The 144,179-nt window shown below is 41.2% G+C and overlaps 4 protein-coding genes and 1 pseudogene across 4 annotated transcripts; 2 read left to right on the top strand and 3 right to left on the bottom strand.

Annotated features, from left to right (window-relative positions):
- Positions 1-13,406: 13,406 nt before the first annotated feature.
- On the top strand, positions 13,407-32,538 carry TNMD (tenomodulin). The gene is made up of 7 exons (XM_016195748.2): positions 13,407-13,533; positions 13,698-13,829; positions 25,022-25,162; positions 25,377-25,478; positions 28,839-28,992; positions 30,375-30,541; positions 30,860-32,538. Exons 1-7 carry the CDS (start codon positions 13,486-13,488, stop codon positions 31,067-31,069), a joined length of 954 nt encoding a protein of 317 aa, XP_016051234.1. The 5' UTR covers positions 13,407-13,485; the 3' UTR covers positions 31,070-32,538.
- A 25,927-nt stretch (positions 32,539-58,465) lies between these two features.
- Positions 58,466-65,936, bottom strand: TSPAN6 (tetraspanin 6). The gene is made up of 8 exons (XM_016195691.2): positions 65,829-65,936; positions 64,718-64,906; positions 64,361-64,435; positions 63,393-63,491; positions 62,788-62,922; positions 62,375-62,458; positions 60,385-60,489; positions 58,466-59,611 (listed from the first exon to the last, which is right to left on the bottom strand). Exons 1-7 carry the CDS (start codon positions 65,913-65,915, stop codon positions 60,421-60,423), a joined length of 738 nt encoding a protein of 245 aa, XP_016051177.1. The 5' UTR covers positions 65,916-65,936; the 3' UTR covers positions 58,466-59,611; positions 60,385-60,420.
- A 10,060-nt stretch (positions 65,937-75,996) lies between these two features.
- On the top strand, positions 75,997-97,294 carry SRPX2 (sushi repeat containing protein X-linked 2). Its single transcript, XM_016195749.2, has 10 exons — positions 75,997-76,197; positions 80,576-80,656; positions 88,675-88,866; positions 90,932-91,108; positions 91,410-91,536; positions 91,672-91,793; positions 93,097-93,276; positions 93,624-93,757; positions 95,905-96,026; positions 97,114-97,294. The coding sequence occupies exons 1-10, from the start codon at positions 76,116-76,118 to the stop codon at positions 97,292-97,294; spliced, it is 1,398 nt and encodes a 465-aa protein (XP_016051235.2). The 5' UTR covers positions 75,997-76,115.
- Positions 97,295-107,982: 10,688 nt separating this feature from the next.
- On the bottom strand, positions 107,983-143,682 carry SYTL4 (synaptotagmin like 4). The gene is made up of 16 exons (XM_016195692.2): positions 143,381-143,682; positions 142,913-143,128; positions 142,667-142,776; positions 142,340-142,442; positions 134,773-134,868; positions 134,248-134,323; positions 127,764-127,854; positions 127,545-127,648; positions 126,846-126,944; positions 125,525-125,703; positions 125,133-125,235; positions 117,089-117,250; positions 113,141-113,249; positions 111,231-111,330; positions 110,264-110,472; positions 107,983-108,116 (listed from the first exon to the last, which is right to left on the bottom strand). The coding sequence occupies exons 1-16, from the start codon at positions 143,488-143,490 to the stop codon at positions 107,983-107,985; spliced, it is 2,001 nt and encodes a 666-aa protein (XP_016051178.2). The 5' UTR covers positions 143,491-143,682.
- Positions 119,707-120,565, bottom strand: LOC107524000 (heterogeneous nuclear ribonucleoprotein A1 pseudogene; annotated as a pseudogene).
- Positions 143,683-144,179: the final 497 nt, after the last annotated feature.

The raw sequence follows: 144,179 nt of genomic DNA, 5'->3' as shown, positions 1-144,179 counted from the left end.
ATGCTCAAAGTCACTAATCATCAGAGAGATGCAAATTAAAACAACAATAAGGTACCACCTCACACCTGCCAGAATGGCTACCATCAATTAATCAACAAAAAACAAGTGCTGGCAAGGATGTGGAGAAAAAGGAACTGCAGAACACTGCTGGTAGGAATGCCTACTGATACAACCACTATGGAAAATAGTGTGGAGCTTCTTCAAAAAATTAAATTTGGAACTGTCATTTGACCTAGTGATCCCACTTCTAGGAATATATCCTAAGAATCCTGAAACACCAATCAGAAAGAATATATGCACCCCTATGTTCATAGCAGTGAAATTTACAATAGTTACGATCTGGAAACAGCCCAAGTGCCCCTCAGTAGATGAGTGGATAAAAAATCGGTGGTATATTTACACCATGGAATACTACGCAGCTGTAAAAAGAAGGATCCCTTACCCTTTGGCACAGTATGGAGAGACCTGAAGAGTATTATGCTAAGTGAAGTTAAGTCAGTCAGAGAAAGACAAATATCACATGATCTCACTTAAATGTGGAATCTAATGAACAAAATAAACTGATGAACAAAATCGTTCCAGAGACATTAAAGAATGCAACAGATTAATGTATTTCAGAGGGAAGGAGGGAGTGCATGGGAAGAGATTAACCAAAGAATTTATATGCTATATGCATAACCCATGGCCAGACAATAGTGCAGAGAAAGCCTGGGGATGGAGCAGGAGTGGGGGGGACAGGGTCAATGGGGGGAAAAAGGGACATCTATAATACTTTCAACGATAAAGACAAATTTAAAGTTTCAAAAAATAAAATGTAAGTAGGATAATAAAAACAACAACACTCCAAATACCTGTTCTAGTGGAAGTTCTGTATCTTTACATATCGAAGGCATCCTTATTTTGCATAACCAAAATGTACAGGTTATTTTATAGTGTTGATTACTATTCACACACTAGGCTGAATGTGTGCCTTGAAATATTTGTTGGAGATGGAAATAGTTGGGTTCTCTGTGTTTTTTGGTGGTTTCCTAGTTTTCTTTATTCACATAAAAATTCAAGCAAGAGCCCAAAAGTAATTTTTCAGGCTAGTATTTCCAGGCACATGAATTTTATATGCCAGTCAGATTTATTGTAATAGGAATAGAATGAATTAAGTCAGCTGCTTCTAGATGATGTTTGTGATTGATTTTCCAGAGCACCTTGGAGACTGCCCGTTTATCTCTTACTGTTCTCAATAAAAAAAATAAATAAAAAAATTAAAAAGCTCTTTGGCCAGGCACATACTATTTTCCACCTATCCTCCTTGGCACCTACCAGTGCACAACACCACATGTTCTTTTCACCCAAATTGCTTGATTTTACCACGTCTCCCTGAGGTTATTTTTTTTCTTCTTCTCTACAGTTGTTCTTTTGTCAAGTTCTCTTTGAATGATTTCTTTTGTTTCCTGTCTCTCTCTTTCATGCTCACTTTCTAATGACTCTTTTGGTAATATCCAAAAGGCTTATTTAGGAAAAAAAAAAAAAAAAAAAGATCAGAAGAAAGAAAAACACCTTCCCTTACTCCTGATTTTCCCCCATTTTAAACTATGATATTCTTATTCATCTTGGAGATTTTTTTTTCAAAAGTGAATATTAATCAAGTCACAGTATGAGGCAGTGAGGAGTCCAGTCACCTTTCTATAACTCAATTTTATCCCTTGTAAAAGTGAGTCATTAAGTAGCCCAGAGCTAATACCCCTTGAATATAAATAACTTCTTTTTTCTTAAACCATTGCTTTCTCATTGGTCTTTGCCTAAGCACTCTGAGTAGAGTCCTCCCTGTAGAATAAAGAAACTGAGGGACAGAGGCTCATCATGATTCGATGAGGGACACATGGCTGGTCTGTGGCATTCAGAAATAGCCTGGTAAACCCAGTACACCAGACAGTCTTCCCACTCAATTGTAAATCATTTAAATTCAGATTTAAGTATAATACCTTCCCTTGGTCTCATTGCCACAGCAGTCATTTTATTGTTTCTGGCACAGAAGGAGGAAAAAATGAAAAGTAATATAGTGGTTTAAAGTTAAATCTCTTTAACAGACTAAGCTTAAAAAGAAGCTCACTATTTTCCTTCAGTTCTTCCTTTTGCACCCCAGACTTGCTCCTACTTGAAGAACATATGAAAAATTATTAGTTTGTTGTCTCTGGAGATAACTGTCCCTGTTATAGTGGACAGAGCCCTGCAAAAGGAATCAAGAGTCCCAGAGGCTGGCTCTAGCTAGGTCACTGACTAGCTGTGTTACTTTGGATAAGTTGTTTCATGACTCTCACCTTCAGTTTTCCTATCTGTAAAAATAAGGGTTGGAGCAGAAAATCTCCAAGGTCATTTTAGTCCCAACTTTTCTTGATGTTATGATCAATAAAAGAAAACAAACTCTGTGAATGAGCACATGACATAAATAGGTAAGTAAAAAGAGAAACAACTGGTTGGCCAAGATAGAAGAGTGTATACAAAGAAAAATTTAAAAAGGTATGAAGCTAAAACGTATGAGATGCAGTTAGCAACCTAGGAATGGATTTAGATATTGTTTAATATAGGTCAGTCATTTTACAAAGAACCTGAAGACTTGAATTAGACGGTCAATTCCCACCTCTAAGCAGTTCTTTTTATGTAAGTTGATGTGGTTACTGATCAAAGGAGATATAGAATGGGCTAAAAGCAAGGAGTCTTAACCTTAAGGGATGAAAAATATAGAAAGATGGAATATGACCAATGAAAGACCTTAGCATCATTCAGTAACCTACAGAAGATAGGCACCATTGTTTCAGCCAAACACTGATGACATCATTGGTAACATAAGAGAATGTTTGACACTTAGCACATATTCTATGCATGTGTGTAGCCGTGTACACAAAGATAGCCAAATAAACTCACGTTGCTATAATCAATATCTCGTTTGGGTAGGTCCGTTCTCTGTTACACTAGAGTAAATGAGTCAGCTTAACTAATTATTAGTGACTCTTTCAGGACCAAGCTTCTCAAGTTTAGGTATGCAGTTATCTGAGGGAAGTTGTTAAAATGCAGATCCCAGAGTGCCACTTCTAAGACTGTGATTCAGTAGGTCTGTAATTACACCCACCAATCTGTATTTTTGAAAAAGTATTACTGGTGATTCTAATGCAAGTCAAAGCATCCTTTGAGAAATTCTAGGGCATAGAGAAGAGATCAAACCTCTTTTACCTGGAATCTGCTCATATATGGCCCTTTAGAACAGTTTTTCAAGCAAAGGGTTCCCTACAGTGAGTTTTCTACCACATCAAAAAGGCATAAGCAATACACAGAGAAAATTCAGGTATAATCCAAATCCAAAGATAGTATTTACTGCCCTAGCCCATTTGAGCGTTGGCCTGTGGACTGAAGGGTCCCGGGTTCGATTCTAGCCAAGGGCACGTACCTCGATTGCAAACTCGATCCCTGGCCCTGGTCAAGAAGTGTGTGGGAGGCAACCAATCGATGTGTCTCTCCCTCATCGATGTTTCTCTCTCTCTTCTTTCCACTCTCACTGAAAAGCAATGGAAAAAATATCCTCAGGTGAGGATTTAATAAATAAATAAAACAGAGTATTTACTGACTGAAATAAATATAGGCTGCTTATTATTCCCTTTATTTTTAGCATCCTCACCATCAACTGTACTGATTTTGTTTCTTGAGCATTTTAACATGCTCTGATCTCAGATGTTATTTATTATAACATCTCAGATGTTATTTTACTAAACTTTTCAGAAGCATTTGAAACATTTCATATCTCCCAAACTAATGACCACTTCCAGTTTTTTGAAATTTTCTTCCCTTGACTTCCATGACACCATGCTCTCATGATTTAACTCTTAATTTTCTGGCAGTGACTTCTCAGTTTCCTTTCTGACCCCTTCTTCCTATCCCCATTCTTTATGGGATATTAATCACTATCCCAGGCCCTCTTCTCATTCTGAGCACTTCTTTTGGGCAAGGTCACCTTTTCAAGAGGCTTCAATTAACATCTCTATGTTAACATCTACTAAATCTTAGTCTCCGGACCAGATTTCTCTCCTGACCTGAATTGCCAATCATCTACTTGACTTCTCCACTTGCATGGCGTCCAACCACCTCTAACTCAGCAAGTCCAAAACTAAATTTGTAAACCCAATAGATCTACTGGAGGATATAGCCAGGAAAATTAGGCAAAGAAAAAAATTAAAAGGAATCAGGATTGGAAAAGAATGGAAACATGCAACAGACTGACTAATCTCAGAGGGAAGGAGGTGAGAGCGATTAACCAAAGAACTGATATGCATATATGCATAACCCATGGACACAGACAATAGTGTGAGGAAGGCCTGGGGAGGAAGAAGGGGACATCAGTAATACTTTCAACAATAAAAATAAATTTTTAAAGAAACTATATTTGCAGGTGACATAATCCTATAGTGGAAAAACTTAAAGAATTCGTTAAAAAATTATTGGAGCTAATTAACAAGATCCGCAAAGGTTCAGGATACAAGATCAATGTACAAAAACTTCTCTGGTAGGGTAGCTCTATTGATTAGAGCATCATTCCGATATGCCAAAGTTGTGGGTTCAATCCCTGATAGGGGCACACACAAGAATCGACCAATGAATGCATAAATAAGTGGAAAAACAAATTGATGTTTCTCTCTCTCTCCCTACCTCTCTCTCTAAAATCAATAAATAAGGATAAATCTGTGACCCTACCTCTAGTCTTACTCAACTTCCTCCAATGCAAACTAGGTAGCCAGAGTTCTCTTTCTAAAAGATAAATCTGAGCTATAGGTCATGAACACATTTTATGCAGGCTGAAAACACCCTTCACAAATGCTCATTCTCCATTTTCAGCCTTGCTTCTGCCTGTTTCTTCCAAAGCATGCCACACTCCAGCCATATTGACCTCTTACTACCCCCAAGAAGACAAGCTCTTTCCCTAACCTAATGCTACTGACAGTACCATCTGTGGAGTCATCAGACCTGGGTGTGAGTCCTAGTTCCTCCAAGAAGTAACTCAAGTTATGAGACCTTGGGCAAGTCACATAACCTTTCTGAGAGACTGAGATTCCTCATGAACAAAATGAAGACAATGATATAGACCCTATAGGACTCAATTAGCTAACATGCAGTGGCTGGCACCCAGTAGGCACTTAACAAAAATTAATTCCATTCTCTCTCAGTATATCTCTTTGTCTTGACATTCTTCCTTCATCCCAAGTCCCTTTCCCACCTACAAACTCTTACTGAACTTTCATAACTTATATCACTGAAATGTCAGTTCTTCTAAGAATCCTTCCCTGGAGTCTTCTGGCAAAAAGAAGTCCCTCTCTCCTCTGGGTTTCAGTAACCCCATGCACACTCTTTTCACATTGCCTTAGTGTTGTCCATGCATGAGTTTCTCTTCCCTGCCAGCCTTGTATTTGGATACCCGTGATCCTAACACTGTGCCAGGCACAAACAAAGCCTTTAATAATGTTTGGTGAATAAAAGATCATCAATAATAAAATCAATAAATACAAAAATGTAAAAACCACTTGTATTTCTATCTACTAGCGATGAATGATCTAAAAATGAAATTAAGTAAACAATTTCATTTGCAATAGCATCAAAAAGAATAAAATCTCAGGAATAAATTTAACCAAAGAAATGTAAGATTTTACATTGGAAACTAGAAAACGTAATTGAAAGATGTTAAAGAAGACCTAAATAAATAAAAGACATCATGGCATATTTATGAATTGAAAGAGTTAATGTTAAGAAGGCAATACTCCTGATACAGATCTACAAATTCAAAAAAAATCCCCATCAGAGTTCCAACTTCCTCTGTAGCAGATATTTAAAGGCTGATACTAAAATTTATATGGAAATGCAAGGGACCCATAACAGCCAAAATAATCTTGAAAAAACAAGAACAAAGTTGGAGGACTCACACTTTCTGATTTTAAAAAATTACTACAAAGCTACAGTAATCAAAACAATGTGATACTGGCCTGAAGGATAGGCATATTGACGAATGGAATAAAATTGAGGGTTCAGAAATAAACCCCAAACCCTTATGGTCAATTGACTTTTGACAAGGGTCCCAAGTCCATTCAATGATAAAGGACAGTCTTTTAACAAATGGTGCTGTGAAAACCAGGTATCTACATGCAAAAGGATGAATTTGAATCCCTATTTCACATCATATACAAAACTAACTCAAAACAGATCAAAGGCCTAAATGTAATAGCTAAAACTATAAAACTTTTAGAAAAAAACATAGGGATAACTTCTCATGGCTTTGGCTTTGGCAATTGAATTGTAGATAGGACACCAAAAGCATAAGGAATAAAAAAATATAAAAGTTGGAATTCATCAAAATTAAAATTTTTGTGAATCAGCAGATATTATCAATAAACAATAAGGCTACACATAGAATGGAAAAAAATATTTGTGAATCATATGCTTAACAAAGGATTTGTATCCAGAATATATACAAAAAATACTTAAAACTCATTAATAAAAAGACAGATAACTTAATAGTGGGTAGAGGATTCAAATAGAGATTGAAAAGGATATACAAATGCTTACTAAGCACATGAAAATGCTCAACATTGATAGTGATTAGGGAAATGCAAATCAAAACCACAATGAAATACCACTTCACACTTACTAGGATAGCTGTTATAAAAAAAACAACCACCAAAACCCACAATTCTTGGCAAGGATGTGGAGAAATCAGAACCCTCATACATTGCTGGTGAGAACACAAATGGTGCAGCCACTGTGGAAAACAGTTTGGTGGTTCCTCAAAAAGTTAAACATAGAGATACCAAATGACCCAGAAATTCCACTCCCAGGTTTATACCCAGGGGAATTTTAAAACATGTGCTCACACACAAAAAATTGTACATGAACATTCATAGCAACATTATTCATAATAACCAAAAAGTGAAAACAAACCAAATGTCCATCTACTGATAAATGATAAACAAGATGTAGTATGTTCGTGCACTAGAATAGTTAGGCAATAAAGAAGAATGAAATGCATATACGTGCTGTACAGGTGAAACTTAAAAACATTATGCTAAATGAAAGAAGTCAAACATAAAATGTCCCTTAACATATAACCCTATTTATATAAAACATCCAGAATAGGCAAATCCATAGAGACCAAAAGTAGATTAGTGGTTGTCAGGGGTAGGGAGAAGGGAGAAGTGGGAAGTGATTGGTGATGGATACAGGGTGTCTTTTGGGGGAGATAAAGATGCTCTGGAGTTAGTGATGATTGGTATACAACTCTTGAATATACTAAAACCATTGAATTATACTATTTTAAATGGTGTATTTTTATGGTATTCGAATTATATCTCAATAAAAAGATCAAATTAAAATAATAGAATTGGGCAAGGGGTATTAACAAGCAATTTGTAGAAGACATACTAACAGGACTACAGTTAAAACGAGATGTAATTTTTTCCACCTAAATTTAATGACTGCCATCCTTATAAAGAGAGGGACATTTGGAGATACACAAATCCGCACAGAGGGAAGAAGCCATGTGAAGACAGAGGCAGAGATTGCAATGGTGCAGCTACAAGCCAAGGAATGCCAAGGATTGCCCAGAGTCACAAGAAGTTAGGAAAAGGCAAAGAAGATCTGTGGGAGAATAAAATTCTTTTGTTTTAAGGCACCAAGTTTGTCATTATGGCAGCCCTGGGAAACGAATACACCTCACTAAGAATCTATCATACAGAAATGCTTACAGAAGTGAGCAAAAGTATTTATAATGTACCAGTGGGCTTATTGCAGCATTCTTTATAATATCAAAAAAACTAGAGGTAACCTAAATTCATCAATAGGTAACCAGTTTAATAAATTATAGTACATTCTACTGTATATAGCTATGTAAATGTTACTTAGCTATAAATAAGGAGCTCTTGTATTGACAGGAAGAATGTGTGTGATATATTTCTAAGTGGCAAGATCAAGCACCAGACAATCGTATGAATATTTTGTAAGATCATATATTTTTAAAAATATTAATACTATATACGTGTATATACGAGTGTGTATTTTCACTTGAATAGTAAAGAATATGAAATAATAGTCACAAAACTGTTAATAGTGGTTAATACTGAGAACTTGTAAAGGTGAGGAAAAACTTTTATTTTCTTACTTCGTACTCTTGATGGATTATTTGCCAGTGAGGATATACTTCTTTTGTGATGGAAAAAGATCTAAACACACCTTCCACACGAAAATTCTTTCAGTCACTCGAACATCCTATTCTCTTTCACATTTTCAAGCTTTTGTCCATGATTTTCCTCTGCCTGGAACATCGTCTCTGCCAACACCGTCACCTGACCATTCATCTTACAAGTCTGGACTCCATCGCTTTCCCCCAGAAGCCCGCCCTGAGCCCCCTTCCCCTGCCTCTAACCTGGCAAAGCTGGGTTCGGTGCCCCCCTCGGTGTTCCTCAGCACCCTGTACTGCTCGCAGACAGCACTTACCACACACTGGGCTGTGACCCTTGGCTTCATGTCTCTCCCACTACACTGTTTTACGTACTACAGCAGTTCCATTCTATATTCAATATTTCTTGCAATTATTAATTGATCTATGGGCAAAACATAATGGAAAAGTCGGTTCCTTTTATTCCAAAGAAAACAGAGAAAAATATGGAAGTATTAAAGGATGGAGCAAAAGAAAGATAACTCAGAAATATTTTTCTTTAATCCAGATGAAGAGCTAGGTGAAGAAGCAGAAGGGGAAACAAACAAACAAAACAACAAAGCAGCCTAAGAGGGAAAAAAAATCTGAGTAACTTGATTTGTCATAATTTAATTTCTCCCATGCAATCAGTATTCCATCTACAACGGACTACTCAGTACTCCCACTCCCTAAACACATACTTAAACATCTATACGACTTTGCTCATTTTATTCTTGCAGCCAAGAATGCTCTTCCACATTTCCCCCATCCAAATCCTATTTTTCACAGCCTTTCAACCTTGCGGAAGCTTTGACGGAGTTCACCACTGCCTTCTTTGACAAACACACTCTTCTCTTGGCTTTTGTGACACCTCAGTGTTTTCTTCCCATTTTCCTGGCCATTACATTTCAATCTTATTTGCCAGTTCCTCCTCCCCATCATCTAACTTTTAATGCTGGAATTTCAACAAAGAAATGTGGCCAACCAAAGGATGAAAGGAGAAGCCATGGTTAAAGGACCAGTGTAACCCACGATGACAAAAGACCATGGAGTAATATTGACAAACTCCTAAGGGAATCAAAGTGTGACCCAAGAATTTTATAGTTTACATTTGGCCCTTCAACAGACAGATATTCTCCAGCATGCAAAAGTGCAAGAAATGGAACACTTATAAGTGCCTCATTTAAAAAAACAAACTAGTAGATGATAAAATCTAGACAACCAAGAGATATAGAAAAATAAAAAACTCAGGAATAAAGAAGGAAGCCAGTGAGGATATACTTTTGTAGTGGAAGAAAATTTTGATAAAAGGACTAGAGGTTAATCATTGAATTCATTTAAGCACCAAACCAAGACCAAACAACTTAGAGAATTCTATTTGGGAGATAAAATGTTAATGTTATAAAATATGAGAATGTAAAAATAACAATATAGGTAACAAAAATCAGGAGACGGAAGAGGTGTGAGGGGGCTCATTTTCTCATATCTATAATAATAGTTTACTATATACCAAGCACTGTATCAAGTATTTTGTATGTATTAATTTTTTTATTCCTCACAGCAACCCAATGAAGTAGGCATTTTGTAATCCTCATTCTAGAAATGAGAAAACTGAAGCACATAGAGATAAAATAATTTACCCACCTTATAGCTAGTAAGTGGCAGAACTGATATGAATCCAAGCAGACTATCTCTAGGACCCATGCTCTTAACTAACTACTCAGGGAATCAGGCAACGCTATCAAAATTTGAAACAGAGAGATAAAAATATAATGCCTACAATCTATTTTACAAATCTTTTATCTTTAAAACAGACTTTCAGGGACTACATCTTTTGAGGCGTAAGAAACATTTATCTGAAGTTTATCAATTACTTTTATTTTTTACTTTTATTTTTTTAATCCTCACCAGAGGATATTTTTTCCATTGCTTTTCAGAGAAAGTAGAAGGGAGAGAAAGACAGAAAAAGAGAGAGAGGGAGAAGAGAAACATTGATGTGAGAGAGACACATATATCTATTTGTTGCCTCCGGCAAGCACCCCAACCAGGGCCAGGGATTGAACTTGCAACCAAGGTACATGCCCTTGGCCAGAATCGAACCAAGGACCCTTCATTCCACAGGCCGACACTCTAACCATTGAGCAAACCAGCTAGAGCTGAAGTTTATCAATTTCTTTACTTTCACTTTGATTTTTCTTTGGTTTAATTCAAGCATTTAAAGAATTTTATACTTTTTAAAGTAGCATAAATATCATTGCTATTAAAATTTTTCTATCTATCCATTTACTAGTCCTATATAATATAAAAGATGTCCAGAATAGTTTATCAGTCTTAGCAGGTAATGTTTATGAAGGGTTTACTCTGCCAGGTAGGTAGCAGAGTAAGCACTTCAAATGGATTATCCCATTAAGTTATCACAACAGTCTTATGAAGAAGTACTAGTTTTATCCTTCTTTACTCAGATAGGAAACTGAGGCACAATAATGGTTATTCTTGGTCCTTGCAGATTAAGTATAAGGGAAGCACTGGGGACACGGTGTGAGTAACATTGCTGAGGAGGAACACATCTAACATAGTAAATATAGGTTTTTCCATGAGACTGCTCTCCTAACTTTCCTTTTTTTTTTTTTTAAAGTTTGGCCAAAGAATTGTACAACAAATAGAACCATAACTTATAGCTCATAATTTTCATAATCAATGTCCTACATGATCATGTCCGCAACAATTAGAAATTTATTTTCCTTCAAGACGTTAGGATGTGGTTGAAGTCACATGTATATCTTCCACAGCTCTGCCCAGCTGTGAGCCCCAGTGGGCTCCATCTCTATGGAAGAAATTGTCCAAAAGCAAGGCTGGGGAGATAGGCAGGGTCCAGACCATGAAGTAGCTATAATGTTACCTTATGTAGCTTTGATTTTTATAGACAACGAATAGACACCAAAAAAATTTAAACAAGGGAGAGATTATACTTAGATTTGAGTCTTAGTAGGATCACCTTGAAGTCAACGGATCAAAGGCAAAGAGATCCGTGAGGTTTCTATTACAATAGTAAAAATAACTATGCGAACCTCAACTAAGGCAGCGGCAACTAAGGGTGGAGAGAATAGGATTGGTGCGATAATTCAGAGGCAAAATTGACTGGAGTTTATAATTGATTAGGCATGGGAGTGAGAAAGAGGAAGAAGAAATCAAGAATCATTTGGAAGTTTCTAATCTAGAGACTAATCATTGTGTCATTTAGTGAGAGAAGGAAAAGAGAAGGAAGAGTATGTTTGGAAAGGGAGATAACTAATTCAGTTTGGTATTTGAGTGATGCCTGTGGGCTCCCTCAGTGGAGATTTTCAGCAGGTTAGATGAACACATGGGTCTGGAGCAGTAAGAGAGCAGCCTGGATCAGAGATATGGACTTGAGACTTGTCATAGAAGATGTCAACATAAACTAAGGTTTTAGTAGTCAACATAGAGAAGGAAGAATGACTGAAAACTAAGAATTTCAAATCAATAAGACTTGGTGACACACTGGCCAGTGTGGGTCATTTGGTTGAGTGTAGTGCCCTGCACTGAAGGGTTGCCAGTTCGATTCTGGTCAGAGCACATACCCAGGTTGTGGGTTCAATCTCTGGTCGGGGTGCGTACAGGAGACAACTGATAGATGTTTCTCACATCAATATTTCTCTCTTCCTCTCCCTCTCCCTTCCTCTTTCTCTAAAGAAAATCAATAGAAACATAGATTTAAAAAAAGACTTGGTGACTTATTGGAAAAAGGGAATGTGGAAAAGAAAGTGAAATCTAGGACAAACCTCAGGTTTCTGGTTTTGGAGCCTGGGTGGGTTATGATTCCACTGTTATAGGCTGAATTGTGCCGCCCTCCCCCCCCAAAAAAAAAAAATTTCATGTTAAAGCCCTAGTACACATTATCTCAGACTGTGTTTGGAGATAGGGCCTTTAAAGAGGTCATTAAGGAAAAATAAGGTCCTATGGATGGACCCTAATCCAATATGACTGGTGTTTTTGTAAGAAGAAGAATTAAGACATAGACATGAATAGAGGGAGAATGCCGTGTGAAAATGAAAAAGGACATCTACAAGGCAAAGTGGGAGATCTCAGAAGAAACCAACTCTGCTGACACATTGATCTTGGACTTCTAGCCTCCAAAGCTGTGAGAATATAACTTTCTGTTGTTTAAGCCACCTAGTCTGTGGGACTTCGTTACGGAAGCCCTAGTAAACTAATATAGCCACCAACCAAGGTTAGGAATATAGGAAAGAAAATAGAGTGGGAAAAGGGGGTATTAAAAAAAGAAGAGTTTGGGGTGGAACAGGTCATTGGGGAGAAAAAGGGACATCTGTAATATTTTAAACAAAAATAAAATTTAAAAAAGAAAAAAGAAGAGTTTGATGCAGGACATGTTGCATTTGAGATTTCTGAGGCACATCCAGGTAGATATATTCAAATGGTTTTGAAATTCAAGAGGTAGAATAAATTTGTAAATCATTGATACATAAGTTATATTTTAAACTATAGAAGTGAATAAGATCACCTAAGAAGTATGTATAGAGTGTGAAGGTCATCAAGGATAGACCATAAGAAATAGCAACATTAAAGAACAGATTAAGGAAGAGAACTGAGAAAAAGAAAGTAATCTGAGAGATTGGATAAAGAGATAAAGAAAACTTATATTTAACCTTTTTAATACTGTTTTTAATTATAATTAGGTGAGTACATATTGATCTCAGTCCTCAAAGAACTTTAACATAGTGGAAGAGGCAATACTTACTCATTTCTGACTCTGCAGTGTCAAGCACAGTGCCTGACATTTGATATCCCTGCAATAAATATTTGTTAAATCAAATGGAATTGAAATCAGGACTTCATTCCTCTTCTTTTTTGTTTGCTTATTTCTGGAGTTTGCAGTATGTATTGCCACTGATATTTTAAGTTCATAATGAAAAATCATTTCAATGTGTCCTAGGCTTGGTCCCCTTCCAAACCAACCCCCAGGACAATAGTTTTCATTATAACCTTCTGTCTTTGCCATTCTGGATTGAATTCTGTGCACAGAAGTTATATACATATATGGGTATATCTATGTAACAAATCGCAGCACAGGATCCCCCTGGGCTCCCTCAGGCTCTGGTATGACATATTTGAGCCATATAAATTCAGCTTCTCCTCTGGCATCTGTTAGCCGACGCACTTGCAACTCCACCTCAGCAGTGGTCTCAGTTCTCTCAAAGCCGGGAAAGAGTGCTGTGTGCTGAGAGACCATGGCCAAGAATCCTCCAGAGAACTGTGAGGACTGTCACATTCTAAATGTAAGTTGATTCATATTTTTCCCTTTTGAGCAGAAATATGGCTGCACAGACTTATCGTATTGCAATGTGAACATTAGAAAGTGAAATCAAAGGTGGATTTGAATTATGGCTTGCTATTTTAAGGATTATTGTGTATTGTTTTATTTTCTCTGTTCTTTGCTTAGGCAGAAGCTTTTAAATCCAAGAAGATATGTAAATCACTTAAGATTTGTGGATTGGTGTTTGGTATCCTGGCCTTAACTCTAATTGTTTTGTTTTGGGGGGGCAAGCACTTCTGGCCAGAGACACCCAAAAAAGTAAGTAAATGCACATTATGGTCCAATGCTTCTGTTTCGAATTTGATTGAATTTAATTAGTGATTGACATGTATATTAGTCTGAAAATGAAAGTCATTAAGTCCCTTTTGTGTTTATTTTCTGGTGGTATGAAAAACTGAATCAAGATTTTGCTCTTCTTTATTTGCCTAATTATTTTGGTAAAGGAAAATGTGCTTTTTGTATTTCGGTTAGTAATGATAGGCTGTAGAATTAGCCATTCTTTTGTACTGCTTGGCTTTAAGGAGTTAAGAGCCTTCCTAGAAGCAAAATTTTTACTGTAAGAAAAAAATATTTTCCATCTTTCTTTCAATTATCTGGGCAGAAACTGATGGAAAAGTAATTATACTACCACATAAGAAGAAACCACCAGAAATGGCAGCAAAGGATTTTCAGGGATTATGTTTCTGACTTAATGCATCTGCTGTGAGGACAGGCAGCAAACTCCTTTTCAGAAGGAGCGATTTTCATACCTGAGTTCACATTTATTTATGACCTAAAAAATAAATACAACTAGAGCTTTTCATCTCCTCACCAGCCACAGTTGTCACAGTCCCACTGAGATAGTAATGCTACAAGGTAGAAACAAGTGACACCAAGTCATAAATCACAGGTATTTCAGATAGCTTCTGATATTAGGGCCATTTGGTGAAGCTTGGCTGGCCATCGTAGTTGGTATTAGTGTGCCTTAGTGTTATTGTTACTCCCGGGCTCACAAGCAATGGGCAAGTCTAGGTGTTACTTAAAATCAAAGTCTCTTCATGCCAACAATTTTCACTTGAAAGAAAATTAATAAATGTCCAAGCTACAAGGTGTCAAGATGGTTTTCTGGCTTTGCCACATTTTTATTTCTGCATGTGGGTTGCTGTTGTTATTAATTTGTTGTCATGAAATGCTCATTTCTATTAGACAACAGATGTAAGGAGGGAAAAGCACAAGTGCAGGAGGGAAGATCAGAGACAAGAAGAAAATGGGTTGGCATGGCCCATTAGGAGCCAAAGGAGCGATGGGAGCAGAGAGAAAAGAATATGGATTGACTCAGAGGGAAAGTCAGTGGGGAAGAAAATAGAAAATCAACTGGACAAGTGTCCAAAAGAAAACAGAGAAGTAAGGCAAAGCCACCTTGGGTTCTTCACCTCTGCTGCCATACCCACTTTCGTTTAGTCCCAGAAGCTACCTTATTTTAAGTAGGAGGGAGAACGAAGAGCAAAATAGTCTACTTTGCCTTTTTCTTTCTACTTTGTTCCAGAAAGGATTTCAGGAATCACCCAACGCTTATAGTTAGCTCTTTCTAGATAGGCAGGTAGGTAGGTAGGTAGATAGATGATATAGATAGATGATAGATAGATAAATAGATAGATGATAGATGGTAGATAGATGATAGATTAGATATAGATAGATTAGATAGATGATAGATGATAGATAGATAGATAGATGATAGATGATAGATAGATAGATAGATAGATAGATAGATAGATAGATAGATAGATAGATAGATAGATAGATAGATGATAGATAGATATAGATAGATAGATGATAGATGATAGATAGATAGATAGATAGATAGATAGATAGATAGATAGATAGATGATAGATAGATAGATGATAGATAGATAGATGATAGATAGATAGATAGATAGATAGATAGATAGATAGATAGATAGATAGATAGATGATGATAGATAGATAGATAGATAGATAGATAGATAGATAGATAGATAGATGACAGATAGATAGATAGATAGATGATGATAGATAGATAGATAGATAGATAGATAGATAGATGATAGATAGATAGATAGATAGATGATAGATAGATAGAGATAGATGATAGATAGATAGATAGATAGATGATAGATAGATAGATAGATAGATAGATAGATAGATAGATAGATGATAGATGGATAGATAGATAGATAGATGATAGATAGATAGATAGAGATGATAGATAGATAGATAGATAGATAGATAGATAGATAGATAGATAGATGATAGATGGATAGATAGATAGATAGATGATAGATAGATAGAGATGATAGATAGATGATAGATAGATAGATAGATAGATAGATAGATAGATAGATGATAGATGATAGATAGATAGATAGATAGATAGATAGATAGATAGATAGATGATAGATAGATAGATAGATGATAGATAGATAGATGATAGATGATAGATAGATAGATAGATAGATAGATAGATAGATAGATAGATAGATGATAGATAGATGATAGATAGATAGATAGATGATAGATAGATGATAGATGATAGATATAGATAGATAGATGATAGATAGATAGATGATAGATAGATAGATAGATGATAGATAGATAGATAGATAGATAGATAGATAGATAGATAGATAGATAGATAGATAGATAGATAGATGATAGATAGACGATAGATAGATGATAGATAGGTAGATGATAGATAGATGATAGATAGATAGATAGATAGATAGATAGATAGATAGATAGATAGATGATAGATAGATGATAGATAGATGATATAGATAGATGATAGATAGATGATAGATGATATAGATAGATGATAGATAGATGATAGATGAGAGATAGATAGATAGATAGATAGATAGATAGATAGATAGATAGATGATAGATAGATAGATAGATAGATAGATAGATAGATAGATAGATTAGATAGATAGATAGATAGATGATAGATAGATAGATAGATAGATAGATAGATAGATAGATAGATAGATAGATAGATAGATAGATAGATAGATAGATAGATGATAGATAGATAGAGATAGATGATAGATAGATAGATAGATAGATAGATAGATAGATAGATAGATAGATGATAGATAGATAGATAGATAGATAGATAGATAGATAGATAGATAGATAGATAGATAGATAGATGATGGATAGATAGATAGATAGATGATAGATAGATAGATAGAGATGATAGATAGATAGATAGATAGATAGATAGATAGATAGATAGATAGATAGATGATAGATGGATAGATAGATAGATAGATGATAGATAGATAGAGATGATAGATAGATAGATAGATAGATAGATAGATAGATAGATAGATGATGATAGATGATAGATAGATAGATAGATAGATAGATAGATAGATAGATAGATGATAGATAGATAGATGATAGATAGATAGATAGATAGATAGATAGATAGATAGATAGATGATAGATAGATGATAGATAGATAGATAGATGATAGATAGATGATAGATGATAGATATAGATAGATAGATGATAGATAGATAGATGATAGATAGATAGATAGATAGATAGATAGATAGATAGATAGATAGATAGATAGATGATAGATAGACGATAGATAGATGATAGATAGGTAGATGATAGATAGATAGATAGATGATAGATAGATAGATAGATAGATAGATAGATAGATAGATAGATGATAGATAGATGATAGATAGATGATATAGATAGATGATAGATAGATGATAGATGATATAGATAGATGATAGATAGATGATAGATGAGAGATAGATAGATAGATAGATAGATGATAGATAGATAGATAGATAGATAGATAGATAGATAGATAGATAGATAGATAGATAGATTAGATAGATAGATAGATAGATAGATAGATAGATAGATAGATAGATAGATGATAGATGATGATAGATGATAGATGATAGATAGATAGATAGATAGATAGATAGATAGATAGATAGATATAGATAAAGATAATGACTGCTCCCTGCTTCTGAACTACTTACTGTTCACTTGTCTTTCTAGAAAAGTCAACCATATTCAGGCTAGCAAGATGGGCAAAGCAATAGAGATCAGGAAGGAAATAGCAACTGAACAAGAGCGCCAAAATGCATTCCAATCTAATTCTGCTACCACTTAGCTAATTCACAAGGTGCTATGCTGTCCCACGATTGAATCTCAGGTCCTCCTGACAATCACAGATGAGTTAGAGGAAAATAAATACTTCTGCTCTCCATGTCCCTATGTACTTAACTGAGTATGCTAGATAGCTAGCCCTTTCACCACCCATACATGCCTACCTAAATATGGGCCAGATGGCCTTTCTTGTGTTATTGTAGCTGTTGGTACTGACTATGCTATTCTGAGTTTCCATGTTTTTCTAAACTTACAACGCTATTTGCCTCAGTGCAACTATAAATGACCAGGTGGGGACCTTGCTTTTATCTTGCAAGGTGCCAAACTCACTAACTGCTCATGGCCCCCTCTGCTTCTGTATTATACTATCTTTCCTTCTCACTCCAGTTCTTTTTTTCTTTTTTTTTCTTTTTTGTGGATTATAAGAACCAATCCTGTGATTTCTCAAACCAAAAATAAAACCTAATCAGTGCATACACAGAAATGGTGGGGCATGCTATAGAATGAAGTTTATCAAGAATCAAATCTCTCGTGAAGTAATCCATCTTGGGACGTAATTTTCAACAAAGAGATTCTCAGAAATGAACAAAGTTATTATTATGTAATCTTATAAGAGACAATAGAGCCCAAGCTGGTTTGGCTCAGTGGTTAGAGTGTCGGCCCGAAGACTGAAGGGTCCGGGGTTCGATTCTGGCTAAGGGAACATGCCTTGGTTGCAGGCTTGATCTCCTTCCCATTCGGAGTGCGGGAGGCAACCAACTGATGTGTCTCTCTCACACCGATGTTTTTCTCTCTCCCTCTCTCTCTTTCTTTCTCTCTCTCTCCCTTCTACTCTCTCTGAAAAGCAATGGCAAAAATATCCTCTAGTGAGGATTAAAAAAAAATTTTTTTAAAGACACTAGGTGTCTCCTGGGTCTATTCACTTTGAACAAAGATTGTTTGTTCTCCATCCCAATGGGGAGCTCTCATTTATTGCATTTAATATTTAAGTCCTGGACTTCACTACAAGATCAGGCTGGATCCATTGTAACATAAGGAACCAGCTGGAGCTGTAAATGGTTCTCTCAGTCTACAACTCTCCAATTCCCAGACAAAGAGCCCACGAGGCCATCTATGATCTAATATATATGGTCTAATCATTGGCTAATACTGCCAATAAGCCTGCCTCAAAGCTGACTTATGAATCCTAGGAAGAGTAGAACAGTCAGATGTGTCTTGGTAAAAAGATTTGCAGAGGAAAAGGATCCAGGCATTTTGCACAAATTAAAGAGTCCTCCCCCCGCTTCGGAGCATGACCTAGCAGGAAACAGCAGTTAGCAGATTAAAACCCAGGCTTGTCTGGACTTTCCTTTACAAGTCTGTGGGACCTGTGAGGACTCTGGGGCCCATGGTGGAGGGACCTATTGATGCTGTTGTGCTTATGGATGGCAGTGACTTACTTGCCATCCTGGGACTTTCTCCAAACTCTTAGCATTTGCTCCTTTAACCCCCACCACTCTCTTTTTTTTTGTTTTTCAACATCTGTTTGTAAATAGTGTTTATTCAATATTCCACATCTGGTGCATACATTTCTGTGCCAGTAAGTCCTCCCCCTCTTTCCGTTATGTCCCACCTTGGTGTGTACAAAAGATCCAAAATTCTTGATCCCAAATGGGAACTAAACCATACTTGACTCCCTCCCTCTCCTTACAGACCTCAGGCATGAGCACATGTGCATGTGTGTGTGCATGTGTGCATGCATGCACAGCACACACACATGCATGCCGAAGAGAGGAAGGAATAAAAATAAAGTGAAACAAAGAGGAATAAGTCTGGGTGTGTTGTTGAGCTCCCCTATAGGCTAACAGGCCCCCTAAACCACAACCACATACAAGAGCCACTTGGGCTGAATGAAAGCCAATCCATCGACCTCTTGTTTTCAGCTTTCTTAACCAAGCAAGGGGATCTGTTCAGTCTCAGAGATTCTGAGAGAGCATTACATTGAGGCTTCACTTCCAGGCAGTGACTGTGCAGGGACTTTGAAGCACACATTCTTGCTTAAAGCTCCCCATATTGCACATTTAACTTGAAACAACCAGGAGCCAACTCACCAGTTAATTACCCCAACATGGAGAAAACAAGTCGGAAAAATCCAGCCCTTAAACTGAAAGTTTTCAGACGTAGCACAGATCTTGTAGCCTATTCCCTCCAATGCTTTGTAGAATGAGGCAGAAGAATAATAAATTAAATTAATTTAAAGCTGTTCTTCCTGCCATATCTAGGAACTTTTGGTGACTTTAGGGCTGTTTGGAAACCATAAATTCTAAGGCCCACATAATCATCAAAAAATTCCCTGAGATCTCCCCTCAAATCTACATACTACCAGCATGAGATGAGAAGTGATAGGGATAGGTGAGCATCCTTCTGCCATCCCCACCACCTCAACTACAGACAACCATTAAAACAGTCTCACTCAGGATTTCAAGCCCAATATCATTCTAGGCTGAAAATCATTTGCTCAGAAAAAGTACCTTCTGGCTAAGTCTGGGTCTGACTTTCTTGTGACTATCTAATGCTAGCATTGGCCAGAGACCAACTTTCTTCATTCCTCTTTGAGACACACAGGAGATACAACTTTCCTCCCCAAGTTCCCTGGGCTTTCCTACAAAGCAGTTTGGTGGGTGACATGTGGGTCTGGAGAAGCATTCAAACCCTCAAGGAAAAAGTTGGAGTTGTAGCTTGAATAGCTTTAACAGGGTGACTGAGCTTCACCAGACAGTGCCATATCTGCATTTTGAAAAAGAAGACTTCTCTTCATTTTATTTTCCTCCTAAACCATTGTGGGAGACAGCCCACTTTTGAATAGAAACTCTCACCGGGCCAGCTCTTGCTCTAGGCTACTCAGGGTCACTCTGATTCTGTAGATCAGGACTCTGGCTACTGTGGGCACATTCTCATTCAGTCTCTTCATTTTCCTAAGGCAGCATTTGCTAAGAAACTTACATGGCATCAACAAGGTAAACCTGGGTCTTCAAAGGGACCTGTTTTTAGTGGCTGAGAGTGGAATTGGACTGTAAGGGGACAGCAACCCAAGTGATCAAGAGGTAGTGGCAATCCACTGGTCTACCTGACAGGTATCAGCCCAAATATGAGCAGAATTGATTTTGTCAGCTATTCAACATTGTATCTGGCAAGGGGTGGGGGATAAAGATGAGAACGGAGCCTCCAGAGACATTTGATGACTCGCCCAAAGTCACACAGCCTGTAAATGGCAGAGTTGAGGCTAGAACTAGAATCTGGTCTGAGGATTCTTTCCACTGTTTTTCAGCTGCATTTAAGAATAATGGATAGGTGGGGGAGGGAATGAGTAGAGGAAAACTTCCCAGCCAGCTTGAGTCTGTAGATGAAAGAAATGGTATTTTTCTTGTTGAAAAAGAGGAATGTCTGTGCTGCTTATGCCAATTTTTTTCAGGGCTGAGAACTGGTGATTGAAGATGCAGAAGTCCAACTTTGCATAAGAAACAATCTGTCTGCTCTGTGTTGGTAAAGAAATACCCAGAGGCCCTTTAATTCCCACAGGTTAGGTTGGTAATAATATGGTACAATGCATTCCCTTCCCTTCCTTCGAGCTTAATACCTGCTAGCCAGCTATTCTGAGCATGTATTTCACCTTTGGAGAGTGTACCTCATAAACAGACAGTAAAGGATGAAGGTGGAGAGAAGAGCAGCTAGATTAATCACAGGCTTCAAAAAACAAACCTAAGCCAAATGCCCTCAAATCCCTTTCAGGGCAGGCTAAACCTACTTGCCCCCCAAACAGATCCATCACACCGAGGTCTGAGGCAGCTTTACTCTTTATAAAAAAGCTTTCTTTTCTGATCTCAGAGATTGTCACAAATTGAGGCAAGAAAACAGGGCAAACTGTGAAAGGGGGATGTTAGGGCTCATTTGCTGCCTGAGTAGAGGATTTAATTGGACCGAGGAAAGAATTCCTGGGCAGGGAAGAGAAATGAGTTTATATTCTCTTCATGTTTTGTCAGTGTGGTCTTCTTACATCTCTCACTGCCTGGGCTTCACCATGTACGTATCTCATTTCACTTCTGAGTCATATTTCACTCCATTGGCTTCCTGGTTCCACTCCACTGTGCTGGTCCTTACGGTTAAAACCAACCTTATGTGTGGGTGGGGTAAGAACCCTATCGAGTGGTGTTGGAAATATGCCTTTGCCTCCCCAAATATCTCCTGTTGCTGGTGCCATTGTACTTAAAATACATTAGTAATTCATTCCTTTGAGTTTTAAGTATTGCACTCAATTATTTTAACAGATAAATACCCAGCTAACATCTTAGTGTGAAATCATTTATAAGATTGATTTTTTTTCTTTGACATAAGGTACCTGAAGCACCAGGAGATCCCTAGATGTCTAGACAGGGGTTAGAAGGAAATTGGAAGAGGGGAAAGGACTAGGAGGGTACAAAATGAACAGGATATAACAAGAACAGAAAAGGGAAGCTAGAAACACCTTCTTAGATTAAACTTCCCAGTCTGTCATCATACTCTGTCCTTCCTGGAACAAAGCTGAGTTGGGGGCACTCTGAGGCGAGCTACTGGGAGCCCACTCACACCTCTCCCAGGCCAGCCATCCTGTCTCTGTTTTAGCTTGTGCCTGGAGAAGACAAAACCATTTATTCCTCCATCTCCAGAAAGACCCTCAGCCCCTGAGCCAGTGAGCTTAGTAGAGAGAAAATTACTTCTGAGGCCAAAGGCATGAGCTCAGTCTTCATATGGGCCAGTGGAGCTTGCATAGCCATTATCCGGTCAATGTGCTCCGCAGGGACCCGGGCGAGACAGTATGTCTGGATTTGCTCTAACTCATCCCCAAACAGTCCAAAATGAGACACCGGCATCATCTTCCTAGACAAAAGATAGTCTGTTCCAAAAGGACACCTTTGATAGTAGAATTCCATCTGGGTGAATATATAGCTCCCCACCCCACCCAGGATTCACGCATAAATGAAGTCATTCTGCTCCCACTCTATTTAACAACCTACCATTGCTAACACAAAAGCCAACAAGTTGGTTAAGGAATACAATCAAAATAGACCCCCCCCCTCCTCCTCCACCAAAAACAAAACAAAACAAAACTCTGAAGGAATGTTAAAAATAATTAAGATCTGCTGAGCTTGGCAGTTTCCAATAGTTTTCATCTAGCAAGGTGTCCAAGTGAAGTGCATTGCCAACAATGCAGGAAAACTCATTCCACAAAAGTACACTGAAATTCTAAATGTCACCAGTATGGTTCCATAGTCTTCTACAAGTGATTGAAAATACAGCCTGTATTTTCTCTTTTGCCCAGGTAGGCAGCCTTCCAACATCCCCTAGTCTCTAACCTCATTTTTCCATGCAATAATCCATCAGTGCTGCTACTGATGAAACAAACACCCTACCCCGCCCCCAATGACTAGTGGTGTCGACATTTGTCTCAACAATGGATAGTATTTCTAAAGAAATTCTCTCCTGTTGGGAAATCTGACAAGACTGGAACTGAAGTAGATGCCTCTCTCCTCTTCTTAGGTCAGGCCAACTGAGAGCTCAATTTGTTGCCATAGGTAGAAATTTCTCAAGCTGGCTGCAGAGCTGGAACTAAGGACATATTTATAACTAGAAGCAAATAACAAGCCTAAAGGAATTTGCTACCTGTCACAAACCAGGCCAGACTTCCTGAGTTAACTCTGCAGTTGCTGGAAGGTTCTAAATACTGCTTACATTCCCTTTTAAAATACAGGCTCTTAAAATACCTTACCAATGCTCAAAATCTCTCTTTAAGAAGATGAGAAATGGCCATTGGTGGGGAAAACTTATTCAACAAATACTTAAGTGCTGGCCATGTCCAAGGCACTGTAGGGTTACCAAGAGGTAAAGGACATTGTCTCTTGTTCTCCTATTCAGCAACTACACAGACATGTCACGCTTGAAGTAACATCGTTTCTACAAACTCTTCCAACTTGTTTCTCTTCTTGAGTTAGGGAAAATTTGACCAGGTTAAACTAACATGTCACAGACACCGGCAGACTTTAAAAAACAACATAAACCAGTGCAAGCTGTAAATAGCTGCCAATGGGAATCATATCATTAGAAAGCAACATTTGCTCTTAGATGATTTCCCTTTTCAAGCTTTTAGTTTACAAAAAAAAAAAAAATGTTTGTAAGGAAAAATGAGCATAAAGAAACTTGATAGCTGAAGGCCTCCTAACAACAGGGATAAGATAGACTTCCATATGGCACCATCAGGTCTGGCCTGGTTTGTGACAGGGAGCAAATTCCTTTAGGCTTGTAATTTGCATTTGGCTATAAAAATGTCCTCAGTTATAAGTGATGGGCTTGCTCCTAAACTGGGACACTCTGTAGGACTGGTCCTCTTGGTCCTTAGAAAGAGAATTGCCTCTTTTAGAGGCCAGGAGAGAGTCCAGGGTTTTATTTCAACCACTCAAGAATGACCTGATAAGCAACCTTTCCATGGCATTCTTCTTGGGAGACTCCATATTACTTAGTGCAAGGCACTTGACACAGTTGTTGGATTCTATATGTAGGAGAATCTGGAGACCTTGAAACCAACTAAATCATGTCTGGCAAAGAGAATTCAGGACTAAACTGAGGGGGTGGGGAGTGCTGGTTAACCTATAAAAGATAAGGTTAAAGGAAGGGAATACATGTTTCCTGGAGTTTAAAGGGCAAAAGAAAGCAATTCAGACCAGGGTAAGATTATTACCTAAAATTGGCCAAGGAGAATGGTTTTCAGATTCTAAAAAGACTGTGGAATCAACGTTAAAGCCCTGGAGAGATACAGAGATAAAGAACAATACCTAAAAATTCTAAATGTGTTCAAATTTTGTCTCAGCCCTAATAAATTTCATGGGGAGGGAGGAGTGACCACTAAGCACTTAGAAAGGCAGGTATGAGTAGCAGTTTAAAGGAACGCCACAGGTTTTAGGTGATCCCTCTGCTCAACACAAATACTTTATAGGCTAATTTGCAAAATATCATTTGCTGTTTGTTGGAATTCATAATAATTAGTTCAGCAACTTGGCTTGAATACAAAATATTGGCTCCAAAGTGATCCCCAAATCAGCCCCAGTGCCAGAAAGCACCTCACTTTAATCTTGAGTCTCAGAAAATTCCCAGTGGCAACTGCTGAGACGGCACTTCACTACAAAGACTCTGGAAAGAAAAGGCACCCCAGAGGTTGCCCAATTAAAGTGTCATATGAAGGAACACACTGAGTATCTTAGAGCTTGTTTTCTCTGTTCTTCCAGACATATGACATGGAGCACACTTTCTACAGCAATGGAGAGAAGAAGAAGATTTACATGGAAATTGATCCTGTAACCAGAACTGAAATATTCAGAAGTGGAAATGGCACTGATGAAACATTGGAAGTACATGACTTTAAAAATGTAAGTTGGATATTTTCCCCCAAAGGCTTCCCACTTAAAATATTAGAATCTAGTTGAGTTTAAAATAGCCTGTAGCCTTCATTTAAATTATAAGACAAAGCTTTCCCTTGGAATTCAAATTTTGCCAGCCTAGGGCCCTGACAGACAATGGAACTCATTAATTGTGGCTATTTCAGGAGGTGTTGTGTTTTGTTTTGTTTCTTCTGTTTTATAGGGATACACTGGCATCTACTTTGTAGGTCTTCAAAAATGCTTCATCAAAACTCAGATCAAAGTGATTCCTGAATTTTCTGAACCAGAGGAGGAAATAGATGAGGTATGTAAGAATAATAGTGGCAGAAAAAGTCATCATTTATTGGGTGCTAACTATGTGCCAGTCATTGTACTAAATGCTTTGCTCTTATTTGATTCTCACTTGGACCCTATAAATAGGTACTATTATTATCCCCATTTTCAGTTGAAGAAACTGGGACTCAGAATCGAAAAGTGGCTTGCCCAAGGTCACACAGATAGTGAGGAGCACATTGGGATCTTGAACTCATGACTTTCAAAAAAATAAATCCGTGCTTTTAGGTCCAACACTGTACTTTTAAACCTGTGTAGCCATTAAAATTATGTACCTTTGCTCCCAAACCAAAGATTTCTAGTAAAAGCGGTGAGCAGTAGCACAAAATCAATCCTGCCTAAGATAAAGTCCTAGAAAGAAAAGTTCCAAGGCCACTGGGGTTCCTTGCCACTTCTGTCACACTATAACATTCACCTGTTTTAAAGATTTCAGTTCATTCAGCATACCCTTTTATGCTGGGCTGCTAATGGAATAATCCACATTTAATTTCACTGAGAAAGGCAAAAGCAAAGAAGGTGAAAACTACAGTGTAATGCAATTTCTCTGAAAGCACACTGCTAGGCCAGGTTACTGGTGCAATTATTGAATGGCCCCTGAAAGCCTAGTGGGAGATGAAAGATTATTGCCTAAAATATAGACATCTAATAAAGCCCCTGAGGCTCTTAATTTTTTTTCTCACATTCTGTCTGTAATTACACAATGTTGCTATCAGTGGAGGAAGAAAGGAAACATTAGCTAAGGCTATATTGTGACAGCATATCCCCACTGTAGCCAGGAAGAAACAAATGTTTGTTTGGTTTATTTAGGATTTTTTTAGAGTTTAACTAGTAAATCTAGTGAAATTATGCCAGTGACATGGTGTCCTCTCTATACTGTAAATACCTTTTTCTCCCGTTATTTTTTACTTTTCTCCTACCCACTCTCTCCATCTTAATTCTCATCTACCCATTTATCTTTTCCTTTTCTTACTTTTTTGGGGGGCGAGGTGGGGTGGGAGCACTTTTTCCTTTCCCTTATCCAAGTCTCAGAGCTGTCATTGGTTCCCATGCACATGCTACTGGCCTCTTCATGGCCAGAAAAGTTACAGACACTTGGTACTGGAATTTCTAAGAAAAATAAGATTTCCTAAGGTCCATGGTAGTAAAAACTTAGGAGATTTTTTAAAATAAGCATAAGTTAGACGCATCTGAGGAACAGAACATCTTCCAGGATATTAGACATTCTATAGGAGGCAAGGGTAAGACAAAAGGAGAATGAATAGGATAAAAAGCTACTATTCCCAGTAGCATATCCTGCTTTTTAAAGAAAATAATGTAAGATTTTGAGTAGGACCAGCCAGCAATTAGAGTCCAAACTGAAACAACAGGATTTATTTTTCTGAATAAATAAATAAATAAATAAATAAATAAATAAATAAATAAATAATAAATAAATAAAGGCACTGATCCATAATGTCTCATTTTGGCCCTAATTTATTCTTCAGTTAATTTTGCTGAATCTTTTAAATCACATATGTATTCATCTCGTGACAGCACTATTACTTTATCTTCAAGAAAAACCTATTTTTTATATTCAGGCTGCAGATTTTTTTATGAGACAAATGTGTGACCCTGAATGACAAAAACCCTCTTATTCTGAATTTCCCTCACCTCTGCATCCATGGTTTATGCATGTTAAACATGCAAAGCAGGTATAAAAATAGCCCTGATTTTGCTAACAAAGCTAGTCAGAACACAAACCTCATTTTATACAGTCCCTTTCAGTGCCTCCCAAGGTCTTTATAGACAAAAAAGCAAAAGAACTAAGACTTGAGAGTTTTAAATGATTAGGGGAAAATTGTACAAAGCCAGATTTCACAGAATAAATAAAAACACTGAAACCATAAAGCTAGTACAAAACAAAAGAGAAAAGGAAAAGCCTTATTAAGGGGGGGAGGGTGGAATATTGAAGCCCCAAAAGACAAGGAGTAAGATCTAGATATTGTCAACATAAGAAATGCCCAAACCTGTAAGAATTTTTATGAGTTCATTTGAATCAAACTAACAACAATTGCCAGGAAGCAAAAATCTCAACGGATTGAAAAAATGCTCCAGAAAGTGGCAGTTTTGCACCTTATTTTATACATTAGAATCAGAGAAGATAAAAGCCTGGAGAAAGCAAAGTGGGAGAATCTCTGAGATTATATAAAGAGTAAAATGGAGAGACACATACTTTTACATTGGTGGGTACAGGATAGTTCACAACTAACATTTACAGCACCTAGAGATGGTAGGAGGGGAACAAGGTAACAATGAGGGGCTCTGTGGTCTCTGCTCTGGTGGGAGACTGTGCCCTGAGGGGTCTGGGAAAATGAGATGACTCTGACATTCCAAAGGCATGTCACCCTAGATGCAAAAAGACAATAGACAGGCTCACTCCAGGTAAAGATTGACCTTTGTCAAGGAAGATGCTGGCCTAGGACCTGAGTACTTGTCATGACTTGCTTTTAGTTAGGAAGTTTTCGTTTCGGACCATCCTTTGTGGTTAATTAAGGTCTCTAAGTTTGTAAGGCCACCATGCAGGCCTCCCTGAGCTTGTCGGGTTTAGTATGTGGCCCCTTTTTATCCACAGTATACAAGACAACGACTTCCAGTACTAGAAACTGAGGAGAAGGCAGCATTCTGGACAATATAAGAAAGGCTGCCTAAAGGGATAACACTCTGTGAGACAAACTAAACATCTAGAATGAAAGGAGTTAAATCCGGGTGAGGTCAGTCAAGATACAAGCTGGAGTTGACTTTAAAACAAAAAGGACATCTTCTGCATTCCATCTAGCTACTATTCACAGGCAAATCTTGTAAAACCAAACTATTGGGTTTGGTTGCTATTTCACTGATCTCATCGGTTTAAATTATAACAGTTTTTTCGCTTTCAGATCAAATCCTTGCAAACCTAAAACAAGGCAGGCACTCACAACATCCATTTAAGAGAGAGAAAACAAATGTAAGTCACTCAGGATTCCAGGAGCCCAAATTAAAAGTTACATGGCCCAATAGGAGGTCCACATATTGATGGAGAGCCTTCCTGACTGTAAGTGAAATGGTAGCAGAGAAGCTCCTCTTTCAGTGAACAACCTTACTGTTAGAAAGGGGGATTGGTTCTTGACTCTCCCAAGGGGACCACCTACCCTATGCAAGGCACAGAGCAAGTTCCCGGGCAGCCCTGGGATGTACATTGTTATTCAGACTCAAAATACAGCTGTGTGCATTTTTCTTTCAGTATATTATAATGCCTCACTCATTTTATTAATTCCTCTGCCCATCCTCACTCTGAACTACTTTCTTCTCCCAGAATGAAGAAATTACCACAACTTTCTTTGAACAGTCGGTGATTTGGGTCCCGGCAGAAAAGCCTATTGAAAACCGAGACTTTCTTAAAAATTCCAAAATTCTGGAGGTTTGTGATAATGTGACCATGTATTGGATCAATCCCACTCTAATAGCAGGTATGCCCTTCCTCTCTTCCTCTTCTTCCCCCTCTTTCCAAAGTCAGTAACAGGTTAATGTTCCCAGCATTCAGAGACTACATTTCTAGGAAAACAAATGATCTGCTTATATCTTCTTAGATGAAACTGTATATGCTGACTGCCAGTGAGGAGGGAATTTTTCACAGCCAAGTTATAAATCAGATAAATTAATGCTGACAGGCTTTTAAATATCCCAGCAAAGGTAACATCACCCTAGTGTGACCAATGGTAGCAGAAAGCTAATCTGTCTTTCTTAGCACATCTATATTCATTGCAATCGGGTTACCAGACTATTGCTCAAACCACTGTGTGTTCAACCCAAGACCAGAGGAGAGAAGAGCCAAAACAATGCTCTGCTGTCTCAAGAAGGATTCTCTGTGTCAAATGGTGGCATTCTCCCCAGATGATAGGACAGTCACTGCAATACAAATGTCTTTGTGGCTGTTTTAGGAATTGCTATAACAGTAATTGAGGGCTAGAGATCCAGAGTAGAAGAGTCCAGCTCAACTTCCAGTCAGCCCATAGAGAAGACAAAGGTCTCTGGATATCTTTTCCTGCCCAGCTAACACAGAACTTGGCTTCCCTCATTCTGTACAGCATAGATGGCTATATTACCCAAGAGGGGCAACTCTAACCAATGCAGGCACCTATCGGTACTCTTGTGCCTTAAAAATGGCAACTAAATGCAATGTGGTATCCTGAATTGCATTCTAGAATTTCTGCTTCAGCATCCTTTTTCTAAAGGACATTAGTGGAAATAATGATGAACTCTGAATAAAGTCTGTAGTTTAGTCGATAGTATTGTACCAATGCTAATTTCTTAGTTTTGATCATTTTATTATGTAGGATGTTATGTAGGATGCTAACATTAGGGAACTGGGTGAAGGGTGTACAGGAACTTTATACTATCTTTGCAACTCTTCTGTGATCTAAGATTATTTCTAAATAGAAAGTTTAAAACAGGAAAAAGAAGGGAAGAGGAGGATGATAGAGGGTCCTAAATCAAATCAGGCAACATAAACATATTTGAGTACCTACCGTGGGTAAAATCATTTTGGAAGACACAGAGGTCCCCTGTCCTCAGTTTTTAATTTGGTATGCTAACGAGGCAAAGCAGTAAATGTTTAATATCAAATGAGCAAAGAAGAAATCTGTTTACATGGGAACAGTCTAATTTGTTTTGGAAAATCTCCTTAAAATATCAGTTGAAAGAGTTTGGAAAAGTGGTTCATGTACGCCTAAATGATGGCAGTGAGAAGACACAGGGAAAAATCCCTACCCCCAAATGCTATTCTCCCAATCACTTCTTTCAGAAACTTTCGCAAAGCAGTTGTATATCTACTTTGTATTTCTTACCTTAGTTTCGGAGTTACAAGACTTTGAGGAGGATGGTGAAGATCTTCACTTTCCTACCACCGAAAAAAAGGGCATTGAACAAAACGAGCAGTGGGTGGTCCCTCAAGTGAAGATGGAGAAGACTCGTCACACCAGACAAGCAAGCGAAGAAGAACTTCCAATAAATGACTATGTGAGTTATTTTCTGTTTTCTTGTTAGAGGAAAAACAAAGCCCTCCTCAAAAGCTCACTATCCCTCAGATCAAAGTCATTGAAAGGAGAAAGATTATTATTCTAACAAAAAAATATTTAACAAACTCGGAATCCCCAGGAGGCTCATTCAAAGTCAATCTTGATCTCTATTGAGATATCTCCATGATCAGGCCAAGGAGCTTAATTTCTCACCAGACCCCCCCCCCCCCCCATTCATATAGTCTTATAGTTCTCCCTTGCTTGGTAGATCTCTTCCTAGTGAACCTTCCCTTCCAACACTGGCTTCTTCTTCTTTCAGACTGAAAATGGAATAGAATTTGACCCCATGCTGGATGAGAGAGGTTATTGTTGTATTTACTGCCGTCGAGGCAACCGCTACTGCCGCCGCGTCTGTGAACCTTTACTAGGTTACTACCCATATCCCTACTGCTACCAAGGAGGGCGGGTTATCTGTCGGGTCATCATGCCTTGCAACTGGTGGGTGGCTCGCATGCTGGGGAGGGTCTAGTAGCAAGCTGGAGATCATTGTTTAAACTTCAGGCAGCCAACATATAATAAATGCATGCTATTCAATGAATTTCTGCCTATGAGGCATTTGGCTCCTGGTAGCCAGTACTCCGGAATTACTTGTTGGTAATTCCTCTCTCATGTTCTAATAAACTTCTACATCATTGTCAATGGCCTGATTGCTGCTGAACACACTGGGTAAGTGTTTGCTAAGAATATTTCCTGCAACTGAGATGGAACAGATCTGCTCACCATGGATGACAAAAATGGAAACTTGCATTTCATCAGGTTTGGGGGATAGGAAAGAGCAAAGCATAAAAATTCTTAAATACCGTATTTTACTGTGCTGTATTGAGAAAGTGGAAATGAGAGCCTGATGATAAAATGTCCCCATAGCTAATGCATAAAAGCGTGTCCTTTTGTGCATAGCACCGATATTTAATTATGTGAGACATATTGTGGACCCGCTTAAGCATCTATTAAGCCACTGGACAGGCAGTGAGTCACAGCAGGCCAACACTAAAATATTCCAAGTGCTCAGACTCAGCAAAGGAGAAAGCTAACCTAGCACAAAAGGAGTCCCAGGCTCTCCTGTGAACAGGAGCTCAACGTTGGACAAATTCAACACTCCATAACCTTTAAGTCTGACTTGTCTTTAGATTAACATCTGATTACATAACTTTCCAAGGCAATTGTCTGGAAAAGTGGACCCATAAATATCATTCAGAGGAACAGTCATCATAGGAAATTACTGAGGTGAGGAGCCAAATGGGACTCCCCCCCACCCACCCTTCCAAAACCACAAGGAACTAGCATTATGCCACTTTCTTAAAAGGAAAGGTAAGGCCTAGTTCCAGATTATCTGATACTTTGCTTGGGGAAGGGAAAAGGAACAAGTGGGAGACGAAAAGAAGTGGCTGGAGAATAATGTTAACCTTGACGTTCCAGCCAGTTCTAGTTTCAAAATCCCTGTTGACCAATCTGTCACCCCTTCCGGTTTCATTTTAAAGTAGCCCCTTTATTGTTCAACTTCAAAGTTACTGTGTCATGAAAGTATCTGTCTGGCACTTTCCATCAGAAAAGCATTTTCAAAGAGTAAAATCTTCACCAAGTTGCCTGTGGGCCAGGACTCAGTTTCCCCTATTTAGTTGAGGAAGCAAACAGAACCAGATTTGCCCAGGGATGGGTTAAGATTGGCCAGCCATTAATTGATAATTAGCATACATGCTCTAGTTAGATTACCAGTTCTCACAGAAGGAGAACACAATAAAGCATAACTAAAGATGCAGCATCACTGAAAATATTTTCTTTTTATTAATGATTTATAACACATCTGAGAATTTTGTAGTACTTCAATGATCATAACAGGCATTAATTTATAGTTGAAATAGAAAAATGTAAAATATATGAAATTAACTTGAGGTTGTATGGAATTTATGATGTTCTCTATCATTGTTTTTCAATAAATTATTCATTTTTAACATTGGTTTTTTTAAGATCAACCAATAATTTTAAATTCCCGAGATGCTCAATTTCATGCAGTCCACATTCTATTATATATACTATGCTCTGTGGGGGATACAAATGAAGTAGAAGGTGTACTCTATATTTCCAAAGAAAAATAAGACACCCAAACTATATAAGGCCAAGTGAAATAACTTATACAGGACAATTAATTACAGTTGTATATGGCATGCTACATACATGCGCGCGCGCACACACACACATGTGCACATTATAGAAGTTTCCATGTCACATTTTAGGGCTAAGAGTTCCTAGTAATATTTTAATTCAGGAAGCATTTCTTGTTTGAATGAGATACCACAACCACCACGTAAGTTCACACTGGGAAAGTATGAGCCCCCTCAATGAGGCAGACCAAGAGTTCAAAAGAAAATACAAGGACGTGCTTAAAGAAGCTTTCAGATCACTCCAAGCTCAGGTAAACAGCAAACATACAAACCCCAGCCCACGAGTCTGGCCCTCCATAGAGGCCCCGGCCAAGTTGAAAACAAGTGTGTTATTGTCCTCCTGTCGTAGAGTTTTGACTCTCTTTGGAGTCCTGTGAAGGCTCCTTACACCACGCCGCAGGCCAACCTGCTGAAGCTAGAGCTGCGTCTCTTACTTCTACCACCTGCCCTAAGCCAAGCCATCACAAGGAGTGACACCAAAGTAACTTGGACCTCCCAAGCCAGAGACCTTACAGTAATTGTAATGTATCTCTGTCGTCCACTCGTCTCATGCCAAATACTTCCAGCTTGTTCTCCTAAACCACCCTTCCATCATGTTTATGGCCCAGGGCACAGGTTATTTCCTAGCACAGCTGTTACAGCCTCCTCCCTGCTGAAGTTCCCAGGCAGCAGACTGAAGGCAGAATGGATATTTTTATATAAAGTTTATTTTTCACTTATAGAATTTATAAATGCCATTTCCTTTCCTGAAAGTCTGTAATAGCTACTTACTAAATTAAGGATCAGGCCTAAATTGCATTCAGATAGTCCTTCCTCAAACCACCTTTAACCACCATCTCATATCCCTTTCCTTCTCCTATAACCCTACCCACCCCCTTTGCTTATCTCAGGGACATTAGCCTGCTCCTCTATTTGAGCAGTCATCCCATCTCCTTTACAGAGTTTTCTCTGACTAATTTGAAGAGATTAAAAAATCCCATTTTTCTCTTACCTAAATATGAAACCCAAATCCTCTCTACTTCATTCTATGCCTATATAAATTAATATATCACTCAAAGCACTTATATTTACATATGAGTTTACTTGCAAATTGTAAAAGAGAGCCCATATTCTCTCCCATTTATTTTGCTCTGTCCAGAACTTAACACAGTATCAAAATCCTAGAAGTGGCCTTTAATTTTTTTTTTTTTTTTATTAAAGGCAATGAGAAAGAAGGGAGGGAAAAAGGTAGAGGAAAAGGAGCTGGTTGTAAAAGAGAACAGTTACAAGGCATTTCAAATATTAAAAAGTTGGCCTTGAGTTCTGTTGAAATTTGGGATGAAAGTTCTTCTTACTCAAATCTATTTTGGTATTCTGTATCTTTCGACACAGTCTATTTCTACAAGTATGAAGGATTCCTCTAATCCCAGAATGATCAAAAGCAGAGATGATTGCCCACAGCTCGATTATCTGTTTCCATTATACAAAGGCAAACTTTTTGCATTTTCCTCTCAGTTTTCAATGGTTCCATGTATAAAAAAAGAAGAAAGGCAAAAAACACATTTGCCATGAAATCACAAGAAACATATTACCTTTCAGATTTTTTGGTGCTCTAAATTCCAATCAAGAAAAGTCAGGTAAGGCGAAGCCATCCATTGTTCCCACTCAGCATAAGGGCACTATGCATTAGTGTGCTCGGTGCCTCTCCTACGCACCTAAAATGGCTCTTTGGCAGGACTAGGGACAAAGGAAATCTATTTTGAGTCTTTATATATAAGGCTCACTGTCTGGCTGAGTCCAAAACTGTCACTTTGGCTCCTAAAGTCTAATGCTGAAAGCTTACTGAGATAAATATGGACCTTCTCATTCAGGCTGTCAGGAAATGCGTGGATCTATTTTATTTATATGCTTAAAAATGATTTTATTTTGGCTTTCCTTTTTTGAAGAAGTTTTATTCTGGGGCATAATTTTGCTGACAGCATGCTCTTCCCTAACAAGAAAGCAAAGTGGCTTCGTATTAAAAACCAGGTAGGAGTGTACATACAACAAATATTGTCCGTGGTTCATTCCAGAGTCCTCCTCCTCATTCTCCTCCAGTGTCTTTAATTAATTCTCATGAAAGCTACTTACCCAAGGACTGCATTGATCCTTTATTTAGATCAATAGTCAACTCTGACATTTGTAGCCTAATGAGTGAATCAGTCATTTGTATGCTTATTGCTTTGATATTTGGGTTCCTTTATTGGACACTCAAGCCTATTGTCTCTGCTAAAAGGGCTCAGAAAGAGAGAGGCAGGTTGAAGCAAGGGAAATGGACCAAGCCACAATAAATCCCTCAACCAAAACAAACCTATAAAATCCAGCAACTCCACAGTGTCGAGATGATCGCTGTCTAACAGTGATATGAATATGTTGTTTATATTTATCCTTCCCTGCTGATGCTATCATTTGCCATCCTGAATTTTCCACTGACAGCGGTATTTCTGCTGGTCTTACTTACAGAGGTGTTGGCTACTAAAATTCAGGCTTACTCCTACATCAATCATCAGTGAGCCAAGAGCAAGACACTTGCCAAAGGTTGGGGATTTAGGGTACAAACCCTAGCTACAGTTAAGTTGGTGAAGTAGAGAGTAAAAAAGTAGTAGTGTGACTAGCTACAGATAGAAGACAGGGATTTGCATGGGGTGTGCCGCTCACAGATTCACTGTGTCCACAGAAATCCAATTCTTGGAGTGGAGGTTGCTTCTTCACAACAGTATTGCTCTAGCCATGTGCAGCTATCTGGATGCACCACTGTGCATCCAATAATAATAGCTTTTGATGTTTTTGTTACACCTCCAATAATAGCTTTTGATGTTTTTGTTACACTACATCATATCATATTCAAATCAGCATGGTTTTTGATTGGCCTCTGACATTTCCTGTTCCTCCAAACTACTTATCTCTCTCTTTTTAAAAAAATATGTCTTTATTGATTTCAGAGAGAGGAAGGGAGAGGGAGAGAAAGAGAGAGAAACATCAATGATGAGAGAGTCATCGATCAGCTACCGCCTGCAAGTCCCCCGCTGGGGATCGAGCCCACAACCCAGGCCTGTGCCCTGACCTGGAATCGAACTGCGATTTCCTGGATCCCAGGTCGATCGATGCTCAACCCAGCCGCTGAGCCACCCCGGCCTGGCCAAACTACTTATCTCTTTGAAGGTGTCTTTCTACCAGGGCATGTCAATCTAGGGTAACTGTTACACTAATGTTCAACAAGATATGAAGAACCCAGCATTCCACTCTGCTAGATACTGTGGCAGATAGAAAACAGGTTATCCTCTTTGTGGTCCGGTAATTTACAGTATATTCGGCATGATAAGATCTATGCCCTCTAAATAATTAACAAAGTATGAGACAGAATTTTTTCAGAAAAATTCAAGAGAGCAAGGATTCTCCATATGCTCTCAGAGATGGAGAACTTCTCTTTCAAAAGCCAACAATGATGGTTTTCTCAGAATTATACTACCAGTTTTGCTGAGAGATACCACAAAGGCCTGATTCCCCAAATACATGTGTCTTGTGTCTCCTTAAGATTAAGTTCAGCCCGGCCGGGCGGGGCTCAGCGGTTGAGCGTCGACCCAGGATCCAGGCGATCAGGGTTCGATTCCCGGTCGGGGCACAGGCCCCGGTTGCAGGCTGCAGCCGATCAATGACTCTCTCATCATTGATGTTTCTCTCTCTCTCTCTCCCTCTCCTTTCCTCTCTCTGAAATCAATAAAGATATATTAAAAAAAAAAAGATTAAGTTCAGCTGCATATAACAGATATTCCCCAAATAACTTGACTTAACAAGGTGGAAGTAGGTAGTGCAGGTAGTCCAGTCAGCTGACCCAGGCATCTCTCCTGTTCCACCATCCTCAGTATGTGGTTTTCATTCTCAAGGTCATCTCATGATCTGAGCTAACTCCAGTTCTAGTCATTATGTTCACATTGCAGATTGTCATCACACAAAAAACTGGGCAGGACAAAAGGTCACTCTCTTTTAAGGAGACTTTTGCATACATTTTATAAGCCCAAACTTAGCCACAGGGCCAAATGTAGCTTCAAAGGAGACTCATAACAGAGTTTGTTCTAGGTACATTTTCGCACCCAATGAAATCAAGATTCTATTACTGAAGAAGAAAGCGAGAAGGCATGCTGGGGGAGGCAACTGCCCGTGTTGGCCACACCTCGTAATTTGTTACAGGATCTAGAACCCCTATTATTAAAGATATCCCTTTTGTATTAAGTTGCTGTCTCTCAAAATCTCTGTTAAATGCAAATATATTACTTGGAAAGCGGTAAAACAAATTAAGACCCATTCTCATATGATCACAAACCGGTCTCTGAGGTTAACTTTTTTCTTTGAAGAATGAGACCACGAGTAAAGGGAACAATAATACTAATGGGGAAACAAATAAGGAATATTTAAAGGGAAACATGCACAGCGCTCTGTGAAGTCAAGGCGCTACAGGTCTAAAGGCTGAAGGTAAGGAGAGAACCAAAACCAATTTTGCTTACTTCACAATTTTGCTGAGGACTAACTCCACATACCTAGGTTGATACAGTGGTGTATTGAGTAGGTTATACCCAAAGACAGTATGTCACAAAGCAAATAATTCCATTTAATATTATCTTTTGCAAGGCTTTTATTTGTTTTTCATTTTTACCAGTGACTGTGGGGGGAGGGGAGTTATACTAGGAGATTTATAACTGGTTGGAAAAAGAAGGAAAGAAAAAAAAACCTTTCAAATAACTACGTATAGCTCTTACTTTGGAATCAAAAGAGAGCACCATTTTGAAGAAAAGTGTGAGGCAGATTTGTCTTTTCAAAAATCCTCCTCAGTTTTTGTAAAATGAATATTATTTATCAAGAGGTTTAGTTTTGACAGAATTTAATTGACTAGAGAAAGTTCATCTTCTACATTGTGGAGAATCAAAATGTGTCTAGCAGAGCAGTGTAAATTTTATAACACATCATACGCAGAGCAGATGTGAAAATCTAAAGCCAGAAAAAACAAGTTCTATTTTACCGTCACCCAGGGAATTTCCCTTTTCTTTCAAGTAGCTGATAATCCACACTTATTTTTCTAAATTTTCATTTTTTTCACCACCAATGGATCCCATCCATCATGCCATGAATATGGCTTTGGAGACATAAAGTCTGTAACCAATTTATAGACCAATCCCAGGAGCCTTTGTATTCAGAGAAACTACGATGACTATTTAGGCCACCAGAGGTAAAAAATGAAGAAAAAAATTATTAGTTTGAAACATATTCACAGTGTTCAGGCCAACCAACACAAACGGATTCCCTACAGCACATTCACTGTGAGCATTCAATAAGTATTAACCAACATTCCCCAGTGTTATGTTTAGGCATCTTAAAAGTGGAGCCCAATTCAAGTACCGAGAGAATTCTTCACAGAAATTCTACTTGTCTTGATATTCAGTCCAACATTTCTTCTAAAGCTTGTTTTCCCAGTGTCTGCATTTTATTAATGAACTGATCCCTCCCCTTGAATTTATGAAAAGTTGTACAGAAAACACTGAGAAACGTTGTCATCTGAGGGCCCTGCTATCGTGGTCTCAGGCATTTTGACCTTGAGGGGTTGGGAGAAGGGTAGAAAAAGTGGATCTGTGTTTTAGCTTTTCTGCAAAGCCCCCCAAGCCTCCACCCTTCCATTTCCTTTTAGATGATAATTAAATGGTCTGTAAGAGCTGAGCAGAACACCTCAAACCACAGAAAATTGAAATTTATCTTTCATCAAGCGTTCCAGTATTTCTCTCCAGGTGTCTAATTCCACATGTCAAAGCACATTATTTTCAAAAATAAAGTAGCTCAACATCTCATAATTTTTCTTATATGTTTCTCTACATTGCACATCTTATTTTGAAGTGCTCAATTGGAAGGCATGTTACTCATGAAAGAAGGGCTCTACTTCATTTTATAGAGTGGCATGCCTATGAGACCATATTTTTCAGATATAAAAGTTTTAGATTTAAAAGTTTTATTTTGTGTCATCTTTGAAAAATGAGCAATCCCACCCTGAGGGTGACTTTCCTACCCCACACAGAAGTGGCCCCAGTCTCTTATTATCCAGCCCCCAGGAAAAGATTTCCAAACTAAAACCCAGAAAAGGCCATCTCAGACTCCTTTGTTATACAAAGCCTAATATCAATAGACTGACTGTGCTCCCTACTGGTAAAATCAAGAGCTACAGCCAGCATCAAAAATTTATTTGACAAAAGCCTTACAGAACTAGAAATTAAAATTTTGTTTACTATGTATGCCCAGGAACAGGATACCTTGCCACTAAGTTCAAAAATTATAAGAAAAGACTATTCATTACCCTGAGAGCAGAAGCAAGTGAAAACAGAGCAGCTCCTGAGTCAAGCTGAATATAGATTCATATACTGGGACCATTTGACATTATTGTCAGTGTTACTAGCTGCTTACTGTGTTCTGACCAAAGCATATCTAAATACAACCTGATCTGGTGTTTCTCAAACTTTAGTCTGCATCAGAAGTTCCTGGGGTACCTGTTAAAAATGTACAGTCTTAGATCCCAGGCCCAGAAAATCTGATACTGCAGGTTTGGGATGAAGCTCCGAAATCTGCATTTTATCAGTTCTTTCCTCCCCTGGTGATTCTGATGCAAGCAGCTTAAGGAATACATTTTAAATAACATTGACATATTTTTTAACAAAACACCCTGATAGTATGGTCAGAATAATGATTGACTTGTATGTCAGCAACACCATTATCAGAACTGTCATCTCCCTGGTGGGATTGGAGGAAAGTCTCTGGCTTCCTGGCTCTTATACATACCAGTTCTCTGCCTCTCTCTGCCTTACTGGCTCCTGTTAGGTGCCTGGACAAAAGAGAGCATCTTTTTTTAAAACATATTTTTATTAATTTTAGGTAGAGAGGAAGGGAGAAGGAGAGAGACAGAGAAAGCCTCAATGTGAGAGAGAAACATTGGCGGCTTGTTACATGCACCTTGACCAGGATGGAACCCACAGCCTGGGCATGTGCCCTGACCAGGAATGGAACCGGCAACCTTTTGGTGCAAGGGGACAGTGCTCAGCCAACTAAGTTATGCAGGCCAGGGCATGAGAGCATCTTTAATTAACAATAATAACAATACTAACTAACATTAATTGAGTGCTTTTTATTTGCCCAGTATTGTTTTTCTTTTATTAACTAATTTAACCTTATTAATCCTATGGATTACGTAGGAGCTATTATTATTCTTATCTTACAAATAAAGAAACTGAGACACTGCCCAAGGTCACATACCCTGTAAGTGACAGAGCCAGGATATGAAGGCAGGCAGTCTGGCTCCAAAACCCATGCACTTAACCACCGTGTTATACTAACAGTCTACATTTAAAAGGGAAAGTACTAGCTTTTTCCCCCCTTTGTGATTATATGATTTTTACTTTACTCAATAAGGCACAAAAGTACAAAATTACTGTGAGGAGAAAAAAAGATTTAAAGGATAGCCCTTTATCAGAGACTTACTTGATCAAGTTCAATTTCTCTGAATAATATGTGATCATGGTAATATGCACTATAATGCTTTTATAATGCTTTCCCTGTTCCCTGCTAATTCATTGCCTCACTTAAGAGATTTGACAACTGAGCCATTAACCAAATTTCCCAAGGTCAACATGGAGTTGATGGTGGCAGGTTAGTAAGACCTGTTCATCTTTCCGACCACCTCTAATTGCTGCGTGCTCTTCACTCAGGCCCTCTACGGACTGGCCTGATTTAAGGAGCACAGTATCCATAGCCTGGGAGTGGCCTTGTACGGAGGCTATAAAAGAACAAGCTGTGTATTAAGCAAATTTGCCATGGCTTTTGGAAACCACAATAGTGTCCCAAAGATAACTAACAGATTGAAGACATCAGCCTATACAAGGGAGATGTTTTCTTTACAGTAGTCATAATAAACCTCTCTCTCTCTCTCCGAACTTTACCTGGCATTGAGGTATATTAGGTTTTCAATTGCAGACCTCAGATTTTTTTCCTCCTCTTTATTTTTTTTAAATCCTCACCAGAGGATATGTTCTCATTGATGTTTTAAAATTTATTTTATTGTTGAGAGTTTACAGATGTCCCCTATTGTCTCCCCCTTAACCCCTTCCCCGCATCTCCCACCCCTCCCCAGTTCTTCACCTGTCTACTGTCTGTGTCCATGGGCTGTGCATATATGCTTATAAGCTCTTTGGTTAATCTCTTCCCACCCTCCTTCCCGCCTTCCCTCTGAGGTCTGTCAGTCTGTTTCATGCTTCCGTGTCTGTGGTCCTATCTTGTTCATAGATTTATTTTGTTCCTTAGATTCCACATATAAGTGAGATTATGTGATATTTGTCTTTCTCAGACTGGCTTATTTCCCTTAGCATAATATTTTCCAGGTCCGTCTATGCTGTCCCAAAGGGTAAGCATAGTATTTTTTCCAGCTGCATAGTATTCCATGGTATAAATGTCCCACAGCTTATATCAGATCCTTATTCTGAAACAATACAGAAGATCTGCATGACCTGATTTTTAAAAATCTCCGAGTTAAATGAGGGGGAAAGTTAAGCTGAGGAGCAGCTTGTATAATAAAATAATAGCTAACCAGGTAGGACTTCTGGAATGGCAGGCTGAGAACTTCTGCAAATCCATTCTTTCATAAAAGTGACAAAAATGCTGGCAAAATTATAAAAATAAACTTTTTCAGCTATCTGGAAGTTAACCAAAGGCCTGAAGCAATCTGGGGAGCATTTAATCAAGAAAATCTGTTTAGCCTCTCTAAGAACACTTTATGTCATTTTTAATTTGGCTTACTCCCATGTCCCTCTCCCCAGCTGCACAGTAGCCTTGAAAAAAAAGCAGACTCACAACCAAGGTGGTTGTAAAGAAAACAATAGCATCAGCAGCAGCATTACAGCCACCAGAGGGAGCAGACTCATAAAGTAACAGAAAACTATAGTCCATATACAAGGTTTAGAACAGACTAGGTTTGGAACGCCTCAGAAAGTCCCATACTGTGAAAAAGATAAAGGGATTATCAAGTAAAAATTGGTGGTTATAAATAAGTCATAGGGATGTAAAGTATAGCAAAGGAAATGTAGTCAATAATATTACAATAACTATGTATGGTGTCAGATTGGTACTAGACTTATCTGGGTATTCACTTTGCATGTTATATAATGTCTAATAACTATGTTGTACGCATGAAACTAATATAATCTTGTGTGTCAACTGTAATTGAAAAAAAAATTAAATCTCATCCTCAGAATATTATCACTATTTAGCCTGTCTCACAACTCGTTGTAAAGCCCTGTTTTCCGTATTTGACCTGATTCAGAGCTTGCTCCACAAGAAAAGCCTTATCTTCAGAGCATTCCTTACAAGCAATCAGCAGCAGTTGTTTAACATCACAACTGCCTGAGGTGCCTCTAGCAGTTGGCCAATCAAGAACCTAGCCAAAAACTTAAAAGAAAGATCTAGGGAATTCAATATCCACAGTGATTTTTAAGGAGCTCTGGTATATCTGTGGATCTAGGTGTCTGCATATACATGCATGGCTGAGAGCATGCCCAGGAAAGACCTGGGAGGACACCAGTCTCTCATCTGTGGTTGACCTTAAGGCTCTATGCAAGCCAGAAGTAAAGGCTGAGGAATAGGTGTAAGCATCTGCCCAAGTTTTGAAGGCATGCCCCAAAGAGCACAAAGCACCACCCATATCCTGCCCTCCTAGGCAAAGGATAGAAGAATTTTTGATTCAAGACATTTAAATATCTGATAAATCATTATCTAATCACTAAACTGAGTAGATTTACATGGCCATACACTGCAGTCAATACAACAGAATTTGTCCAGAAAAGTCACTAAATAAAAAACCAACAAACAGAACAAAATAAAACACCTAACTAATGAAATATCAACAACAACAAACCCTTGGGAGGGGGAGATGTAATCCAAAGTTGCCAAATTATATTATCTAAAATGTCTAGTAGAAAAATATGGCTCATATACACGGGGGGGGGGGGGGAGCAGTCAATAGAAACTGTCCCTAAGGAAGCTCAGACATTGGATTTACAAGACAAAGATTTCAAAGGAGCTTTGATAAATATGTTCAAAGAACTAAGAAAAACTGTGTTTAAAGAATTAAAGAAAAAGTATGACAATGATGCCTCACCAAAGAGAGAATATCAATGAAAAGCGAAATGTTTTTAAAAGATCCAAATAGAAAGTCTGTAATTGAAAAGTACAAAAACTGAAATAAAAAAGTCAATAGAAAGGATCAAACCAGATTTGAGCTGACAAGAGAAAGAATCAGAGAACCCAAAGATGGGTCAATTAAGACAAATCAGCCTGAGTAACAAAAAGTAAAAAGAATGAAGAAAAATGAACAGACCCTCACGGACCTGTGGACACTATCAAGCATACCAACATACACACAATGGGAGTTCCAGAAGGAGAAGGGGAGCAAAAAAAGGGGGCATAAAGAATACCTGAAGAAACAATGGCCTAAAACTCCCCAAATTTTATGAAAAACTTTAATCTACAAATCTAGAAAGTTTAACAAACTTCAAGTAATATAAACCCAAGAATATACATATAAACACACATCCTAGTCAAACTGTTGAAAGACAAAGACAAAAAGAGATTTTTGAAAGCAGCAAGAAGGAAACGACTCATCATGTACAAGGGATCCTCAGTAAGATTAACAGTGGACTTCTCATCAGAAACCATGAAAGCCAGAATGCAGAGGGATTACATATTTAAAGTACTGAAAATAAAATATTATCAACCAGGAACTCTGTATTTGACAAAACTATTCTTCAAAAATGAAGGAAAAATCAAGATACTTTCAGGTGAACAAAAACTGAAAATATTTTTTACTAGAAGACCTGACATACAAGAAAAACTAACAGGCCCAGCTGGTATAGTGCAGTTGGTTGAAAGTCATTCCCTGCACCAGGAGGTCACCAGTTCAATTCCCAGTCAGGGCACATGCCCAGATTGCAGGCTTGATCCCAGATGCAGGAGGCAGCCCATCAATGTTCCTCTCTCATCGATGTTTCTATCTCCCTCTCCCTCTCCCTTCCTCTCTCTGAGGTCAATAAAAACATATTTAGAAAAAAAGAAATACTAAAGGGAGTTCCCTAGTCTGAAAGGACTAGGCAGTAACTCAAATCCACACAAAGAATAAAGAACACCAATAAAGGTAACTATGTAAGTAAATATAAAAGATAATATAAATGCTGGGGTTTTTTTTACTTTTGTCCTCTCCCACTTTAAAATACAATTGGATAAAGAAATAATTATAAGACTGTGTTAGTGGACTAAAATGTATAAAGAAGTAATTTCTATGACAATAATAGCTCAAAGAATGGAGAGAAAATGGACCTATATTGGAGCAAAGATTCTGTATAGTATTGAAATTACATTAGTATTCATCTGAAGTAGATTGTTTTAAGATGGCAATTGTAATTCCCAGGACTACCACTAAAAAATAACTTGAAATATATATGTAGTAAAAGAAACAAAGCAATTTAAATGGCACACTAGAAAATACCTATTTATCACAAAAGAAGGAAGCAATGGCAGAGCAGAGGTATGAAAAGGTATGACATACAGATAACAAATTAAAAAATGACATAAATTTGTCCTTATCAGAAATTAAATGTAAATGTAATAAACTTTCTAATTAAAAGACAGAGATTGACAGAATGGATAAAAATAAACATGATTCAACTATACACTGTCCACAAGAGACGCACCTTACATTCAAAGACTCAAATAGGTTAAACATAAAATGGTGCAAAAAGATATGCAAGCTGTAACCAAAAGAAGACCGGAACAGCTATAGTAATAGCAGACAAAGTCGCCTTTAAGACAAAAATTTTTATTAAAATCAAAGGACATTTTATAATGACAAAAGGGTCAATTCAACAAGAAAAGATAACAAGTTTTAATTTATATGTGCCTAACAAAAAGACTCAAAGTACAAGAAACTAAAGCTGACATAATTGAAGGGAGAAATAGACAATGCAACAGCAATAGTTGGATACTTTAATATCCCACATTCAATAATGGGTAGAAAAGCTAGGCAAAAGATCAACAAGGATTAGAAGACATGAACAGCACTATCAACCAAATCGGCCTAATGGAAATCTATAGAACACTGTAGCAAACAGAAGGAGAACATATTTTTTCAAGAGCATATGGAACATTGTTTAGGATAGACTTATGCTGGAGCCACAAAACATTATATGAACTTTTCAAGAAGAAAAACACAGATTTAGGTGGCTTCAGTGGTTAATTCTATCAAATGTTTGGAGAAGAATTAATACTAATCCTTCACAAACTCATAGGGGGAACATCTCATAACTAATTTTATGAGGCCAATATTACCCAAATTAGAAAAAGACATCACAAGAAAACCATAGACCAATATTCTTTATGAATATAAGCATAAAAATCCTCAACAAAATACCAGTGAACCAAATCCAGCAATATATGGAAAAGTTTATGCACCATAATCAAGTAAGATTTATCCTTGGAATGTAAGGTTGGTTCAACATATGAAAATCAATCAATGTAAGATATCACTTCAATTTTAAAAAGTTAAAAAAACCGCATGATCATCTCAATAGTCTCAGAAAAAGCATTTGAAAATATGCAACATTGTTTAATAATAAAAACATTTAACAAACTAGAAATACAAGAGAATTTCCTTGATCTGATAAAGGGCATTTACAAAAACCCACAGCTAACATTATTCTCAATTGTAAAAGACTGAAAGTTTTCCCTTAAGATCAGGAACAAGACAAGAACATCTATTCTTATCAGTGTTGTTCAACATTGTACTGGATGTTCTAGTCAGGGAAATTAGTCAAGTAAAATAAATAAAAGAAATCCAGACTGGAAAGGTAAAAGTGCAACTATCTCTCTTTGTATATGACATAATCCCATAGAAAATCTTAAGGAGTTCACACAAAAATTAGAAGTACAGCAAGGCCACAAATTACAAGATCAATATAGAAAATTAATTGCATTTCTGTACACAGGCAACAAATAATCCAAAAATCAAATTAAGAGTGCAATTTCATTTACAATATCATCAAAAGAATAAAATACTTAGAAATAACTTTAACAAAGGAAGCATAAGACTTGTACATTAACAATTAGAAAATCTTACTGAGGGAAGTTAAAGAAGATAAAAATAAAAATCAAACTCCCACACAACCCAGCAATTCCACTCCTAGGTATCTATCTATTCAAGAGAAATGAAAACATATGCCCACACAGAGAGTTGCATGGAAATATTTACAGCACCATTATTCATTATAGCCAAAAATTGGAAACAGTGGAAATGTTCACCGTCTGGCAAATGGATAGATGAACATGGTATATCCATACAATGGAATACTATTTGGCAATAAAAAGGAATAAACTACAGATACATGCTACATCATGGATGAACCTCAAAAAGATTTTGTGAAGTGAAAAGCACCAGACACAAGAGACCTCATATTATATGATTCCATTTATATGAAACGTCTAGAAAAGGCAAAACTGTGGAAACAGAAAGTAGATTAACAACTGCCTAGAGTTAAGCGTAAGGACAGAGATTAACTACAAAGCATGAGGGATCTCATTGTGGGGATAAAGTTCTAAAACTGATTAAATCATTGATTTATATACTTGAAATGGATGAACTTTATGACACATAAAATATATCCCAATAAACTTATTTTTTAAATTGTAGCTAACTTTATATAGCTTTAATATATACCACACAGCCCGGCCGGGCGTGGCTCAGCGGTTAAGCGTCGACCTAGGATCCAGGAGATCAGGGTTTGATTCCTTGTCAGGGCACATGCCCGGGTTGCGGGCTGCAGCCAATCAATGACTCTCTCATCATTGATGTTTCTAGCTCTCTCTCTCCCTCTCCTTTACTCTCTCTGAAATCAATAAAGATATATTTAAATATATATATATATATATATACCATACACTGGGTTGAGTGCTTAGCATGTAGAAAGTTATTTAATACTCATAACAACCTTATGAAATAGGTAATATTATTTACCCTTCTTTCATAAATTAGGAAACTGAAGCACAAAGAGATTAGGTAACTTGGTGAAAAGCACACATACAGTATAGAGATGGAATCCAAACACAATTAGCCTGGCTCCACAATTTGTAATTTTAACCACGGATTCCACTTATGGGACAGAAAAAAAGAATATAGATATACTTGTATATGGCAAAATGTAGAAGAAATCACAGGGAACCTTTATCAGTAATTCCCTCTAGAAAGTGGGAATGAGGGTGGGTAGGAGAGGGAGACAAACCACTCTGAACTCTAATTTTATTTCATAATTTCATAATTCATGTATTAATTTTGTAGATAAGCAACATCTATTTTACATTAAAAAATCATTATCTTTGATTTGTCAGATTTCTACATTTTTAATTTTCCCTAAACTTTTTGATATTTTTTAAATTTGTTGGGGTATGTCTTTGAGTCAAGTTCTCAAATAATCACCATGACATGTTTTCTGTTACATTTCATTCTGCCAATGTCGGAGCCACAGGATGGGACTGAGGCCAAGAAGGGGGTGGGTGGGGCTAAGGAAGACTTGATGAAAGAAGGGCCTATATTGCTTGCTCCTCTGCTTCAGCCAGGCTGTGACTGGACTGGATTCAAGTCTGCACTGAGCTGAGGCATGCAGCTTTAAATTCCTTAGGTGTCCTACGGCGCATCATGGGGGCCCTGTTGCCTTGGAAACTGCTGCTATCCCACATGGGTAGATTATCTTTGTGCAGGTGTATATGTGCACAAGATTGGATTTGTACCTACAGGGTTAGAGTGATTCTGTCTCCAGCATACGTGTGTTTTCTGTGTGTTAGAGGTTTGCATTAGGGGTGTCTTTTTCCACTTAACATTTCAAAGTATTCACAAGGGAATATGTGATGAAATCAGTTAAGTATTGAGTATCTTTACTAACATAGGAAATATTAGTTTATAAACTTTAGAAAATATTCTATGACAAATGCTTAAAAGAAAATGGAAGGGGTTAATGTTCAGACTATGATTAACTTTTTTTTCTTAATTTATCTTTATTGTTAAGAGTATTACAGTGTCCCATTTTCCCCCCAATTGACCCCCTCCACTTCGCTCCCACCACCTCCCTAGGCCTTCACCCTATTATTAACTGTGTCCATGGGTTACGCATATATGTATATAACTTCCTTGGTTAATCTCTTCCCACCCTCCACCCACCTCCCCTCTTTCCTCTGAAATATGATCGTCTATTGCATGCATCCATGTCTCTGGATCTATTTAGTTCATCAGATTCTTTTGTTCATTAGCTTCTTCTTAAAGAAGACTCTTCAACTTTTCCTGTAGTGCTGGTCTAGTGGTGATGAACTCCTTTAACTTTTCCTTGTCTGAGAAGCTCTTTATCTGACCTTCAATTCGAAATGATAGCTTTGCTGGGTAGAGTGATCTTGGTTGTAGTTCCATGTTTTTCACCACTTTGAATATTTCTTGCCACTCCCTTCTGGCCTGCAAAGTTTCTGTTGAGAAATGAGCTGACAGTCGTATGGGTGCTCCCTTGTAGGTAACTAATTGCTTTTCTCTGGCTGCTTTTAAGATTCTCTCTTTGTCTTTAACCCTTGGCATTTTAATTATGATGTGTCTTGCTGTGGGCCTCTTTGGCTTCCTCTTGCTTGGGACCCTCTGTGCTTCCTGGGCTTGTAAGTCTATTTCTTTCCCCAGGTAGGGGAAAAGAATTGAAACTTATTTTTTCAAATAGGTTTTCAATTTCTTGGTCTCTTTCTTCCCCTTCTGGCACCCCAATAATATGAATATTGGGCCTCTTGAAGTTGTCTCAGAGGCTCCTTATACTATTTTCACATTTCTGGATTCTTTTTTCTTTTTGCTCTTCTGGTTGGGTGTTTTTTGTTTCCTCATGTTCCAAATTGCTGGTTTGATTCTCAGCGTCCTCTACTCTACTGTTGATTCCATGTAAATTATTCTTCATTTCCGTTCGTGTAGCCTTCATTTCAAAATGGTAGTTTATTATGTTACCGATTTTCTCAGTTATTTCCCTAATAGTCTGCTTAAACATCCTTATAAACAAAATTCTGAGCTCTGTATCTGTTAGCTTGCTTGGCTCTATTTCATTTAGTTCCTCTTCTAGAGATTTCTTCTGTTCTTTCCTTTGTGACATGTTTCTTTGCCTCCATATTTTGGCTGCTTCTAGGTGTTTGTTTCTATGTATTAGGTAGAGCTGCTATGTGTCCTGGAATTTATCAAGTGGCTTTGTGTAGTAGGTGTCCTGTAGGGTCCAGTGGCTCAGCCTCCCCAGTCACCTGAGCTGGGCCTTCTAGGTGCTCCCCTGTGTGGGCTGTGTGCACTGTCCTGTTGTAGTTGAGCCTTGGTTGCTGTTGGCGTCACTGGGAGGAATTGACCCCCTGGCCAATCAGCTGTGAGGACCAGCTGCAGCTACAGCCAAAGGGCTGCTGTGCTGGAGACACCCCTATGGAGCAGGATTTGCTTCAGTGGAGCTTTGGTTCACCAAGTGTGCCCCTTGAATGTCACTTGTGGATGTGGTGGGGTTGTAATCCAGCGTGGTTGAGTCTGCCCACCAGGTGCACTGTCTCTGGGGCCTCCCGGGAGGTGCAGAGTCAGCCTGTGCCAGTGCCTTGCCCAGGGCCACCCAGCATGAGCTACACAGCAAACCGTAGTTGGCTGCTCCTTGTGCTGGGCTTGGAGGTGCCCAGGAGAGGCCAAGCTATGAGCCAGTGCAGCTGCCGCTAGTGCCAGGCCTGGGGCCGCTTATCAAGCCGTATGGGGCAGCTCCTGCTTGTTTGAGAGATTTTAGGAAAGTCCTAAGCGTGAGGCTCGAGAGGCCACTTGCACAGAAAAGCCCCTGGAAATGGCCTGGATGAGCTGCAGGTGGGGAGGGGCGGGGCTTCCGGGAATCATGGGGCGGGGCCAAAGGTGAGAGTCAGGTGCTGGCGACTCAAATATGGCGCCTGCCCGCCGGCTGTGTGCGGGGAGGACTCGCCACAGGAGCCGTGGCCTCCGCCAGCCCTTCTGCCCGGGAGGAAGCCGCCCTCCGCCTCTCGCCCGGATTCCAGGCAGGTTAGTCCCCCCCGAGTGTCCCGGGTCCCTTCAGGCCGCTGCCCGGCGCTGGGCTCAGAGGGAGCGTCCGAGTGAGTCCGTGCCGGGCCCTTTAGAGGAGCTGCTGGGGCTCCCGAAGCCTCCGCGACCCTCAGGGACAGTCCTGCTGGTGTCACAGCCCGGAGTTGTGGGGACGTCTCTTCCCGGCCTGGAGCCCTGGGCTGGGGCCTGCTGTGGGGACGGGACCCCCCCCTCCTCCGGGAAACCCCCACCCCGAGATGCCCTCCGGGTTTCCCCGCGGCCCCGGGTGTGGCCCGCGGCCTGTCTCTGGGATCCGGCCCCGCCCGCCCCGCCCCCGCCCCTCCTCCCGCTCTCGATGCTTCTTCAGCTCCCTGGTTGCGGGGCTTCTGTGCAGCCGGATCCCAGGAGGCTCTGAGTGACGGTGGTTCTGTATTTTAGTTGTGATTTTGATGTGTTTGCGGGAGGCGGCGGGTGCAGGTGTTACCTGCGCCGCCATCTTGTTTCTCTCCCTAGACTCTAATTAACTCTCTGTAATCCTATCTTTGGTTCAAAAATGTTGTGGGGGCAGGGAGTAACAACAAGGTTTGTTTGTTTTAAATGTGTGCTTATATGCTAACACCCTACGAGAGCATAGTGTGAGAAACTAGGATCCTCTTTTCCATGAAGGTTTTCTTTTTAAAGATTTCATATGCAATAGAGACTGATTAAAAGCTATTAGGAGGAGAATCTTCTTTTTACTTCTGTTCCCTGACTATGGGCTAGTGTAACATAATCCCCACATAATCTTTTTGCTATTGAAACGCAGCAAAATAAATGAAGCATGGGCCTTAGAGTCAGACAAATTTAAGTTCAAACCTTAGATCTGCCACTCACTAGCTGTGAGACCTTGGACAAATTATTTGATCTAATCTTCAGCTTTTTTGTGGAGGAGGGGTGGTCTGAGAAATGAGAATAGCACTACCTCCCTGCAGAGGGTAGCAGATTGAAGCACCTCACACAGTGTAAAAGCTGACAATTGGTAAGTGCTCAATAAACATTAGTTCTCTCACTTCCCCTCTGGGGCCCAGAAACTGAGTGGGTGGACAAAAAGACTCTTATATGCCATTTTCCTGCTAAGGAATTATATGAAAGAATGACACTGTATGTATGCCCTCACCTCTCAAAATCTCTAAAAGTGTACTTCACATGTGTTGCTCTAACTATGTACATTAATGTAGCTACTCAACCTTTCCAGAGATGACTGAGTAGTTGTATCACCTCCTTAGATGCTGTATACATGCGTTTATGAATTGTCTATATCCAGGCAAGCATCATGCCAGTTCGATTTGCCCTGAGAATGTGGCTACAAGGCTTGTCTTTTCCCAGAAAAGGTAAGGAGAAATTTTTTGGAAGAGTGAAGAGTCTTTACAAGTCACTACTTTTTTTAAAATAAAAACTTTGAAGACGTGGTAATGAGAGAAAATAGGGCAATCTTACACAAAGAATTCATGTTTACCTGAGATATGTATGTGGCAGAACCAATGATAATAAACTTTTAGAGCAACTGGCCCATTTCTCCCAATTCCCATAAACTGATATTCTTGGTGAAGGAGCCAGTTCAGGCAAGATCATATGAGTGCCTCATGTCCATAGACATGAGGAGTTTTTGAATTTTTAAGTGTTCAAAATGTTAATCTTTGGGGTGTGGTGGGGAGAGGGGAGAATACAAGCAAGCCGCTGTGAGCAACACTCAACTAAACCGTCCCACTAGAAAGCAAGGGGTTAGGCCTGATGATGATCTGCATTTAATTCCTCCAAAGTTAGCATAGTCTAAGAGCAGAAAGCCAAATGCAAGCCTTTGGGGACAGTCACTCTGGAAAAGTAGGAGGACATTAAAACAGCAAAGTAAACCAGAAAGAGCAGTAAAAGGGAGGAAAAGCAGGATATTACAAGGTCAAAACAAAGAACAAAATAATGATCTTCGGTGGCATTAACTGCAGTGAGTTCAGAAAAGAGAAGCAGCAAAAAGTGATTTGACCAGGAGGAAGTTAGCAGTGGTTTCTGTGGTTAAGTGGTTTCTAACTGGGCAGGTGGTTTCTACTATATAAACGGTGGCTTACATGGAATGAGGTATTTAGATCAACAATTTATTTCACACAGAGCATTAAAGAGCCATTATAACATTAACATTTGCCATGCTTTTTACAAGTGCCTAACTCTACAAAGTTCCATGGGGTAGAGATATCTAATAGAAAATCCATAATTAAGTTTTAATGGCTTCTCTCACACAAGAAATCTGGGTGAAGTTGTAGACAAATGACTTAAAAACAAAAGTCTCATCCTGGCCAGTGTGGCTCAGTTGTTTGGAGCATTGCCCTGTCCCCATACAGAAGGCAACCAATCAATGTTCCCTCTCGCATCAACCTCTCTCTCTCTCTCTCTCTCTCTCTCTCTCTCTCTCTCCCCCCTCTCCCTCCCTCTCTCCCCCCCTCCCCTTTCCCTTCTCTCTAAAATCAATAAACATATCCTTGGGTGAAGATTTTTAAAAATTCAGTCTTATTTCCTGTAACTGTTTCACTTTATGTATTCTTTTCTGAAATATCAGCCTTTTGTTTTCCTTTTTGAATTAAAAAAAATGGGTTTGCCACATCGCAGGCAAAATGTCAACCTCGAAGGGCAACAAACTTAAAAATCAAACCTCAGTGTAGCTTATGTATGCTGAGGAAAAGCAGAGATGACATTTATACCTTGTAAGAGTTTTTTCTGCAAGTGAAAACAAAAGCCCACACAGAATAGCCCAAGGGAACCAAAATTTCCTCATTTTCATAAAAAAATGCAAATAGATTTGGTGACATGGAAGCATGGATCAGACTGATGAATCTCAGAGGGAAGATGGGGGTGGGTAGGGAGAGATTAACCAAAGAACTTATATGCATATGTGCATAACCCATGGACACAGGCAATAGTGCGGTGAGGGACTGGGGAGGGAGGTGGAGGTGGGGTGGAAGGGGTCAATGGGGAGAAAAAGATATCTGTAATGTTTCAAACAATAAAAAACATAAATTAAAAATAAAGCCACTTACTGAAAGAGAAAAAAAATTAAAAAAATTGGGCTTGCCACATCGTAGGCTAAATGTCAACCTCAAAGGGCAGCAAACTTAAAAATCAAACCTCAATGTAGCTTATGTATGCTGAGGAAAAGCAGAGATGGTATTTATACCTTGTAAGAGGTTTTTTTCTACAAGTACAAACAAAAGCCCATACAGAATAGTCCAAGGGAACCAAAATTTCCTCATTTCATAAAAAAAATGCACATTTATTTTACCTCTCATAATTTAATCAGCTGGGTTAGCCGCATTACTGGAAAAGTACCAACTTGGATTTTGGCAAGAGGTTAAACACATCATGTCTCAAAGAATCCTGTGTGAGCTCTGAGGGAAAACAAAAGTGACATTTATACCTTGTGTTAGGTATTTATTTCCATAAATCTTTGATGCTACTACATATACCCAACCCCCTACAGGAACAGGTCAAAGCTGCCAAGCTTTCCACACTTTCAGAAAATATACCCATGGATCTCCGCTACTCAAAGAGGAGTTTAGAGCGGCTTTGCAGGAAGCAACCTGGTGCCTGGAAGTGAGACAACCCACAGGATACCTTTGGCATGTTGAAGGCAGAGGTGAATTTTACAGACCAGTATGCATATGCACACATTGCCTATAAGGGACTTCAGTAACTACTAGACAATAAAATAAACCTGCCTTAAAAATAAATACATCAACCCACCCTAATGTGTGGTGGTTTTCTTTCTAGTTTCCATTTTTTCTATTTTTTTCTTTTAATAATGAGGGAAAACTTTTTTAATTTTTTTTTTTATTTTTCAATTACAGATGACATACAATATTATATTAGTTTCAGGTGTCCACCTCAGTGATTAGACATTATAAAACTTATTAAGTGATCATCCCCCAAAATCTCATACCATCTGACACCATAAATAGTTATTAGAATATTATTGTCTATATTCCCTATGTTCCCTATTTACACCCCCAGGTGTAACTACTAATTTGTACTTCTAAATCCCTTCACCTTTTTTGCCCATCCCCTAACCCCCTTCCCATTTGGCAACTGTCAAAATGGTCTCTGTATCTGTGAGTCTGTTTCTGTTCTGCTTGTTCATTTATTTTGATTTTTAGATTCAATTGTTGATAGATATGTATTTATTTCCATTTTGTTGTTCATATTTTTGATATTTTTTTCCTTCTTCTTCTTCTTAAAGAAGACCCTTTAACATTTCATGTAATACTGGTTGTTGGTGATGAATTTCCTTTACATTTTTGTTGTCTGGGAAGCTCTTTATCTGACCTTCAGTTCTAAATGATGGCTTTGCTGGGTAGAGTAATCTTGGTTGTAGGTCCTTGCTTTTCATCACTTTGAATATTTCTTGCCACTCCCTTCTGGCCTGCAAAGTTTCTGTTGAGAAATCAGCTGACAGTCATATGGGTGCTGTAGGTAACTAACTGCTTTTCTCTTGCTGCTTTTAAGATTCTCTCTTTAACTTTAACCTTTGGCATTTTAATTATGATGTGTCTTGCTGTGGGCCTCTTTGGGTTCCTCTTGTTTGGGACTCTCTGTGCTTCCTGGACTTGTATGTCTCTTTCTTTCACCAGGTAAGAGAAGTTTTCTGTCATTATTTTAAAAAATAAGTTTTCAATTTCTTGCTGTCTCTCTTATCCTTCTAGCATCCCCATGATGTGAATGTTGGTACACTTGAAGTTGTCCCAGAGGCTCTATATATTATCTTCATATTTTTGGATTCGTTTTCTTTTTGCTCTTCTGGTTGGGTGTTTTTTCTTCCTTATATTCCAAATCATTAATTTGATTCTCAGCGTCTTCTACTGTACTGTTGATTCCTTGTACATTATTCTTCATTTCAGTTAGTGAATCTATCATTTCTGACTGGTCCTTTTTTGTGTTGCTGTTATTCTCACTAATTTCCTTGAAATTCTCATTAAATTCCTTGATCGTCCTTATAACCATTGTTTTGAACTCTGTATCTAGTAGTTTGTTTGCTTCCCTTTCATTTAGTTCTTTTTCTGGAGATTTCTCCTCTTCTTTCATTTGTGACATGTTTCTTTGTCTCCACATTTTGGCTGCTTCCCTGTGTTTGTTTCTATGTATTAGGTAGAGCTGCTATGTCTCTACCAAGGCGACTTGGTAGAGTGGCCTTGGGTAATAGGTGTCCTGTAGGGCCCATTGGCTCAGCCTCCCCAGTCACCTGAGCTGGGCATTCCAGGTGCATTCCTGTGTGAGCTGTGTGTACTGTCCTATTGTAGTTGAACCTTCATTGATGTTGGCTTCACTGGGAGGGATTGACCCCCAGGCCAACTGGTTGTGTGGATCAGCTGTGTCTACAGTGGGAGAACTGCTGTGCAAGAGCAGACCCTATGGAGCAGAACTTGTTTCAGAGAGGCTTTGGTGCTAACCAAGTCTTCCCCTTGAGTGTGTTACTCATGAAGGTGGTAGTGTTGTATTCCTGGGTGGTCTGAAGCTGACCACTGGGTGCACTGCCTGTGGGGCATCCCGGAAGGTGCAAAGTCAGCCACTGCCCCTGCCCTGCCTGAGGCCACCTGGCACAAGCTACAGAGTGATCTGAGATGGCTGCTACTTGTGTTGGTCTTGGAGGTGCCCAGGAGAGCCAAGCTGTGAACCAAGGCTTGCTGCTGCTAGTTCCAGGCCTGGAGCCACTTATTGAACCAAGGAGGGCTACCACTAGTGCAGGGCCTGGGGCCTCTCCACTTGGAGAGGTACAGTGCATGCTGAGGCCAGATGCTATTTGAGAGAAATTCCAAAGCATGATGCAAGAGAGGCCAGTTGTATGGAAAAGCCACGGGAAATGGCTTGAATGAGCCTGCAAGTAGGGAGGGGCAGGGTCTCAGGGAGTCACCAGGATGGGGCAAAAAGTATGAGCCCAGTTGATGGAAATTCAGCTAGGGCACCTGCCTGTTGGCTCTGTGGCAGGGAGGGCTCAGCAAAGGAACAATGGCCTCTGCTAGCCCTTCTGTCTGCGAGAAAGCTTTCCTATCAGCTTTCATCCTGATTCCAGACAAGTTAGTTCCTCCCCAAATGTCTCTAGCTCCTTTTAAGCTGCTGCCCCAGTGCTGGAGCTCATAGGGAGTGAGTCCAAGTAAGTCCATTTGGTGGCCCTCTAAGAGGAATGCCTGGGACTCCAGCAGCCTCTGTGTCACTCAGCTACAATCCCTGCTGGTTTTTATAGCCTGAGGATATGGAGACTTTTCTTCCTGGCACTAGAACCCTGGGCTGGGTGGCCTAGTGTGGGGCTGGGACCCCTCGCTCATCTGGGAAACCTCCACAACCAAGATATCCCTCCCAATTTTAAACCACCATACGTGGGTGTGGGACCAGCCTGTTCTGAGATTCTGCCCCATGTCTCCGCCCCTCCTACCGGTCTCAATGTGGTTTCTTTAATTCCCTAGTTGTAGGACTTTCATTTAGCCAGATTTCAGGTGTTCTGAATGATGGTTGTTCTGTAGTTTAGTTATAATTTTGATATGGCTGTGGGAGGAGGCAAGCACCGCATTTACCTATACCAACCATCTTGACCAGAACCCCGAGGGAAAACTTTTAAGTTTAAATAAACTACTTAAAAAAAACTTTAAAAGGTTCTTCTAGGCCATCCTAGTGAAAACTACCTATTGGAAAATTGCTCTGATTATAGTTTAAATATTTTCTTCTTTAGATTCATTAATTCTGTCAACCAATGGTCCTTGGTTCCAATTCAACCCCAACAGGAATCCCCAAATTGGCGTGCAGTGAAGGAGGAAACTTTATTCAGTTCAAACAGCTCAATTGCGATACAGCACTGCTGTTAGAACAGCACAGCTTTGGAGCAGCTAAATAGTATTACACTCAATTATGAAGCAGCACAGCTGTGGAACAACATGCCTGTGAGGCAACCATGGGGCAAGGTGGCCCTGGGCTGAGGCCCCTCTCCAGCTAGACAGCTCTGCTCTGCTATGCCTGCTCTGTTCCGCTAAGCTTTATGCTGGTCTGCTCCTCTCTGCTCTGGTGTGATGTCTTTGGCGTTTCAGCTCCAGCTGGGGAAATGAAGGCTTCAGCCTTTGGTGGACAGGAAAAGTGTGCTCTGAGCCAGAGGGAAGCCAACATATAGACAGAGGACCTGGTCCCTGGTCTCTTATTGGTCTGTCCTCATGCAAATGAAGAACTCTAAATCCTTGCAGTTTGATTGATCTAAAAGGCACTGTTCTGATTGATAATGGAGCCACTTTGGTCAATAAAGATGATGATGGGAATAGAGCTGTGCAGCTCTTATTGGATGGGGCTGAAATATAATTCCGGAAACTCTTTTATAAGGGCTGGCTCACATGTCAGTGTAAGCAAGCAGCTCAGTGCAGGGTTCTACCTGAAGTACGGTTTGCATGAAAGGCCTGTTTAGAAACAGCTTCTAGGCTTTGCTTTTAAATTTGAGCCTGATTAGCCACGAGGAGCTCCTATCAGTTGTTTTCTTTCCCAGTGTCCACAATTCCAATAACCAAAAAATCTAATTTACTGCATTTGAGGAGTCAGTGGTTTTCAGCTGTTTTACCACTTTACCTGTCAAATGTCTTAATGGACAATATCCTCTTTCTGTAGTCACTTGAAGCATTTTACATGTACTTGAAAGTTATTAATCTTAACTAGTAGTTTCTGTCCACTTAATAACTGTGACTGACTCCCCCCACCCCTTACCATCAAATTCAAGGACTATGTGGGTGTGTGGCAATCAGAGATGAGCTAGGTTCTACTAATAGATGTAGAAAGAAACCCAAAACTAAAGAATGACTTCCCCCATTTACACTTGTTTTAATAATTTCATTACCCTGAATGTATTGCTTAACTCTACTCAACTTCATTGTTGACAGTATTACAGATGTCCGTTTTCCCCCTTGTCTCCCTCCACCCAGCCCCACCCCACCCCACTGTGTCTATGGGTTACGCATATATGTGTATTTTCTTTGATTAATCTCTTCTTGTCCTATCCCTCTCCTCCCCACTGAGATCTGTCAGTCTGTTTCATGCATCCACACTTCTGGACCAATTTTGTTCGTCAGTTTATTTTGTTCATTAGATTCCACATATGTCATATCATGTGACATTTGTCTTTAACTGGCTTATTTCACTTAGCATAATAAGAATCCTGAAACACCAATCAGAAAGAATGTATGCACCCTTATGTTCATAGCAGCATTATTTACAGTAGCTAAGATCTGGAAACAGCCCAAGTGCCCATCAGTAGCTGAGTGGATAAAAACCTGTGGTAATTTATACAATGGAGTACTATGCAGCTATATGAAAAGGAAATCTTACCCTTTAGGACAGCATGAATGGACCTGGAGATTATTATGCTAAGCAAAATAGCCAACCTTCTAATCCAAACTATACAATTTAAAAAGTCTGATTTCTGGAAGAATGCTAAGAATATGCTTTTATAACAAGGAATGTAATCCTTTCACAGGGAATAGGTTTTTATAAACAGAGGCAATGTTTTTTGTGTGGTTTTATTATTTTTATTTGTATTAAATTCATTAGGGTGACATTGGTTAATAAGATTATATAGATTTCAAGTAGAATATCATACTAAGTGATATAAGTGAGAAAGAAAAAGTTAAGAACCATATGACTTCACTCATATGTTGGATATAAAACTAAAAGCAACAAATGAACAAACAAGAAAAGAACCAAAAATTCAGACACAGACAACAGTATGACAGTAATTTTTTCAAAGACAGAGTCAATAGCTCAGTTTTACATTTTGTATCTAAAACTGTACTCTAAGTAGAAATATGGGGCTTAGCTTTCTCAGTAGAAAACAACCAATAAGTACATTTTTCTAAAAGTGACTTTAACCAAAGGCACAAACCAAAACTAAGATTATTAAAGTTGACCACAATATTGATAATTAAGCCATATCTATCTGGTAAGGAAATATCAGCTAGAGCTAATTTCTCAGGAAAACACAATAATTCCAACACCATTAATTAGAACCTTTCAAGTGATGGAGGAAATATAAACATCAGTATAAACACCTTAACTTGGGAGGCAACAACATGTAAAGTAAAAGTCTGCTGCAATCTGATGTGTCACAGAACGTGGTAGTGCCCTTTAGTCTTTGGTGCCTTAGGTCAGAGACCATTACCACCACCTGGCAACTCTGATGGGCGCCATCCAACTCCTGGCTGGGATTAAAGTTCACAATGTAATCTCTGCCTGTCAGCAGAACAAAGAGACTAATCTAAACATTTTAACTTTTTGATGCAAATGATGCAATCAAACCACATAACCTTGGCTGGGAAGGGGCCGGTTCAAAGGGGTCAATTTCCCATTTTATAACAGTACATCAAAACAGAAAATCCACAGGGCCTTTCAAAAGTCCTACATTGAGAAAAGCAATAATCAAGAGGAACACACATTGTTTCATTTACAATTTACTAGCTCTTCCAGTGTTTCAGGGTGATAAGGAAGTTTCAATGATCTTACATGATGAATGGGACAAATGGTGGACTTGTAACATATTAAACAAATGTCTAGATTGAATCAGACTATCGGTGTAGTTTTTCGGTCAATGGGTAACATGAGGCAGTTTTCCAACCAGGCGATCTAGTAGTTCACAGGAGCTAATGTAAATGTCCTAAAATGAAAGAAAAAAAGTTAATTTACATGTAACCCAAATTTCAATAACTGTATTCACTTGCACACATTCTAATCTGTCCTTCTAATGACGACCTTCATGTGTTCCCACTATGCCCTAACCACTTTTCTAAGTGCCAGAGTAACAGCACTAAAGCACCTCCTCTGCCATTATGTAGTATATGGTCTTATTTTATACCATATACACCCCTATTTTTGATAGTTCTTTAATAAACTATTATATTTTTTCCAAGAAAAAAATGTGAAGGGTGCCCCAGGGATTAATTCAGCTAGCAACGGTCCTCATATTTTACCATTCAAATACTGAAGTCATTGAAACACACATTTCCCTGAAATCTAGTTCCTGGTTAGGGTAGATGAGTTTATGGCTCTAATAATAGTCCAACAGAGGACCGTGATAATAACTATGTCAAAGACTAAGGGAAATGCCACTATCGGTCAAGAGCAGAGTATGCTTGCCAGGGATTCTCACTTTTCTTCACTGTAGGTTCAGATTTGTTAGAAAGAGGACCACCACTCAGGACCTTTAGGCTGGGTATGTGCAGGTGAACCTGAAGAGGCTCTACTGTCCTTTCTGGCCATGCCTTGTCTTTAGAGACCTGAGCTGCCTATGTGGGGCTAACACAGCACCAGTAAGACTTCAAGGCATTCCTGGACAATACCTTTCCGGCAAACTTACTCCATCCATCACGTGCACAGGCTGAACGAAGCGAACACCAAGACTGACATAGCTGAGGACCAAAATGAACATACCTTAAAGTTGGAGAGGAGTAAGCCGTGTAACGTTGGTTACACTATCTCATACTGGTTGTTTGTTATAGCTCGAGAGAGACAGTAGGCGAAAAAGATTCCAATCAGCTGGAAATGAAATATGCGCAAAATTAAACACACACACCAAAGGGCTTAAAGACCTCAGGGTGGCCCGGCCAGCGTGGCTCAGCGGTTGAGCATCGACCTAGGATCCAGGAGGTCACAGTTCGATTCCCAGTCAGGGCACAGGCCCGGGTTGCGGGCTCGATCCCCAGCGGGGGGCGTGCGGGAGGCAGCCGACCAATGACTCTCATCATTGATGTTTCTCTCTTTCTCTCCCTCTCCCTTCCTCCCTCTGAAGTCAATAGGGACATATTTTTTTAAAAAAAAAGACCTCAGGGTGTAGGTATAGTTTTCTTCACTTCTAATTCACTAATAATTTCCTTCCTTAAGTTTTCCTAGACAGTTATGTTTACTACCCTGCGGCACCTAGATCACATTCAAAGAATATAAGTGAAGCTTTGCCACTACTGTCACCTGGAATTTCCCAACTGTCACTGACAAAAATCACTCAAGAAAAATTATAAATGTTATAATTTTGGGGAAACTTTTCTTACTCTTCCTCTCAGTTATCAGAACAAAACAGGTATGTCCTAGAATAAGCACCTCATCCATTAAAATCTCCATCTGTGAGTACAGAGATTTTCCTGGAGGGTCTAGAACAGTGTTGCAATGCTGCGTAATACCAACAGCTCTCCTGTCAGTCACCACTGACAACCGGTGTCTTTTCAACACTTCAAACAGGGCTAGAGTAACTGAGGAAACAAATTTTAAATTTTATTTAAGAATTAGAACCTTTCCAAGGTGCCTCGTGGCTATTTGATTAGACAGTACAGATTCACGCATAGCTATGCCTGCTACTTTAGAAATATATTAAGATTAGACTTCATCAATTACATAAGTCAAAATGCTTTTAGTCTTATTTCCATAATGTTTAATAGAAAAACTCCATCCCCTAAAGAACTGTCTAGAGTCACAATACAGACTTTTCATGCTACAGTGAGACAGCAAAACTCCAGCAATACAACTTGATTCCACGACACAGCATCCACCCAAAATAATAGGCACATATTGAACGTGGGGTTGTATGATCTGATTTAATAGGCTAGGGCTTAATGCAACTTATCAGGCACTTGCAGCTAAGGAAAAAAAGATTCTAATGTTTTAGAATCTTTTTTTATTATTTATTTATTTTTTAATATATCTTTATTGATTTCAGAGAGAGGAAAGGAGAGGGAGAGAGAGAGAGAGAAACATCAATGATGAGAGAGTCACTGATCAAGCCCACAACCCGGGCATGTGCCCTGGCTGGGAATCGAACCCCGATCACCTGGATCCTAGGTCAACGCTCAACAGCTGAGCCACGCCCGGCCGGGCTGTTTTAGAATCTTGATGACTGCAGAGCAAAGCAAGGTTCAGGTCTATCTAGTGTTTTGTTTACTGAACTGTGATGCTGGAAAACTGCCATAACTAAGAGGGCACCAGGTCTTTCCGCAGTTAACTGCTTTCAAAAGATATCTACTGCTAGAAGTTAACTTTAAGCCTTGCTTTGTATAGTTTCAAGGCACGACTGGTGATGGTAAAAAGAACAGGTAAAATAGTAATAAAAACTTAAGAGAACTCTGTAGTTGTGGAAAATAGTGTAGAAAAAGAGCTAAGACATAAAAAATTGGAATGAAAACAGCAAAATATTCCCTTCCAAATAAGATAAATAAAGATCTAAGCACAAATGATTTACTACGTATGCTTCATATACAAAATAAAAATATTTCTATACTGTGATGAGCAACTGAGTGTTTGTGAAAATGTAACTGCTGTGAAAATACTCACACTGTCCAGGCCCCTGAAGCAAAAACGTGAAGCCTTCAAAGTGGAAATCTTCTAGCTGACACCTACAAGGGTCATGAACCATTTCCTAGCTACATGGACTTACCTGGAAGCAAGCAACTCCGAAGGAAATTCCAGCAACAACTCCCATTTCTGATTCTATCACGGTCATCACCTTTATAAAACAACCCTAATGGGAGAGGAAAAAAACCCATTAAGTACAGCACAAGCAATAATATTCTGATCACACATCTCAGCAGAAAGATGAGCTTTGGCTACCCTAGTCTTTGCCTTTTTGTTAAAACTCACTCTTTCATGTAATAAAAACATTTTAAAAAGTGTTTCTTGTTAGTTGTATGAACTCAAGTCACAGATTTTCCGAGTTTCAGTTTCCTCATTTATTCAATGAGGGTAAGACCTGCCCTATTTCAGATAATGTATATTGTGAATAAAAATTTAAAAGTGAGTCAACTCTGTATTCAGTGAATGTCTTTTAAAAAAATTAAAAGGGCTCCTTACTTCATTGTTTACTTCATTGTCATCCGTCGTCGGAGAACAATCTTCAACTTTACAGCAGCTCTTGGGAAATCCTTTTTCTAAGTAATAATTAGTATCCTTCCAGTCTCTAAAGTCGGTGGTACCACAACAATGTAACTGAAAAATCCCAACAAAAACATTGTTACTTCACAATTACAACTTTGTAGTCAAACACTTAACCTATCATCTTAGATTACAATTTGTGTTCAAAACATTATATGTAATGATATTTTTGTGTGGCTGTCCTCAATCGGTATCATAATTCAAAAGATGAGCACTTGTTTCAAACAACAAATGTTTCTAACATTTTTGGACTGGCGTTATTTTCCTGTTGGCGCCAACAGGACTTGGGCCCCGGTGGCAGTGGGGACTGAGTGCTGCACGTGTGAGGACAATGACAGGAGGAAATGGAGCTATGGCCCTTAGTATCATCGCACTCTTCTTTTCAGGGACATAGCTCCATTCTCTCCTAACCTAAGATGATAACGAGAGTATAAGTGGAAAACACCTAGTAGCCAGGGCCCTGTCCTCTCACGGGACAGGGAGTGTGTTCCCCTCTTGAGAAGCCACCACCTATGACCACTTACCGTAGTTTGGATCTTGTCTACTGCATCGCTTCTATAATCTCCTGTATCATTATACTGCTCTACAGCTTTCTTATAATTATTCTTAAAGCTGTCTTTAATCTACAAAAAAGAAACACAAAGCCAATAAACAAAGATTCTAGAAAGTTCTTTTGATTTCTAGATCAAATAAGAAATCCCTACATCTGACCAGTGGTCATCTCTTTGACAGCAGCAACACGCACGGTAATTAACTTCTATGGTCCAATCCTGCCCTCCAAGGGATATAGCTTGGCTGAGGGGACTACTAAGCAAAACATTACAATAAAAGATGACAACCACAAGTTCACAGTACTATGGGAACAGGTATTTTTTAAGTGGCAGCTCTGTACCGTTGTATTGCACCCACCTCGATCTTGATCCACTTTAAACAGTACAAATTTGATGTCTATGGAATTGCTAAGCTACAGAAGCTTACTTTGAGAGACTGCACTACCACTCCGTAAAAAACACTCTCAATGATGAGCCTTGACTACTCAATCATTTCCTAACCCCAGGCTTAAAAGAGTGGAACACCGATTTCTAATTCAATATTAAGGTTTTCATGATTTGCATTAAGTATATCCAATCGTTTCTAACTGTGTAGCATAAGTGGCAAAGGTATCAATTTTGTGCTTTAGTTTCCTATCAAAGTTATAAATTGTGCCACCTCCACTTTAATAGGTACTTATACGCAGAAAAATTACTAGAAATACATGTAATTATGGGTACCTTTAATTTTGTTCTGGTGATTTTTAGTGTTTACAATTTTCTAAATTTTCTTTTATATTAAAAGTGGGCTAGAATTTTTACAAGAAAGCCATTATTGTTAGCTACAGGTTGCAAAAAAAATAAAGCTTTAAACACAGCTGTAAGTGATTTTTAAACTAGTAAAAGTTGTGTTTAGCTCTGTGACTTAAATTAATCCATTTTTCTCTCAAACTCAGGCTTACCTCATGTCTGAAAACAAATCCTACGATGGCAGCAACCAATTCAACCAAAAATATGAGAGTCAGAAACATTGCATACTGCAGGATAAAAAGAAAAGTCCAAGTCAGCATAAATAAGACACATTACAGATGCAAAGGGAGTCAAAGGAAAACAATGGCTTGTTCAATCAGCGTGTTTTTTATTGAGAAGGACAGGAAAAGCACAACAAAAGTGGTAACTGGCAGCTCAACTTGGTAAGTTTTCGTAAAGAACAAGAAAAATATTAAAAGGCCACGGCCAGTTCCAAGAAACAAAGCCTACAAACATATGTAAGACTTTTCAGAAACCAAGGATCACTTCTAAGGAAAAGAAAGACTCACCAGTTTTAGCATCCACGCAGAAGCTCGGCAGGTAGCAAAACAACCAAAGGTGCCCAAAAGAATGATGACAGTGCCGGTGCCAATGAGCACGAAGGGAACATTGGTGGCCTTCTCATTTAAAAGGGAGAAATAATTCTCCAGGCTCACCTTGCCCCAAATGCCAACGGCAAGAAGGATAACACCAGTGATCTATGTGGGAAATAAGAATAGAAAAGTTAGGCACTGTATACTCAAAGCGATGCAGGTATATTCAAACCACAAACCGCTAGGTATTTAAGAAACAATAGGTGCGACAATTGGTTTAGCAGCCTGTGGCTAGGATGTGGCAGACAAGATGGGTGGGGGGCACACGTAGAGGCGGGTAGGAAGGCGATCTGCACACAAGGACAGGCCTCGACAAATCCCCGAGCTGCATCATTCAGTAGCCCAGGTAGCCAGCGGGCCCCTAGAGAAGACGTCTTAACAAAATCCTTAAACTTCATCTGTCTTTTCGTGTAAACACAAGCCCGGGGTACATATGCCCCAGGGATCAAAACTTGAACTGTTTTACTCCCGCCTTAGGAAAACCTTCTTGGGGGAGGGGGCGGGCGTTCTCACGACTTCCAGAAACTTCCCCGTTCCCCCAAGTTCAGAGCAGAGCACAAAGGGCTGGTACACAAAAGCAAGCCCGGGGACAGCTTGGCGGGAGCGGGGCCGTCGCCGTACTCACCTGTGAAACACTCCCCTCTACCGAAGCAGGGAAAAGAAAGAGACTTATTATGCAAGCGAGCCGCCCGAGGGCTCGGCCCAGCCCTGCCTCTCCGAAGGCCCGGGGACACCCTCCGTGTACCCCGCGGGGGAAACCCCCCGCCCCCGCCCCGGCCCCGCAACGAATTCGAACGCTGGGCGCGTCCGGGCCACCACCGCCGTCCCGCGCCCGACCCCCGGGCTCGGGCCCCAGCCGCTCGTCGCCAGCGCCCGAGTCACAACAGCAACCTCCGCCCCAACCTCTCCACCCCGCGCGCCTCCCTCTGAACCCCGGATCACGGCTCCCTCCGCCCGGGATCCCCCCCCTTGCCCCCCAGCCCCAGCCCAGGAGCCCCTCCCGTTCCCGGGCGCCTCCATCTCTCACCCAGAAGATGAACGTGTAGATCAGGAGGACGCTCTTCAAGCAGGTAATGACCGGTTTGGTCTGCAGCCTCCGAGACGGCGACGCCATGACTAGCCCAGGACCCTGCCCGGCCGGCGCCAGGCGAGCAGCTCGGAGCCGGCGAGCGGCCGCGTCCCCGAGTCTCCCCGGAAACTGCCGAAAACTGCCGAGAGGCCGCGGCCGGGAAGAGCCCGCAGCGCCCGGCAGCTTCTCTAGACGCCGGAATCCTGGAGGCTGTCCGGAAAGCGCCGACGATTTCCGAGCGCCCCCTGCCGAAGGTTACTGACAACTGTACACAAAGGCTCTAGTGTCGCGAAGTTTCTTAGCTACTGTGGTGGCCCTGGCTTCCTTTTTCCCCCTAAAAATGCACCCCCCACCCCCACCTCCCCTCCGCCCTTAGAGCTTCACGTTGTTTCTATCACCATCAGCGCCCGCGCTGAGATTCGGCCTCGTCGGCCCCTAGTACCCTAGAAGCAAGGAAAGAAATAAAAGAAAGTTAGAAGTGACCTAACAGCATTTTATTACGTAGCAAAACACCCACAAGAAATGGCTTTCCAAAGAGAAAGCTGGCTGCAAAGCGACCCGTACAGTCACACGTTTTGGGACAAAAAATGAAGGGAAAAGTGCAACTTAAGTGGAGGGATTGGGCTGGTTTTTTGTTTGTTTCTTCTCTCACTTCTTTTGTGCTTTTCAACTTTTGAACGTGGTTTTATGCGGTGGGGAGAGGGCAGAAAAACGAACGGGTTATGGGAAATAATCGCTTGCTGAAAGAATTCCAAGCTAGGTATGACGGATTGACAAGAAATTTCAGAATTTCCTCTTCTCGTTTATCCTCTAAGTAATTGGAAAGTTGAGGGGAAAGTGTTTAAAATTAATGCTGAAACCGAGGTTCAGCCGTTAGCTGCAAGCTTGGAAAAAGGAAAGGTGCTACAGAGAATGCCAAGCAAATGTGACCCCCCCTTTTACATGTTGAAACTGAAAGGCACTGTGTATTCCAGCCCCCTGGTTGTTCAGGTTAAGAACCAGCTGATCACAAAGAAGCTGAAATCTAAGGCCACACAGCTAATAGCAAAACCAAAGTTTACTGTGCTGGTATTATTTTTCCTTTTAAATCATGTGTGTAGGTAGCTCCATGTTCCCATGTTGTGTGTCATGAACAGGCGGGCCTGTATTGTTACATCATAGAGCATGTGCTAAGGTCTGGTTCCTCAGCTAAAGCGTCAGCTCTCTGAGGGCAGAGACTGAGTGTCTAGCGAGTGGGTGTTATTGCCAGAGGTACCATATCGGTTGCCTAGCCAACCCATTACATCATCACTGCCACAAGCTTAGCATCACAAAGGCCATTGAGTGGTATTGCCATGGCAAAAAGCCCGTCGCTATGGCAACGAGTGAGGAAGAGGTGAATGCCCAAACCTTTTCACTTGAAACCTTGCTTTAAACATATACCACGGAACCAGGACACAGGAAAGTTCCGTTGACCTGGTCACACAGAGCTTCCCTGTGCTTCGAACACTGACCTAGGGACCGGCTCCCTTTGGAATCATGTCAGATGCCTGAGGCCTGAGAGAACAACTGTTGGAGAATGAACTACTGTACTGCCAAACTTTACACTAGAATTTGATCCTAAAATTAGAAAAGCCTGACACATAAATACATGGAGAGAATGGGTAAACGATACATCTATAATCCTATCAGCACTAAGGCAAGGCCATCAGGAAATACAACATACGTCAACTTCTCAAGGACCGCATATGCCATAGCTACAGGAAATGAGGTTCGGGGGGACTCTAAGTGTCTGTGAAGCTTTCTTCTGAGGCTAGCTAGTCCTCTCCAAGAGGTTATCCCATTAAACAAGTATCGGGGAAAGTCCTGCTAATTCCTTGTCATCTTAAATGGAAGTCTCCTCTGAAATTTAGGTTTGTACCATGTCCTGGAAGGGATTTGCGTTGTGAGCCCCAGAGCAAAGAAATATTTCTGTGGCTGAAGAAAAAACACATAGTCGAAGCAAAAGCCACATCTTATTTCCAAAAAATGTGTTGATTTTCCTCCTCTCCCTTCCTCTGCCACTCACAACGCTGCTTTGTTTGAATAACAGTCGGTGCCAAATTAAACCAGAGGCTGACAAGGAATTTAATATTCCCATGGCAACAACACCTGGCACCTCTGCCCGGCTACAACACACACACCCGCCGCCATGCCAACAAACTCAGCTCAAGTTCAAATTTAGGCCTGGGTTTGGGTCCCAGACCAAAGGGGCATCTAATGACATCTAAGGGAGTGTAAGAAGTAATTCTCTAGGTGAGAAGATAAATTTATTCTTTAAAGTATTAATAATGACTGTAACACTGGCCCTTGACTGTGTACCAACCACAGTTGCTAAGCGCTCAACACGTGTCACATCATGCACACATCACAAAAGTTGTTATAGTGATTGTCATTGTGATGTCAAGATTACTGCTGGCAGCAAACAGGTCTGGAGAGGCTAAGTACCTCGCTTAGGACTGAGCCCTGCCAACTTCTGTTTCCCTAGTGAGAATCGGGGCCCCTCTTTGATGAGACATGGCTGGCATTGTACAAACAGCTGTCCCGGCTGCGAATAACCCTACCAAGGGCCGCTGTGCCCATTTAGCCATGACCGAGGGCTCTTTGGAGCCCCTGAATACAAGAGCCTCACTCGTTTCCCCAGTTTTGCCTTGGAGTTGGAGTTTTTTGTTCAGTTTTATTTTCGCCTTCGCTCCAATAGCCCAAACACCTATAAAGTTACCCTGCCTGTCCCAGAGTGATATGTGGAGTTCAATACTTTTTCTGGTTCAACCTCTTCATTTCTCCCCCTTTTTGATTACAAAAACACATATCTGATACTGAAAATGTAGCAAACAAGGAAAATATTTCCTTAACTGTTGTTGCTGCTTGTTTTGCATTAAATATTTAGTAGGAACGTTTGTCCTTTCCCTGTTAATTTCCTGTAACCTTGGAGATTAGGTTTACTTGTTTTTCTTTGGCGTTTAAACTATGCTTCCCCCAGCAAATGATACCAACTTATTTCCTAACATTAAATTTCTGTTCCACAATAGACACAGTATGATTATCTTCCCAATAAAAAAGATGTTCCCTATTCCCTTCCCACCTTCCAAATTCGCTCAGAATTTCTGCCCCCTACTTTAAGTACTTAAGGTTCAACTCAACCCCAACTCAAAGAGGCCATCCTTCCTCCACCACCCAATACAACCCCCCATCCCCCCACCCAAACATTTCCCCACTACCCGCCTCTCCTCACCCCACCCCCACCTTCCCCCACCGCCCACTACCCCTCCAGCTCCCCTCAGCCCCCCACCTCCCCCCTACACACATACCTTTCTCTAACATCAGTACTCATAGTCTGATTACTCACATTAACTTAGAGCTTAGTTACTACGGTACCTGGTACTTGCTTTCTTCTCTACTTACCTATCTTATGTCCTGCTGTCTACATGTTCAGAAACTACTTGAAGAGCCAGTGTGGCAGGCTCGTGTGCCCCCTTTTATACTCTCCCCAGCACCCTAGGACACAATGCTCAATTGATGAGTTCATTTGGTGCTCAGCCAATCCCTGTTGGGCTCAATGGTCACAGATGGTCTGTGAGGTTAATCACTTAATAGTGACTCAAGGTTTGATTAATCAAGTTAAATTAAAAAACTAAATGTCTAAGTCATCCCAGTATCACACTGTCATAAAACAGAAAAAATTAACTTGAGCTTCTGTATAATGTCTTGGGACATTACTACACTCTGTCTTAGGAACCAGTAAAAAGACATCAACTGCCCGGCCTGGCTCGGCCGGGCGTGGCTCAGCGGTTGAGCATCGACCTGGGATCCAGGCGATAGGGGTTCGATTCCCGGTCAGGGCACAGGCCTGGGTTGCGGGCTCGATCAATGACTCTCTCATCATTGATATTTCTATCTCTGTCTCTCCCTCTCCCTTCCTCTCTCTGAAATCAATAAAGATATATTTTAAAAAAAAAGACATCAACCATTTCACTCAGAATACATCTTATCTCTTATTCACATAATGAGCTTTACCATTTTGATTTTCTAATACCTTTTCTAGAACCCCTTCAATTACCTTTGGCTAAGTGCCTATTATAAAAATTTAAAGCACTTCTTGCTTATTAAAACCTCATTTTACATTACTGGCACCAGATAACATTTAAACACACAATTTAAACATCATCATTTAAATGAATCATTCATATGTATGATTTTAAAAGTTAGTTTTCTGAATAGGAATATCTTTTTAGCTCTATTGTCTCTTACATATTCTCATTATTCCTTCTCTGAAATTCTCTTCTGTGTCTATTTTTCATTCACTGCTTTTCCATTCACTCCTTTCAGATTCTCCATGAATCCTTTCCTCCCTTTTCAGCCCTGATCTTGCCTGCTTCAAAAAAGCTAATACAATTTGGGACACGTAGAAATGAGAAATACTCTTGTAAGGTATTAAAATTCAAACTCCAGGTCAGTTTGCCTTAGTCCATTTTCTAAGAAAGTTGTTTCTAGTCTAGCCTGTTGAGCTTCGCTGAGATCTCAGCTAGGCAAGTCAATTACTAAATCTAATATTTCTTTTTTTTTAAAAATATATCTTTATTGATTTCAGAGAGAGGAAAGGAGAGGGAGAGAGAGAGAAACATCAATGATGAGAGTCACTGATCGAGCCCGCAACCCGGGCCTGTGCCCTGACCGGGAATCGAACCCCGATCGCCTGGATCCCAGGTCGACGCTCAACCGCTGAGCCACGCCCGGCCGGGCTAAATCTAATATTTCTTAAAACAATATCTTACTGACTGCTGAGGGGTTTCATATTAAAAGTCTTGAAGTTGAAAATGATGCTGAACTTTATATATATATATATATATATATATACACACACACACATATATATACATGTGTATATATATATACATGTATATATCTATCTATATATATCTCAGTGTTGTCAGCCTCTTTGTCTTTGTCTTTGTCTTTGTCTTTGTCTTTGTCTTTGTCTTTGTCTTTGTCTTTGTCTTATCTTCCCAACCAAATTATATGGACACTTTATATCCTTAAAATGTCTAGCACAGCCCGGCTGGCGTGGCTCAGTGCTTGAGTGTCGGCCCATGAACCTGGAGGTCAGGGTTCGATTCCCGGTCAGGGCAAGTGCCCGGGTTGCGGGCTCGATCCCCAGCTGGAGGCAGCCGATCAATGACTCTCTCATCACTGGTGTTTCTCTCTCTCCCTCTCCCTTCCTCTCTCTGAAATCAATAAAGATATATATATATTAAAGTGTCTAACACCGTGTTATCCACAGTGCTGAAGAAATGTTGTTTTAAATTAACCTCGCGTGTTTGGGGTAGGCTCTTTATATGTATCATACCTCACAGAATCCTGCCCCCGTTTTCTCATTTATCCCCTTACTTTGTTGCCCCTATGATTTCCATATTCTCCCCCGTTCACTTTCTTCTTTAATCTCTCTCTGCCGCCCCTCTGTGTTTGCCTGCCAGCTCCAAGTGGGATGTGAGGCCTTATGGAGCACCTCATCCTGGTGTGTGCCAGGCTCTGTGTTTGGTGCTGGGGAAATAAAGACTAGGCACTCACAGCCTAGTAGGGGACAGAGTCGAGTCTGAGATGAACAGACTAGTATAGTAGGGAACAGACACTGTCCTAGATCAACAACAAGTGCGATAGATCCTGTAATTAAGACATATATGAAGTGATGCGATAAAAAGGAAGGTGAAATAAACCAGCTCTGGCTGAGGCGGGCTAAGGGCAACTTCTGAGCAGCAAAGATGGATATGGTTTCCATAGACCAGGAAAGGAGGGAAAAGATCCCGAGGTAGAGTCAATGTGCGTGTGTCAAGGCACGAAGGTGGGAGAGGAGGAACAAGACGTTCAGTGTATCCAGAATGAGAAGCCATGGGGTAAAGCTGAAAACCACTCTGCGGACAGAGGCGGGGTTTGCTTGTGAAGGATTGGGTATGTCCTGCTAAGCGTTCAGACTGTACTCTTTGCCAAGAGGGGGCCGGTGAGAGGATTGTTTTTGTTTTTGTTCTTTGTTTGTTTTAGAAAGAAAACAACCCTGGTAAAATTATTTCTTCTCTGTCTCAACATCTCTCTCTCTCTCTCTCTCAATCCCCCTCTCTCTCTTTCTCTCTCTCACACACACAAACATTTAATAGGTTCACTATTTTCTTTTTTTTTCTTTAAATATATCTTTATTGATTTCAGAGAGAGGAAAGGAGAGGGAGAGGGGTAGAAATATCAATGATGAGAGAGGCATTGATCGAGCCCGCAACCCGGGCCTGTGCCCTGACCGGGAATCGAACCCCGATCGCCTGGATCCCAGGTTGATGCTCAACCGCTGAGCCCGCCCGGCCGGGCCACTATTTTCTAACACACGTGTTTAGAGTGATCACTTATTTTGATTTCAAGGGCCCCACAATCATGTCCTATCTTATTTATTCAACTTTGTTTCCTACCCCTCCCATGAGCCCTCTAACCAGTTAGCCCAGTCCCCTCTGACATAACAATGAGCTCTTGTTTATGTCATTTTCTGTTCCAGAGAACAGACCAAGGAGCACCTCTCCCCACAAGGTGCTCAGGGAATCTGTAGAGTCTATACCATATATTTTGAAATTTTAAATGTGTACTATTTCTAATGGTTTGTGTCCCCCTTCTCTCCCCTACTAAGCATAAACCCTCTGGAAGCTGGAGAGTAAGCTCCTTCAGATCAAGGATCACACAGTTCTCACTCACCACTGTCCCCTGGTTCGTAGCGTATAGTAGATGCCCAACAAAGGTTACTTCCCTAAGCATACACATTGTAATCAAGAACATTTTTTGAATGCCTGTCTCCTTCATTCCATAAGGGCAAGGATTTTTGTCTTTTTTGTTCACTGATGTCTCTCAAGTATCTAGAAGAGTGTGTGGCATATAATAGATGCTCAATAAATATTTGTTGAATTAATTATGGATTAGGATGTCAGGGGTTTTTGTGTGTCCACTGTTCTTAACACATTAGATGTTTGATAAATGTATTGAATGAATGAGACCAAGATCATATCTTCAGCTTCTTTATACCACTCTCACTATTGGGCACACGGTACACACTCAATACATATTTTTGATTGGTGGATTGGGAATGAAACAGGCTTGTTATTGGACTTTTCATTATCATAAGCGCAATTCTTCTCTTCATAGTTGAAAAGGAGTGACCAATTTGCTTGCCCATACAGGGACGAAACCCTTTCTACAGCAGTTAAAAATATTTCTACTATGACCACTGATTTTTCAAGGATGGAAATGTCAAGTCTGAGGGGAGAGAGAATGTAAGGAGTTGGTCTGCACTATGGTAGAATACTCTTATCAGATACGAAAAAGAAAGCTTGCTTGGTGAAGATAAACATATTTCTCCATCAGAGGGCACTGGGAAACAGCTCAGCAATGGCCCTAACCTTGCCATGAACAGATAGATCATCTAGATTCGCTTAAACAGCCTCCAGCTCAAGCCTCTCTAAGCATGCGTTCCCTCCACTCATTACAGCTCAGCCTCTAGTCCTCAGCCAAGAAGGACATGGTATTTTTTGGTAAACAACATAATCTTATCAGAAACTGAAGTCCATGGAAGTTAGGTAATCGATGCTAGGCTTTCAAGCTGTGTCTGACCCTGTACTTAGGGCTGGCAAGGCAACTCGGAGTGGGGAGCGCTAAGGAATTAGAGGGACATCTCCAGGGAATGTCAGAGCCAGCTCCGCTCTTCTCTTCTTCGAGATTGGGAAATTCCTTTTCATGTAACATGGATGCGATGCTGAGTCATAAAAGGACGCGTTCTCCATCGGCCACATCTCTGGGGAGGCCCTCTGGCCAGCCTCTGTCAGTCATCACTATAAGCACGGGCATGGGGCCAGCGCCATTCACACTTTCCCCTGTCCTGCAGCAGACAGCCGAGTCCCTCCGATCCTTGTGTCCTGTCTCTAAACTCTTCTCTGAGGGAAAAGCAGCTATAGCTTGGGGGCTAATATAGCTTTAAGGAAACTTTTGGCAGATGCGGATGTCCTAACATCTGGGCAGTTTTTAACAGAATCCCGGAGGCCCGGACAGACCGGGAGCCACTCGTTCTAGGAATGTTAAATTAGAAGTTGTTTTTTTTTTTTCAACTGATGAGAGAAGCAGAGAGGAAGGAGAAAGAGAACGAGGAGAGGAAAAGAGAGCACGAAACCCCACAAAACAGGTAAGATCTGCTGCTTAACCCCCCTCTGCACCGCACAGCCCCCACTTCACAACCGTGGGGGGTGACAGGACCCGGGACTTGGGCAACATGGCTGGGGGTGAAGGGGGAGAAAGAAATTCTTTTATGAAACTGGATCATCTGCTGCTTTGCATCGGAGCTGTGACCTGGCTGCAGACACAGGTTCCCGCCACCTTCCCGATGCTCAGCAGAGGGATGGCTGACTCCGGTGAGTCAAACGATCGGCCTGAAGTCGGGGAGGAGGTAGGCAGGGAAGTGCTCACAGCCTCGGCACCGAGTCTGGAAAGGAAAGCCCTTCTGCTCCTGAACCAAGGAATTGGCCTGAGGCTGCGTGTGGGAGGCGGGCTCAGGGATTAGTTTATCTAGCTGTTCATTTTCCTGAACTCTTTCAACTCCCCTCTCTCATTCTTTGGTTCCCTCTTTCTGCTTTTCTCTCTTTCCTTCAGCTCTGGTTGGTTGCTTTGCTTTCTAGCTTCCTTCTCACATCTTTCCACTTTCCTTGCCTCCCTCACTTGCCCTCACTTTTTCTCTCTCCTGCTTCCTTGCCACTGTCCAGACAAAGTCTGAGACCAGGTAGCAATCAATTGGGAAATGAATTTGTGCCATTCTTGGACTTCTCGTGTCCCTTGGGGACTCTGGCATCTTTTTATTTCTCCATTTCTGGGACTGACGCCTCCCCTGAGCCTGGCATTTCATTGAAAGTATGTGGGTGAGTAGGTGCTTACTGAAAAGTCCATTGGCTAGTTTATACCAACGGGCAGCAAGTTTTAATACTGTCATTTATGAGGTATTTGCCCACTGGGAACCACAAAACTCTAATCCCATTTAAGTGAGGACAGGCTAGGAAATGAGAGGGCAATTGGAGCTTGCTTACCCTCTCCTCACGTACCTCAGCAGGTTCTTCCCAACCTCGCTTGACTTCCTGCTGGCCCTGCAGGGTAAAACTAGAAGGTTAGGCTGGACTTGAAAGCCACAAGCCACCACCAAACCACTCAGCTTCAAAAACCAAACCAAGAACATAGCCAGGGTATAGTTACTGACTAAAGATAGGAGACATCCTGTCCTGTCCAATACAAAGTTGGTAATAATAACTAGTATATATTGATTGTTTCCCTATGTGCCAGGGAATAATCTATTCTATAAGTAGATACAAACAACAATGTGGTGATTGCTGGGGGGGGGTAGAAGGGGGTAAACAGGGATAAATGGTGATGGACAGAGACTTGACTTGGGGTGGTGAACACACAAGACAGTGTACAGATGATGTGTTGTAAAAATGTGCACCTGAAATCTGTATGATTTTATTAACCAGTGTCGCCCCAATAAATTCAATAAAAAGGAAAAAAATAAATTCACCAAGCTGAATAAACGTAGATACTATTATAATTCTCATTTTATAGATGAGGAAACTGAGGCTCAGAGAAGTTAAGGAATTTGCCCAGGCCGCATAGCTAATAGGGACAGAATTGGATACATATTCGGATCTGTATAACTCCAGTGTTCAAGCTTCGTCCATGCAGGAAGATGCTTTCCCAGATTAGTGATTAAGGAAATACCAGTTAAACTGATGAAACCATCAGCTGGATGGTTTCCAGTTGCAGGATTTCATCTAGATTCTATATGATTTTATGTCGGCCCTTTCCTGGACTTGGTAAGTCAGTGTCCCTCATTATGACTCGTCCCATGGAACGTTTGCATCTGATCTCACCAGGATCAATTGAAAATTGATTGTTTTACACCCTTCTTCTGGAAAAGAAAAAGACCATAAATAACAAATAGAGTCTTGTTATTCGATAAAGTGGAAGATCTTTACAAAAGAAGGATGATAAAACAACCATTCATTAATTTAAAAATCTCTCTTCTTCCTTGCAGATCCCACATTTCTGCTTCCTCTCACTTTTGGAAGTTCATTGATGGCTGATTTATGAAAGTTATTTTTCTTTGTCCTGGTACTTCTGGCCACCTACTCCTATTCTTGTCTCCCTAACAATCCCTACCCCCTTAAAAGGATGGCTGGTAAAATAACTCAAAGAGGGGCTCTCTCTCTGCTGCTCTTCCTTGCTCCAGCAGTGACACCAACATGGTTAGCAGGTAAGTTCTAGGAGCTGTGGCCCATTATTCCCAGGGAGGGCAGGGCCTAGACCAGGTTTTGGAGAAGGAAAGAGTTAGACTTCAATGGGAGATACTCAAATTAGATACCAAGAAGAATCATTCTCAACAACAAAAACGGTTAAACATTGCAATAGGCTACCAAGGGAGGCTTTGAGGCAAACTAACAAGAGATTTTGAAAACAGGCTGCACCAGCTAAAAATAAGAAGGTTGGACTATATGATCTTTGAGGCCATTGCCTCACCTGCTTCACCTGCTTCTGCACTTAGCTTCCTCCCTCCCTCTCTCTCTTTTTCTTTCTCTTTTTTCTCTCCCTCCTTTCCTCCATCCCACCCTCTCTCACCCCCAGACCTTTATAGGATGAGATTTTTATAGCCCCTTTCTGCCAAAGATGTTAATGAAAATACAGATCACATTCTCTCAAACAGGAATTCCCCAGTTTCTTCTGGCTTGTTCCTTCAGAAGGGATGGAGAGTTCTGGATTCCTGAATGTTTCATCCTTTGCCCCTGGAGACATAGGGAGCTGAAGAGAACAGACCCAGTGGGGAGAGGGAAAAGGGGAGTAGGAGGGATGATGGGAGGATAATGAGGGGGCAGAAAGAGGTTTTTGATTGGGCCCAGCTGGCATTCCAAGTGCTAAGAATATTCTGTGGCTTGCAGTGTCTGCCCTCATGGGGGCCGAGGGAGGGCAGGAGAAGGAGACAGGCCCAACCAATGGAATTAGGAAAATATCCAGAGATGAGTAAATAACAAACTGCTTCCATCACAGCCACAGTCATTGCAGCTAAAATTTTCCACATGCCCCGGGCTCCTGGTGGAGGCCTTTGGCAATCACTCTGTTTGTCTGGAACAGCTGCATGAAGCTTTCAAACAAATATGCAAACTTCTCCCCCTCTTTGGCTTAACCTGGCTTTGTAGGGGGTGAAGCACAAGGGATGTCATTGAGATGAAGAAATTCAAGTCAAGCCCTTGGCAGAGTACACACTGTTTGGGGTTAAAGGAGCCATCCTCCCCAACCTTCCCAAGCTTCAGTTCCAGTACAGAAGACCAAAATCCAGCCAAAGACCATAGGACTTAGGGAGTGGAGATTACATGGCTCAAAGTCCAATTTCGAACACCTGTAAGAAACCTCATGGAATACAAAGGTCTTTACTTTTCCCAGGGTGGGAGCCTGAGCTATTGGAGTCTTGAGGAAAGGGCAGTTTTATTTTAAAACTTAGATTCACCTGAAGTTCTCAAAGGGCTGTTTGCAAACATGGCACTCCCACTTCCACAAGAATCACCAGGGTCACCACTCCTTCTGAGGAGCCAGGCTGTGACATCTCTGACAGCCCTGCAAACCCAATCATTCTGCCCTATCCTGTTCTTAGGAGACTACATGATGGGAGAAATTTGGACATTTTCCTATTGGAGCAAATCCTTCCCCAAATCGCTAGCTCAGCCGTCTGAGCTTGCTCCACTCATTTGTTCATTCATTCACTATATATATTCACCACTCTCTATACATCCAGCACTTTTTCTTTCCCAGCGATAGCGCTGTTCCCAAGTGGGAATGGCACAAGGAAAGCCAAGTGTGGATTCAGGGCTAATCAGTAAAAGGGCCCAGGAGTAATCAGCAGGGTTTGGAAACAGCCGAGGACATAAATAGAGCAAACAGTGGGTGAGAGGTGTATTCTGGCAGATCTGTGCAGTTCAGGAAGTCAGAGTGTCTTTGCTCTTAAGAGCCAAGCATTGGTGTGGATCTGAAAACAGCCTTCAAATGTCAGTTACATTTCCAGCCATACCTTTGTGAAATGAAGTGCTTAGAGGGTCTGACTGTACTGCGGAAGTTGGAGGGACACAATAACAGACCCCACAGTAACCACTTAAGAATGCTGCCCAGGCCGCTCCCTGGTCTGGACGGAAGAGTGAGGACAAGTCACTTCATGTGACCTTCAGTGTTATGCTCTGGGAAATGGGACAATGCCAGCTTCCCTCCCTGCCCCCATATTATCGAGAGACTGAGAGGAGGAGGTGGGAGGTGCTGGCCCATAAAGGAACCCGTGGGGAAAACCCAGTCTCTTCTTTTGGGGTCCCACTTTTGAATACGTCTCTATCGGGAAATCTGTGTGTATTACTCTGGGTAAACCTTGATGCTATAACAAATAAACCCAAACTGTACAAAAAAAAAAAAAAGAATGCTGCCCAAACTTCTCTCCCCCAGGGCTGAAGAGGGACAAGCAGATAGAACAATGTGCCAAGGGGGCCCCTCTAGTTTCTTACATCTCACCTCAGTATCCTAATATGTGCAGAAAATACCCAAAGACAGACAGAGAGGGGAAATGGAAAGGCTGAAAGTAGTAAGGTGGCTTAAGCTCATTCCTGTCACAAAGCAAACTTGGCACTGGTGTGGCTACCTCTGCACCCTGGTGGGGACTATAATTATCTGACTGAGTCTTCCCCTCAGCTTTCCCACATCCCCTGTAATTCTGGAATGATGTAAAGTGCTTGGTGGCCTTCGATCCCACACACACAGAGGAAAAAAGCTGGATTGCAAAAAATGCTTCGGGATTTTTAGCCCTGCCGGACATGGTTCAGAGTTCTCCCCTACGCCATCCTTAGGGGGGTGTCTGAGTTTGGTATCGAGAGGGTCAAACAGCCCTGGGCTGGGATGTGCACTCTGCTCCTTACCAGCTGGGAGACTTGGGCTACTCCCTTCATTCTTCTCACCCTGTTTGCTCATCGGTACATTCGGGAGAAATAAGGGCAGCGACCTCGCTGAGATGTCAGGATGACAATGAGATAACACATGTAATGGGCTGAACACAGAGCACGTGCTGAATGATGTGAGCAGTCTCCCTTGTTATCCAGCCCTAGGCCTTTGCCGTCCCCGTTCGCTCTTCTGGTAAACAGGGGCTCGCTGCCTGCTGGCCGTTTCCTCACAGGCAAGCTCTGGAATAAGAGCACAGGGACTGAATCCTTTAGGGAATCGCACACATCTGGCCTCCTGTTTACAGGAGCTGTAAGTCTTTGAGGCTAATGCTAACCCGAAACAGCTGGTGAGAATTCTGCCCTCCGCACAGAAACCTCCCGCGTGGGAAAAGAGAGCGAGCCCGAGGAGAAAGCAAGGGAAGCCAGAAGAACTGAGATGGGAAAACAGGAAAAGTCTAGGGACAGAGAGAAAATGAAGTCTTTCCTCTGGAATGAGGGCAAACCAACGAGGACATGATTTCATAGGGCAAGCTTTCCTTTTGATTCATTCCCTTGTTCATCAAGTCCGACTGGTTTCCGAGCGCCCCCCACCCCCAGTCCGTGGGGAACGGAGGAGCTTCATGGCCCAGGCCTCCGTTCCACCCTTCCGTGCAGGGCAGCTGAGCCTCTTCCTAAAGAGGAGGCAGAAGCGCTTGTGGCCTGAGTGTTCACACGGCCCAAGGGCTCCGGCACTAAAACCCGGCCCTGCCCCAGAAGCAGCAACCCCGAAAGTGAAGAATTGTCTTCTGACTCCAGGCTGGCTGCTTTATCCCTGTGCGTGCGTTAGGGCTTCCTGAAACTTCACTCCGGAAAGGACCAAGTTGTATTCCAATTAGTTCGTATTCATGACCGATTTCCTGCCATCTGGTGGAACACGCTGGTTAGTCTCTCAGACAGCCGCAGACCTGCCTGTACTGGGGACTGGGCCACTTAGCGGAATGGGGGTGGCCTGGGAATGTTCTCCTGCTAAAGCTCCTGCTGATTAGAGGAACCGGAAATTTCTCCAAAGGACTCGGCTTGCTTTTTCCTCTAAACCAGGGCAAATTGCTCAGGACTATAAATGAAACTGTTTTCATTTCCCCTTGCTTTTGAGCTCTCTCTCTTTGCCTTGGCATGCCACTCTTAGAATGGCAACCGGGTGGCAAAAGGCTCGTGCCCTGTGGGCTAGAGGCAGCTTGAGGAATCATTTCTTTCTGAGGACTGTGAGCAGGCTTGTCACCTTATGTAGGCTCTATTTTTTTCCTCCTACCCGGGACAACTCAGAGCCTGGTCATCAGCGGCTCACCAAGACTCATGTGTTGCATCAAGTAAATGGGTCATTTATAGTCCAGATTGGCAGGGTTGATGGATGGTCAAGAAATTTGTGTGTGTGTGTTTTCTTTTGAATGGAGGCTTCTAGTGCTACCAGTGCCCCCTCCCACCTCACCCCTCCCCATGAGCTCCCCCTTTATGCACCTGAGGTATTGAGGTTTGCCCACAATAGTTCTGCTGCTTTACAAGGCAGATTTTTCCCCACTAAATATCCGCCTGGCTTGCCATGTCCTCAGGAAGAGACCAACGGGGAAAGCTTGGGGAAGGACTTGAGTGAGAAATCAATATGTCATCTCAATACTGTCTTATTCATTCTAGGTTCAGGCTACTACCCAGATGAAAGCTACAATGAAGTATATGCTGAAGAGGTCCCACGTGTCCCTGCGCTAGACTACCGAGGTAATCTTCACTGCTTCTCAGGCTCAGGAAGGGTCTTTTCTGGCCCAAGGCCTAGTACCTCTCTGAAGCACCCTCATCTAGTTTGGCTTCCATGTGTCAAAAGTGAAACTCAGAGAATCAGGGGCCGTGATTTCCAACCCTGAACTGGGTGACTGACTTGCTGTATGACCTCACCTCTCTAGCACTAAGGTTGCCCATCTATTATTAGCCATTAAGCGTTGACTGAGTACCTCCTTTAATCCCAATCCTGTGCAAGATAAGCCTGTGGATGATACAAAAAACATGTGCCCACCAAGGAGCTTACATTCTGCTGGGGGAAAGATTAGTGAGGGGGCAATAAAATTAGCATGTGTAGAGCAAGTAAGTGTGAAACTATGTGGTAGCAGTAAATGCAATAGGAGTTAAGAAAAATAAGTCAGGGAAAGGGTCATGAAAGATGACATTTAGACTAGGTCTTGAATGATGGGTGGATTTTGAAAACTGGAAAGGGGAGGAGAGGGCATTCAGAAAAGTAGATGGCCACAGATATAGAGGTAAGAACAAACTTCTTAGAGGAAGGAGCTAGGAAGAAACCAGCCTGACTGGAGGAGATGGGATGTGAAGGAAGTAGTAGAAAATAAAGTTGAATATAAAAGAGTGAGACCAAATTAGGAAAGGCTCCATGATCTATAAGACTCTTCCAAGGAGGGGCAGGAGGACTGCCTGGGAAGAATCCTGAATAGCTGTTCCTGTACTAGAAGGAAGGTTAGACTGGGTAATATCTACTATCCCTTACATTTTTAAAATTCTTTGTTTCTATGCTTTGCAAGCCATGCCAAAAGTTTAGCTGTTGTACTATGAGTTATAAGGAGGCATCGTATGTGTTTGCCCAGGGGAGTGACATGGTAAATAGTAATTTCAGAATATTAACCTCACTATTATGTAGAGAAAGTAGGGGTTCAGGAGCGGTAGAGCAGGGGGACTCTTCAGGAATCAGTGACAGTAATGTTGGTTAGAGATGACTGAGAGTAGTGGCAAAGAAATGGAGAATAAGGACGGACCCCAGAGATGCTTCAGAGAAAGAGATGGCAAGACTTGGTACAGACTGGATGCACCAGAGGCTAAGAAACAAAAGGATGTCTGAAAGCATCCAGTCTGAATACCTGGGAGAACTGGAAGGCCCTGCTCAGAAAGATAAGGGGGAGAAGTGTAAGGCCCTGCTCAGAAAGATAAGGGGGAGAAGTGTAAGGCCCTGCTCAGAAAGATAAGGTTAACAAAGAAAACTAGTCCGGTGAAGGTGCCCTATAGGCTGTGAGAAGTGGAAAGATGGAAGTTTGTGAGTCATCAGCGTAGATGGATGAACTGTCTGAGGGAGCAGAGGGCAGAGGGCAGAGCCGTAGAAGACATCTGCAGGTGTGAGTAGGAGAAGAGGAGCCAACAAGGGAAACAGAGATAGTTAATGGTCAGCTACGTAGGAGAAGATCAAGATAGTATCTATTATATTACAGAAGCCACAGGAGAAGAGAGTTTTACAGCTTTTTATTTTTTATTTTAAATATATCTTTATTGATTTCAGAGAGAGGAAGGGAGAGGGAGAGAGAGAGAAACATCAATGATGAGAGAGTTGTCATTGATCGGCTGCCTCCCGCACGCCCCCTGCTGGGGATCAAGCCCGAAACCCGGGCCTGTGCCCTGAACGGGAATCGAACCGCGATCTCCTGGATCCCAGGTCAACCACTGAACCATGCCCAGCCGGGCAAGAAGAGAGTTTTAAGGAAGGGGAAGGGATAAGAGATCTCCTGTGTCAAATATTACAGAGACAAATGGAGGGTATTGCAAGCATTATATTTGGCAAGAAGGTAAATGGTAACCTTTGAGAAAATAGGCTCAATCAAGAAATGATCAGAACTTTAGGCTCCTATATGCCCCTTTTTTGATATCTTCTACTGCCTTCCTCTTGCTGCCAAATAGTCCACACCTACTGCCTCTCTGTCTCAGCACCCACTAATTCCTAAACTCCCTACAGTCTGTTTCCACAAATCTCCGTGCTTAAACAACAATGCCTTGAAGATCACAATTCTATCCCAAAGCCCAAATCAGATGGCCCTTTCTTGAGTTTCAATCTCCCCAGTCTCTCAGCAGCAGTGAGCATACCCCTCTCTTCTCAACCCTCCTTCCTCGGGTTCCACGACATTTCACTATGTTGATCATAGTTGAAACCAAGAAGAGAGAGGAGCTCTGTAGCGGTGACAAAAGAGATATTGGGACATGGATCTAAAGTTTGGGCAACCCTGACACGTCTCCTGAGGTCCTGGACTACATTTCCAGCTGCTGCTGAACACTTTCATTGGGAGATATCTAAAACCAAATTCTCTCATCTTCCCTGAAAAAGGCTCTACCGCATGATCTTCCTACTTTAGATAATGGTACCATCATTCTCTTAAAAATACCTCAATGGAGCCTTAACGAGCCCCCATCACCTTTTATAGCCCCCCTTTCCTTATCACCTCTCACTAGTCATTCATCAAGAAATGTCATTTCTTTATTGACCCATGGATTAAAACTTTTATCATCGTGGATAATGGCAATTGCCTCCTAACTGGATTCTCTGATTCATGTTTTTCCCTCTTCGTACCTAGTGGTTCACTGTGACCACTTCTTACAGAATTTGGCCTCAGTCTAGCTGCCCAGCCTGGCAACTCATTACCCCTTCTTCTCACATGAAATTTATGCTTTAGCCAGCTTAGTAGAACTCTGCTGTTTCCTGACTGCTTTAGCCCACACTGAGCTTTTCCTAATCCATTCATTATTTTACTCATTTATTCAATGAATATTCATTGAGTACCTACTATGTACCTCTTCTGAAATAAATATTTATTGTCTGGAACACTCATTTTGCATTCATTATGTACTGCTTCTTTGGTTTACTTGTTATTACCCTCAGCAAAATAGTTACATATTTAACAGAAGGAGCATGTACGACACCTCCTCAGAGCTATGTAAAAAGTAGATGCTCAAAACATGTTTACTGGCTGGTTGGCCTCCTGGGAGCAGAAGCCAGATTGTAGGAGACTGTAAATGGGAGAACTGGATAGGAAAAAGCAACAGACACAGAAGGTACTTTCAAGAGGTCTGGCAATTCTGTGATTAATATTAACCTGCCTCATTGGTGATTTTAAAATCTGTATAAAGCCCTTTAGAAAAATATAAGCCATATGGCAGCCTTTGGCCGTGGGGTCAAGTGTCTGCTGGCTCTCTTAGGGATTAGTCTCAGGGCATAAAGCTAATTGAGTGAAGTTATCAGTGTTGAGGGGGGAGGGGTGGCTGGGAAAGTCCAACCTGAGGTTCCACCCTCCCTTTTATGGTCTTTATGACATCATAATCCTAGCTTCACAACTATAGTGCTTAAGAGACTTTCCGTAATATGGGGATGGTGTCTCCAGGTGTTGTTGCTTGCTGTGGAATGAGCCAGTGGCTCAAACCCAGACACCGATTTAGGGAATATCCTTTCCAGGGCTAGATATAGTTTACACACACAATTTCATTTGATTCTCAAAACAGCCCTATGAAACTGATTTATTATCCCCATTTTACAGGTCAGGAAACTAAGCTCAGAGAAGTTAAATTTAGAGTCACAGCTCACAGGTGGCAGAGCAGGAATTTAAACCCAGGTCTGTCTGACCTCAAAGTCATGCTCATTTTATCTTTCATCAAAAATGTAACCCGTGCAGGCTCGATCCCCAGCAGGGGGTGTGCGGGAGGCAGCTGATCAATGACTCTCTCATCACTGATGTTTCTCTCTCTCTCTCTCTCTCTCCCTCTCCCTTCCTCTCTCTGAAATCAATAAAAACATATTTTTAAAAAAATGTAACCTACTGTTTAAAAAAATTTAAAAAGAAGAGTTAACCAGTAAAAACCAGATAATTATTTTACTGCCCATGGAGCTTGGTGTCATTTTCATTCATCTTGAACTTTCTTTCATTCCTTATCCTGACTCCTAGCTTGGAGTCAGAAACCCTTCTCTAAGGTCTTTCCTCAGTCCTCTGAGTCGCCCTGGGTATTGTTTCAGCCCTGGCCAAGCTGGTAACTCTGCCAGGGTTATCTGAAGATAATCGCAGAGAAGGCCCTTTTAATCCTGTTGTAAGCACTTTGTTTCCTTTATAATCCCTGAAAAGTGATAGGTGAATAGCTGCATAGATCAGAGGCCATGGGCCTGAGTTCCAGTCCTAGCTCCTCCACCTTCCAGCTCTTTGACCCCAAACAAACACCTTTATATGTGCCCGTCACTGTGCTCTGTACGTTATAAATGTTACTTCATTTAAGTAAATTTCATGCTTGTAGTGATGTAGGAAGACCTCTAAAACACATTAAGTTTATTTTAAAAAAGCATTGGTGGGAACAGTGGGCATAATATGCTACTCTAAGTGTTAAAAAGGAGGGAAAAATAAGAATCCATAGCAATATTTGCTTTATTTGCTTGATATGCATAAGCTATTAACAGTGGTTCTTTATGTGGGGAGCAAGTGATGGTATGTGTTGGAACAGGGGTGGGAGGGCGAATTTACTGTGTAACATTTTTTACTTTTTGGATTTTAAACCATGTGGCTGTATTACCTATTCAAAAATGTAAATGTATACTTCAAAATAGAAACCTAATATGCCACTAATATGCTAGTGGAAGATACTGTGGTTAGAAAAACTATTGGTTTTAGAGCCAGTCAAAGCTTGGGTTCAAATCTCTGCCCCTTACTAGCTGAGAGACCATGGGCAGGTTAGTTCCTCACCTGCAAGATAGGGACAAATGCCTCCCAGCTGCAAAGGGCTGTTGGGAGAACTGTTTGAGATGATGGAAATGAAAATGTAAAGCATGGTGTCGAGCACACAGTAACTACTCGGCGATGACTAGCACATTCCCAGCAGGACATTTACACCGCGCAGTATTGAGCCACGCTCTTAGTTTCCGTTTCCCGTCGGCATTCTCTGGGTACAGTTGTTCGGCCAGTTATGACTCTCCGTGACTGACTGTCATCTCTCCTGCATTCCTGCATCTCAGCCACATCGGTGGCGTGAAGGCGCTGTCACCTGCCTCGCTGACTTCCGCATAGTGTACCCACTAATTTCCTCTGCTCTACCAGTCTGGTGACTGTACCAAAAATGGAAATGAGGTCAGTCTTGAATGACTTGTTCTTAGGAACACCTGGAGATCAGCGCTTCTCCTTCTAACTGCTCATAAGCCTGTGTTTAAATATTCTAAAATACTATGCTAACAGGGCCGTCGGTCTCACCAGGCTATAGTTCCCAGAGGCTTTTTTCCTCCTTCTGGGGATCAATTGAGCAGCACAGTGACCATAGTTAATAATACTGTATGTATGGTACCAGGTGGATGCTAAGATTATCAGGGGGATCACTTCATAAATTATATAAATTTCTAACTACTATGCTGCAAACCCCAAACTAATATGAAATAATATTGAGTGTCGACTGTAATTGGGAAAAAATCACATTGTACACCTTAAATATATACAGTTTTGTTTGTCAATTATACCTCAATAAATCAGGGCAAGGGGAAGAAAACTGGGATAATGTTCTTATTTTTTTCCAGCTTCCCAACATGTTTTCTTTTTCTTTGTTTCTTTTTTTAAATATCTCTTTATTGATTTCAGAGAGAGGAAAGGAGAGGGAGAGAGAGAGAAACATCAATGATGAGAGAGTCATTGATCGGCTGCAGCCCGCAACCCGGGCCTGTGCCCTGACCGGGAATCGAACCCCGATCGCCTGGATCCTAGGTCGACGCTTAACCGCTGAGCCACGCCCGGCCAGGCCCAACATGCTTTCTTTATACCAGGATTCCTCTAGGCCAACAAATTTGAACTTATTTACAATAGCTAGGCCCTCTCTTACTGTCTCAGTATTTATCCTTAGCTCTATATTTCCTTTTGCTATGTTTACTTGTTCTATCTATTCGAATTGGATGTGTATTTTCCTTGACAGAATGCGGGAGAAATAGGACGGGAGTGATTGCTGTGGTCCCAGCCTCCCATACAAAGTCTTTGTGATATGTGTTGTGATCACATAATCAATAGCTCTGCAACTGTAGTGCTTCAGACTTTATGTCATTTGGAGGTGGTGTCTCCAGATGGCAGCCTTGTGTCACAGCCACAGGCTCAAAACTAAGGCTGAAAGTCACAAGCGTGTTGTTTGAAGGATAGTTTTCTCACTGTCACCTGTCTTCACTCTCCAGCTGCCTTCAAGCAGAGGCTCAAGCCTTTCTTTCTTCCTTTAAGTCCCGCTGCACTTTTATTCAAAGTCCCCTTGGTTTTGTCCCTTAGAATCTGAGGACTGAATGAGCTCACATAGGGCTTTAGCCTTCCCGACCTCAGACTCACACATCCGGGCCACCCTGTGTATGCATCCTTAGACAGGTGGCCCTCTGCCTGTTTATAGGTGTCCCTTTAAAATCTGAACCCACTGAAGAGTCATTTCGATTGTGTAGCCAATGAGGTGACTTTATGATGCTTTTATGATTTAATGGCCCTATTACCTTTAGTACTCAGCTGAACTGGGATTGGACTTTCATTCTTAAGCAGCCTTCTCTGATATTGCATTCCCCTCTTCTATCATTTTTAAAAAATTATTAAATTTACCTACTGTGAAATTCACTTTTTGGTGTAGAGTTCTCTGAGTTTTGACAAATGCATAGTCATGTAACTCCCACCCCAGTACCAAACAGCTCCATCACGTCAAGGACTTGCCCAGGGCTCCCTCTTTGAGGTTATCCCGGACCTCTACCCCTGATCTCTGGAAACCACGGATCTGTCCCTATATTTTTGCCTTTTCAGAATGTTGTATAAATGGAATCCCACAATATGCAGCCTTTTGAGCCTGGCTTGTTTCACTTCGCAAGCTGCATTCGAGATTCACCCATGTTGTTGCATGTATCAGCACTCCCTTCTTTTGTGTGGAGAAACAACAGGTAGTTTAACCATTCGCCCATAGAAAGACGTTTGAATTGCCGCCAGCTTTTGCAATTGTGAATAGAGATACTTTAAAACATTTGTATGCAGGATTTTGGATGAACACAGGTTTTCATTTCACTTGGGTAAATACCTAAGGTGGGATTGCAGAGTTGCATGGCAAGTGTGTGTTTACTTTTATAAGAAACTACCAAAATATTTTCCAAAGTGGCTGTCTCATTTTGTATTCCCCCTAGGAATGTGTAAGAGTTCCAGTTTCTCTTCATCCTCACCAGCATTTGGTTTTGCCAGTTTTGTTTTTTGTTCTTTTTTTAAAAAAGTTTAGGCATCTTAATGGGTATATAGTGGTATCCTGCTGTGGTTTTAATTTGCATTTCTCTAGTGACTTATGATGCTGACCATCTTTTCATGTGCTTATTTGCCATCAGTATATCCTCTTCAGGGATATATCTGTTCATGTCTTCTGTCCATGTTCTAACGGAATTGTTTGCTTTTTTACTGCTGAGTTTTGAGAGTTCTTTATACATTCTAGATACTGGTTGAATGTGTGGTTTGCAAATATTTTCTTCCAGTTTGTGGTTTGTCTTTCATATATTAACAGTGCCTTCCACAGAACAATTTTTTAAAAAATTTTAACGAGGTTCAATTTATTGATTTTTTTGGTTTTATTAATTGCGCTTTTGAAGTCATGTCTAAGACCTCTTAGCTCTAGATCCCGGAGATTTTCCTATGTTTTTTTCTAAAAGTTTTATAATTTTACTTTTTACACTTAAACCTATGGTCCATTTTAAATTAATTCTTATATAAGGTGTGAGACTTATGTGGAGGTTCTTTTCTCCTCCCCCTCCTTCTTCTAACCTACAGAAGTTCAATTACTCCAGCAACATCTGTTCGAATGGCTATCTTTGCTCCATTGAATTGCTTTTGCATCTCTGTCAAAAATCATTTTAACATATTTGTGTGGGTCTATTTCTGGGCTTTCCTTTCTGTTCCATTGATCTATGTGTCTCTCCTTTCCTGTCCTAATTACTGTACCTCTAGCTAACTTTTCTTCTATTGCTACAGTTCCTCGATGGTGTTATACATTAAATATCCAAGACGGAGAAGCCACATGCTACTCACCAAGGGGACGGAATTATCACAGCAGCCTGGGCACGCGTTGTGAGCTCTCCTGTGACCGGGGCTTTCGGCTGATTGGACGAAGGTCGGTGCAATGCCTGCCAAGCCGCCGCTGGTCTGGAACTGCCTATTGCAGGCGTAAGTGGTGTGTGTGCAGATACTGATGTGTATATACCAGAGAGAGGCCAGCCACTGAGTATACATGCCTGGAGGTGTTCCTATGCCCTCTGTCAAGTGAAAATTGAGAATTTCCCACAGGCGCCCAAAATGGCCTTTCCCCATCCTAACATTCTAACTCATTTCCTCTCCCTGTGGTTATTGCCCAACTAATATGAGCATTTAAGTAGCAACCAGCCCTTCTGGCTTGGGGGGACCGAGGAGTGCATGTGAGACTTAGGCCTGGGGCCTGATGTGGACCCAGGCCTTCTTCTGGAGCTCTCAAGGATGTGTGGTCTCAGACTCTTTCCCACTTGTGGGAAACTACTATACTCCCTGGCCTAAGGCCTTAGAAGGCCTTAGCAGTGAAGCTATGAGACACCTGTCATTCTTCATTTTCTTCGGAAAGTCACAAAGAATCCTTAGGCTAGAATGTGGGAGTGCTAATACACACACATTCCAAATCATGTCCCTCTCAGCTCCCAATTCCCTATCTCTTATTCAAGCTCTGCAGCCTCCCCTTTTTGCAGCTGAGCTTTGTCTGTCCTTATGTCTATCTCCAAATGCCATTTGCAGGACACCCATGTATGCAGGGCCCTGTATTGGTTGCTTCAGGAGCTTACTCAATTCCTCAATTACCCCCAGGCAGCTTATAGACTAATGGATAGAAACACAAATGTGTGCACATGAATGTGGTGTGACCAGACACAGAGTGCTGAGCATTCAGAGAGAAATTGGGTTGGTCAGAAAAGATGCTGTGGAGGAGAGAAGCTTGATAGCCAGAAGGAAGGAAGCTGCCAAATCCTCTAGATGACTGTAATTAACGTGTTTTAAGACTTAGGCCCCATTTTTTCCAAAATAAATTTGAATTGGCCTCACAAAATTAAATAATATAAGTCTATAAGTGAATGTAAAACCAGTTAAAAGAATGGAGACGTACATATTTCCAGGTGCCTAGAAAGAGTTAATTGAAGAGTGAATCTGACTTTGCCCTTCCTCACAAGAGACAAAAGAGCAAACACTTCGGATGTATCATTTTCATTGTCATATAATACTAAGAAAACAAATTCACCTACAAAGACAAACTTTTTTTCTTGGCCCTGATTGTAAGGAGGTAATTTTTGCATAAAGGATACTGGAAAACATAAAAGGCGATAATTAAAAACATAAAAGGCAAGTCTGGTTTGACCAACATGCAAAATGAACATAGATTATAGAATCTTTATGCAAAGCTCCAGTAATTGAATTTATGCAAGGTTAGAGCTTAGAAATGTAAAGGGACGTGTGGCTTGCCCACTTCTTTCCAGTATCAGGTATCTCAAACTAGACTTTCGCAAGCACAATCAACTCACGGTAGCAGTGTCCACTTTTGGCACATGTGGTATCTAAAGCACATGGATTCCACTTTAATCAAATACCGCCAACACTGGCCCTCTGAGCACTGGCCTGACTTGTATTCTCATCGGGACAGAGGGCCAGCCTACTTTCACATGTAAGGGAGCCTCAGCTGAGGGGTGCTTGTGGCAACACCAAAATTATACTCAAAAATGAGTTTTGAATTTGCTCAAGGATATCTAACATTTGAGGAACAAGAGATAAAAACGAATAGCAGCTGAGGCCCTAAATGAGCCCAGAGGTTTATATGCATCATCCCCTTGAATCTGCACAACAGTTCTATGAAGTATCCACATTTTAGTGGTGAAAACACTGAGACTCAGAGAGATGAGGTAACTTGTTCAAGTCAGGGAGCTTGTAATGGTTGGAGCTGGGATCTAAACTCAGGTGTGATTCTCAAATTCTTGTGCTTGGACAAGTAACCTACTTCTTTGAGAAACACCCTTCCCCGGCACTACTGTACCTTATAATATAAAAATAAGAAAGCATTTAGGAAAAAGAGGCAATTAGGCACAAAAAATGTAAGGGAGGTTTGGGGTAGGGTTTTCTGTGTTATGCTATATCTGACATGGTTCTCCCTGTGCTAGATGCCCAGGCATCACCTCCAGGTAGTCCCACAGGCCACTGAGCTTGCCACTTGGTTTTCTCTTAGAGATGAGATGCCGCACATTGGCATTCATTACGAGTGGCACCTACACCTGCACAAATGGGGTGCTTCTTGACTCCCGCTGTGACTACAGCTGTTCCAGTGGCTACCACCTGGAAGGTGACCGCAGTAGAATCTGCATGGAAGACGGGCAATGGAGTGGAGGCGAGCCTGTATGTGTAGGTAAATGTTGGTTGCTCCTAGCTGTCCTGCTGCAAAGAGTCACCCCGGTATTGTGTTCACAAAGGATACGGTATCCTCACCCCAGAAGGCCTTCCTGCTTGCTATGGGGGGTGTCACTCTGGGCACATGTTTAAAGAAGTGATCACTTCCCCTGCAGCTGAGCTTTCTTCCCCAGTTGCATTGAGCATCGTGTATAGAGACTGTATCTTTTACCTACCCAGTGGTGTGGTATTGCTTCTATGGGTTCCCTCCAGGGAAGGCAGGGCCCCAGGAGTCAGCACCTGATTTCTGACCTTGGCAGACATAGATCCTCCCAAGATCCGTTGTCCCCACTCACGTGAAAAGATGGCAGAGCCAGAGAAACTGACTGCTCGAGTATACTGGGACCCACCTTTGGTGAAAGATTCTGCTGATGGCACCATCACCAGGTGAGTAACGGATGCCCCTTCTGCCTTCCAGGAGCTTCTCCCAGGCTCTCAGGCTGAGGCTACTGTGATGACGTGCCACAGCCCCCGATCCTAAAGGTTTTCTCTTCAGTGATTCTTACACTCTGTCCCACGTAGGGTGACCCTTCGGGGCCCTGAGCCCGGTTCTCACTTTCCTGAAGGAGAGCATGTGATTCGTTACACTGCCTATGACCGAGCATACAACCGGGCCAGCTGCAAGTTCATTGTGAAAGTGCAAGGTCAGAAAGAAGTCTTCCATTTCCACAATGTTCATTATTCCTCCTCTGCCCTGACCCCCTAGATGCTCACCACAACCCTGTCCTCTCTATGCCTGGAACAGATACCTCGTTTAGATTGGGAGAGGGGAAAAACAAGTTCCCTAAAAAGGGTCATTCAGGAAGCCTGCAGGCTTCAGAAACCCTGGCTCCCCAACAGGATTTTCTCAGACTCCTAAATCTAGATGAAATTCACAAAGATACTCTGTGTCTGTTTCTTTTCTTGGCCTTCTAATTATCAAATTTAAACAGCCTTCATTCTCAGTCTTTCGCCTCTGCTGAAATCAGTTCCGTTGCCTGCCTGATTCTTCCTCTTTGTTCAGTGTTGTTTTGTTCTGTTCTTTTTCATTATAAATATAATTCATACTAATTTTTGAACAGTTGGGAAATATAGGTATATACAAAGGGAAAAAAATCCATTATCCCATTGTCCAGAGGCAATTGTTGTCAATATTTTAATATTTTCTTTCCAGTCTTTTATCTACACATACTTAAAAAAATATGTAGTTGAGATTATACTGTATATCCAATCTTAGATCACCCTTTTTTAACTTTTCATTATAACGCAAATAATTTTCCCATGTTCTTTAAAAATTCTTCAGAAATATTTTTAATGACAGCGTAAGAATCTACCACTAAGAATATAATTTGTGTAATACTTCTCCCACTGATGGATATTTAAGTCTCCTCCTATTTATTTTTAATATTAAAAGTAATTTTATAAGGTGGTCATCTTTATGTAGGGTGTCCACAAAGTCTGACAACAAAAATGGCAATATTTGTCCTGGCCAGTGTGGCTCAGTTGGATGAGTGTCATCCCATGCACCAAGAGCTCACCAGTTCAATTCCTGGTCAGTACACATGCCCGGGTCACTGGCTTGACCCGCAAGAAGGGGCGTGTAGCAGACAGTCGATTGATGTTTCTCATTGATGTTTCTCCCTCCCTCTGATTTCCTCTGTCTCTCTCTACAATCAAGAAAACCATATTTTTAAAATGGCAATATTTATTTTACAGAATAATAAAGTCTTTTGATGACAAAATATATAGTCACCTGTGCTTCCAGATTTTATGAACACCTTCGTCTACATTTCAGACTTAATTCCTTAGGAAAAGCCTGGCCTTGTCCCTGGCCATCAGAAACATGAAGTCATGCATTCTGGTCATCCTAGGTCTAATGATCTAGAACACTCAGCAGAGGCACCCTCTTAAACTTTCGTTTTCCTAAAAGAGATACCCTAGCCCATAACTTGAACCCCTCACTGACAGTGAGACGCTGCCCAACTCTGAAACCACCACAGCATGGCTACCTCACTTGCACCTCAGCGGGGGACAACTATGGTGCCACCTGTGAATACCACTGTGATGGAGGTTATGAGCGCCAAGGGACTCCCTCCCGGGTGTGCCAGTCCAGCCGCCAGTGGTCAGGATCACCGCCCGTCTGTGCTCGTGAGTGAAACCAGGGAATGGGGAGAGTAGACATATCGATCAGGGCTCCTTTGCAGGATCTCCCAATGTGTATGGCACAGAGGTTCAACAGTAATGTGTGTGATGTGGGAATGGGGGTGTGTTCTGAGATGTGTTTATTTTAAGGGCCAGTGTTCTCCTTCAGAATACTCCTACTCCAAGAAGAGGGGTTTAAAATTGCCAAGTGTTCTTTCAAGATTTCCCCCAAGGAAGGGGAGAAGAAACCAAAAAGGGTTAACCTGAAAGACTGGAACTCCTCAAGATGTTGTTACTCATGCCGGGATGAAGGAGAAGGCCGTACTCTGACTGGCCATCTGCTTCTGCCCTAGCTATGAAGATTAATGTCAACGTCAACTCAGCTGCTGGCCTTCTGGATCAGTTCTATGAGAAACGACGCCTCCTCATCATCTCAGCTCCTGATCCCTCCAACCGATATTACAAAATGCAGATCTCTATGCTACAGGTGAGACCCACCCCCCTAATTAGGGCTTAGCTCCCTTATATACCACTGACCCTACCCCATTACTCCCTTCCCTCTTCCAAATCAAAGAGTTGCTCTTTCTGCAGCACAAACTCGACTTCCTCAAACTGTTTGTGGACATTTGATCAGTTTTACTCTAGACAAATTTAGCACATTTTAAAAACTGCTGTTTTTACTAAAAAGACAGTGAGGGCCCTGGAAGGGTGGGCGTGACTTGCAGGGGGCTTGATGAAAGGTGGGAAGGGAGCATGGCAGAGCACTGCAGAGAGACTTGTAAAGCAGGCATGATCAAATGTAAATGTTGGGATTAAATTATGTTTATGTTTTCAAGAAATAATAGCATTAACAAATACTTAGGTCGTAAGTGCTAGATAGGTACCAGGTACATAAGTATGTGCTTTACACATATTAATTTAATTCTCAAAACAACCTTTAAGTGGTAGGTACTATTACTATCCCCACTTTAAAGGTAAGGGAACTGAGGCTTAGAGAAGTTAAAGATTTGTCCGAGATCACTAGCTAGTAAGTGACTGAGCCAGGACTGAACTCAGACAGTCTGTCTCTAAGATCTGTGCTCTTAACCACGACTCGTAGCAGAAGAGGAGAAAAAGTGCTGTGACATTTCAAAGTAAAACGAGGGAACTGCATAATCATTTTTAACACACTATGAGATACCTTGCCAAAGCCACACGTGGGGAAGGAAAGGTGGATAGGATAGAATAGATATGACCATTGGGACTTATAAAAAAATAGACTAGGTTCTTGAAGAGAATTCAGGGTATGAGGACAAGACTGAGGGAACTAGCTCTAAGGAGCTACAAGAGGGGCTGGGTACCCAGGTGAAAGAAGAAGCTATTTAGGGCTTTTCTAAAGGTTGAATCTCACAAGTTGCAAAGTCAATATTCAGAGGCCTATGATGGAAGCAGCTTTGTAAAAAGCATGACACTGGGTATCTAGACCAAAAAGGACCAAGTTCCTCCAAGGATCCAAAAAAAGGCAAACAACGGCAACACCTCAGCTTGAACAGAAAGCAAGAACAAGAACTGGAGCCAGCCCATGAGGACAATGACTCTGAAGGTCAGGACTATAGAAGTCGCCCAAAGATTAGACAAGGGTTGTTCACTGAGGCTTGAAACCTCTCCCAGGAAACTGGCTCAGAGATAACTCTACATGGGACAATGCAGGACAAAGAGCCAGGTGGGGTTACAGGCTGTCCTGCCTAGTGTGAGGAAGGAAATAAAGGGTAATGTAAAGAGCACTAACACTATTTCGGAGAAATCCTGGAGACAGATCGTAGTGTAGTGGTAAAGAGCACACACTTGGGTAGGCAGTGGCAGCCATAAATTTAAATCTTGTCTTAGCATTTTATTGTCATGCAAATTTGGGCTAGTTACCTTTTTTTCCTCTATGGAATAAGGATATCACCTGCCTTGTTAAGGGTATTTTGAGAATTAAATTAGTTATGCTTGCAAAGCATTAGGTATGTGTGTTCAGTAAATAATATCCATTATTACCATATCACAATAGCTATCCATTAAGAACCTATGTAGCTTCCAATTGTAATATAAATAAGTCATGGGGACCTAATGTACAGCATGGTGACTATAGTTAATACTGTACTGTATATTTGAAAGTTGCTAAGAGAGTAGATCTGAACAGTTCTCATCACAAGAAAAAAATTATAACTATGTACGGTGATAGACGTTAACTAGAATTACTGTGGTGAACATTTCATGGTATATACAAATATTGAATGATTATGTTATGTACCTGAAATTAATGCTATATGTCAATTAGTATCTCAATTAAAAAAAACACCTACATAGTTTAAAACCTATGCAAAACTAAGCAAGTAGGGATTGTGTTCCTGCGATTTATAAGTTACATTTTTCTTTTCTACCCAAGATGTTGTAATCAGCTTCGTACACTTCATTAGAATAAAGGGAACACTGTTAGGGCAAGTAAATCAGGTATGACAGAGGGAAGGTGTTGTGCCCCATCATATGATGGTTGGGAGAGAAACCCCTCCTTTCCGACGCTGCCTCAAGGTTGTCCCCGGCACAATCAGCTAAGTAGCCTTAGGTTTGAGTGTGAGACCCTATTCCCTAAAACCTTCTCTCCCCTCCCAGCAATCCACCTGTGGACTGGACCTGCGGCATGTCACCATCATCGAGCTGGTGGGGCAACCCCCTCAGGAGGTGGGGCGCATCAGGGAGCAACAGCTGTCAGCCAACATCATCGAGGAGCTCAGGTCCAGGCTGGAGGGCCCCAGGGAAGGGGGAGCAGACACCTTAGGTGAAACGCTGGCAACAGGAGGGTTGTGGGAGAATTAGCTGCTCTACTCTCTTGGGGCATTACTTGTGTTTGAACTCTTTAGGTGTATTGGTTAAGACCCGAGAGACGCACGACATAAGAATCAAATGGGGGCAGGGCTTAAAATACAGACGACCAGGCCCCATCCCATATCACCTCAGGACTGTGCTTTTTTTTTAAATAAGGTATCTTACGTGACTCTGAAGCACAGCCAGGGCTGAGACACAGACCCAAATATGACAGCTAGGCCTCTGATCCTGTCGCCCCATGGCGTCATCTCTTTGCCTTCAGTCTCTAATAGGCAGTGAAATCTGAATAATACCAATCGGCACCTGGGGGAAAACAGACTATAGGTGACAGGTGGCAGAAGTTGACTTCTCATTATCTATCCATCATCACCCTTCCAGTGCCTCCACGTGCACTCAGAGCTGATAAAGCCACCGCTGCTCTCTCTTCTAGATACACTACCTGCCTCTAGGTCTCATTCTCGGTAGGGACAAAAAGATTCAGTCCCAGATAGGAGAGAGACTTAGAAACACTGAGAGGAAGGAAACCGCAGACTTGCAGCTACAGATGGAAGAGTTGACCCGGTGATATTAATCGACCTGTGAGCTATCATGCATGGTTATGCAGGTGTGCCCAGCTCAACTCGAAAAACACTAGTCACATCGTAGTACATGTGACTGGTGCTCCTTGGAGTTATTCTATGCAGCCCGCATTGCTATATGAGTTAGCCTTGTGTAAGGGGCCTACGAGGGAAGCACAGCCTAGCAATAATGTAGCTGCTCCATCTGGAGTGAGGAAGGGACAGCTTAGCAGAGCTAGGCAGACAAGGGCAGCAAGTCTAGGGACTGAGCAGAGAAAAACAAAGGGGTTTGAGATAGGTAGTGGAGGGGATGGAGACAAGGGATCGGTTGGGGAAGGAATTATTCCATCAGTAGAGCTGCAAAAGGTCAGAGGGTAGTAGAGCCTGGTGGGATGGAGCCCAGGCAAGATCTCACACCTCCCTGGTCTCCTCTCTCTAGGCAATTCCAGCACCTCACTCGCTCCTACTTCAACATGGTGTTGATTGACAAGCAGGGGATTGACCGGGAACGCTACGTGGAACCTGTTGCCCCGGAGGAAATCTTCACATTCATTGATGACTACCTACTGAGCAATCAGGAGCTGACCCAGCGCAGGGAACAAAGGGATGTATGCGAGTGAACTTGAGCCAGGGCATGGTTGAGGTCAAGGGAAAAGCTCTCCTAGTTGATTGAAACCAGGGTCTAATAAAAGGAGGAAATGGTTTCCCACAATTCTGGGGACAGGACTCTGAGGTGGGTGAGGTTCACAAATCTTGGGACATTTCCAGGCACCTTTTTAGGGCCGTTTAATAGTTTCTCTAAGCAAGTTTTCACTTTAGGTAGCACTGGAGGAGCATAAGAAGCTAGGTAGGGACTGAGGAGAGGCCCTGGGCTGGTGGATTGGTGTTAGAAAGGTTTTCCTTTCCTAACCAGGGCCTCTCCCAGCTCTCCAAAGTCTTCCAGATAAGTAAATCCTAAATTCATTCACTAACTGGCTGTGACTTTTGTGTGTTTTATATTACTCAACATTTAATAATATTGTTTAGCCGTATTATAAGCCACTATTCTTTGTGACTCTTTTCTATATTTACAGTTTATCAGATATACATAAACATTTAAATTAGTACTTTGGAACAACAAGTTTGAGGTTGTCTGTGTTGCAACATGTATAACGTGTTTCTTAAAGGGCCACCTGGATTTGATGGACTGCCAGGTTTGGAGGAGAAACCTGGTGACACCGAACCACCTTGCAACCAGGACAACAATAAGAGGCTTTATTTTCACTCGGCATAGTCAGACCACAGCAATTCTTTCCTGTCCAGAAGGAACAGAGCCACTCTTTAGTTGTTGTTTTTCTTCTTTTTTTACAAGGAAATGAACAAGCTCATGAACAGGACTAGGATAATATCCCAGTCCCAGTTCCCACTTACTCTGTTCCAAATAGAGATTGTAAATTTTTATGGCAGGGGGTACTTCTCTCTGAAGTTAAGTATAAACAACCTTGGGTATCTTATAGCACTTTTTTAAAGAGAGTAAACAAAACATTGGCTTCATATCTAATTTTCATTCTGGAATGTAAAATCTTTTTAATTAAAGTCTAATTGGCATACAATATTATATTAGTTTCAAGTATATAACACAGTGAGCTTTTACACTTATACACCTTACAAAGTGATCACCACAAAAAGTCCACTGTCTATGTGTCACCATATAAAGTTATTGTGATATTATTGATTGTATTCCCTAGGCTGTACTTTACATCCCCGTGACTTATTTATAACTGTAAGTTTATACTTATTAATCCCCTTCACCTTTTTGCCCATACCTCCATCACCCAACCCTCTGGCAACTATCAGTTTTTCTGTATCTATGAATCTGTTTTGTTTGTTCATTTGTTTAGTTTTTTAGAGTCCACACATAAGTGAAATGATACAGTATTTTCTCTCTGACTTATTTCACTTAACATAATACCCTCTAGGTCTATTCATGTTCTCGCAAGTGGCAAGATTTCATTCTTTTTCATGGCTGATTGATATCCCAGTGTGTGTGTGTGTGTGTGTATACATATATATTCACTTCTTCTTTATCCATTCATCAACACCTAGGTTGCTTCCATATTTTGGCTATGTAAATAATGCTGTAGTGAACATGGGGGTGCATATATCTTTCTGAATTAGTGTATTGTTTTCTTCAGATAAGCATCCAGAAGTGGAATTGTTGGGTCCTTCTTTGTCTCTTGCTATAGCCTTTGTTTTAAAGTCTATTTTGTCTGATATAAGTATTGGTATCCTAGTTTCTTTTTTTGTTTCTATTTTCATGAAATACCTTTTCCATCCCTATACTTTCTGTCTGTGTGTCTTTTAATCTGGAGTCTCATATAGGCAGCATATGTAACGGCCTTGTTTTTTTTAATCCACTCAGTTACCCTATGTTTTTAAAAATTTATCTTTATTGTTGAAAGTATTATAGATATCCCCTCCCCCCACGTAGGCCCCCTCCACTCCACTCCCAACCCCTCCCCAGGCTTTCACTACATTATTGTCTGTGTCCATGGGTTTTGCATATATGCATATAAGTTCTTTGGTTAATCTTTTCCCACCCCCCTTCCCTGTGAAATACGACAGTCAGTTGCATGCTTCAATGTCTCTGGGTCTATTTTGTTCATCAGTTTAATTAGCTTCTTCTTAAAGAAGACTCTTCAACATTTCATGTAATACTGGTTTGGTGGTGATGAACTCCTTTAGTCTTTTCTTGTCTGGGAAGCTCTTTATCTGACCTTCATTTCTAAATGATAGCTTTGCTGGTTAGAGCAATCTTGTAGTTCCATGCTTTTCATCACTTTGAATATTTCTTGCCACTCCCTTCTGGCTTGTAAAGTTTCTGTTGACAAATCAGCTGACAGTTGTATGGGTGCTCCCTTGTAGGTAACTAATTGCTTTTCTCTTGCTGCTTTTAAGATTCTTTGTCTTTAACCTTTGGTATTTTAACTATGATGTGTCTTGCTGTGGGCCTCTTTGGGTTCCTCTTGTTTGGACCCTCTGTGCTTCCTGGACTTGTAAGTCTATTTCTTTCCTCAGGCAGGGGAAGTTTTCTGTCATTATTTTTTCAAATAGGTTTTCAATTTCTTGCTGTCTCTCTTCTCCTCCAGCAACCCCATTATTTGAATGTTGGTACACTTGAAGTTGTCCCAGAGGCTCTTTATATTATCTTCATATTTTTGGATTCATTTTCTTTTTGCTCTTCTAATTACATATTTTTTGCTTCCTCATATTTCCAAATTGCTGATTTGATTCTCAGCGTCTTCTGCTCTACTATTGATTCCCTATAAATTATTTTTCATTTCAGTTAGTGTATTCTTCATTTCTGTCAGGTTCTTTTTTATGTTGTTGATATTCTAATTTCCTTGAAATTCTCATTAACTTCCTTGAGCATCCTTATAACCAGTGTTTTGAACTCTGTATCTAGTAGTTTGTTTGCTTCCCTTTCATTTAGTTCTTTTTCTGGAGATTTCTTCTGTTCTTTCCTTTGTGATATGTTTCTTTGTCTCCACATTTTGGCTGCTTCCCTGTGTTTGATTCTATGTATTAGGTAGAGCTGCTGGAATTGGTAAAGTGGCTTTGTGTAGTAGGTGTCCTGTAGGTGTCCCAATAGCTCAGCCTCCCCAGTCACCTGAGCTGGGCCTTCGAGGTGCTCCCCTGTGTGGGCTGGGTGTACTGTCTAGTTGTAGTTGAGCCTTGATTGCTGTCGGTGTCACTGGAAGAAATTGATCCCCAGGCCAATCAGTTGTGAGGATTGGCTGCAACTGCAGCAGAAGAGCTACTCTGCAGGAGCTGACCCTATGGGGCAGGACTTGCTTTAGTAGGGCTTTGGTGCTCACTGAGTCCACCCCTTGAGTGTGTTATTCATGGATGTGGTAGGGTTGTAATCCTGGGTGGTCTGAACCTGACCACCGGGCGCACTGGCTCTGAGGCCTCCCTGGAGTTGCAAAGTCAGCCACTGCCTGTGCCCTGCCCAGGGCCACCCAGTATGAGCTACCCAGCAATCTGTAGGTTGCTGCTACTTGTGTTGGGCTTTGAGATGCCCAGGAGAAGCCATATTATGAACCAAGGTGGGCTGCTGCTAGTGCTGGGCCTGGGGCCAGTTGTTGAGAGGTATGGGGCACACTGAGGCCAACTGCTGCTTGTCTGAGAGATTTTAGGAAAGTCTGAAGCATGAGGGAAGAGAAGCCAGTTGCATGGAAAAGTCACTGGAAATGGTTTGGATGAACCTGCAAGTAGGGAGGGGCAGGGTCTCAGGGAATCGCTAGGGTGGGGTGAAAAATGTGAGCCAGGTTGACAGAGACTCAGATACGGCACCTGCCTCTGAGCTCTGTGTGGGGAGGGCTCGTCAAAGGAACAATGACCTCTGGTAGCACTTCTATCCTGGAGAAAACTGCCCCTCTAGCTCTTGCCCTCATTCCAGACAAGTAAGGTCCTCCCCAAATGTCCCAGGCTCCTTTCAAGTTGCTGCCCCAGCCCTGGAGCTCAGAGAGAATGAGTCTAATTAAGTCCGTGCAGAGGCCCTTAAAAGGCTGGGACTCCAACAGCCTCAGCCTCACTCAGCCTTAATTCTCACTGGTTTTTACAGCTAGAAGTTATGAGGACTTCTCTTCCTGGCACTGGAACCCTGGGCTGGGGGCCTGATGTGGGGCTGGGACCCCTCGCTCCTCAGGGGAAACTTCCACAGTCAAGATATCCCTCCCAATTTTAAACAGCAACACATGGGTGTGGGATCAGCCTGTTCCTCGATCCTGCCCCATGTCTCTGCCCCTCCTACCGGTCTCGATGTGCTTCTTCTTTAATTCCCTAGTTGTAAGTCTTCTGTTCAGCTAGATTTCAGGTGGTTCTGAATGATGGTTGTTCTGTATTTTAGTTGTAATTTTGATGTGGTTGTGGGAGGCGGGATGTACTGTTTTTACCTATGCTGCCAGTTACCCTGTTTTTTGAATGAAGAACATAGTCAATTTACATGAAATTAATTATTAATAGATATGTACTTATTGCTATTTTAATTGTTTTCATACTAGATTTATAAGTCATTGGTCTATTTTATTATTTATTTATTATTTATTTATTTATTTAATCTTTATTGTTGAAAGTATTACAAATGTCACCCTTTTCCCCCAATTGATCCCCTCCACCCCGCATCCATCCCCCCCATACCTTCCCCATACCAATGTCTGTGTCCATGGGTTATACTTATAAATATATAAGTTCTTTGATTAATCTCTCCCCACCCACACTCCCCTCCCCACCTTCCCTGTGAGATCCCTCAGTCTGTTTCATGCTTCTATGTCTCTGGATCTATTTTGTTCATCAGTTTATTTTGTTTATTACATTCCACATATGAGTGAGATCATGTGGTACTTATTTTTCTTTGACTGGCTTATTTCATTAGGATAATACTTTCCAGTTCCCTCCATGCTGTCCCAAAGGATAAAAGATCTTTCTTTTTCACAGCTGCATAGTATTCCATGGTGTAAATGTCCACATCTTTTTTATCCACTCATCTACTGATGGGCACTTGGGCAGTTTCCAAATCTGAGCTATTGTAAATTGCGCTGCTATGAATGTAGGGGTGCATAAGTTCTTCCTGATTGGTGTTTCAGGTTTCTTAGGATATATTCTTAGAAGTAGGGTCACTGGGTCAAATGGCAGTTCAATTTTTAATTTTTTGAGGAAACTCCATACCACTTTCCATAGTGGCTGCACCAGTCTGCATTTCCACCAGCAGGGTACTAGGGTTCCCTTTTGTCCACACCCTCGCCAGCACTTGTAGTTCGTTGATTTGTTGATGGCAGCCATTCTGACAGATGTGAAGTGATACTTCACTGTGGTTTTAATTTGCATCTTTGACGATTAGTGACTTTGATCTAATGATCTTAGTGACATATGTCCTTTGGCCATCTGTATGCCCTCTTTGGAGAAGTGTCTATTTAGGTCTTTTGCCCATTTTTTAATTGGATTGTTTGTCTTCCTTTTGTTAAGTTGTATAAGTTCCTTATATGTTTTGGATATTAAACCTTTATCAGATGTGTCATTGGCAAATATGTTCTCTCATACAGTGTATAACCTAGATTCTTTTCAAACTCTTGCCTCTGTGCCAGGACTCAGAAAGAGTGCAGCCTGGGTTTCCTATACCCCGTTGGCTCTCCAAGACAACCCCATTGACTTTCAAAGCCAGATGTTATGGGGGCTCCTATTCCTAGTGCGGTCCTAGGCTAGGGCTCTGACCCCTCGCTCTTCCAGGACAACCTCCACTGTTGTGATATCCCCACCACTTGTGAGTCACCACATGGGGAGTGGAGGTAGGGTAGGTCCTTACTAGACTTAGACTCTATCCCTCCTACCCATTCCAATGTGCCTTTTTCTTTATATCCATAGTTGTGGAAAATCTGTTCTGCTAGTCTTCAGGTTGTTTTCAGAGAGAGCTGTTCTATATGTAGTTGTAGTTTTTGTGTCAATGAGAGGACATAAGCTCAGGATCTTCCTACTCTAGCGTCTTTTTTTTTTTTAATCCTCACCTGAGGATATTTTTTTCATTGCTTTTTCAGAGAGAGTGGAAGGGGGAGAGAGAGGGAGGGAGGGAGGGAGGGAGGGAGGGAGGGAGGGAGGGAGAGAGGGAGAGAGAGAGAGAGAGAGAGAGAGAGAGAGAGAGAGAGAGAGAGAAACATCAATATGAAAGAGACACATCGATTGGCTGCCTCCTGTGCATACCCTGACTGGGACTGGGGATTGAGCCTACAACCACGGTATGTGCCCTTGGCCGGAATCAAACCCGGGACCATTTAGTCCATGGGCCAATGCTCTGACCACTGAGCCAAACCGGCCAGGGAATACTCCACTATCTTCAACTTGAAGCCAGGAGCCTGGCTCTTGAATGCCAATTTAGCCTGTCTGTGAAATATCATTCCTTGTGGTTGGTGCGCTGCCCCCCACAATAAATGTGTCTCAGGATGGGATCAGAGATAACTGGCTGTGCTTTAAATGGTTCCTGTACTCTGAGGTGACAGCAGAGGGCAGCACCATCACAAGAAACAGGACACCCTAGCAAGTGTAGCTGGCTTCTCCTCATAACTGTATCATTGGAGGTCAGGGAATTTCAAAACATTCTTGGACTTGTCATTTCCCCTTTTAGAGCAGTAGTCTACAAATACTTTGTTTACTATTGCTTCATCTAAGAGTTAGGAAAATGCTGCTGTGGGTGGGAGCTTAGGAAGAACCACCAGGCCAGAGCAGAATGCTTTCTTTGGCCCCTCCAGCTGTCTCACAGGCAACACTCTCTTCTTACCGAGTCTCCAGTTCCATAGTAAGAGATGGCCCAAACTGTCCCTTCCTTAGAGAAGCTTCAACCTCATGATCTAGGAACCCTCGAAAGCACCACTGCAAGCCTCTGTCAAACTAAACAGTGGAAAAGGAAAAAAGACAGGTTCAGCCTCATTTATTAAGTTCATCAGATAATCACCTTTAAGAGATGAGCACAGAGCAGGTGGAACCTACGGCAGTACAGGCATGAAAGTAAATTTGAGGCAGGGCTATTGGGAAGGGGGCTATACTCAGATCTCTGCTCTGGCTTCAGCCACACTCAACAGTGTGTTGATGTTTTAAAGAAAAGCGTTCTTCCCCTTGCTGCTGAGAACCTTCTGTTCCACACTCATGGAAGGAACCCAGTATCATAGTTAAGACCCATCCATCACCCTTTCTCATTTAGCTCTACCCAAGGGGTCATCAGTGGAAAATTAGGAGAGAAGGAAGCAGGCTGGGTGCAGAGGCAGAGCTAATAATGTTGGAGCACTCACTATATGCCAGGTGCCATTCTAAACATTCTATCGATTGACTCTGAAATGTTCACAAGAACCTTATAAATTAGGCACTATTATTATTCCCATTCTTCAGATGAAGAAGCTGAAGTACAGAGAAGTTAGGCAACTTGCCTAAGATCAGACAGCTAGTAAGTGGCAGAGTCAGGATTTAAACAACAGTAGTCGGGCTCCAGAGTCAATGTTCTTAAACATTATGCTATGCTGCCTGTATCTCTTTTTCTATTTTTCCTTTAAAGACAGCAGACAGCTCCAAGAGAGAAGAAAGATTTCACCTTCTATATATAATCCTACTCAGACACAAGAGTCAGAGTGGGCCCAGGAGGAGAGGGAAATGAAAGTCTCTGAACTTGTGAAAATTTACTCCCCAAAGCAGACCAATGGGACATAAATCACAAGCCCAGATATATATAGGGGTAGTGATAAGTCATAGAAAAGCTCTTTCAACTGGGGATGGGGGATTTAGTGGAAATCTCATTTTAGAAATGCAAAATCAAAATTTAGGCAGTTGCTGAGTGGAATGAGACATGGAGGAAATTATCAAACTTGGACCAAAAAGGTCCCTTTCTCCCTCTTCCCTCCAGGGAAGTACAGGAGTTGTGAAAGGCAGGAGGCAAGTTATGGGCAAAAGGCAAAATACAATGAGTTAATGTGGGAAGTCTCCGGTCAGACAGGGTCTGCAATTCTAAAGGCACTTATTGCACATCAGGCAAAATGAATACCCTTCCTTGTCTTTATCATTAACACGCCAAGTGGCAAAGCCAGGGCATGTGAGCAAGTCAAAGGCCCAATGATAACATGAAGAGGCCTCCTGCCTCCTGAACAGAGTTCCCATCTGCGCCTGACTCTTGCATATAAATGCTTTAAGAAATGGAAACGTTTTTGTTTTGCTTTATTGAATAATCAATCTTGCTTTTTTGAGGTACATTTACTGTAATATCCTTCAAATTATGGTTGAAGAAATCTCAGCTCTTTAAGTAGGGAAAGGAGACAGCAGCAGAATCAGGCCCACTGCCAGACCCAAAGGGGCTAGCCTGCCCCTGCCCCTGCCCATATCTCTGCTTCTGTTCTTCTCTGTGCCCCTCTCTGCCACCCCCACTCCCAAGCTATTCAGTTAGTCAGCTGACTAGGTAACATCCAAAGCATTCTAATTGTCCTACTTTGTAAACTAAACTTATTTTTTTGGGGATATTTTAGAAGAGAGGAGTCATTCCTTCCTTGGAATCTTCACTCATAACACACGTATCAACCTTGCAGGAGGCAGCATGGTATTGTGGAGTCAGACCTTGATTCAAATCCCAACTCTTGCCTTGACTTTCCTTATCTGTAAAAAGGTAAATTTTCCTACTTCATAAGGTTCTTGGAGAAATTAAAGCAATAGTATATAATGTATCTAGCATAAAGCCTTGTACACAGAAGGCTTTAAACATATACTAATGCCCTTTTTGTACAAGAGGTCGAGTCACTTGGGCCTACCTAGAAGCCCAGAGATGGGTTACTTAGCATCTGTGTTATTTATCTCTCAAAACTAAATAATGGTAGTAGGAGTGAAGGAAAAAGGCCCTATACCTCCTAGAGAAGTCGAAGGATCAAGAAACACAGTTGGGAACATCTCTTCCTGTGCATAAGGCTCTCCTTCCTCCATCATGTGGTGGGGCTGGGCACAAAACTAAAGGTTTTGAGAGAGAGAGAGAAAAGTAGTACCACTTTTAAGATGGCTTCTCAGTTCTTTCCTAGATACCAACACCAAGGTCAATGGATCAGAGCTCAGTGGAGGCATCAGGAAGCAATGTAGGGAAAGGGAAATTTTCTTTGAATCTGTACAGGATAGTTAGGGAAGGGCATGTGTCACTTTGGTTCTTATCCTTCAAGCCACATGAAAAGCAACAACAGGAAGTCAGGACATGAGAGACAAAAGCATCTATAGAATTAACAAATGCAAACACTTAACAAGAAGTAAGAACACTTTATTGAAGGACAAGTACATTGCAGGGGGTGGAGAACAAAGTAGCCAGGTACAGCCCAGTATCCCAAGTTATGCCTTCCATTCCAATATCGATCCACACCAAATAAACCTTTAAAAGACACTCCTCCATTCGGTTCACACATACAACAGAAACCACCTTTGCTTCCCTCAACCCAGTGGCCTTAATAGGAGAGTCAGCAGGCAGATGACCGGACAGACAGGAATTTCTTCTCCTCTATAGACTCTTTTCACAAATGACTTTGTGTAGATACATGTAGAAGAATAAAAAGGTCAGTGTGGAAGAGTGAGTTTCAGAAAATGAACCTTAGGTCGTTAAGGCCCTTCTTAGAAAGGCCTCAATGCACCAGTCCCATGTTACATCTAGGTCAAGTTTAGGAAACAATAGAAAAAAATAAGAACCGAAACCACTTCAAGAAGAAAGTCAGAGTAACTGGGAGATTATCTGAACACATTCCCTTGGAGCACTAACAGTGCCCAGCCTAGAGAAACACAGGGCCAGTTTAGACAGTACTTGGCTATTCTGGTGGACATAATGGTATGTAGACCACATTCTGTGCGGCAAAAGACTGTGGACACAAACGCTGAGAAAGATGTGGTACATGTTGAGAGTGAAGATGTCTTTGCCTTTCATTAGAGAAATGAGCTGTCCAACAACTGTTGTATCAGTTTAAATGCAAAGAATTCAACACAGACTGGAAGAAACTTCAGCCTCAGTTACTCTGGTCCTCTGGAACCACCAAGAAGTACTTGCTGGGCGTGTCCATGACTTGGTCAAAAGGCTATTATTTAATAAAAGTGCTTTTTTAAAGCAGCTCCATTATAAGGTATAGTGAAGGTGTCTAGAACCACAAGGAATTGAAGAATTTTCTTACAATTTCACAAAAACCATTAGACTCAAGCAAGGTGGAAACTGCTTAAAAAACAAGAGGAGTTAAAAGCTAAGTTCCAGAAATTTGTCAAGGTAGAAAATGAGTTAAAAGCATAGAGAGGAAGGAGAGGACCTTCTCGCCTTTCTACCATCTTCTCCTGTCTTTAGTAACCCAACCCTGCTTCCCAGAGACTTGGCCTCAAACCAGGAACATATTTAAACACAGATTGGTAATAATGCTAGAGGTAGCCAGGGCTTCCTGGGGAGGTAGGAACAAGGGTAATAAGACAGGAGATAAAATGTTATTTTACAATATTTTATAAGTTAATTAAACCTCAGAAAGATATAAGCAAGAATGGACTCTGCAAGTATAGTAGATTATACACAAATAAGAATATTTTGAAGAGACCCTTATTCTTGAGCCTGCTTTCAAAAGGAGGACACGTCTACAACACTCTAGCATAATGAGATTTGTAGAAATACATGCTTGTACACACAGACATAACACACACATATTAAATTATAAACCTTTACTCTTGGTCTCTCCACTTCCTCTGACTTGCCTTGGCCAGGTCTGGGCCTGCAGAGAAGGGCAGGGACTCATAAGCCCAGCTTCTACTTGGCCATTGAGGAACGGAGCTGCAGAGTCCCTTCCACCCAAGACCCTGGGTACTGTCGCATCTTCTGCCATAGGCTCACTTCTTCCCCAGTCGAGTCCATCCAGTCCACCACTTCTCCATTACTGATTCCTGAAAAGAAACACCAGAGGAGGCTGAACAGGGACCCCACCCCTCAGCCCACCAGAAAAGATGGGTTATACAACAAGGTTAGCCCCCCATAAAAGACAGTGTGCTATGAAGATGGGCCCATAGGGATAGCAGTCTCAGAACTGTTCCCTGATGATTCTGCACAGCTATTTCTGTGCTCCTGAGGCTCTATCAAGAGACTTCTGATTGGTTACATGGGACACCAGTAGTTAGAGACCTTTTATTCTGAGGCTGGTGTGGAGCTCTGGTGTCTGACACCTCATGCCAGAGCTACTGCCCTTCTGTTATTGGTAATTTGACTTAAATGTTGTTTTTTTAAATAAAGAAGATGAACATCTTTTTCTCTATCCGTAAACCCCAAGTATGAAGTTAGGGTCATACGTGGCCTCATTCCTATTCTCTTGTACATTCATTCAATAAACATTTATCGAGTGCCTACTGTTTGTCAGTAGTCTTCTAGCCTCTGGGAAATATAGTGGTGAACAAAGCACAAAAAGCCCTGCCTGTAGACAGCTTACATTTAAATAGGGAAGACAGAAAATACTGAAGTAAATCAACAAGAGTATTTCAGATAATGAGGTAAGTGTCATGAAGTTAGTAAACAAGGTGATTTGTAGTGCCTAGATCAAGGCATCCTTTAGATGGAGTGGTCTGAGGGCCTCTCTGAGAAGGAAACATATGAGTCAAGATCTGAAGGATGGGGAGGAACCAGCCTTTCCAGACAGGGAGAACACTAATTGCTGAGGTTATAAAGTGGGAAAAAGCTTGGTATACTTGGAAAACAGAAAGAAAGATATTGTGGTTGAAGCATAGTGAGCAAGCAGGGGAGATACAGTGATGGATCATAAAGGAACAGAGAAGGTCTAGATCATACGGGGCCTGCAGGCATGCTGAGGACTTTGTTCTAAGTACAACAGGAAGCCACTGAAAGGTTTTAAGCAGGCAACTGACATGAACTGGCTTACCTTGGTAAAAACACCATCCTAGATGGTTTGTGTTAAGTGCTTTGTGTGAGTTATTAATATACAAGTACTATTTAAGGCCACAGGAATGTACATACTAGAGAGAGAGAAAAGAAAAGGATCCAAGCCCGGCCAGTGTGGCTCAGAGTGTTGACCCATGGACCTGGAGGTCACGGTTCGATTCCCGGGCAGATTGAGGGCTTGATCCCCAGTAGGGAGTGTGCAGGAGGCAGCCAATTATTCTCTCTTATCATTGATGTTTCTATCTCTCTCTCACTCTCCCTTCTTCTCTCTGAAGTCAATAAAAACATATTTTTAAAAATTAATTTTTTTAAAAAAAGGATCCAAGACTATGCCTTGAGAAACAACATTTAGAGTTTGGGTATAGAATGAGGAACCCACAAAGAAAATTGAGAAGGTGAGCAGTGAGTTAAAAGGGAATCAAGAGTATAATGTCAATAAGAGCTACGTATGTCAAGAAAAAGGAAGTGATCAGCTATGTTGAATAGCATTAAAAATTCTAGTAAGATGAATACAAAACTTTGGTAGGAGCAATTGTTCAGTAGAGTAGTGGGACAGGAGTCAGGTCACAGTGGACTGAAGACTAAAGGATAGGTAAAGGAGTGGAGACAATTATTTTTAATAAATTAGAAGGGAGTTGTAGGATCAAGGGAAGGTTTCTTTCTGTTTCTTAATATCAGAATTATCAGAGCATATCTATTTTCACCTCTAGTGGGAGGCAGAGAGAATGAAACTGATCATACAGAAGAGAGAGGAGATTCCAGAAGTGAGGTCATTGAGAGGTGAGGATATGATCCAGAACACTTGTAAAGAGATTGGCCTTTGCTAGAAAGGATCCTTCTTTCATTACAACAGGATGGAAGATGGAAATTATACGTACAGATATAGGTAGGTTTTCAGACATTTTTGGTGGGAAGATGATGGTGTTCCTGGCCATCAGGGTCACATTTATCTGTACACGTAAGAGTGCACGAGCTGTCTTCCTGGCCTGTGCAGTAGGCACTCAGTAAATATTGGTTGAACATTAACTCAAAGGAAAGAAGACAACTCTTGTCATAGAGAAATTTGTAGGGAGGAAGTTGGGTATATTGGGAGTGAAATATACAAGAGGCCTTTAAGATAGCGGGTAAGGGAAGGAACTCTCACCAGTGCCAACGCCCAGCCTGACCCCTCCCAGGAAGTCATTGCTGGCCAGGGGCTCCCGGTCCCACACAGTCAGTTCCAGGCAAATGTGTTGTAGATCTTCCAGCCTCACACCATTGTAGACAAATGTATGGTTGTAGTGGGGATTCAGAGTCTTCTTCATCACAGGAGTTTTGCGCTTACTGGCCTTGTTCCTTATGGGAAGGAGGTATCTGGCAGAGGGTGGGGAGTAATCAACAACCTACTCAAGTCTGGCAATATGTATCTAAATTCTCCTTTCCCCTACCACAGGCCTAGCTCAGGTGAGCAAACTCTCAGATCCTAATACACATATTCCTGCCTTTGAATCTGAAGCAGAGTTCCTAAGAACTCCACTAGATCATTCATCTGATTCGATTCCTTCAACCTGGAGAGAAAATTAATATGTTATTATATTAAAAATATTACATCATATTAAAAATGGGTTTTAAATATTTGCTTTCATTTCTATTGAGCAAGGTCCCCTTTAAATAAAACCAATGGTAGTAACTATAGGCACAGCCAAACGTGATTTACTAGAGAACTTAATTCAGTGGGGTGATCTATAATTTGGGGAAAGCTAACATTGCTTAAATATTGTAGGGAACAAAGTCATAAATCCCCAAATCTTAACAGTCAGGGGACAGAGGTGTTTTTTAATTAAGGATTAATTAAGAGTATAAGTCTATAACAAAGGAAAAGTCAAACCTATCTGCCTACCACCCTCCTCTTTGGCAATCAGCATTACAGTCAGTCCAAACTGAGCTCAGACCAGTGCAAATGTGGTAGTGGTGGTTTTGGTGGTAGTGGTGGTTACTTTCAGGAAAAAAGTTGGTTGCAGGAAGTGGTAGAACACACAAGTATAATATCCACAGAGAAAGATTAAATTGGGTTTCCCTCTTAGCTCTCTTGTCCTAAAACTGGTTAGTTTTATGCTGGTCCAGGGACTCACCCTTTGACAAAGCTGTCTGAAGTCCCTCCTGATTTGGCAGCCGTCAGGTTCTTGGCTTCTTTGATCCATACCTGGAGCTCTCCCCCTTCCCCACCTTTACCTGCAAGGGATATGAGCCATAGCAAGTGAGCCCCTACAGCTCCAAATTTCTCTTGAGCTTTATCTACATAGCATTTCTTTTCCTTGCTCCTGAAGGCAGCAAGCTCCATAAGTGGATCGCACCTGACCTGGATTCTCAGTACCTAGCAGAATGCCTGACAGTAAGCAACAAGGGCTCAATTAATATAAACAACAGCAATAAATGCTTATCAAAATCTTGTTATGTGTCAGATTCTACATTAAGCATTTAATTCTTAAAACAACCCTATGAAATATATACTATTATTGTCCTCATTTTATAGATGAGAAAATTGAGGCTTAGACAAATAAAGTTGCCTATATTTGTTGAATGACTACAAAAACAGAGGACCCCTCCACTGTGTTCTTGATCCCACTCTTACTTCACAGGATTCATCAGGCATCATCAATTTTGACTCCCATCTGCCACTTTTAAAATCTCTTTTTCTACTGGTTCCATCCTCTCAGTCTAAATATCTGCTAATTTCATTTCTCCTTAAAAAGAAAATTAAAAAGAAAATCACCCTTCAACTTTATTTCATTTTCAGGCTATTCTATTCTCTATGTCTCTCCTTTCTTTCACTATCAATTATCCTGAAAAAGAGTCCACACTCAACCTCTACTTCTTTGCCTCATTCACTCTGCCTAGTTTCTAGTGAAATCTGGTTTCTGCTTCAACTAACCCACTGAAAATGTAATCTAACGCCAATAAACTGGGTCTTTTCAGTCCTCTTTGGGCCTGACCTCCCAGTAGTATTTCAGTACTGCTGAGAAACCCCACTCCCTTCTTCAAGCTCTCTTCTGGCATTGTTCTCCCCTGATAACCCCCTATCTCATTGGCTTTTCTTCCTCTCTTCAACCTTTATGGTAGTGACATTCCCTATGGCTCCATCCTTACCTCTCTTCTCTAGTCATTTTGCACAACCTCCTTGGGGATGACATTAATTCCCCACGTCCTATAGTTAGACCTTACAGTAGGTATCTTTTAAAGAACTTTGGCTTTCCACTGCCAATAGATCAATTTCAACTCGTTACCATTATGTTTAAGGCTCTTTTCAGTCGGGCTCCAGCCTCATCAATTCCAGCCCCACTCCCACATCTCTATACTATAACTCCAGCCCCACTGAAATAAGGACTTCACTCTCTCACACTCACATACACCCCACATTCAATGCGCTCGTGCTATCTCCTCTTCTAGAAACGTTCTTCTCACCCCACCCGCTTCCTTTTCTGCCTGGCAAAGTCTTAAGTTTCATCATTACCTCCTCCTTAAAGCTCTCCCAAATGTAACCAGAAAGAATTCATAGCTCCTGCATCTGCGTTCTTTTTGCACATGACTGTCTTTCTTGCTAAACTAAGCTCCTCGAGGGAGGGCAAATGTCATGCCTCATTCATCTACATATCCATAGTCACTAGCACAGTGCCTGGTATGCTGACTCACTCTTCTTCAGCCTTCAACTTCCTGTCCCTCATACTTCACCACCCCTTCCAACCATCCTTTCTCAAAGTTTCTGTACCGTTCTGCCCTCTTAGTAGCTTGCCACAGCTGGACCAAGACCAAGACCAAGTTAAATGGCCTACAAAAAAAAATTAAATGCCAACCCTGAGGCATTCCATTCTGGTTTAAAAATGCAGAAAAGGCTTAGTGAGTAAAGGCATCTTCCCTAGAAGATGAGCCAGGGCTCATCTCACAATCTGATCTCTCCAACAGTGCTAGCCACTGGCCAGCACCACCTCACACAGATCCTGTACAGAAGACAACGGCTAAATCCAGGGCCCCAAAGAAAACTCACTCTTTTTCCGGTCACCTCCAGCAGGGAGTTTGGAGGCTGGGATGTATTTCAGTGAAACCACCAACTCGCCTTTGTGTGATAGCAAGCCACTCACGGACTCGGCACTGATCTGAAACACAGGGAAACCCAACAGGTCAAGCTGGGTTTCTCAGGAGTTGTTGGGACCTCTTGCTGAGGAGATTCTAAAATTATCCCCCAGAACAGCTACACAGCATAAGGGTCCTTCTCCTTATGAATACAATTCAGGGTCCCTAGGCCATGGCAGCCACAGGCTTCTAAGGCAGTTTCTTCAGAAGGATATACAGAAGAACCAACAAAATGTCTTCTGCAATGCCCACTATTTTGCTACCTGGCGATACAGCTATGAGATTCCAAATACCCTCAAAGGTCTTCCAGCAAGGTTGCCAAACAAACTCACAGGGGACTCAAACCATGATGAAGGATCTTGCTACCAATACTGTTAGTAATAGCCAAAAAGTGGAAACAACTTACATGTCAATCAATATAGGAAAGGTTAAATGAGTGATTTTAATGCCCTCATATGGTATATGGCATGCAATTATCAAAAAAATGTGGTGAATCTGTACATGCTGACATAGAAAGATATCCAACATATACTGTTAAGTTACCAAAGGAAGGTGCAGAAAAGTATCCCACTTATATTAAAACATATTCATATCTGTATATGTGTATATATGTGTATTTAAATAACGATTCTTTTCATTATCACTTAAATAGTACTTACTGTGTGCCAGGTGCTGTGGTAAGTACTTTAAGTATATTATTTTGTTTAATCCTCAAGATAGTCCCTATGAAATAGGTACTATTATATTCCCATTTTACAGATTATGGAACAGAGGAACAGAGAGGTTAAGTAATTTGACCAAGGTCACACAGCAATTGGCAGAGGCAGAATTTAAATTCAGACAGACTGGTTCCAGAGACCATGCTTTTAACCACTCTACTACATTGCATAGGAAACTCCCAAAGGATTATAGACAAACTTAATGCTTGTTTCTTCCAAGGAAGGGAGTGGAATGGTGTAAGGAAAGAGGGCTTTCACATTTTACTCTGTATATATCTATAGAGTCTTTTTAATGAGAATAGCATGTATCACTTGAATGATCTTCAAAGATAAGTGGTATTTTTTTATGAGAACTTGCAAAGATTTGAAGGCTAGGTGGAACTCTGTTACAAGGATTTGAATATGACACAATTTTTAATTTCATATTTATGTTATGTTTCATTAATGACTGTCTCTGCCAATAGGAATCAAGCCTGTTTTTGTTCGTCCTAGTGTGCCTGGCACTTAGCAAAGTACATGGCACATAGTATATGCTCCACAAATATTTACTGAATGCAAAAGAGAATGAATGAATGTCCGGGATGAACAGCAAGCGGCGATCACCTTTGGCTGTGGGTAGCAGAACTGCTTCACTCTGTTGGCTTTCTTGGCATGGCTGTTTTTTATACTTTAGTATCCAGAACATGAGCTGACGCACATTAGAGGTGCCCTTTCATCTGCCTGTGTTCACCGGGGCTCCTCGAAACTAGGTCCTCATTACTGAGTATATTGATGCCAGGAGGGCAAAATCCTTATCGCTTTAGAAAAATGTACCACATACCCAGAATGCACAAAGTTTAGTGTATGGGAGAGAGGAAAGAAAAGGGAGGTAATAGTGGTTACCAGAGGAGAAGGGGGTTGGGGTGAAGACGAAGAGAGTAAAGGGGGTCAAATACAAGGTAATGGAAGACTAGACTTCACACAATAGAGTGCATAGATGTCGTATTATAAAGTTGTACACCTGAAATTTGTATAATGTTGTTAACCAATGTTACCCCAATAAAGTCAATGTAAAAAAAAAAAAAAAAAAAAAAAAAGAGTAAAGGAGGTAGATGCCAGGAAGAGAAAACTGACTGGAAGGCAAATGGATTACGGGGAGGGGGGGGCACAAACAAACCAGAGGCAATAAATGCAGAATGTTTTAAGTTAAAATAGATATGGAATACTGAAATGGCCTTTGTGTTGATTATAAAATGTCTACAAAATTTAAATTTCTAGGTTGTGAACTTTAGTGGACTCTTAAGAATTGGTGTTTAGTCTTAGCTGGAAACTGGCATGTTTGTTTCAGTAGTATATTTTCATTCTGGCTTAAAATAATTGCAAAGAGCAAATACCTTCATTTTAATGCAGATTTTCATTTGATGAGAAACATTTTCATTGGCAGTAGTTCATGATGGTTTATAGTAACATTTCCAATAAAATTATATCAACTGTAGGCCCCTAAGAGAATGACTCGTATGCCAAATACTTAAGAAATTCTAAATTTCTAATAATATGCTATAATTTTGTGATAATTTGTTTCCTGTTTTTACTAGTATTTAAAGGGACAAATTTGATTTGTTACTGATGTTTTGTTTTGTTTTGTTTTGTTTTTTGGAGGGCAGTAGCTATCAAAATATTGGATGTACATTTCCTTTGACTCAGCAATTCCATCACCAGAAATTTCTACTACAGTCACATTTGAAAAAGAAGGCCAAGATATATTACACCATAGGTTTAACAGCAAAAAGAAAGCAAACAACTTAAATGCCCATCAGTGAGAGAATGACAAATAAATTATAATACAGGCATATGAAAAAATACTATACAGCAATAAAAATGAGATAGATCTATAAGCAATGGCAGAGAAAGATGTCCATGATAAATGATAAATTGTTAAATAAAAAAATCAAGATATATGTAACCAATGAGGTTTGTATGAGTCAATTTGTGTAAAGAGGAAAAAATGTAAATACATATGTGTACATCCATGCTGCTTAAAATTTCTATAAAGATATCCAAGTAGTTGATAAACAGTGGTTATTTCTAGGGAATAGAACCTACTTTTCTTCTTATACATTTCTATGTTGTTTTAATTTTGAACCATGTACATATAAATCCTTTTATTCTTAATTTTCTTAATAAGTGATACACACACATGCACACATATCCACATATACACACACGGTAAAAAGTTCCAACATTATAAAACGGCATATAGAGAAAACTTAATTGCCCTCCCACCTCAGTCTCTTTTCCTAGAGGCAGCCACTACTAGTAGTTTCTTGTCTGTCTATCCTTCCAAAGATATTCTATGTACCATGTCCTATCTTTAGCATTTAAAATGCTAGTGTCAAAAAATTTTACAGAAGAACTTTGCCATTGAACAGTTCTGATAATCAAGAAGTCCTAACTCTGTTTTAGCAACTTTATCTTAACCAGAATGACAGCAACCTATCGAATGTCCATTATGTGCCAGGCACTTTGCATACAATTGGTACTTTGCATACAATCCTGCAAAAGAGGAATATTATTATCTCCATTTTATAGATGAAGAAACTAAGGTTCACAGAAGTTAGGTGACTTACCTAAGTTATTTTATAAATTAGGTGACTTAACTACCTGGCAAATAGCAGTACCAGGATTCAAATCCAGGTCTGCACTCAAATCCCAGGCACTGTTATGCTCACTGCTAAACTCTCATCTGAGCTGCCATCTCCATTTCCCTGGCTTGTGTGACCAAGAGAACTCCATGAATTGCTTTACTTCCCACTTCTTTAGTGAAAAGGTTAGCTTAGAAAAGGAATGCAGATTAGGATACACCCAAAAGGTTAGCTTGGAGAAGAGGTGCAAGTTAGGATGTTAGGATGAGCCCAGGCTCTGGAAGGTTAGGAGGAAAAGTGTGGCACACATATGAAAGACTTTTCAAGGGAAAACTATGGTTTGATCCTGTGCCAGCCATACAAGTGCATCTGAAATTACTGTCAAACTCAGAAACTCCCACAGGAGGCGCTAGAACTATACAGCAGGCTACATTCAAAGACATTACCAGCATGTACCGGCAGAGGACACTGCAGACAATGCCACCTCAGATCCAAATTGCCCGAGTTGTAAAAACAGACTACCTTTCCATGCAAAGGGAGGCAATGATCCAGTTTCTTATCAAGCTTCCAGGAATCCATCTGGACATCTGCCTCTCCAAGAAAAGTGTTTCTACCAAAACGACCATGATGCCAAACTGAGAACTGCAACGTCCTCTGGGCCAGGAGAGATTCTGGGATCTCATACTGTGAAAAACAAGGAGAAGGCCAAGATAATTAGTGATAATTTCTCAGCAAAGATTATTCCAAAATCTGAGCAGCCATACCCAAAGTCCATAGTACTAAATATCTCGTTACTCTAGTCCCTAAGCACTCTGAGTTTCCACACTCAAAGCCTCTACTTGCCCCATTTGACAAAAACCTACCATATTACATGGGAGTACCTGGAAATTAATTTTCCTTGAGTGGGTAAGAGAATACTGGAACATTCCAAAAAAGCTGTCGAGACTCCTGATCCCAAATGATGTTTTTTAAATTTTACTTTTCAACTATAGATTATAGTCAACATTATTTTGTATCACTTTCAGGTGTACAGCATAGTGGTCAGACAATCCTAAGTTTTACAAAGTGTTCCCCCACAATATTTCAAGTACCCACCTGGCACCATACATTTATTACAATACTGTTCACTATATTACCTATGTTTTACTATACATCCCCATTACTATTTTGTAACTACCAATTAATACTTTTTAATCCCTTCACTTTTTTCAGCCAGTCCCCCTAACCCTAACTTCTTCCCTTCTGGCACCCATCACTGTGTTGTCTGTATCTGTAAGTCTGTTTCTATTTTGTTTGTTTATTTTGTGTATGTTTTTTAACTCTGGTTGAATCCCATGGTATTCCCCTCACTTGAATAATCTACTCAAACTTCCTGCTTCCATTCTTGATTGTCCTCTCTCACTACCACCTACCAGGTCCTGCTCCTGCTCCAGGCAATCCCGGCGTGGCTGAAAGAGCACTGGATTTGGAATTGGGCATCCAGCCTTCTCACTCTCTGTGTGTCTTTACACACATGGTTTAACCTCTCTGGACTTCAGTTCCTTCATATCTAAAATAGAATCACAGTAATGTCTACCTTGTAGGATTGTGGGGCTAGTAATGGGCTAAACTAATCCTTCATTCAGTTTGGGTTCTTTGGATGGGCTGCTGGGAAAATTGAGGCCACTCAAGGGCCCTTAACCTGCTACAAGTTCAGATTTCTTAGGATATATTACTAGAAGTGGGCACTGGGTGGGAAGCAGCTTCATTTTTAATTTTTTGAAGAAACTACATACTGTTTTCCACAGTGGCTGAACTAGTTTGCATTCCTACCAATAGTTCACCAGGGGTACCTTCTCTCCACATCCTCACCAGCGCTTGTTTTTTAATTTATTGATGATACTATTCTGACAGGCATGAGGTGGTGTCTCAATGTGGTTTTAATTTTCATCTCTCTGATGATTAGTGACGTTGAGCATTTTTTTTCATGTGTATTGGCCATCTGTGTGTCCTCTTTGGAGAAGAGTCTATTCAGGTCTTTTCCTCGTTTTTTTAATTAGATTGATTGTTTCTTTGGTGTTGAATTGCTTAAGTTTTTTATAAATTTTGGAAATTAAGCCATTATCAGATGTATCATCGGCAAATATGTTCTCTCATTCAGTGTGTTCCCTTTTCATTTTGCTGATGGTTTCTTTTGCTGTGCAAAAGCTTTTTAGTTTGATGAATCCCATTTGTTTATTTTTTTCCTGTTTCCCTAGCCTGAGGAGATATATTGGCAAAAATATGAATGTCTGAAATTTTACTGCCTATATTTTCTTCTGGGATTTTTATGGTTTCACAACTTACATTTAAGTCTTTAATGCATTTTTAGTTTATTCTTGTGTATGGTGTAAGTTGGTGGTCTAGTTTCCTGTTTTGTTTGCATCTGTCCAATTTTCCCAACACCATTTATTAAATAGACTGTATTTGCCTCATTGTATGTTCTTGTTTCCTTTGTCAAATATTAATTGACCATAAAGGTGTGGGCTTATTTCTGTGCTCTCTATTCTGTTCCACTGATCTATATACCTGTTCTTGTGCAAAAACCATGCTGTTTTGATTACTATGGTCTTGTAGAATGGTTTAATATCAGGTCCTCTCTTTTTCCCGATGACTTGATTAAAGGTTTATCAATCTTGTTTATCATTTTAAAGCACCCGCTCTTGGCTTCATTGATCTTTTGTTTCTTTTTTTAAAAGACACATTTATTCATCATGATCATACTGTTACATTTAGCAATCAACATGGGTGCAAAAGAAAAGTACATATTAAAACCCTTTGTTGGAATGCTTTATATTTTCCACCGAACAGAAACTAAAATAACCTATTACATAGGTAGTCACAAATATTGTCCTCAAGTTTTTTGCCCATACACATGAGTATTGTCTAAAACACATCTTCTTGGTAGCAGCTAGGTCCTGCCACTACTGTGCTTGACCGAGTCCACAAATCTGTTGTAACATGTAGCTTCCCTGTCAGCTCTCAGATTCTCCTCCCCTGCTAAGCTTTGTTTCCTGTCAGTAATTACAAACTTCTGCCACTGCCATAGCTACTGGTGCTACTGGAACTGCCATCGCCACCTTGGTTTTGTGGTTTGGCAAAGGATTGGTGTTCTCACCACCTTAGGGGTGAGAGTTTCTGCCTCCAAGTTTCCTCCATTCATGGGTCCAAAATTTGAAGACTATTATAACTGCCAAAATCATTGTAGTTTCAGCCACTTCCAAAACTGCTTTCATCATTACCAAATACATTATAGCCACCCCACTGCCACCATATCTACCACCACCATGGCTGCCACCAAAGCCACCTCTAACACGGAAGTTTCCTCCATAACCAAAGTTGTCATTCCCATCAAAGCCACCTCTACGACCACCACCAAAGTTTCCAGAACCACTTCAACCTCTTTGACTGGATAAAGCACTAGCCACCTCTTGTTTAGCTAGAGTTTTCTTACTTCACAGTTATGGTTATTCACATTATGGTATTTCTGAATGACAGTCTTGTCTACAGAGTCATGGTCATTAAAGGTTACAAAAAGCGAACCTCTCTTCTTGCCACTGCCTCAGTCAGTCATGATTTCTATCACTTCAATTTTCCCATACTGTTCAAAATAATCTCTCAGGTGATGTTCTTCAGTGTCTTGAATACCACTGACAAAAATCTTTTTCATAGTTAAGTAGGCACCAGGTCTTTGAGAATCTTCTCTTGAGACAGCATTCTTTGGTTCCATAACTTCCATCCACATTGTGTGACCTTGGCTACAGCCATGGCTGCATCCACCTCCTCCACAGTGGCATTCGTGATAAACCCAAAGCCTCTGGAGTGCTTGATGTTTGGATCTCTCATCACCACACAGTCTGTGAGGATTCCCCATTGCTCATAATCACTCCTCAGAATCTTATTGGTTGTTTTAAAGCCCAAACCTCTGATAAAGAGCTTCTGAAGCTGTTCAGGCTTTTGGAGAGACTCTGACTTAGACATGAGGACCGCAGGAGGGGGAAACTGATGTTGCTTACTCGGTGGCATCCACTGGGAGAAAGCGAAAGCTATATTTTCTTTTTAGACTCCATTTTGTTTATTTCCTCTATGATCATTATTTTCTTTCTTCTACTCACTTTGGGCTTTGTTGTTCTTTTTCTAGTTTCTTTAGCTGTAAGGTTATATTGTTTGACATTTTTCTTGAGGTAGGCCTGTATTGCTATGAATTTCCCTCTTAGGACTGCTCTTGCTGTGTCTCATAAATTTTGGGGGTGGTTATGTTTTCATTTTTATTTGTCTCAAGGCATCTTTTGATTTCTTCCTTGAGCTTATTGTTAACCCATTTATTTCTTAGTAATATGTTATTTAACCTCCATGTGTTTGTGTGTTTTTCAGTTTTATTTTATTGTAATTGATTTCTAGTTTCATACATTATGGTTGAAAAAGATACTTGACATGATTTCAGCCTTCTTAAATTTATTGAGACTTGTTTTATGTTTTAACATGTGGTCTATTCTACCAAAAAGTTCCTTGTGCACTTTAAAATAATGTATATTCTATAGTTTTTTGGTGAAATGCTCCAAAAACATCTATTAAATCCATCTGGTCTAATGTGTCATTTAAGGCCACTGTTTCCTTGTTGACTTTCCATCTGGAAGATCTATCCAGTGATGTCAATGCGTGTTAAAGTCCCCTACTATGACTGTATTGCTGTTGAACTCTCCCTTTATGTCCATCAACGTTTTTTTAATATATATTTAGGTGCTCCTGTGTAGGGTGCATAAATGTTTACAAGGATAATTGTATGGAGTGATCTTTTAATCGTTATGTAGTGTCCTTCTTTGTCTCTTATTATAGCCTTTGTTTTAAGCTCTATTTTTTCTGATATAGTACTGATATCCCAGCTTTTTTTTTCATCCATTTGCATAAAATATCTTTTTCCATACTTTATTTTCAGTCTGTGTGTCTTTCGATCTAAAGTGGGTCTCTTGCAGACAGCATATATATGGGTCTTATTTTATTATCCATTTAAACACCCTATGCCTTTTTAATTGTTAACAATATTACAGCTGTCTCCCATATTCCCCTCCTTTGCCCCCCTCCACCCAGCCCCTGCCCCACCCCATGTCTTCCCCACACTATTGTCTGTGTCCATGGGCTATGCCTATATGCATATATATTCTTTGGTTAATCTCTTCTCATCCCCTCAACAACCCTCTCCTCTGAGATCTGTTATTCTGTTCCATGCAAAATATGTCTCTGGACCTATTTTGTCAGTTTATTTTGATTGGAGCACCTAATCCATTTAAATTAAAAGTGATTATTTATAGGCACTTATTCATTGCCATTTTTATTCATATCTACGTTTCTCTTTTTTCTCTTTCTTTTTTTCTTAATAGAGAACTCCCTTTAACATATCTTGTAATACTGGTTTGGTGGTGATGAACTCCTTTAGCTTTTCTTCTCTGGGAAATGCTTTATTTTCCTTCAGTTTTAAATGGTAGCCTTATGGGATAGAATAATTTTGGTTCTAGGCCTTTATTTATCATCACTTTGTTTTGTTTTGTTCTTAAATATATCTTTATTGATTTCAGAGAGAGGAAGGGAGAGAGGGAGAGAGAGGCAGAAACATCAATGAGAGAGTCACTGATTGGCTGCAGCCTGCAACCCGGGCATGTGTCCCGACCTGGCACCGAACCCTGATCTCCTGGATCCTAGGTCGATGCTCAACCACTGAGCCATGCCCAGCTGCGCTATCATCACTTTGAATATTTCATGCCAGTTACTTCTGGCCTGAAAAGTTTGTGTTGAGAAATCAGCTCTCAGTCTTATGGGGACTCCTTTGTGGGTAACTGTCTTTCTCTTGCTTCTACGATTTTCTCCTTGTCTTTAGCCTTTGCCGTTTTAATTATGATGTGTCTTAGTGTGGGTTTCTTTGGGTTCACCTTGTTTGAGACTCTCTGTGCTTCCTGGACCTGTGTGTCTTTTTAATTCATCAGGTTAGGAAAGTTTTCAGTCATTATTTCTTCAAATAGATTTTCAATCAATTGCTCTGTCTCTTCTTGTTTCCATATGATGTGGATGTTGTTACACTTGATGTTTTCACAGAGATCCCCAAGTCTTCATTAAAAATTTTTTTTTTTCTTTTTAATGCTCTGATTGGGTGTTTTCTGTTACACTTTCTTCCAAATCACTGATTCAATCCTCTTCTTCATCTAATCTGCTGTTGATTCCTGATAGTGTATTCTTCATTTCAATTATTGTATTCTTCATTTCTGACTGGTTATTTTTATGGTTTTTATGTCCTTTTTTATGCTTAGTATCTCTTTTTTATAAATTCTCACTGAGTTCATCCATTCTTCCTTTAAGTTCCTTGAGCATCCTTATAACCATTATTTTGAACTCTGCATCTCTACATTGTTTGCCTCTATTCCATTTATTTTCTATTCTGGAGATTTCTTCTTTTATTTTATTTGGGACATGTTTCTTTATCTCCCAATTTTGGCTGTCTCTCTGTGTTTGTTTCTACATATTCAGTAGATAAGCTACTTCTCCCAGTTTTTGTAGGGTTGTCTTATGTAGTAGGTGTTCTGTGGGTCTTAACAGTGCAGTCTCCATGATTATCTGAGCTGGGTGATTTAGGAGTGTCTCTTGTGTGGGTTATGTGATCCCTCCTGTTGTTGCTGAGTCTTGAATGCTGTTGGCCCGACTATGAGTGGAGTTGACCCTCAGGCTGGCTGCCTATGAGGATTGACTCCGACCACAGTGTATGAGCTGCTGACCCCATGAGGAGGAACTTACAAGTGCAGGTTTTGGTGCATGCCAAGTCCTCCCTTTCTGTGTGCGACTTGTGGAGCTAATCAGATCATGTTCTGATGTGGTCTGAAGCTAGCCATCAATGTGTTGGTTCTGGGGCCTCCTGGGAGGGACACCAGTGGATGTCAATTTCAGACAGTCTGCAGCTGGTCCTGGGCTACCTGTTAGGAGCCACAAGGCAATCCATAGTTGGTAACTCCCCTCCTGGGCCTAGTTCCTTATTGGAGGGGCCAAGCTGTGCGCCAAGGCTGGCTGACACCAATACTGAGTCTGGGGCAGATCACCAAAAGTCCCAAGGACCCTGAAACTCACCACTACCTGCTGGTTGCCTGTTAGACTCAGCCTCTAAAAGAGTCTCTGGCACTACATGAGTTGCATGAGGTAGGTTCTTACAGAGTTACCAGGTAGGGGTGAGTGTTTCATACAGATTCAAAGTAGGCACCAGTGCTAAGTCTAAACCCACTTAGCAAAAGTCTCAGGGTATGCCAAAGCCAGCTGCTATCTGCCTGAGGCCTGCAGGCCTTTGCAGTGCGGAAAGCCCTAAGGGAGTTGGCAGAGAGGGGCTAGTGTTTCTCCCTAGGCTGATGCTATGGGATCATGGAGACCAGCCAAACACAGGAACGGTGGTGCCTTCTCATGCGTATGGGGAAAAATGGCCCTCACCCAAAAGCCACAAACTCAGTCTCTCCCTGTGTGTCTCTGGCATTCCCTGAGTTTGCCTGAACTTCCTTGAGAGTTTTTCAAGAAAGACTGCAATGCAGGTTCAGGCTGGAGGCTGTGAGCAGATTTCTCCACTGTGAGCTATCTTGGCAGAGTGGAGCCTCAGGTAGTCAGTGGGGAGGGGCTAGTGCATCTTTCCTGGCTAATGCCATATGGAGGGGAGTGCTCGACCTAGGAAAGATGGCATCTGTGGGGGGTATAAAAGAGAGACCCAGCACAAGTACACCAGCAGCTGTCCCTCCAGCCCCTTCCCCAAAGCCACTCAACCTAATCTCTCCCTGTATGAATCTGGTCCCCTCTAAGCCACCATCCCTTCCAAGAGCTCAGGGTGGTGCCTACAAGTGAGATTTTGTGCATTGGTTCTTTAAGAAGACTGCCTAGGTTTCCAGCAGTCTCCCATCATACCTGGGTGGATAGAATCCCTGCTGATTTTCACAGCCAGATATTATGTGGGCTCCTGTTCCCAACTGTGGTACTCTGGGTTAGGGAGAGTGGTATGGGGTTGAGGTCCCTTGCTCCACTGGGGGGGACCTCTTCAGCTGAAATATCCCTTTAGATTCTAAACCACTGTAATTGAGTACAGGGCCAGCCCTATTCACATCTCTGCCCCTCCTACCAGTCTCAACATGGTTTCTTCTGTATATCCTTAGTTATCACTTCTGTTCAGCTAGTCCTCAGATAGATATTCAGGTTGATTGCTCTGTAGTTTAGTTGTAATTTTGATATGGTCCTGGGAGAAGGTAAGTGTAACTTCCATCTACTCTGCTACCATCTTTGATCCCCCAAATGACTTTTTAAACAGAGATTTGTGGTAATGTGAATCTAAAACTTCACAACAATCCAAGAAAGCCAGATGACCTTTGTTCTCTTCTCTGGGAGGTCAGGGTGTGAACAGAAGCCCATAGTGTATCCTCAGACACAGACATGGCCACTGAAAACCACGTCAACCAACCATATAGCAGGAGAATAGCTACAGCTTACTTAGTACACAAGACAGAACACGTTTCCCTTCCCTCCAGGTCTAGATACTTACTCTGAAGATCTCATTGTATAGTGGATTTATGGTGTCCCGCTTGATACTGGTTTTTCTTTTTCCTTGCCGGGACTTGTCAGGCAGTAGATAAGTCTTCACATATCTGGAAACCAAGGAGAGTACTGAGTAATTCACTCTTTTCTCAATCCATTCTTTACTTCCCTGCTCTCCATATACATATATGCCATGAGGAAATTAAAATGTCACATCAAGCCCTCTTAGATATGCCATTCTTGCATTTTCCCAATCCTGGTCCCTTTCCCACATCTCTCCTAACCACTCTCAATCACACATCCTTCCCAGGAAGTGACAATCTCAGTTTGAGTTCCCAGATAGATGCCAGGGTCTGAGTTCTCATCTCAGAGCAGCAGGCGGGTTCTAGAAACACTCACGGATTAGAGCGCTTCTTGGCTTCATCGGCATAAGCCAGCTGTTGGCACTCCTTCACGTGGATGACCAAAGTCTGTGTTTGCTGCTCATACTTCAGGGAAAAGGCAATCTTGCCAGTAACAGAGATGTTCCCGAAATCGCCAGCTTCACTATAGATGCTCATCGTGCTGCCTATTGTACTCTGAAGATAAAGCACCCACAAACATCTGGGGAAGGCATACTCCCCCACCCACATGGTTCCCATCTTCCCTCATGATAAAATTACAGTCATTGAATAAAACAAAAGTTTCAAAAGTCCCTACAACAAGCCACTACTGCCAACAATCTTGTACTCAGAGTGTAAGAGACATCTAGGAGCACTCTCACAGTCCTTCAGGCTAATAAATCAGCTCATGGCTCGCATAGGCTCTTAGCTTCTCCTCTTCCCCTCTTTTTACACATTTTATTGTTAATTTTCACCTGCTCCAGAAGGCGGGCAAGGTATAGAGGTAAGGTGGATGTAAGTTCATTTTTGGTATATGTTACATATGCTAAAACATTGGCTAGAAGGAGACAGTTACTAATGAAAACAAAGTGCCTTAATTCTCTGTGGGTTTCTTTCATTTATCTTATTCCTATCAAGGGCTATAGAAAAAAAGTGAATGAATCAGAATTGGGAAGAAAATCCCATCAGAGGTAAAAAGACATCTTCCTCTCAGGTAGTGATAAACTCACAAGTCTATTATTCTCTTCCTGTGTGTGAGCAGGAACAAACTGGGACCACCCTGGGTCCGGACTCTTGTTCCTCCTAAACATCAGTCTTCATACTTATGATGTAACTAGGTCCTGATTCTTAAATGTTCTTTTAATTTCATGATTCTGATTGGTATTGTTGCTCCTTAATCATACCCTGATTCCAATTAATCCTGCCAGGGCCCTTCTCATGAGACTCCCTACTCTTGAATGTGAGATCTGGGTTGGGCTCTAATGAAGCAATCTGACCTTGCTAACTTCATGGTAAGTAACTCTTAGGAAAGTAACTCTTTCCAAAGTAACTCTTTAGGAAAGAAGTTACAGGTTACTGTTCACAAAGCTGTGATGAGGCATGCCTCTAGCCCTAATTCTTACCTGACATAATAATCTCTAGGGCAGAGGCTGAGGAAGTCACCTAGCTGTGCAGGAAGCAACTGCGGTCTAAAATTGAGGACAGGAATGAACGCATCTAGGTTACCTGGAAAGAGTGACTAGAATGATTTCCCCAGGTCCTGATTCTGCTCCAAGGTGGTGCTTCCTTCCTTCCTGGTATCCAAACATGTCTACAGTCAAAGAAATAATAGAACTTACCATGGAGGAGCCACTTCGAAGGCTGCTTCTAGCTAGTTTCTGGCGATGCAGCTTCACCAGGTGGTCAATGTCTTCTTCTTCTTCCTCCTCTTCCTCTTCCTAAAGCAATACATATAAACTTAGAGTTAATAAAATTAAGAAATAGCTCAAAGACTAACATCCTTCCTTTAGTTGGAGCCATAATTACTGCGGGCGTGGCTCAGCAGTTGAGCATCGTCCTAGGATCCAGGAGATTGCGGTTCGATTCCCGGTCAGGGCATATGCCTGGGCTGTGGGCTCGAGCCCCAGTAGGGGGCGTGCGGGAGGCAGTCGATTAATGACTCTCATCATTGATGTGTCTCTTTCTCTCTCCCTCTCCCTTCCTCTCTCTGAAATCAATAAAGATATATTAAAAAAATATCTCTTTCCCATTTGACTTCCCCAATCCAACCATCCATTTACATTTTAATCAAAATAAGTATTTATTTGAGCACCAAACCATATATCAAGCAATGTATTAGAAGATAAAAGAGACAGTGAAGACAGTCTTCCTTTAAGCAATTCAGCAACCAGATTTACTTTAGCAGTTTGGGAAAATAAAGATTCATGTTGCTTTTTCCTAAATAATTAAACAGGTTAGTAGAAATTATCAGGTACTAAAGTCTACTTTAGATATATAAAATTTCACCTAGTGACCAAGTGAAATACAAAGGTACTTACCATATCCACACTGAGACCAGGGACAGATTTGCTTCTGTCTCCCAAGGAGCTACTTTCATGCCCCACATCTTCCGGGCGAAGATCAATCACAGATTTAGTATATTCTGAGTGGAAGACCAAAATCCCAAATCAAAAAAGACCTACTATTCTCCATACCAAGAACCCATCAAGGGCACTCAGAACTTCAGTCTCAAAAGGCCATGAAGGGAAGACAGCTACCTGAAGGCCTGAAGATTTTTCTGGTGTTCTTCTTGAATATCATTTCACCCTCATCGACAGATACCACATTTTGACCTCCAGAATGAGTTTCCTAGGAAGGAACAGGGCAAGGAAATGAAAAAGACAGTTGGATAAGTGAAAGGATGGAGTAAGGCTCAGGGAATTGATCCAAGATGGCAGAGTAGGTAGAAATTACACTCACCTCCTCCCAGGACCACATCAAAATTACAACTAAATTATAGAACAATCAACCTGGGTAACCATCTGAAAACTGGCCGAACAGAAGTCCCATAACTAAAGGTTTACAGGAAAAGCTACTTCGAGACTGGTAGGAAGGGTAGAGATGCAAAAAAGGCTGGCCCCACACCCATCTGCCATGGTTGAGAATCTAAAAGAGTATCTCAGCTGCCGAGGTCTCCCCTGAGAAGCAGGAGATCTCAACCCCATGCCGGGCTTCCCAGAACAGAGTACCAGTACATGGAAGAAGAGCCCACATAATATCTGGTGTTGAAAATCAGTGGGGATTCTGTCCACTCAGGTCAGATGGGAGATTGCTGGAAACCCAGGCACCCTCTGAAAAAAGCAGTGCACAAAATCTCACTTGCAGGCACAAACCCTGGGCTACAATGGAGGGATGGCAATTCATAGGATTCCAATGTCATACAGGGAGAAATTGAGTTGTGTGGCTTCAGGACCAGGGCTAGAGGGACTGCCATCAATGTCCCTGTGTTAAGTCCCTCTCCCACACTGCACACAGATGCCATCTGATCCTGGGTCAAGCACTCCTCTCCATATGGCATCAGCCAGGAGAGAGCTACACAAACCCACCCTGCCAACTCTTTTATACACCACCCTGCCCAGCTCACACTCAGCTGTAGGCTTTACCAGCAGCAACCAGCCTGGGCCTGCATTGCAGTCTTTCTTAAAAAAACTCTTCAAGGACTCCAAGCAATCTTAGGGGGTGTCAGAGACACACAGGAAGAGACTGAGTTGTGTGGCTTTAGGGCTAGGGCCATTTCCCCCCACATGTCTTACTGGTACCAATGCTCCTGTGTTGGGCCCACCATAGCATCAGCCTGAAGAACTGCATTAGCCCAACCCTGCCGACTCCCTGAGTTTAGTGGCTTTAGGGCAAGGGATGTCTTTCCATGTGGCTGACAGGTACCATCATTCTTGTGCAGAGCCATCCTTCTGCATGGCCAAATCTTAATCTGTTCTAACCAGATGAACTCTACTGGCTCTACTCGGATGACTCCCTCAGACCCAGTCTCATCCTAGAGGTCGGCAGACTACAGGTAGATGGTACCTGACCTTGTATCCAGAGACTTTTGCTGAGTGGCCTCACACTCAGCACTGGTGCTGAGTTTGAATCTATATTAACCCGATGAACACCATTTACTCCTACCTGGTGACCAACTGTGAACCTGCCTCAAGTAACTCATGTACCATCTGAGGCTTTAACTACTTGAGCTTAACAGGCAGCTGGCAGGTAGTAGCAGATACTAGGGTGCCTTGAGCCTTATGCTGACCTGCCCCAGGCCCAGTACTGGTGGCCACCAGCCTTGGTATGCTGCTTGGCCCCTCCCATGCACATCTCGGCCCAACACAGGCAACTACCAATCACGTATCACTTTGCAGCTCCTAACAGGTATGTCAGGGCAGATCATAGGCAGCATCTGACATTGACCTGCAACAGAATCCCTCCCAGGAGGCATCAGAACAAACACACTCAGTGGCTAGCTCCAGGTCACATGAAGGCATGATCCAATCAGCTCCACAAGTGACATACACAAAGGGAGGTCTCAGCAGGCAAGACCAGCTGGAGAAAGTCCGCTTTTTGGGGTCAGCTTACACACAGCAACTCATACACTGTGGCTAGGGTCAATCCTCACAGTTAGCCAGCCTGAGAGCTGACCCACCAACAGAGGCCAACAGCAATAAAGACTCAACTACAACAGAAGGGCTTATATAACCCACACATGGGACAGTCCTGGGTCACCCAGCTTAGATGATCAGGGAGAATGTGTCACAAAGACCCACAGGACACCTACTACATAAGGCTAACCTACCAAGACTCAGAAACATAGCAAATGTACCTAATACACAGAAACAAATACAAAGGGGCAGCTAAAATGGGAAGACAAAGAAACATGCACCAAATGAAAGAACAGTAGTCTCCAGAAAAAGAACTAAATGAAATGGAGACAAGAAATCTACCAGATAGAGCATTCAAAACAATGGGAAATTAGAAGAATAGAAAAACTCAGAGAAAACTTCAATAAAAAGATAGTAACCATAAAAAGGACATAGAAACCATCAAAAAGAACAAGAGATGAAGAATACAATATCTGAATTGAAGAATATACTAGAAGGATTCAACAGCATTTCTCCAAAGAGGACATACAGATGCCCAAAAGACATATGAAAAGGATGCTCAGTGTCCCTAATCATCAGAGAAATGCAAATTAAAACCACAATGAGATGTCACCTCACATCTGTCAGAATGGCTATCATCAATAAATCATCAACAAATAATAAGTGTTAGCAAAGATATTGAAAAAAGGGAACCCTCATACGCTGTTGGTGCATCCACTTTGGAAAACAGTGTGGAGGTTCTTTAAAAATTTTTAATTTAAAATGAAACTTCTGCCCTGGCCTGGCTGGCCCATCCACCGAAGGGTTGTGGGTTCCATTTCAGGTCAAGGGCACATACCTGGGTTGCAGGTTCAGTCCCCAGCCCTGGTCGCGTTGCGTGTAGGAGGCAACCAATCAATGTGTCTCTCTTACATGGATGTTTCTCTGTTTCTCTGTTTCTCTCTCTCTCTCTCTCTCTCTCTCTCTCTCTCACTTTCTCTTTCCCTCCCTCTGTTCCTTTTACTCCCTCTAAAAATCAATGGAAAAATATATCCTCGGGTGAAGATTAACAAAAAGAAAGGAACTTCCTTATGACCCAGCGATTCTACTTCTGTGTATTTATCCAAAGAAACCAAAAACAGTAATCTGAAAGAATATATGCACCCCTGTGTACACTGCAGCATTATTTACAACCTGAAAGATATGGAAGCAACCTGAGTGCTCATCCATAGAGAAGTGGAAAAATAAGTAGTGGTACATATATAGTATAAACAATGGAATATTACTCAGGCATAAAAAAGAATGAAATCTTACCATTTGTAATAGCATGGATGGACATACAGGGTATTATGCTAAGTGAAATAAGTGAGACACAGAAAGAAAAATATCATATGATTTCACTTATATGTGGAATCTAAAGAACAAAAAGAGGAACAAACAAAATAGAAATAGACTCATAGATATAGAGAACAGACAAACAGTTGCCACAGGGGAGGGGTTTGAGGGATGGATGAAAAGGTAAAGGGATTAAGAAGTACAAACTAGTAGTTACAGAACAGTCACAGAGATGTAAATTACAGCATAGAGAATACAGTCAGTAATATTGGAATAACTATGTGTGATGCCAGGTGGGTACTGGAAATATAGGAGGGATCACTTTGTAAAGTACATGATTATGTAACCACTATGTTGTACACCTGAAACCAAAACAAAATAATATTGAATGTAAACTGTAACTGAAAAATAAATGTTTTTGAGAGACAACAAGATGGTGGCGTAGGTAACCGCTGCACCCGCCGCCTCCCGCAACCACATCAAAATTACAACTAAAATACAGAACCACCATCCTGAGCCTCCTGAAATCTGGCTGCACAGAAGCCCCACAACCAGGGAGCTGAAGAAGCACCGAGACCAGGAGGAGGGGCGCAGACGCGGGCAGGTCGGGGCTGAATCACAAAGACGTGCTGCGGGCCCACACCCGGTGCCGCGGTTGAAACCCCGGAGGGAATCTCGGCGGCGGAGGTTTCCCGGTGGAGCAAGGGGTCCCAGCCCCACAGCGGGCCCCCAGCCCAGGGCTCCAGGCCGGGAAGAGACGTCCCCACAACTCCGGGCTGTGAAACCAGCGGGGACTGTCCCTGAGGGTCGTGGAGGCCGCGGGAGCCCCAGCAGCTCCTCTAAAGGGCCCGGCACGGACTCACTCGGACGCTCCCTCTGAGCCCAGCGCCGGGCAGCGGCCTGAGAGGACCCGGGACACTCGGGGGGAACTAACCTGCCTGAGATCCGGGCGAGAGGCGGAGGGCGGCTCCCTCCCAGGCAGAAGGGCTGGCGGAGGCCATGGCTCCTTTCTCCAGTCCTCCCCGCACACAGCCGGCAGGCAGGCGCCATGTTTGAATCGCCAGCATCTGACTCACACCGTTGGCCCCGCCCCGTGATTCCCAGAGGCCCCGCCCTCCCCACCTGCAGGCTCATCCAGGCCATTTCCAGGGGCTTTTCTGCGCAAGTGGCCTCTCGAGCCTCATGCTTAGGACTTTCCTAAAATCTCTCAAACAAGCAGCAGGGTGCCCCGTACAGCTTGATAAGCGGCCCCAGGCCTGGCACTAGCGGCAGCCGCATTGGCTCATAGCTTGGCCTCTCCTGGGCTCCTCCAAGCCCAGCACAAGGAGCAGCCAGCTACGGTTTGCTGTGTGGCTCATGCTGGGTGGCCCTGGGCAGGGCACTGGCACAGGCTGACTTTGCACCTCCCGGGAGGCCCCAGAGACAGTGCACCTGGTGGTCACACTCGACCACGCTGGATTACAACCCCACCACATCCACAAGTGACACACTCAAGGGGTGCACTTGTGAACACCAAAGCTCCACTGAAGTAAATCCTGCTCCATAGGGGTGTCTCCAGCACAGCAGCTCTTTGGCTGTGGTTGCAGCTGGTCCTCACAGCTGATTGGCCAGGGGGTCAGTTCCTCCCAGGGACGCCATCAGCAACCAAGGCTCAACTACAACAGGACAGTGCACACAGCCCACACAGGGGAGCACCTAGAAGGCCCAGCTCAGATGACTGGGGAGGCTGAGCCACTGGACCCTACAGGACACCTACTACACAAAGCCACTCTACCAATTCCAGGAGACATAGCAGCTCTACCTACTACATAGAAACAAACACCTGAAAGCAGCCAAAATGCGGAAGCAAAGAAACATGTCACAAAGGAAAGAACAGAAGAAATCTCTAGAAGAGGAACTAAATGAAATAGATCCAAGCAAGCTAACAGATACAGAGTTCAGAATTTGGGTTATAAGGATGTTTAAGCAGACTATTAGGGAAATAACTGAGAAAGTTAATAACATAATAAAGTACCAATTTGAAATGAAGGCTACAGGAACTGAAATGAAGAATAATTTACAGGGAATCAACAGCAGATTGGAGGACGCTGAGAATCAAATCAGCAATTTGGAACATGAGGAAACAAAAAACACCCAACCAGAAGAGCAAAAAGAAAAAAGAATCCAGAAATATGAAAATAGTACAAGGAGCCTCTGGGACAACTTCAAGAGGCCCAACATTTGTATTATTGGGGTGCCAGAAGGGGAAGAAAGGGACCAAGGAATTGAAAACCTATTTGAAAAAATAATTACAGAAAACTTCCCCTACCTGGGGAATGAAATAGACTTACAAGTCCAGGAAGCACAGAGGGTCCCAAACAAGAGGAAGCCAAAGAGGCCCACAGCAAGACACATCATCATTAAAATCCCAAAGGTTAAAGACAAAGAGAGAATCTTAAAAGCAGCCAGAGAAAAGCAGTTAGTTACCTACAAGGGAGCACCCATACGACTGTCAGCTGATTTCTCAACAGAAACTTTGCAGGCCAGAAGGGAGTGGCAAGAAATATTCAAAGTGATGAAAAACATGGAACTACAACCAAGATTGCTCTACCCAGCAAAGCTATCATTTAGAATTGAAGGTCAAATAAAGAGCTTCTCAGACAAGGAAAAGCTAAAGGAGTTCATCACCACCAAACCAGCACTACAGGAAATGTTGAAGGGTCTTCTTTAAGAAGAAGCTAATGAACAAAAGAATCTGATGAACTAAATAGATCCAGAGACATTGACACATGTAGCAGACGATCATATTTCAGGGGAAAGAGGGAAGGGGGGTGGATGGTGGGAAGAGATTAACCAAAGAAGTTATATGTATAACCCATGGACACAGTTAATTATGGGGTAAAGGCCTGGGAAGGGGGTGGGAGGGAAGTGGAGGGGATCAATTGGGGGGGGAAATGGTATACCTGTAATACTCTCAACAATAAAGATAAATTAAAAAAGAAAAGAAAAGAAAAAAAAAAAGAAAAAATGTTTTTAAAAATTAATAAAAATTAAAAAGAATAAGGCTCAGAGTTTCACTAAACTACTACAAACTTAAAGGAATGCTTAATCTTAGGAATTTAATTTAATCCTAGGAAGTAGTTCAAAACCTATTTTCTCACATTTCAAGCAAAACCTTAGAAAATGTTCCCAAGTGAATCTGAACTAAAATTTGTTTAGTTAAACTTTTGATTTAAATTCTTTCTGAGGAATGGAATAGCAGAGAGAGTGGGAGAGGAGGGAGGGAAGGAGGGTGGGAGAGAGAGAGAGAGATTACCTTTTCTGCTTGAGATTTGGGAGCAGACATCTTCTTCCATTCTGGAAAGAGGCCAGATTTATCCAGAGAGTCTCTCCTATAGGTAGATACAGAAGTTATAACAAAATCACCTCCTCCCCTTCCTCTTCTATCTAGGGACCCAAGCTCTAGGGAAGGAGAGCCACTGGCTCAGGGTCATTGTAGTCACTAAATCCAGAAGGTAACCTTCACATCAGATTTTCCTTGAAGGAATGGAGATGATCAGATAAGCAACTTTGCACGAACGCAAACATACCCCCATTCCTAAAGGAGAGCAGCATCTGTTGCTGCTGGCCCAGGAACACTCCTCCAAGGCACAGCAGCCTGTGGAAGTTAGCATGCTCCTGAAGGCTGTGATCAGACAGCAGTTGAAGTGCTACTGAAAGACTTGTGACAAGGTCAGAGAGAAGATTTCATTCTACTTGCTGAGAAGTCAGGAACACTGAAGGTATAGGAGCCCTGCATCCTGATGCTAGAGAATAAAATGAGAACTTGGGGGGATCTCACCTGAGATCTGAGTCAGCCATGTAGCTATCTAGACTCTCACTCTCAGCCTCCAGTGCACTCTTTCCACTTTTCAGCTTGGGCACTTCAAACGGCACACTAGAATAAAACCCAAGAGTCAAGGTATAAAGGAAGTGGGTTCTTCTGCCGGTCATCAGGCTTCCTTCCAACCTATTCACAATGGTAGCCTAAGTGATCTTTCTAAAATAAATATCTGAGTATACTTTTAAAACTGTTCGGTGGTTCCCTATGGCTATTGGGATTGAGTTCAAACTCCTTAGCATGTCAAGAAAATCCCTATGACTTGACCCCTGCTCACCTCTCCAGATGCATCTCTCACCCTCCACCTTGCCTTATACTTTACATTCCAGAATGATGAGACTCTTTTGGTTCCCTGAATATGACAACACTCTCCCTCTTCCCTCTTTTCTCTGCCTGGGATGTTCTTTTCACAATGGCCATTTTTCTTAATCTGGCTAAATCTAATCCTTCAGGTCTCTCCTTGTTTGTCAACCCTTCCAGATCTCTCTGGTCATAGCACTACAAGTCTGCATTAGTAACCTTCCTATGTGCTCTTAAGGCACCCTGATTTCTTGGTAGCAGTCATCACACATCTAATTATTTGTTTATGTCTTTTAAAGAAATTAATTAATTTGTTCAATAATTTAAACAAATGATTTGTTTAATGTCTTTCTCCATTAGACTAAGTTCTGTGAGATCAGTGAGCACATATCTTTTTCACTGCTGTGTTCCCAATGCCTAGAAGAGAAACCAGCATTGAGTGAGCACTCAAATATTTGTTGACTGCATTCTTGACTAAATACCCCCAGTAGTGCTTAAAGTATATACATAAATAAGCAATATGGTTTGAAGACAATATTCAGAAGACCAGAATTCTTTTTCAGCTTAATGAAGGATGTCCCTAAGCATTCAAAACAGCAGCCCTAAAGGAAAGAATATAATTCCTGGGCCCTTTACCTTAAGGAATTTGTGAGAGCAGTAAGAAAAGAAAAAAATTTATTTTTCCTCAAGTGTCTGAAGTAATAGCATTTGGCTGCCAGGACACCAAACTCTACTGGTCCTCTGACCTCAGTGGCTGCTGCTCAGTCTCCTGTGCTGGTCTTTACTCATGTCCTAGACCTATAATCTTTAGATGTGTCCAGGCTTATTCCTTGGACTGCTTCTCTTCACTATCTAGAATTATTACTAAATGACCTTATCTAGTCTCATATTCTTTACAAAATCTTTATGAATTAATAACTCCTAAATTTATCTCTTACTCAAACGTCAGACTTATATTTCCGAGAGCCTACTTGACATCTCTGCTTGGATGTTCAAACACAGGAAGTCCAAAGCCAAAGCCCTAATACTCCCCCAAACCTGATCTTCCCTCGATCTCATCAAATGGCAACTCCCTCCTTTCATTTCTCAGGTCAAAAATTTTAAAATAATCCTTTACCCCTCTTGTTCTCTCACAATACAAATCCAATGTGCTAGCAAATTTTCTTGGCTATATCTTCAGTGTATACCTAGAATCTAACCAGTTCTCACCCCCTCCACTGCCATTACTCTAGTCCAAACCACCATCATCTAGCTCCTGGATGGTTGCAATAGCCTACTGAACTCCCTACTTCTGCCCTTGTTTCCACACAACCTATCCTCAACTCAACAGCCAAAATGAGCTTTTAAAATACAAATCCAATACAGAATTACCATATGGCCCGGCAATCCCACTCTTAGGTATATACCCAAGAGAACTGAAAACATGTGTCCACAGAAAAACTTGTACACAAATGTTCATAGTAGCATTATTCACAATAGTCAACAGGTAGAAACAACCCAAATGTCCATCAATGGGTGAATGGATAAATGAAATGTGTTCCATATATACAGTGAAATATCACTGACAGTAAGAAGGAAGTTCTGACACATGCTACAACATGGATAAACCTTGAAAACATTATGCTAAGTTAAAGAAGCCAGACATAAATGGCGACATTTTGTTGACTCCATTTATACAAAATGTTCAGAATAGACAACTCCACAGAGATAGAAAGCAGGTTAGGGGCTGGGAGAAATGGGGAATGACTGCTTAATAGGTCCAGGGTTTCTTTTTGGATTGATGAAAATGTTCGAAAATTAGATAGTGGTGATGGTCACACAACATTCTGAAAGTACTAAAAGCCACTGAATTGTATACTTTTAAAGTGTTAAAATGATCGATTTTATATTATATGAATTTTACTTCAATTGAAAAAAAGAAAAAATAATACCACATCACTCAGAGCCCTCCATCTCACTTGGAGTTAAGAACAGAGCCCTTATAAGTGTCAACAAATCTTACATGACCTGCTTTCCACCCCATCTCCGTCTTCATATGCTACCACTGCCCTCTTCTAACTCAGTTCCAGAACACTCAAAGATGCCAAACACAAACTCACCTTAGGATCTCTATATCTTTTGCTTTCTCTGACTAGAATGCTTTTCCCCCAGATACCCTCAGGGTCTGCTCCCTCAACTTGCTTCACAACTTTGTTCAAATGTCATCTGGTTAAGACTTTCCCCTAGGTATCCTTAATAAAACAGCATATGCACACACAGGCTTTCCTCGCACCCCGCATCCTTTTAGTCTACTTCATTTTCTCCAAAGCAGTTGTCAACATCTTATATATATTTACTTGATTATTTGTTGTCTGTGTTTCCTACCGCCAAATTTAAGCTCCACAGCAAGGGACTTAGTTGTATTTACCAGTGTGTCCCACTGCTTAAAACAATGCCTGGCAAATAGTAGGCATTCATAGATATTTGTTAACAAATGAACGAAACTGTAAATGAACAAAGACTGAAGTAAGCAAAATCTGTCTTAGGCAGTAAACAATAAACTTTACAAGTTATCACATGGTGTTTGAGATAGCTCTATGAAAAGACAGGAGTGGTGGAAACCCTAGGGCATGCAAGAGGTGCAACAGCAGTCATATCTTTCTTTTCTTTTTTAATATATCTTTATTGACTTCAGAGAGAGGAAAGGAGAGGGAGAGAGAGATAGAAACATCAATGATGAGAGAGTCACTGATCGAGCCCACAACCCGGGCCTGTGCCCTGACCGGGAATCGAACCCTGATCACCTGGATCCTAGGTGGACAGTCAACTGCTGAGCCCCGCCCGGCTGGGCAACAGCAGTCATTTCTTAAGAGATGTATTAGCTTTATAGTCCAAGACACATCAGGGAGCCTGATTTTATTTTTACTTTAGAATTACTCTTTTCCCCTCTTTGCTCCATAGAATAAAGAACCCAAAGCGGAACCAATTCCTCTAGAGAGGTAGTTTAACAGTGGTCCATGGAGAGTGTTTTCTGCTTGTATTTTCCCCTAAAGATTAATACATAGAGATCCAGAGCTAATACAAACAACCCTAGGGCAAAAAAGCAATTATTTGACATCTGTGCAGTAAAAACATAAACTAAGAGATGGAGGTCCTGGGCTCTAACTATCTGTATGATCTTAAGTAAATCACTTATCCTGCCTTCTTTTCTGTAAAAATAAGGGGGTTGAATTAGATTATCTCTGAAGCTCCATAATTTTATGGAAAAGATCACTTATGGCCACTTAATCTGTTTTCATGTTTAGAATGAATAAGTCTTCTGGGTCCACTGAGACAAGAAGTCATAGACAGCCAGAAGCAATAGGATTCAGAAATTACATTCTAACCGATGATGTCAGATGTGTTAATCAGGTTCAGGAAATAAAAGCCATTCTTATCCTTACCCACAAAGGAAAAAGGGGGCCCCATCACCTAAAAGAGATGAGTCACCCACCCAAGGCTGTGTGGATAAAATCACACTACATACACTAACTCCTCACTTTTTGTCATCCGTAGGTTCTTGGAAACTGACTTTAAGTGAAACGACATATAACAAAACCAATTTTACCATGGGCTAATTGATATAAACAACAGTTTAGTACTTATGGCATATTTCTGGTCACAAAAACACCACCAAACTTCTAAATAAAGATCCAAAACACTTCTAATATTACATTGAAATAAGTGTGAGCTATGCATACATTTAAGAAAGATTAATAAAATCAAGTAAGATAGCCTAGCCGGCTTGGCTCAGTGGTTAGAGCATTAGCCCTCAGACTGAAGGGTGCTGGGTTCAACTCCGGTCAAGGGCACGTACCACGGTTGAGGGCTTGATCCCCAGCTGAGGTTGGGGTGCATGCAGGCGGCAACCAATTAATGTGTCTCACATCTCTCTCTCTTCCCCCCCTTCCGCTCTCTCTGAAAAGCAATGGAAAAAATATTCCTGGGTGAGGACTAAAAACAAAAACAAATAAACAAATAAAAAGCCAAAAACTCACCAGCAGCAACCAAATGAGGAAAGGAACAAAATCTCAAGTCATAAAGTTCAAAAGATCATGGCTAAGAAAACAAAAGAAAGATTTAGCTCAGCAAAACTCTTTCCAATGTGGAGATGTTCGGACTGAGTGAGTGTCTAGGCAGCCCTGGGATAAGTCAAGGAAAACAGAGTCCTCCAGATTTATAGCCCCAGATATCCCTGGGGGACCCCAACAGAGGCAGACAAGACCACTGGGGTATGTCATCTCTCAGGGCACTGGTATGACCTAGAAGACACATCCAGAGCTGGGTTGAGTGAGTTGGGGCATTTAAGAGAATTTCAGGAGACTGAAACCCTTGACCCCTAAGTTGCCTTTTGCCCCTCCCCTAAGGTTACAAAAAAAGAAGTATACAGAAAGCAATATTTTATCCTTAAATTTAAGTGTAGTTGGGAGTGGGGAAGAGATAAATTGTTTCAAGTTGAGGTGAGAAGCCTGTCGAGAAGAATTCACACACACTATATCAGAGCAAAGAAAATATATAGGCAGAACTTCCCATGTTAAACGTGAGTAAAATGAAAAGAAATGGTCTTGCAAATATATAAATATGCCATTAGGTGGGGAGAGGGGGTAAAGAAATAACCTGAAAAATGAACAAAGAACCCATTCTGGAGAAGATTATAGCCCTAGGACAATAAGTAGCTCTCTTGTGAGTCTTTAACACTGCACAGGAATTGAATAAGAATATAGGTTTGATAAAGCGCGAGAGTTCAAATACAGGCTGATAAAGTAACAAAATTAGAGGAAAAGGAAGGCTGAGAGGAAAGAACAAATTAAAACCCAAGTAAGACCATTCATTCAAATAAGTAAATTAGAAACATCGAAAAGGAAGGGAGGGAGGGAACAAGGGAAGGAGGGAGAGAGAAACTGGCTAAAAATCAAAGTAAGAGCACAGAGGAAAGGGTTGGGCTAATCATGCTTAACTGCATTCATCTTTCTCTTTTTTCTCTTGCATTTCATAGTAAAAGAAAAGGGCAGAAGTCGAGGATAAGGAAATCTAACGTCCCTGAGGTGGAGGACTTAACAAATGAGACAGAAAAAGAGTTCAGAGTATATGGTACAAAAAAATTTTCCAGCAACAAAGAAAGAACTCAAGGGTACGTCACATATTTGGGAAAGATACACCACTGAGACATATCCTTGCTAAGTTACTAAACTTCAAGTAAGATAAAAGGAATTTGTTCAGGCAAGTGTGCGCGTACACACACACACACACACACACACACACACAGAGTAAGTTACCTACAAGGGAGAAAAACAAGAACTAGCTAGTTAGCCTAAGACTTCTTCACAGTTACATTCAGTGGCAGAAGACAATAGAGTAATGTCTACAACATGCTGAGGGAAAGAAAGTGTGACCCAAGAACATAATATCCAGCCAAGATATCGTTCAAGTATAAAGGCTCTAGACAAACATTCTTAACATGAAAGACTGAAATAAAAATGGCACCTGCAAGCCCTTCTTGAAGGAATTCCTCAATGAAAAAACCCAGGTGACTAAGAAATAACTAAAAGTAAAGAATTCAGAAATATAGAGAAGTCGTACAATGCATGGTTATAAGCATACAATCCTTTTAATATGAACTAAAACTAAGCCAACAGATAAAACAAGAAAGATGATTCATGATAGCATAATGTAAATGCCATAATAATTTCAGTAATAAAACTTGGAAGGAGGGGAAAGAGTTGGGAGGAAGTATAAGAAATCTAATCTCTTTCATAGCAGAGAGTCCACTGAGGACGTGTAGCACTGTAACAGGTAGATTTAAAAAATGACTGACTGACTGACTGATGCAGCAACTCCACTCCTAGGTATCTACCTAAGAGAAATTAAAACATATGTCCAAACAAAAACTAGTAATGAATGTTCATAACAGCATTACTCACAAGAGACCAAAAGTGGAAATAATCCACATGTCCATCAACAGATGAATGGATAAACAAATGTGTATCTATATATAATGGAATATTATTTGGCAAGAGAAAGAAATGAGGTGCTGATACATGCCATCACATGGATGAATCTTAAAAACATGTTAAGTGAGAGAAGATGGTCACAAAGGACCACATATTGTATGATTCCATTTAAATGAAATATCCAGAATAGGTAAATATATAAAAATAGAACGCAGATCAGTGATTACTTAGGGATAGGGAAAGATAGTGAGAGCTAAGGGATACAGGCTTTCTTTTTAAGGTAATGAAAAGTTTTATAATCAATTGGGGTGATGGTTGCACAATTCTGTAAATATACTAAAACCCACTACACTGAACACTATAAATGGATGAACTGTAAGGTATGTGAATTTTATCTCAAAACGTTTTTTAACAAAAAGACAGAAAAAAATTAATAGCTGCTCAATATTTTCATAATATTTTTTACTTAAGCTTAAAGGGATGTTAATGACTAATATCTTTTATGGTAAAAAACATTTGTCTGAGGATCAGCAATTCTTCAACTTTATTTCTGTGTTTTATTCTGATACATTCAAGTAAAATTAAACAAAATGTTTTTAGTTTAATATATTATGATCTAATATTACAAAGTTTTTTCTATGTATCCATTCACCCATCCCCCTCTCTCTCTATTGGCACAGAATATATCTGGAATAATTTTCACATAATGTGAACACTGGGAAAGTAGGAATTTAGGTGATTTGTTGTTTTCTTTATTGTTTCCTATACTGATTAAAATTTTAATAATGAGTGTGTGTTATTTGTACATACCTTCAAATTGTCCTTATAAAGTAAATATGCCAAAGTGTTAACGTTTACATATGGGTAGTAGGATTAGGAATATTTTTTCCTCCTTTTTTAAAAAAAGATTTCTATTGATTTTTAGAGAGAGAAAGGGAAGGAGAGGGAAAGAGAGATAGAAACATCGATGAGAGAGAAACATGGATCTGCTGCCTCCTGCGCGCCCCCTACTGGGGATCAAGCCCACAACCTGGGCATGTGCCCTGACCGGGAATCAAACCAGCAACCCTGTGGCGCATGGGCTGATGCTCAACCAATTGAGCCACATAGGGCAGAGCTTTTTCTTCCTTTTTCATTCTTTTCTGTACTTTTCCAGTTTTCCTATAATGAACACCTATTATTTTAGAAACAGAACAAAGTAAAAATAATAGAATTAAAGAGGTGTGTAGCAGTTCTTGAAATGATGGTTTGGTTCTTACCTAGGCTCCTTCTTCTGCTCCTGAATGATCTTTCTTCCTGGCCAGACATCACTCATCTGTGACTGATGAAGTATGGACTGTCCTACAGTCTCTCTTTTATTCACTTCAAGACAAACAAAATCATGGCAGGGTTGTGGTGATGAGGGGGAAAAGGGAAACACGTCGCACTTGCAAAAGGGATGGCAATATAATCTCTATATTCCCCACAATCAGGTTGAGCACATGAAGGTAAGATACCACCAATAAGAATACACAAGGATTTCACACCAGAGGATCAATGACTCAGGTCAAACGCCTCAAGGAACCACCTCGAGAAAGGCCTGGTACCTGCAGGTTTGCAGCGCAGGGACATCCTGATTATCTCACTGCCTGTGCGGTAAGCAAAGCGATTCACTTTCTGGTCATAGAACCAGTCTCCAGTTGCCTTCTTCAGCTCTCTGGGGAGGAATAAAAGAAATGACAGATCGATAAAGAATGGCCCTTGTCACCCAACCAACGAAGGCTGAGGGGAGAAACTCTCACCACAGCCAGGGCCTCATTTCCGCTCTCTACTCAGCCATAGGTGACACTCACATCTCTTTTTCGCACACCTTGCACCTCCAGGTCCCACGGCTTTCATAGATACGGCAGTCCCGGCACACCAGGTGATTGCAACCCCGACAAGTGTTGGTCTTAGGAGTCAAACGGCCCAGGTCCTCCTGGCATCGGGCACAGGTCCGATCGCTATAGTGTTGGCTGCCTCTCTTGGCGCCCTTCCTCTTAATCTCCAGTAACTCATTCTTCAATCGCCTGCCGAGAGCCAAAAGAGAAGTACAAGTGGATTCAGGATCTGCATAGGTTAGCTAGAGAGGGGCTGTGGGACAGAGACAGTAAAACGATTTAGTTCTGTGAAAGCAGCCACCTCGGGGCCCAACCTGAGCCAATGAGGAGCTGTAAACCTCATACACAAGTTCCCCTGAAAGTCATAGGAGAGGTGTAAGAAAAAGTCTGGATACCATCGGTCAGAGGCCTGGGAACCCATGTATTTTCCGGGGCTCTTACCTAATCCTTTTCTCATCTGCTTTCTGGAGCTCCTCATCTCGCTGTACAACATTCAGGATCGAATCCCTTTCCATCTCAGACAGAAAAGAGAGGTCAAGCATCTCTGACATGACTAATTCTATTTTTTTCTTCTATTCTTCTTTCTTCAAAGCAACCAGACTAGGAGAGCTACCAGAGTTGCCTGAAATAAGGTAAGAACTAATTTTACACGGATAATTTACTCCAGAATAGGCCCACAGCCCTAGAGCCTTTCAGTAGATTCCTTTCCCCTTGAGCCAGGTTAAAGAGATGATGTATAAGTATCTGACCTATTTACCATTCCTACCCCCACCTGAAACCTACCCTTAAAATCAAGAGGCTTTGATTTTTCTAGGAGGAAAACTTATTCATGACTCTGGGAAAGGGTTGGGTCTTTCAGCATAAGCATCTTGGTCAGGAAAGAGCTCAGACTAAATGAGTCTAACTCCCCCCCCCCACCAAGCAGATGCTCAATCATCCAATTTTCAATACTTTAAATGTTCTCAAGCCCCAAGTCTATTAATGCAAAAAATTAGACAGCTGGTGTCTGTAGTGGAGTAGAAAACCACATGGGGACTCCTGCCAGCTGAAGTCCATTTCTCCTTTCCTGACCAGCTTCCATGTTCCCAGGATTCAATCAGCTTTCTGCTACATTTCAAAACTTCCATCACCTACTCTACCTCCCAAAGTTGTTATTGTGAACACTACCTCAAGGATACCTTCACCCATTTCATGCACATTTGTTGAGCACCCACTCTGACAGGCATTAGGCAAAGTGCAG

The sequence above is a fragment of the Miniopterus natalensis genome, chromosome X, assembly GCF_054644295.1.
Source record: "Miniopterus natalensis isolate mMinNat1 chromosome X, mMinNat1.hap1, whole genome shotgun sequence".
Lineage (NCBI taxonomy): Eukaryota > Metazoa > Chordata > Mammalia > Chiroptera > Miniopteridae > Miniopterus > Miniopterus natalensis.
This window is presented reverse-complemented; position numbering and strand designations above follow the sequence as displayed.

Bases quoted from the DNA above. Each gene is read 5' to 3' on its own strand.
- TNMD (XM_016195748.2), top strand. From the start codon at position 13,486: ATGGCCAAGAATCCTCCAGAGAACTGTGAGGACTGTCACATTCTAAAT. The intron at 28,993-30,374 runs GTATGCCCTTCC...TTCTTACCTTAG, and splicing joins CAATCCCACTCTAATAGCAG to TTTCGGAGTTACAAGACTTT. The intron at 30,542-30,859 runs GTGAGTTATTTT...TTCTTCTTTCAG, and splicing joins AACTTCCAATAAATGACTAT to ACTGAAAATGGAATAGAATT.
- TSPAN6 (XM_016195691.2), bottom strand. From the start codon at position 65,915: ATGGCGTCGCCGTCTCGGAGGCTGCAGACCAAACCGGTCATTACCTGC. The intron at 62,459-62,787 runs GTAAGGAGCCCT...CTCTCCCATTAG, and splicing joins ACAATGAAGTAAACAATGAA to GGTTGTTTTATAAAGGTGAT. The intron at 60,490-62,374 runs GTAAGTCCATGT...TTTCATTTCCAG, and splicing joins TCGGAGTTGCTTGCTTCCAG to CTGATTGGAATCTTTTTCGC.
- SRPX2 (XM_016195749.2), top strand. From the start codon at position 76,116: ATGGCTGGTAAAATAACTCAAAGAGGGGCTCTCTCTCTGCTGCTCTTC. The intron at 93,277-93,623 runs GTGAGTGAAACC...CTTCTGCCCTAG, and splicing joins ATCACCGCCCGTCTGTGCTC to CTATGAAGATTAATGTCAAC. The intron at 96,027-97,113 runs GTCCAGGCTGGA...TCCTCTCTCTAG, and splicing joins AACATCATCGAGGAGCTCAG to GCAATTCCAGCACCTCACTC.
- SYTL4 (XM_016195692.2), bottom strand. From the start codon at position 143,490: ATGTCAGAGATGCTTGACCTCTCTTTTCTGTCTGAGATGGAAAGGGAT. The intron at 142,777-142,912 runs GTGAGTGTCACC...ATTCCTCCCCAG, and splicing joins AAGGTGTGCGAAAAAGAGAT to AGAGCTGAAGAAGGCAACTG. The intron at 127,855-134,247 runs GTAATCTCTCTC...GTTCCTTCCTAG, and splicing joins CCAAATCTCAAGCAGAAAAG to GAAACTCATTCTGGAGGTCA.